This window comes from Anas acuta, chromosome 4 (genome assembly GCF_963932015.1).
Source record: "Anas acuta chromosome 4, bAnaAcu1.1, whole genome shotgun sequence".
NCBI lineage: Eukaryota > Metazoa > Chordata > Aves > Anseriformes > Anatidae > Anas > Anas acuta.
In genome coordinates this window covers 72,612,886-72,757,064 of record NC_088982.1, presented here as the reverse complement: position 1 = coordinate 72,757,064, position 144,179 = coordinate 72,612,886, and the positions used below count along the sequence as shown (strand labels likewise).

At 39.8% G+C, this 144,179-nt stretch overlaps 1 long non-coding RNA gene across 3 annotated transcripts; it reads right to left on the bottom strand.

The window, feature by feature from the left end:
* Positions 1–80,344: 80,344 nt before the first annotated feature.
* Positions 80,345–142,741, bottom strand: LOC137856524 (uncharacterized). Of its 3 annotated transcripts, none has more exons than XR_011096542.1 (4): positions 142,479–142,741; positions 100,147–100,214; positions 90,082–90,149; positions 80,345–81,435 (listed from the first exon to the last, which is right to left on the bottom strand). It is a non-coding gene; the product is annotated as an uncharacterized lncRNA (long non-coding RNA). The 3 variants fall into 3 exon arrangements; XR_011096541.1 differs by lacking the exon at positions 80,345–81,435 and adding an exon at positions 83,996–87,571; XR_011096540.1 differs by lacking the exon at positions 80,345–81,435 and adding an exon at positions 88,098–88,775.
* Between the last annotated feature and the right edge of the window lie 1,438 nt (positions 142,742–144,179).

Genomic DNA, 144,179 nt, shown 5'->3' with positions numbered 1-144,179 from the left:
GCTGCCTTACAGTACAAAGTGATTTGAGTGGGTGCGAGGAATCCCCACACGCTTTCTTCTAGGCAAGGCCAGAAACTTTTATAACCATCGTATCAGAAGATGGCTTTGACAACTAAAAATGAAGGAGGAAGGAATGCCCGCAAAATAAAATTTATTAAGTTTAGTTAAGAGTTAAGTATAACCTGAAGACCAGTATGTGGCATACACATTCATTAGGGATGTCCATGTGCGACTCACTCCTGGCTTGACTTTGCTGTGCCATTCATGAATTATGCAGTCCTCTCTAACTCAGAAATGAGAGTGAATTATGCTGCCCACTATCACATATTATCTCTCTGGATACACACACTTTAACACTCAGGTTTAAGTATGTTTGTATTCTGTTGTGACCACCCTGAACATAAACCCACTCCGGGATTTTTGTTCTTACGCGTATCATACGTACACACACAAGTGAGCTTACATGTATGTAAGTGAATAAATCACATGCACAGATGCTTGTAAATAAAATACGAGACAAAAATAATGGAATAGGGAATTTCCCTGAAGATTTGTAAATCTGGAAAAACAGTCCAGTTCAGCCGCTATCCATAAAAAGCTAACAGAAAATTTCTTAATACACTTCTCGGTCAGCTTTGGCAACCATTAAACCTTTTTTCCCTACCAACAAAATTAAAACCTTGCTGGTACTTTTTCTGGGTCCTTCTGCATTTTTAACAGCACCTAGTCTTTCCCAGTGCAGCCCTAGCACCGGCACTGAGCATTTTATTATGCATGTTGTTATATCTGCTCTTACAGAGCTGATTCTATTATCATTTTACAAGTGACTTTTTAATTACTGTTACATCTAAGATGAGATTTGGAATTTAAAAACATGCACACATGGGGTTAGGTCGGTCTTTGATTATTAAAACCTTAAGGTTCATAGACTACAAGGGTCAGATGGGACCACGGTGATCCTCTGAGGACGGCAAGGCTGCAATCCGCAGTTGTCGCTCAGACCGAGATCCCACGGAGTCAGGATACAACCCTCCCCGGGCTGTCGGGCGAGGCCCCAAATTCAGGGAAGAAACTTGAAAGAGGAAATTTCTCCATCTGCATATTTTCTGATATGCCTCGTCCATTAAAATGCAATTCTAGTATGCATTGTGGATAATTACTTTTTATTTGCCATACAATAGGGATTGCTGGTGTTTAAATTATCCCTAGAATGTACAGAATTGTGCTTTTTGAAGTAATCCTCTGTAATAAAACAGAATGCATTTTGTCAGATAGCTGGATTCTTAGCTGTGCTGTAATAAAGGTGCTTAAAAATGTAGCCTCAGGCAACTGAAGCAGGGTTTCACTTCTTGAGGAAAACCAAAGTAAAATAAAAAATTTTCCCACACTGCACAATCTAGTCATTAATTTTACTGGAGGCAGCCAGACATGCATGCCAATGTTTTCACTGAGTAAATGTGTGTTTTACCCATTATGTTCTCTGCAACTGAAGATAACTCCTACCAAATATTTGAGTTTTTTAATTTCAGGTTTCTTTATCTGAATGAAATATAGTATTGTTTCATACCTCGTCAGCGAATTGCGATGAAGCTAGCATATAGTGGTAAATATTTCCTTCATTTTGACAGACATGCAGACAGATAAATTCACATTATACTTTTTACCATTTAAGAAAGCAGAAAAAGCTTTCATACAGTAGTATGAAATACAGATTTTTATTATTATTATTATTATTATTATTTTTAATAAAAGATATGTTTTACATTCTAGAAAGTAAAACACAAACCATGTTCCAAACCCTGCCTTTTCCCTCTAAGGAGTAATTATCATAATATATGTGTGTGTTTTAAAAGACGAACTGACAAATAATAAAGCACTTACCAACAAAAAAGCACAGTTTATGCAAACACTTGCTTGAATGTATACATAAACACATAGATCTAAAAGTCTTCTAGCCTCTGTTACACTTAAACATTTGTTATTAAACAGGAATTTCTCTGCAGATGTCTTGCTTGGTATATACACAAAGCGCTCTGACAGAAAAAAACAGAAACAAGCAGAAAATCTAACTCCACAGAAACAGCCAAAGTAGGAATTAATTTAGCAACAAAGTGAAAAGATTTGATTACTCTCTGGAATGCTATACATGAAAGTCTCTCTCTCAGCTGAGATCAAGCAAAATATCGGTTTAACAGCTGTAAACATACAGCATAGATGCAATATGTGTATCCCTGATGTATACATATTTTATACATGTAGGAAATATTTTTATAGAAATAGCACAAGCACCAAATAGCTCATATTCGAGAATAATTTCAAACGCAACATCCCATTATTACACAGCACTTTCACTTACATCATAAATGAAGTGTGACCAGCAGAAGGCAGTGTTACAATAAATATATATGCCACTGCTCATTTACAAGCCAGTTTGATATTGAGATTTAGAGTTCTCCTAACTTTTCACTACACAACTACTGTTTTCCCTAGGCACTTCATACCAAAACCATCTTCTCAAAGCAAATAAGTTTACAGAAGTACTTAAAATACTTCAAAAACCCTTTCTTTTGTACTACATCGCTTTTACTTTAAAAGTTAACCTCTTTAACTTCCATTACATTGCATTTTCAGCTTCTTAAGTTCATCAGAGAATTGTGTTCACACTTACCATTTCGACACAGCATTTTGCTGAGCTGTGTCCTCATGAACAGGACGCACACACTGTCGAGAAGATGGGCATTGTCTCCACAGCAGTTTAGCTTACATAATTCAGTCCAAAAAAAAAAAAAAAAAAAAAAAAAAGAGAAACTTCTAACATCATTTCTTATTAACCTTTAGTGGTTTGCTCATCATTTGGTTGAACAGTGTCTGGTATACTCTTAGTGGAACCACTGTAGGTATAACAGAACATACCTTTAATTAAATCTCCATCAAACGTTTAAGTAATAATGTCATTTAGCACATGTTAGTATACAAAATCTGTTAGATACCTCTCCAAGTTTACAAAATCCATGTTAAAGGAACCAGCATTGCAAAAAAAAAAAAAAAATGTTACAGCATATGTTTGGATTTTTGTATTTCAAAGTCCTGACTACTTTATCTGAATTACAGATTTAGAGCTTTGTTATGTGTGATAGTTATGATAATATGATCACTAAAGGCACAGAGACAGGGAGACTCAAATCCCTTTGAAAATCCCTTTCTCCATTTCCTACAGCTGCTGCTGGAGTTTAATATCTGATAGAATGATGAAAAAGAACAGGCCGAACTCCAGTTTTAATAAAAATTTTAACAGGTCTACATATAGTTATGAAAAATGTTATTTGCAATGCCAATCTTTAATAAAATTTTCTTAAACCAAAGAAAATTCCCTGTGGGGAATCTGTTATGAATGTGTTTTTTCATATGTACTATTTAAGGCTGTTTAAAGGTTATGAAAGTGGCTGGTAAAATAAGTTCTATCACAGCACAACAAAATCCTACGTGCGGTCTCACTTTTGCATTTAATCAAATAGGTAAGCAAGTCCTTCGATTTTCCGTGTTTCTTCCAAAACAAATATTTTCAGTCTGCATTAAAACTTTTCTCTAAGTTAATGGCAGTAACTCTTAGCACGTGGATTAGCAGTGATAAGAGGTCAGCTTGACTCAAATTTACTGTACTGCCGAGTACGCATTGATTTTGAATCCTGTTTGCAGCCAGAATTGTCACAACCCACATGCTTCATAAGGTAATGCTCTCCGCCACAGTAAGCTGGCGGTATGCTTTAACAGTATTTAAATATTTAAATAAGTACATTTAAAGAAAGCCAGAGTTAAAATAGCTGCAGATCATCACTTCTAAGCTTTGTGACCTGGGTGATCGCTATGGGTCTTAAGTGGAAGCATTCTAGCTGTGCTAAACCCTTGTTTCTCACCATAATTCTACAGAATAGGAGTTCTAATTTGGCATTTATGCCTCTGCTTCAAAGGACAATTTTTGTAGACAACAGTACCAGATACAAAATTAAAAAGACACATTCACTCTTCCAAATATATTAAACACTAGCAACTAATTATATTGCAATCCCTTTAAATCTGAGTCCTACCGCCATCACTGATGTGCATCTTTAAGACCACTGTATAACTGCCTATATTTACTCTACCAACTTCCTACCCCTAACTCTTTTATCTCCCACCCATACCATGGGTCTCATTTGCATCTCCATGATCATCTTAGAATATAATATTAAAGCATGATGTGTGTACAGCAGTGACTCTTTAAACAGATGGCAATTTGCGCAGAACTATTTCTTTTACAAACACATCACAGATGAAGAAAATGTCCATCCTTCATAAAGTGAAGATCACTTATTTTTAACTCTGGATTAATTGATGGAAGAAGGTGAGGGGAGGTGGGGGTGGAAATCACCAAAACATGCTGAAGTTCAGTCTCCCCGACCTTAAAAATCTCTAACTACAGAAATTCATTCACAGAAGCTGCTCTATGTCCATCTGTCTACAGGAGCACATGTTTTTGTACAGATTGATGTAAAATGACCAGAACCAACTTTGAACTTGTTGGAATATTTTAAAGCTTTATCTGCTTTATGTAATCAACAAAAACTTAGAACGTCCAAGTTACGGGGATAGTCACAAATTCCACTATTATGACTAGCAAATTCAAAGAACAAACATTATTTAATTATAGTAATTAAAGTTACTTAAAATAATCACCATTTTTCTTTTACATACTACCGAACTCTTTATTTTAAAGTTCTGATGAGGTTCATATTTCCTGTGACCTTAAGCAGGGGATTTGGAAAATTTTGGAGGAATCAAGGTAACAAGAATGTATAAAAGAATAATTTATTGCTGTGACCATTTTGTCCTCTGATTTCTGTTTTGGGATTATAGTGGATTATCTCTGTCTAAAACCTATTTTTCATATCCCTCTGGAAATTAATTGACAAGTTCACAAACAGGAAAGCAAAATTACTAGATCTAATCAATAGTTAAATTCAAATCTTTATGCTATTATATCTTTGAACATAATTTTTGTAAAGAATTAGTCACCTCCTCAAACAGAAAGCTTCTGGATGAACTTTAAACTAGCATCAGAAAATATTTCAAAAGAACATCTGAAATAACTGTTTTGAAACAAAAATACTTTATTAAAATCAAGCAATGTGAGAGAGTGATCAGGACCTACACAAATTATATTTGGCAATGCCTTATCTCTGATTTCACTTGTATTAGAAAATTAATAATAATCTGATAATTTTTCTTAAGAAAACTGTTCTTTTCAAAGAGAAAAAAAAAAAAATAAATAAATCTAGAAGTATTTACGCATTTTATGCCCAAACCACTTTACTAGGAAGAAATCAGACAAATGTATATTAAATTAGATAACCTCTAACCCACCAAGTTTATAAGAAAAAAATCTTATTAGAAATACTATTTCAGATTAAAATAAAAAGAATACCTGATCGAGCCTTTCAATCAAATCCTGTTTATTCATATTTCATCTGTAGGAATTCACATTAAAGACTTTTATATATAAGAATCAATTAAAAACTCTTTTAAAAACTGGTGGAAATAAAGCCTTTTGTTCTGGAAAACATACGGGATGTTCCCTTTTTAAAATCACTTAGCAAGAAAAAAAAAAAAAGCTATTATTGGTATTAGTTGTTTATTTCACCTTTTAGTCTTCAAAAAAAATACTAGCCAGATCAAGTGGTTTTGTTCTCAAAATTGTTTTGGTCTATTTTTGAATCTTAGTCGGTATTTCACTGCATTAAAATCCACCAACAAACAAAAGTGGAATCTTGCGATCAAGCTTCTAAATGTGCACATAATCTCCATCATATTAAAATGTGTTTTCTGGATCTTATACTGAGATTATTTCAAATGAATAAAGATGATGTATTGGATATTTTTAAAGAGACGTTTCATGTAAAATTTAGTGTCTAGCTTTTTAGTCAATTATCTCAGTTTTTTGTTTTTGTTTTGTTTTGTTGTTTTTTTTTGAAAAAGCTTGGATTTATTTTGGGTTTGTAGAAGACCCACTTTTTGATCAGCCATTTATTTGCCTGATGATGTATTAAAATACTGTTTTCTGAATTGATTAGTCTACACATGACAAAAAAAAAAAAAAAATAGCCATTTATTCCTATTTCTTTGTAGGAGTTTATCAGCATAATTTTTCCTCACCCTTTTTCTGGGGATTAATAACTTTAGGATCTTATGGAGAACTTTGGTAACAACCTGGTGATCCACAATGTCCCTCTTATTACTAGGAAACTGGAATTGCAAATGCAAAAATTACTTCCAAATTCTTGTTCCCAAACTGCATGTATTAAAAAGTTTCCATAGCAACTAGAAAGCATAATACTAGTCCCCAACTTACTCTCCAGTGATAGCCCCCCAAAACCTCTGTGACATTGAAACATTCATTTTTATTTACTTTAGCACAATTTTCTTAAATAATAGGATTCACTTCTCAGATGCTGATATTTCAAAAGTTCAGGTTTTGCTGTGAAGCAAAAGCCTAACTTGCATCCATGGACACCACGTTGTCCACTTTGTGGACTACAAATAAATGACAAACTAAGAAGAACATATTTTAAAAGGTGATGAAAAAATAAAAATTTGGATGCTCCTACGGAATTGTCCTTTTTGCTTCTAAAAGGGACTAAGAATCCTGGTCATTATCTCTGCCCAGCTATGAAGATGGCTTTTCATGACGTCAGGCTATCTATAACTAAGATCAACTGCACTGCTCAGTTTTAAGAAATTAGTTTTTTTCCATTCCTAACACAAAAAAGATCACTTGCTTTTATTGCCACCTTTGTTATCCATCCTACAAACTAAAGAACATAGAGAGAAATATTGCCTTTTCTTGCTTTTGCTTATCTTTATGAGCTCTGAAACCTAAAATGTTGATTACATCTAATGAAAAGATCAACAGTACCCAGCATATGACCACTTAGAAATAAAACATGGGGGGATTTCACCTAAATGTAACAAAAGAATGTAACAGGGAACAAAAAGAGGTGGGGTATAACAATGCCATTGTGTCACTTTTGATCCAGTGACATGTTTTTAACATTTACAGATTTCAAGTGCATACGTTTATGAAAATCTAAACCAAAATTAAGATATTCATTTTTTCTAGATGGGTCTGATCCACCTTTCACTGCAGTCACTGGAAATATTTTCAGCCACTTTGGCTATTTTTGATCATGTTTGCGTTACTCATTCAGACTGCAAACTCGTTAGCTTATTTTTTGTATGTTGTAACAACTCTGTTACTGCATTTGTGATTCAATACGTGGAACAAAACCACACGTTTAAACAGTCAAATATCTGTAGCAACAGCTCTGCAAACATACAAATGAAACACTAACTTTACCCTCATAAGCAATCCCATAACGTTTTGTTCGTTTGCTTGGGTTTGCTCGCATGAGCAAAGTGACTTGTTCATTTAAACAGTTGCAGGAGTGGGCACTAGAAATGTGTAGTTTACTTCATATAGCTACGTACATACGTGGCAATTTCACAGGTCATTGCAGTATATATAATTTTGCAATGGGCTATAGAATTTACGGTCCCTTTGAAAACTAACCCCGTGATCTTGCGAGCACTTACTCGTGCCCATAACTGCACTCATGTGAGTACTACTGGTCTGTTCTCAAGAATAAAGTTACCGAAACACATAACCGTTTGCAGGTTCAGGACCTGAAGCTGTTAATGCTGCGCAAGCCCCGTACAAGTGCTGTGTTAAGGCACCATCCCGAAAACGCTCCTGAGCGTACAACAGCTGTGCTCATTTCTGGGACTAACCCCTTTGAAATCAAGAGGGGTAAGTGTGAAACTCACTACTGAATATTTAAACGACTGTACTAAAGTGTTTCTCCTCATCTGTTCAGACAGAGAGAGTAGAAGAATGCTAGCATACAAAGAACGTGGTCTCTTGTGTTTCCTCAGATGACAGAAACCAGTCTGAAAGCACAGATCACCCCGAAAAAGTGATCTAGCTTTGTCCAAGATCTATCACAATCAAACAAATAACAAAGTGACAAATTATTGCATAAGCAACCTTGTCCTGATGTTGCTGAAAAAAAAAGTAATCCTGCAACCAACGCCGTCCTGCCAAGGACACTACCTTCCAAGCCCCTCGTAAAACTTCTAAGCACGACCAATTTCTTGGGGATTATTGATCAACAGAAACATTTCTACAGAAAACTTTTACAGAAGTATCACGTGAAAACCCAAGACTCGGATGGGCAAACCATGTTCAAGCTGCATTTAGAGGAGGGTAATGAAAACCCATGACTTTTATGCTCTTCCTCTCCCACTGCTGTAACTCCCCACAGCACCCAGGGCAGCCAGACCCCTCCCTACCACTGGGCTCAGTGCCTCTTCCCAGTTCCCCCAGGGCTCAGCAGCTACGGCTCCTCCGCTCCCACCAGTGGCAAACCCCGTCTGACGACGCTGTCTAGGATTGTCCAGTCATATGCACCGCTGGACCTAGAGGCATACCTCTTCTGTTTTACACCCCTTACCGAGGCAGACATTTTTGTTTATTTGCACTCTTTGGTTCTCGTTGTGGGTTTTATCTTGGCTCAGAGATCAAATGCAAGCCTGCAGAGCTAGTAAGTGCAGGCTAGAATTGAAACAAGATGCCCGCGCAACGCTCACCCGTGACACAATCCACCTTACTAAATATTTCAGTTGAGATATGTATTAATAAACTGAAAATAAAAAATACTTCTATGTTGTTTCATGGTATCTAATTTTGCAGCTTTTAATTTCATTGCATTTCTGAACACATAGAAAGTTTAAACACGTCCATAGTAGCAGCCCATCCACAGATAGGTGCAACACTCAAACTCTGAAGTCAACGTTACTGCCCACTCAAAGTCCTTAAACTCAGACTTGTGCAGTCTTTTGGTTTTGTAAACTGAACTTCAAAATATTTTAAAAACATCTATCCACATACACATACATACTCCTAATGCACCCTAAATATTTTGGAAAAAAACAAAACAAAACAAAAAAAAAACAACGTATTCTGCCTTTAAAGAAAGATATAGCAACAATGACATTGGCATGTCAGAAGTAAGGAAATTACTGCTCCAGTCCTAGGGAGATTTTCCTCTATAAGCAGCAGCAGAGCCTGAAGTTCATCAAAAGTGCATCAGTGTAAATCTAAACAGAACAATCCTGACGACATCTTTGCGCTTCATGTAGATGCATTTCATGTTCTCCATCAAGTTATATTATCCTCTGCGGTAGTTTGGGCTACTAAATAGCACAACATTGGTTCTCTTTTTCAAGTAGCTTACAGATCCCATGCATGTTACCAGCATTTAAGCAAAAATTATCCTATTAAAACAGGACCCACAAAAAGCTCTGAATCTTCAAAGAAGTAAGATACGAAAGAGGATTTGGGTGCTTATGCAGTTTCATGATTATGTCATCATCATCATCATCATTATTATTTTATTATAGATATACTTTATTTGTATAAGCTACATTTAACTGGTATGGGTGGTATGGATGATACTTTGGAAAGATGCATATAACTTGTGCTTTGTCTGTCAAAAGATTTCTTTCCTTCATTTGCCACCGAGTAAAACAGAAACATGTCCAGTAATACAGGATGTTATTAAAGAATAATTCCTTTAAAAGGTGCTGAACTATTCCCAGCAGTACACCACGTACACAAAAATACTGCACTCGGCCATGGTCTTTCTTCCAAGTACTGAACACTAGAAGACCATCTCCTGCAGGTTTAAGTTAAGAGGTTTAATTAATATGGTGTCTTGAAAAATAAAATTTCTAAAAACCTTTCTTTATTAAAAATGTTTTGATGTGTTTAATCCAACACACTGAACACTAAGAAATATGGTATACACTTTAGCTTCTTCACACACAGGCACAAAGTACCTTAGCACCAGGATGTGGAGTAGATTTTTTGTTTGCTTTAAAGTACCAAGTACCACTATCCTTTTTTTGCCCTCTGAAGCTGCTACAATATATTAAGAGTTCAGACCATTAAAATGATAACATCTATATGACAGTTCAGAAAGCTTGGAGGAGAAGCTTGGTCCTCTGATGCTGCCCCAGGTCCCACCACCACACTGGTGACATCCCAGGCTCCGAACTGTGCTGCCTGGGGTTCTCTCTGGCTTCCACACTAAGTTGCTTGAGTGGCAATGCAGCTGAGAATGATACATTGGTGTTATTAACTAACTGCTATGCTGTAAAGTATAAGCTAGTGTAAAGTAGCAAGGACCAAAATCACTAATAAAAAGTGATTTGCAATGGAAAGAAGGATTTGCATGTGGAGCAGCAGATTTTTCTTTAACCATATCAGTCCAAAACCCTCATGCTTCCTCTCTATAAACTTTGTTTGTATTCTAGGACCTTCAAAATAACACCAGCACTGCTGCTGCTGGTGGTGCTACAGTAGAAACCATAATTGAAACTACTTTTTTCCCCTCAAACGCTAAAATCTTAAATCAAAACGTCTACCTGTGCGGCACATGTTGAACTCTAATGTCTATTTGAGACATCTTTTCCATAGTGTTTGTGTATGCAGCTGAAGAAGAAAGTTTCCCATGAACAATACCCTGAGGGAGAACTTCATTAAGATACATAAAAGTGATTTGTTTTCTTATTTAGTTTTGTTTTTTAATAGGGTAGGGTGGGAGGGAGGAAATCAAATCACTAAAACAGGAATCTCAATTCCTTAAAGCGTTTTCTCCCCTCAAATATTTCTTTTCACATCAAACTTTTTTTTTTTTTTTAATCCTGCTTCTTTCTTTTTTTCTGAAATCAGCTGGTTTTTGTTGCCAAGTCAAAACATTTCTGTTCAGAGCTCAGTCGTGGGTCTTCTTCGGGAAGACTGTGTCTGAACAGCAGCTTATTCCCCTTCATTCCATAGAGGGAGGATCCCACACTTCACAGACTGTGAGTCACTGCCATTGCAGCTGTGACACTCAGACCAGATTTCTTTTACTGTATAGACAAAAACACTGCTCCTTGGGACCTTGCGCAAGTCTTTACTTATTGATATGATCTAAGTATTTCCAGTACATCCCGTCTGCCGCTCACTCGGGAACTGGAAGCGAGGGCCCTGTCTCAGACACAGTCCCCCTTCCCTCTCCTCTTGTACTTCCCTTCCCACTATTTACACTGACATAGGGGGAATTTCTGCCAGATAAAATGGTCCTGGCATGGTGGTTGCTTTCAAGATGCATCTTCATTCCTCTGGGATCGGCAGCCCCCATTGAACATTTTGGGTCCATCTTTAAAGTCTTCAGCCTTTACTAGCATCAATCCCTCAACAAAATCACAGCTTAAAAAAAATAAATAAATAAAATTTAAAAAAAAAAAAAGTTTATTTATCATCAAAATTGCAACACAAACAAGAGGGAAAACAGGAGGACATAAGTATCTTCATAGCACTGACCACATCTTCCTGACCAAGACTGCTTGCATGGTGTTTAGAGCCACGACTCATAAAACAACAAAGCTTCATTCAACTTTCTGAAGACGGACCAATTAATTCTCAAAAAGCATGACACAAATTGGCTGATGGATGCATAAACACACAAATTCTTGAAATCAGGGGAACACCTCAGACTCTTCCCAAATAACTGCCCGTTAGACCTTAATATTAGGGCTTTTTTTTGTTGTTGTTGTTTTCTTTGTTTGTTTTCCAGACAAGGATTCAGAAGATCGTGGAGGCTGGGAAGGGCCATTTACTGCTGTAGCCATGGCAGACATAGCTACTATTCCTACCTCCACAGAGAGTGTCTTTGTTTTTTCTTTTTTTTAAAACCTAATTTGCCATTTTCCAAAATACTTTTTCAACTAGCTAGACTCTGGCTTTAGACTAGAGATAGTCTTTGAAAGAGAAACTGACAATTCACATAATAACATAGATGCCTCTAAAAGAAAAAAGAGAAGATAAAAATACTAATATGTAGTAACATGAAATCAGATTAGCTATATTGGTGCTTCATCTCTCAGATGAAAGAAAAACCCTGAAGCCATAAACAACACAATAGATAAAAATCATCCCATCCCTTATTCTTATTTTGTTCCATAAAATCTTTTGGATTTTTTCAGGGAAACATGCGTCAAAAATCAATTCAATACATAAGCAATCAGAAAAGTTACAGTACAATTTATTGCTTATTCTAAAAGACAACTAAATTGCAATGTAAATTAATATAAATCTAATTGTAAAATGAATTAAAATATATTAACTGGAAATAAGACTAAAGGTACAGGCAAGTAGTTTAACAGTTTCTTCTGGTGCAAACCTATTCCCTGAATTTCTAAAATATTATTTAAAGTAATCATAAAAAAAAAAAATGTAATAACAGTCCTACTATTCCATTCATCTATTTCACTTACTATAAACTTCAAGTTATTATTTTTTTTTAGTGCAGAATGAACAAGAAAAATATCCTTAACTACATTCCACTGTGTATCACATCACAGTAACGTTAGGTCTTGAAATTCTCATTTCAGAAGACTAAGACTGAGCTGAGAGAGACTCATGAGCTATAGAAATTGCTCGCTATACGACAGACTCAGATTTCTTGCACTGACTTTGGAATCAGCCTCTGCTCAGAGCCTATGCACTAATGTAAATCACACCAAAATCCTACTCTGGACTTTACAAGATGTACAGCCCTTTTCTAGACCTCGCAAATCACAGGAATAACGCCCAGGTCTGAAGGGTCAGCACAAGATTATCCATGTTCTTTAAATCCTGCATCATGGCAGCTGGAGCTGAAGGGCACAGGCAAAGCTGCCATGCAGGGGACTTGCCGAGAGCACAAAAAGGAGCCTGGCCACAGCCCTGCTGTTGAGGCTGCAAGAAGGAAAGACAAGACAAGGGGACACATACACAGATCCCCTGCCCTGCTATTGCTGAGAAAAGAGCCAGCCAGCAGACAAAAATCTTTCTGCGTTTGGCTGGGAGGGAGAGGAAGATGGAGGAAGGCGCACGGAAGACATTTAACTTTCTCAGTAGTTAATTCCAGTTATTCTATACCTCTGCATGCTGCGACTTATTTAATTTGATGGCTCCCTATGAAACCCAGTTATATCGACAAGAACCTAACTAGCTTCAGTGTCCTTTAGTCATGCAGGTTCTGATCCAGTGTTATTTTTAACTTTGGGAATCCCAAAAACAAATTGCATATTTCTTCTCAATGAAGTGTCCTACAAAATTGAACGTTTTCTATACATTTGCTGTGATAATGCAATCACTTTTTCTGTATAATACTAAATGCTCTTATTTTAATATTTTGAAATAAAAATGCTACAGAGACTACATGTACCAAAGGGGGAGCTGATATAGTGAGAGAGCAGCTTAGATTTTGATCACTCAAAACTGGAAGGAATCAGCATTTTACTACTACCCCAGCCATAACTAGTTGGCCATTTGGCATAACTTAGTGCCATAAACGGTCTGGTAAAGTTATAAAAGCAGCCTGTATATAAATTAAAGAGACTGTCAAAAGGTATGTTTTCAAATGAAAAGGCTTAACATGAGCCTTCTGAATCAGTATTTAACTACATAAAATAAAAGTGTCTAGAGTTCCAGGTATTTGCAGAAGTGCTGAGCATTACTGATCCCTTTCAGTGGGAGTCACAGGAGTTCAGCACCTTTGGAAAAAACAGGATGCTCTTTATTAGGTCTGGGAAGTGAATTTAAGACCCCGAGATTTAAAATAATGCAAAAGCACTTTTCATAATATATGCTTACAAACAGCGCTGGTGGGGAGACCAAGGAAGACCCTAGTAGAATCATAGATCATTTTAGAGAAATGAAATGCAATATAGCTTTCAACATGTTAGCTGGAATCTTTGTTTATCTGCAACCACAACAAAATCTCATTTAGCAATTACGTATTCGTATATTGCATGCTTATTCATGTTATTACATTGCTTTTTTTTTTAAAAAAAAAAAAAAAGTGGACAAAAAAAGCCTAAAACTTTGACCATAATTCTAAAAGCCTGAAAATCACATTTCTGTATTCTAATCTTTTTTCTTTAAGTCACACAATGTATCTTTGCAGAGCTAAGCGAAGCATAAAGCTAGAGATTAATGCCGTTACATTTGGAAATGCATGCTGTTGTAATAAAACAAAGACACGGATTCTTCCCTCCAAGCTAACTTGAGTAGTTTTCGCTCTATTTAGAGGAGCATGTTGCTTTTAATTGCACAGACTGCATAGCATGCCTGACTTGTAGTTTATAGCCAAGCAGCACAATTTCACTTGACCTTCAAAAGATAATATCAGAATTAATTTCTAATAATGTTGGGTATTCGTCTCTAAGCTAGAGTGAGGTGAAAATATTTCTTCTCTGAGTTAGAATTTTATTCATTTTTAGATTATTCATCGTGAAAAGAAAACTGATAAGCTTGACTGTTTTCTTTTTCTTCCTTAATCTCTCCTTCTCCTGTGTCTCCTTTTTTCTTTGTTCTTTGTCTATCTTTTTCATATTCTCCCTTCCAACTGCTAGGGAAAGGCTGTCTCCAGTCAAATATTTTCAGCACTATTACATATCATGTACGTACCACTTTATGTGCAACATTTTTATGAGCTCTTCTTTTCCAAATGGAATGTAAGAAGAAATTTTTCTAGATTGTAAGAAAAAGTATGGAATAATCATCTGCATTGACAGAATCAGTACGCAGGTTCCAAAAAAACAGACTAACCATATTAAAACTACATCCTTTGAACTGTTGCTCCTTTGCCTTTGTTCTCTACTTTGGTACCAGTATTTTTTCTCCGACATACACACTGTAAAAACAGACCATTTTGAAAAGGTCTGACCTGAATAAAAACACGTCCATGCTCTTCTTTGTCATGTTTTTCTTAGTGGAATCTTTCATTTAAGCAATCTGCAAAAATTAATGTTTTTTTTTTAAATGAGGAACTAAATGAGAAGTTATATCTTCTCTCTCTCTTTTTTTTTTTTTTCTTTTTTTTTAAATAAATAGTGCAACCAACTTTGCCTGTGTATGCAAAGATGTTCTTCACCAGGATTTGTTTTTTTCTCCCCCTCTGATTACTTTGTGACATTCTAGGAAAATCTTTTTTTAAGGAATAAATTAATCAATTCGTGCAAAATAAAAATGGCAACTGCATTTCTCTTATAAAATTATTTTTAAACCAAATCCTCAATTAATAAAAACCCAGTTATTTGTGCAAGCATTAAAATTGAACGTATTTACAAGTACACAGCATTTCTTAATCAACGAAAAGAAAACATTAATTGCAATCTCCTCTAACATCAAAATCAGCCTTTCTTTTACCTTCACTTACCTACTTATTATAAATGTCCAAGACATGCCAGCAGCAAAAAGTATAGTCCAACAAATAAAATATATGAATAAAAAGCTGCTTCTAATTTTAAAAGATGCTAAACAACATTGAAGAGTAGCACAGAGGTGCCAAGCAATTAGTAATTGCAGCCATGGGAAAGACTGTTCTCAAAGTCAAAATACAATCTTGGAAGAGCAAAAAGACGACAACAGCTTGCATTCACAATCAAACTCGTTAAGTTTCTTCCTTTGTAATTTCTAGGAGATAGACACAAAAATGTCTTATGCATTGAACAAAGTAAATAACATACGATTTAAATAAGGAACATATCTCAAATCATATCTTTTAATAAACATTTACTATGTGCTCAGAACGAGTGTTTATATATAAACTTTGATGTATATTTTCTCTGTATCTCTGCATCGGCACATGAAAATTAACTGTTGGCTTTGAGAACAACACAAGAATTTTATTGACATGAGTTACATTATTCTGTACAATGCAAAAGCTTAAATTACAACTAGCTTTCATAACAAAAATGGGTCTTTTAAAGCTGCAGCTAAAAAAAAAAAAAAGTATATTTTTCTGAGTAATTATAGCCGAACATTTTGTAAACCAAAACAAGAAACCCTATGTTTATAAGGTCATTAGATGTGTGTGGTGGCACGTTCTCCAATAAATTCACTAGATTTCCTAAACAAGACACAGTATTTCAGTCCTTCCATAAGCGCATTGCACCTAGCTCCTTAGGAGCTAACTTGCTTCACATCTTTTCTTTATCATTGATTTGGACTACTGGAGGCTCAAACGCACCTAATAAACCAATTTGTACATGGCCAATTTTTATGATGTTATAGTCAGAACAATTGTTTTACAATCATTTTACAAGAAACAGAATTGTGAAGCAAAGCGTGCCATTTTCAGAACCAATATAGAAGTCTGAATTATTTTTTAATGCTCCAGTTATGCTTAATAAACATTTTGGAAGTTCTTTCATTTCTATTCAGAATTTGTTCTGAGGATTTTAGAGGGTTGTATTTTGTCTTTATTAATATAAACGTCATCAAAAGTGAGCAGGAAAGGAAATCAAGGTTCCACTGCCAAGCTTTGATGGACTTCACAACTTTGATATCACGTCCAATAGATTAAAATTCTGAGCCTCCAACTGCTAGAAATCTCATCCACTCTTTGGGCTCCACAAATCTTGTTCCATCTTCCTCTCCTTGACCTCCAGCCTCACCAGTAATATATTACTGCTCCTTAGCTTGCAAAACCATTCCTCATTCTATGTTTTTGACTTGACTCATCTGTAGCTGCTACTTCCAAGCATTTCTTCCTGCACATTACTGGACCAAGCAATACTCAGCAATGTGCATCATTCTAGGGAAAGCTGATGCATCTGTTCTGCCATAGGTGCTTTGGTATAACTCTTTAGACATTAATGGAACCAGTGAAATTCCAGAAAATTTGAAATTTGCTTTGCAGCATTTTGACCTTTTTGATTTTCAGAAAAGAAAAGAAAAAAAAAAAAAAAATGCTTTTATTTCTCTGCTTCTCCACTTTGTCTGGTGTATGTCACATGAGCTCTACTTCTCACTTTAAGGACAGAAGTCCTTAAACACTCTGCTTCATTCACTGCAGGTCAAAGTCACCCGTTGAAATCTTAGCATTCAGTAAAAAATAGGCACTAATTTCAAGTGAGCATTTTCCATTCATTTTGATAGAATTCCCAAGGTCTCCAAAGCTTTAGTTGCTTTGTTTCCTTCTTATTACAAGCAAATCTGCTCCTGAGTAATGGTACAGTGTGCTATATGGACTCAACACACCGGGTGGTCAGCTTTTCAGATTCTTCACACCACATCTCCAGCATGTAGCTCTGCATCATGAGAGATATGATTGGTCTTTCTCACATTTGGAGAGATCAGAGAAGACAGTCAAAAAAAAAAAAAATCCTATTTTGAGAGTATCTGTAGCCTTCTTTTTCAGGCAACTAATGGTTTATCCTTTGTATAAATGCATTATTATTATTATTATATACGTTATAACATACAAAATAAAAACACTAATAAAATTAGAAAAAAGAATATTTCAATGAACGTTAACTTAAGTCAGCCACATTGTATTTTGTGCAAAAGAAAGTTCAAGGCAGATTTCCATGAAATTTCATGCAAACAGTTCCATAATTTAATTCAAACCTATTTCATGCCAGAGATATTTTACTTCTCCATGAAAATTGGTGGCATGGCTGTTTACTGTGAGGGAATGTACAATAAACCCTTTTTTTTTTTTTTTTTTTTTTTTTTGCATCTTTATCGTTATGGAAAGAAGTACCAGCATACAAGTAACAAGATATCTAACTTTCAGCTGTCCCCCCCCTTTATTCAGTGAAAATAAATGCTGAAACAATTAATCTGCATGCACACATAAGGCACACTTGACTAGCTAGACTAAGTAGTAGGAAGCCGTGCAAGAATTGGGAAGGAGCTGCAGTGTTGCCGTTTCATGCGCAGCTGAGCTGACACAATGACCGGTTGCCCCTTGTTTTCATCTTTTCTCCCAAGCCCTCCGTTTCACACCCTTCTTTGCAGTGAGTGTGGTGCTGATGCCAGGAACCAGTTCAACTCAGCAGTCAAGCAGAAAACACTGTGACTAGTTTTGGCCAGGCTCTTTTTCTACAAGGTTGGCGATTTCAAGTCACTTGAGCAAGGTGTGAGGTTAAACAAAAAGGAAAACAATCAAAAACGAGCACATGGCCTCAGGGAGAGATGGGAAGAAGCTGACAGGGAATTGAGACCTTCCAAAAATAAGCAAGAAGTTCAGCTCTTTCACCCTGCGATACTGAGCTGAGCCTTGAAGCTACCTGATACCATGATAAAAGAAGGTATTAGAGGAAAGAGTAGCAGACTGTGGCTGGAGACTTCAGACGCCAAACTTCTCCCACAATAGCTACGGCCATTTGTGTTGGTGGACAAGGTCCAGCTGTGATGTTCACAAGGTTTGGAGCAATGAAGGTTCCTCTCCATCAGTCTCCAAAAATAAACTCTTTCCCAAGATGATGCTCAACTCCCTGTAGGCTTGCAGGGTTGTCAACATGCAACCAAACACACAGAGACACCCCTACCTCTGGTCTGACAACCTGAACGTTGGAACTGCTGGAGGACTTAAGAATTGCAGGAAAAAGTAGATGGAAACTGCCAGCTCAACTGAGAAAAGTCCCTGGCTCAGTAGAAATGGTGATGCAGCTGTGTTTTGGGGCACAGAGTACCCAGGGGATGCACAGATGCTCCTGGGAGAATGAAGAAGGGACCAGAGCATCCCCATAGACCACAGTGCCTCCTTTGAGGGATCCCCACTGTCACGGCCTGCTGTCATTACTGAGCGATTATATCCTAAGGCTGGCTGCTTCTCAGAATTGAGCCCTCTGTCGGAAGAGATTTTGTTACATGAGACTCATGACTTTTTGGCTCACTGCCCTGACCAAGTCCCTCCTCAGGCTGTCTTTGGTACTAGTCACTTGCTACAGCTCAGAGAAAGACACTGCATGTTTTAAACGTCTTTCAGAAATATCTCTGTTGAATTTTCCTGAGTTCAAGCTACTAAACGAATAGAGATTACATACCTTTATATTAATAAAATATAAGGTTTTTGCTTGCTATAATTACTTTTTACTAGAAAGGGGAGGAAGAGTTCTACAACAGTTTTTCCTGCATATAAATAGTACAAAAAATAATTATCATATAATAATAAGTACAAGAAATAATGACTGCCTTCCCAAATCTGCCAATTCCTACAAATATGAAAATTTCTGAGATTGGATTCTTTAAAGGCAAGCATAACTAGATCCAAAATTAATTAATACTTCTTTGCTAAAAGATGACAGATATTATTCCAGAGTCCTGAGGGGAAACTCCTAGATTTTCATTCATTTTTACAAGTATATGCAATAACTGTTGCTGTAATAACTGTTATTGTGTCAGTATGCTTGTTTATGTAGTACAAGGGCAAACAGGACTAAATTACAGCAACCCATTTCTGAGCTACTGAGTGCCATCAATATAAATGAGAGATGATTACACACAACTAATCAATGATTAACTCTAGCTATCCTCATCTATTCTCACAGGCAGGATGAAAAATCTCTGTAAGAAATAGCTGTGGCAGTGCATCAGCCTGTGCCACGTTTTCTATGCTACGCTAGGGATGCGAGCACGGACTTTGGCAGGCAGACCCGAATTGCTCAGGGTGTGCACTCTATCTATTTTTGCCCGGTGAGGGCAGGGTGCCCAGCCTGCAGGACGCGGGTCGTGTCATCTCTTGAGTGCTTTCTGGGGCAAGACTTGTCCCAGCGGACGAGCCTGCCGTTCTTATTAAAAATAACTGCCAACACCAGGCTCCCAGTCTTCTTACGGTGACTCAGAGTCTTACTTCCCCAGTGCTTCCCTTCTCAAAACTCCTACAGCAGTGTATCATGCATAACATCTGTATGAGTGAGGCCAGATCCTCCAAGTCTTATCAGTCCTGAACAGGGTGGCCACAAGGGCCACCTTTCTAAAAAGCACAAGAGAGATGCTCTCTTTCTGACCGTACGTCCCTAAAGATTACGCAGCATCAATAAAATCTGCTGAAGCCAAGCTGTGTGACTCTTAAAAGTACTGGTTCAGGACAGGATAGCAGAAGGGTGCATAATTTGTCGCCTAACTTCAGCAACAGGCAGCAGCTGCTGAGGTCCTCTTGGAAGGCTCTGAGCAACTGACATTGCAAGACATGCTCTTTTACAAGACATTACCTGATTTATATTAGACAGCTTCTATAAAGACTGCTTTATATTAGATGACTTCAAAGCAACTGCCTTAACCGTGATAAAGACAGCGCAAAGAGAATGAGCATTCTCCCTCTAACTCCAGTTAAGTGCTCACGCAACTTCTCCCTCCTTTAAGGGAAAGCAAAGAGAATGCAACTCTGGGTGGCATGGGAGCTTCGCCCCAGCCTCTTGTCTCCCTCGATGGGTATGAGATAGTCACAGGACTCATGATGTCTCCAAGGAATTTCTAGAAATTGGGCACAGCTACAAATACATCCAGCACAACTGAGGACAAGGAAATCAGTCTTCAGAAAGGTAATAAGAATTGGCATGCCATAATAGCATGATAATGACTATTATCAAAATTGATATACATAATCATTTGGGATCTAAACAGGATTCTGAAGTGAAGAAAAATATCTCACTAAGTCAAAAAATATCTCACTAAGTCAATGATCTGTGTAAACAGATAAAGTAAAATAATAATAATTAAAAAAAAAAAAAAAGTAAAACTTAACATTGCTTAAAGCATTTTTCAAAAGCAAGCACATCAGTTTGTCCAGTTAAGGAAAAGCATGTGGACTCCTATAAATCCAGGCACCAACAATGAAATGCAACAGCTAGAGCAAGCATCACTACTCTCGTTGTTGGATGTCCTTTTTTAATTCAAATTAAAGCAACAAAATCTAAAAGGTAAAAATATTTTGTTTGTCCAGTTCATCTGCATGTATGATGGACACTTTATTAAAACATTTCTTTGTATGTTGTTACTTCGCTTCAAATTTTAGGCTTTTGTTCAGACCATGTGCTTCACTTGGAAAGAAATGCAAAATGTCAGTAATGCTTCATAATAAGAACCAAGCACAAAAATATCAAGAAGTCAAGCTCATTATTAAAATACAGTACTCACTACTCAATAACAATTATCAAGCATTTTCATCCTTGTGCACAAAATCCCCAGCCACTGGCTGGGCACTGCTGCACTAGGAGGTGGGACTGTGTAGGAATACCAAAGCTGTAAACACACATATTTGCAGTTTTACAAGAGTACAGCAATTTCACATCCTAAGCATAAGCACTAATGACAACTGCATTTGTTTGACAGTCCTCCTTCCAAACTGCTGATGCCATAACTTCCTTAGCTGAAAACACAACTCTAAAGATGAATCACTAATGTGATTGTGTCTTGCTAGCCTTTTTTGAACCTGATAGATAGGTTGGTTGTCATTTACAATTCCATATAATTGTTTGAATCCCATATGAAAGCCAGAAAAGAATTATGCCCATTAGTAAAAAGAAGCAGCAAAGCCTAAATTTAAGTTTAGCTCAAAATCTACCATTACCCTGACTTCTCCTTTATCTTGAGTGCCTCCTTGACACTCCAGTCTCACCCAGAGTATATTGTTGCAGCAGATAACTTTTATTATAAGACTCAAAGCAGTATTACTCAGTTATCAAATCATATCAATTTCAGAATGGATCAATTTTCCCTGGAAAACAGGGAAAGGATAGGCTACCACTTCCACTGACAGCCTGGTATCAAAACACTCATTTAGTTAGTTCAACGGGAACTATTATCTTCAGCAGTAGCACAACGTAAATTTTATGCCAAAGTATTCATTAAAAGTAGGTTGTATTGAATTGGCAGGAAAAACATTCATGGAGAGCATTTTATTCAATATTTCACTGACATTCTTTCCTTCAGTATGACAACATGCAAGAATTTATTTGGAATTAGCTGTAATTAACATATATTTATTCTTCGTTTTTCACTCTCATTTTAGTCTGTCACCTGTTGAGAAACATTTGCTGTTTGCCCTCACATATGGTACTATTTCTGCTTTCTGTCTAGACGAACAGTTCTATACTTGTGAAAGCTGCTTGTAGTCATTAAAAATGCTCAAAACTATAAATATCCAAAATTATCAACTTATCATAGGAAAAGAAAACATATTACAGAAGAGCCATGTGACATCCATTGTTATTCACGAATATCCTTGTGAATATGCCTGGTTTTAGTTTAGTGTCCTTACAGTAAACAATTTTTAAAAGTTTAACAGTGTGACTTTTATAACTAAAAAAAAATAAAAAATAAAATAGGGGAGAGCAGAAAAAATAACTGGGATCGGTGTATTTGTATTATTGGTGCATTTAACCACTTCTGATATGCTGTTGTTGCATGTATTCCTCCCCCAGTATGATTTTTTTATATATATATAACCTTAGGGCTTTTTACCTTAGATATCTGTCACATTCAATGAAGCTACAATTCAACTAAAAGGCATTGAAACAAAACAAAACAAGGTTATTAGCTAATAAAAATTAAATAGCAGAAATCAAACTTTTAAAATGAATAATTCATGCTAAACTAACATCATCTAGGAAAAACGGTTTGTTTAGTAAACTAAGCCAAGGAAGCAACTGAAAAAAAAAAAAGAAAAAAAAAGAAAAAAAAGAAAAAAAAAAAAAAAAAAAAAAAAACACTGAAGGACAAAAGTTTTGGCAAATATCTGCCGAGAGCAGCTTCTTAAAACAGCCAGACAGGTTACGTAAAAGTTGTGAATTTGTTCCAAAAGGGGCAAATTAGGTTTGAGCGTAAAAAGGGGTACAGTGGTTATTCTCCACCCACTCCCCTGCCTTTTTAATCTGCCAGAAGAGAGTTCTTAGCACTCTAAATTGTCTACAATTAAATGTAACATAAAAACGGATTTTGTTACTGTTTTGTGGAAAGAAGCTGAAATTCCCAGAGAGGCTGTAAGTTTTCAGCAGCCTCATTTGAGAGCAGAGAAACAGTCATAACCATTTCTCTGACAGGTTGGCCGAGAGCTGCCAAGCACCCGAAGGAAAAGCATTTTGTTTATGTCAGACCCTATCCAGCACATGGAAATACAGCTGTGGAGCCGGTTCTTCTGGTCCTCAAGTTTCACGTGCTTGCAGACAAAAATAGCCAATTTAAACTCACGGAGCTGCTACCGTGACACACGGCAGCTTAATGAAGCAGTTACAGCAAATCTCATGACATGTGGAGGAGGAGGGAAAAAAAAAAAGAAAAAAAAAAAGATAAAAAATGCACTAAAACAAAACAAGAGAAAGGCAGCAAGCCTCACCATGAGGCGGAGGAGGCAAGACAAGCCGGGTGCTCACAAGCCTCCTGAAAACCTTTTTCCCTTTACTTGATAAAAATGCAAACTTGGATCTGCACTCCAAAATTCAAAATTCAGCTTTTCAGTACAACACTAAGAATATATAATAAATATTTATATTTGGTTAAGTATGGAGAAAGGGCTGCCAGTACCCCTGCCCATCCCCTTCATGCGAGGGCTGCTCCACCTTGGTGATTTAATATTTACCACAGAAACAATGTGATCACACATCCCACATTTGAAGGGTGGTGGATAGTTTATGAGGACCCAGTTTTGACAGTGGTGATGGTGACAAAAGCGGAGGTGGAAAAGGCCAAGGAGAGGGCCTGCATGGCCTGACCTGGCTGGGCAACTGCAATGCCACTACCACCACCCCTGTGGCCCAGAGAATCAAGCACCCCCCAAAAGGGGGGGCAGTAACCCCAGTGTTTCATTGACCCATTTGACACAGAAACATAACAAGACAGGCAGTGAGGAGTGTTTCACTACCCTGAAAGTCTAACTGTGGCCTGCAGGGCAGCCACCTTGTCTGGGCCTGCCATTACTTCAGGCCTAGCACGGCACCGTGGGACATGAGCAACCTGAGAGCTGGGCGCCTCCCTGCCAAGCACTACACAGGCCTGCAAGCCCAAATAGAGCAAAACAGGCATAAAGAGCTCATAAATAGAGCAATAATTGATAAAAATAAGGTAAAACCTTAAGACAGGGGAGTAATAACAACCACTGAAGCAGGATAGCCCTATCACAGCCTGTCAGGGCACTGGCAGTAGCAAATAGGAGAATTCGTAGGCATAATTCATGGATAAGCATAGTTGCATGCAAACAGTTTGGAGAACTATTTTTAAAGAAGATCCAACAAATCCTTCATGCAATGTTCCAGCCCACAGGCCATCGCTTCCAGTATTTATTTTTTTAAACTAAAAATAGCTTTTTTGATCTACCAGGGCCGTTTGTTCCATATCCTTGGTTTTTCACTCCCACCAACACAGCCTGGGACAGCAGCAAGAAAACTACTGTAATGCTGCTGCCTTTTCTAGCAGTGCCTGAAAGCTGTTTTACTCCTGCTTACCACTGCTCCAATAACTCACCAGGACCTGAGTGTCCACACTAACAGGACAATACAGGTCAAGGCTGACCCTCACTCCGTCCCCTCCTCACTCTGTGATCAGATCAAGCGCAAAGCTCCTCCACATACTGCAAAGGGCAGGCAACTTTCAGAGCAATTATTCCTACTGCTGGTGTAATTTCTTATAGTCAGATTTGGACAAGGGATTAAGATAAAAAACACCTTATAAAAATGTTTGTTACCCTCCTACTTTCCAAGGGAGTCAGCTGAATGATGAACTGGGAAGCACAGTGTATATGGTCCTCGGCTTTTGAAGCATGTCGTATTGAGGGACTGACTTCCAGCATGCGTCTCTGCCCAGCAGTTGCCACAGGAATTCACACACATCTGAGACCCATCAGAAAAAAAAAATTCTCTCTGAGTTTATAAACCCTAATAATCTCTGAACCAATTTAATATCTTTAGTAGTAGGCTTTCCTGTATTGCTTTTACCTTTCGGAGGTCAGATTTTAGTTCTTAGGAGGTCAGAACTGTTCCACACATGAAGCTGCCGTCAGTCACAATTTCATCATTTTATTTCAATTCTAGATTTACTCCCCTGGCTTTTACTAGCAGACAGATGAGGCTGTGAGTATGATGTGCCACAGCTTCCATCATACGGGCTCAGTACCTATACATCAGGATGTCATCGCCCTCGGCCCTGCTACATACGTCTCCTATTTGCAGGCCTCGTGGGTGGCAAGAAGATCTTTTTGCTGAAGGTTTCATCCCACATAGAATATTCATCTCTCTGCCGGTGTCCAGAGCGCGATCTAGTAACTGCTTTCTTTATCCAGTAACATTTGGCACTGAGTACAGAGAATTTTTTTCTTTTAACTAAGCTGGATAATATTTAGTCAAGTATAGGTATTTAGTTGTGGCTCTCCCTAGCACTTCATTTTAATTGCTCAGACCTATGCAAATGTAAGATGTCTTCCCCATAGCTAGGAGGACAGACACTGAACTTTGTAGCACTGCCACTCAAGCAATGCCACTGTCTCGTTGTATCCTCCACAGCCGCAGTTATTTTTGAGTTACTTTCCAAGAGAGATGCTTTATAGGCTGAATCATTTTTCTCTATTTCCAAGTGCAGGATATCTGGAAGCATCCCAGGCTTTCAGAAAACATCTCTGTTTTCTTTCAGAAGTTTCAGGAGCAAAGCTATAATGCATTGTGTACTTTGAATATGGTTTCATTTAATTTATGAGGCTACTGTACAAAGCAGTTGCTGCAGATTTAATGATGTTTCTGTGTTATTACCTGAAATCTCCAGCTATGTAAACCTTTCTTTAGCATTCTAGATGCCATTTACTTATCTTCAAGGCACTTTTTTGTTCATGCCATGGTATCATGTCTTCTCTTACATAAAGCTAAGAAAGTCTTACTTGGGGATTCCCTGCCAACAAGATTAGTTTTTGATTATGATTATTTATTTATTGCTGTTATAGCTCAAGCAGTAAAGAACAACTTAGTTTTGTTTTTCCACATTGCCTTAATGCTTAAGGCTGCAAAATCTTTCTCTCCGGGCAACTTGATTTCTTATGCCCTGGTACACCTTCCCCTTTATTTTTAGTATAATTTTCTTTCTAAGCTTTTCAGGAGTCACATGAAAAATTTTCCACTGAGGCTGATCTCGTTCCATTCTTCATTTATACAAGTCAGTTCATTAACTTTGCACATTTTAACAGCACTTAGTAAAGTTAACGTATGCTTTCTTAGCACATAGTAAAGTTAACATACACTTTCTCCTTACAAAGCCTTCTCCTTTGAGATCTTGAATCTTTTATTACTTTTTTTTTCCACCCCTGAAGTACCTCAAATTAATTCCTCACTTAAAGATTATCATGCAGGTCTGCTAAAACTGCACAAGAGCAATCTTCTGAACATTTCTGCCAGTTCTTCATGCGACTTGTCTTTCCACAGCCGGTCTCATTGATCTCTGATTTTACACATCCTCAAAAGTTGACTAACATTCACCTCGTATTTGGGAAAAAGGGATAAAACTGACCCTCAGTTCATCTTCACCCTTGCAAACACTCCTCAAGAAGAGAATGCAATGCATGCTATCCCTCCCGTTTGTAGACCCTCTACCCTTTGCAGCCCCAGGACGTATGAAAAACTTGGATGTAAAAGCCATCAGTCTCCTCTTAGGTCTAGAGACTGAGGGGCATAGAAGAGACTGATCCGCAGTGGAATTAAAAATTCCTGTGACCACTCTGTCCCTTGTAAGGTCATTTACAGGCTTAGTTTCTTAGCGTGAAACTAGCTGTAAGTTTTCTCAAATTTCATCACACTTGTCACAAGTGGCAGCTGATCCCTGACCACCTCTGGCACCCAAAGTTTACCATTAAACAACTTTTTGCTTTCACAATTCACTCAACTTTGAAACCCGCTGAGAGAGTATGGTACCAAGACGGCAATCCAAAACCCTGCATCATAACACCCAGACGTGTGGAGTGCAGCTTGTAATGGGCAAGTTGCTTAGTTTGATGTTCACTGAGGGTGGGTGTCTCTTTTCATTATTTAACTCTGAGTTAGAGCCACTCACAGCTGTCCGCTAGCAACTGATACCATGTATGCACCAGACAGAAGACGCCTATTGTTAGTCACTTTTCAACAGAAAGCAAGAACGGCACACTGCCTTAGAGGGCTGGGGGAGTTTTATGAGCTCTGCATTTCTGCATGTGCTCCCTTGATTTCACTCTCTGATCTTTTGAACAAGCACAATGTGTAGAAAACTTGAATGGCCAAAACAGACACTGTGTATAATTTTTGTGGTCTCTCCAGCTGTCCCTCCATCCTTCACAGCAGTGAAACTAGGGAAAGTGGCAAAACACCACCGCACAGAAAGAAGTCCGTGCAGTTGGTGGTACACATCATACATGTATAACAGAACGGCAACTTACAAAAGAAAAAGAGCTTTGCTGCTTTGTAAAGCTCTAGGAACATATTGACAGCCACATGGGGGAAGTGAACACACACAGTGAGCAGTTACCGAGTTGCCCTCTGTCTGGGAAAGCAAGGATATTTTATACGAAATCCTAAGACGTGAAATAAACAATTATTTTTTGCAGGTGCTATTTCTGGGGTTGAGAAAGAGTGCCACTTGGTTTCTTCCCCTTTTTATCACATTTGAAGCCCAACACCTATTAGCTTGAGGAGGCAAATCCTCAGGGAATAGGAGTAGGTGATTAGATTTACGGAACTCTTCAGTTTACAAAAAAATAAATAAATCCGATGGCAGAAGCATTCTGCCATGAGCATTCCAAATCTCTTATACCACAAGCACATTGCACGTGAAGAAACCACCATTCTTCACTAACTGTGAGCCTCCAAAACAACTGATTTCCTAAGCAAACAAAGGTAAAAATAAGTCTCTACATTCCCAAATGATAAAAAAAAATATTTATTTTTTTTTTTAAATCTTTTATGGGATACCTGGTTTGATGTGATCATTCAATACTGCTGAGAGTTGCTTGCTGTTAGACCTGAACAGCTCTATTTCACCTGACCAAGTTCTTGGAGGCTAAGCTGAGCTTTCTTGGGGCAGAATGAATGTAACAGTGACCCTGGTCCATTTGCACAACGTGCAGCATTTTTGCGTTGGTTGAAAATATTTTTTCAAGATTTCTTTCCAATGAAGTTGTGTTCCACACCTTCCTCCCCCCCAAGAAAGAATAGTTTCTCTAAACTGTAGTAATTTACTAGACTTGGCAATGCAAGTAGGAAAGCATCTTGAACCACAATGAGACTAGGTGTTATAAATATTTTCTGCTCATCTCTGCTTCATACATTAGCTTTTCTCCGAAAAGCTCTTCACTCAACACGAAAGCATGTGCACCATCAGCAAGTTCGATGCCTCAGAGAAAAAAATGCATTAAAGTAGTTTGAAATAATTGATTTTATATTCCACTACTATGCATTTTCAGAATGTGATAGATCTTAAAGTACTTAAGCTATGTTTGCCATTGGCACGGTAGCCCATGAGACTGCTTGTTGGTTCCCCCATGCAAGAAAGAGCTATGTGTCCTGCTACAGAACCCAGAGAGCTCCAGAGATGCTCCTCCAAGCTCTGTTCAAGGTTGTATCAAGCAAATCCACAAGACGGGTGGCTACAGGGCCCTGCATTCCCCTCCCCGATCCCTGCATGCTTCTCCACCCATCACTACATCATCTCCCCACCCTAGGCAGCAGCAATTCCTCCCAGCCTTGTCTCCTCACACACCCGCTTTTGAAGAGGCCAGCTCTAAGTACAGATTTTGTTGTCTCTGGATTCTCAGGCTATCAAAGAGAAATAGCTTGCACTCATCAAAATAATTAAACAGGCCATAAGGACTGAGCATTTTAAACATCTGGTCAAGGCAAGCCTTTCGTGTTTTCTTTCTTTTTTTTTTTTTTCCCCCTCAAGGCAGGGAAAATAGTTCTCCCCTTAGCTTAATATTTTAAAATTTCACTATTTCTTTCTACACTTAGAGCAAAATCAACAGCAAGCTGTACGCAAGTGTCCTATTGCACTCCTTTACTCTGTTTCTAAAGTCTGGCAAACTTTACACAGACACAGCAGCCTGCTAACCACTGCAAGATTGGGCCAAGGCCTGCAAATTTCTGTCACAGCAAGCCTGCAGATGATGCTGTAAATCTAGAATTAAGCCTTCAGGATCACAGCAGAACAGATATTCCAAAAGAAAAAAAAATAATAATAAAAAAATAAAACAACTCTAAAATAATCTGCAATGAACTCAGGCTAGTATGTTGTTGACATTTACAGACTATAGCGCAGTATTTCTTGAGCCTCCTACACAGGATTTTAGCTCAGGAGAGCATTTTGCTCTACCTGCCATGGTCACAAGCATCTCAGCAAATGCATGAAGACCCTGAGAGTATTGGCAAGAGGCGATGCAGGTACGCAGCCCTTGGCTTCCCCTCAGCAGAAGCAAGCACAGGAACAGCCCCACAGCCCACACTTAGGGTTCCTCAATCCAGGTCACGATGCTTGCTGTCGGGCTCGCCTCTAACACCCTCTAGGGCAACTTACGTCAAGTTTTTCCACACTGAGGCTGTGTCCCTGGAAAGCAAGTCAGCACAGAGAAGCACACCTTCATAGTGCTCTGCAGGTGACACAATCCCTTTTGAGAGCTTCGGGGCAAGGTTCAAGTCCTCCTACAGAGCTCTCAAACAGGCAGAACACTTCCCTGGCCTATTTCATGTTATGGTCAGTGGTTTTTTGAAGGAAAGGGAAGGCAGTTAAGGTCTGCATTGGCTGCAAAGACATGCTATGTGTGCATACACAGATATATAAACACCTGTGGTAGCTGGAGGATTTTAAAAGTGATTTTCTTATGCTTTTACATGATATACACTTAAATCTGAGTGCTGAGCTTAGATTCACACTAACACTTATATATATGGCACTTGTATAGCTTTTTTTTTTTCCTCTAAATAAATTATGAGTAAAAGAGTAAAGGCTTACCAGTAAGTAATAAAAACAACACTTTTTTTTTCCACTTATGCAGGTGCAACTTGTTTCTGTGTAGCAGGACACCACAGAGCTGAAGTAAATGCATGAAGTTTCACTTCAACAAAGTCTTCAACAGTTTTTGGTCATGATTTAAAATTACTACTGAAAGGTAACTTGGCATCTCCACTAAGTTAAAAAACAAAAATGGGGGAAAAAAAGCTTTCGAAAAATCTTTATTTCCTCAAGACAAAGGGAAAGTGCATTTGTTTTTCAAACAAGTAACACTTCAATATTTAATTGGATGCCATTTTCAATAATATAATAACTTGCAGAAGCTTCCAGGCCTGGCAGTTATTTGGACAGCTGTCAATCAAAACGTCTCACAGCTACCCTAGCGTGTCAGCCATCAGCTAACCCACACTTTCCCAGGGACGTCTTAGCATGGCATCTTTGTTCTGTTTTCAGATAAACAGATCCAATTTCTCAACAAACAGACTGCTACAGTCCTTTTGATAACAATGTAATAATTCAAAACAAATGATTCTAGGCTTTGATGATAGCACTTTTATGGGTCATGAAGAAATCCTCCCACCAACATCTGTTTGATTTTATCTACTTGAACTTTATCCTCCAGTTGAAGATTTATAAGCTGAAATCATCCCAGCCTATTAAAGTCAGACTAATGTTAAAGCAGTAACACAGAGAATGAAAGTGCATTTCACAGTCATCTACCTTTTGAAATCCTGCCGTGAGGAAAAGATATCAAAAGTTTGGGAGATGTATGTTTAAATATGCTGGAAGTCTGCATTCTGCACAAAGCTCTGGATGACTGAGAGATTAAGGCATCTAACTGTTGCCTTACAGTGGGGGCAAGTTATTTACAGAACCAGTATTTAGAAAGACAACATGAAAAATACAGATGTTGTTTACATTTAAAGACTGTTTTCTTAGCAAAAACCACTATGGGTGATGGAAATTCACTCCAGATTTGTCTCCCCCTCCTCTCTCTTAATTTTTGCATACACTGTAAATAAAAAGCATGACAGCGGAGTTATTAGAGTCACTTGTTACTTATTAACTAGATGGCAAAAATTTAGTCAGGATGCTTTAAAAATAAGGTTTAAAAAAAAATAAAAATAAAAATCATGGAAGGTCTGACCAAACATGCCCAGGGAAAGAATATCACATGCTTGCTACCTGAAAACACTTTTCTGTGAAAGGCAGCACAAAGAGAAAGCGTTCGCCGTCGTCGCAGTTGCAGAACATTTGAAAGAAAAACAAATGACTGACTCTGCAAGTGCTGACACTTCTATGAACTGCTGCAATTTAGCAGTTGTTTGCTGGAATATTCCTCTGGAATAAACTGGCTTAGCGTACTCCAGATGAGACTTTTTTTTTCTCTAAACCTAAAAATACAGAGCCAGTTAAAATATGTATTATGTATTATATCATCATAAACGCACACTAAAACTTTGCACTGTTAACAAGAATATTTCTCTCAGATATTTGCAAAGGGAAAAAGCTACACTACCTCGTGTAACAGCACTTGGAAGAGAAATATGAACAAGTTAGTGTGCAGACGTGTATGCCTCAAGAAGATTAATATTTAAGGTCTTTACATATTTACACACCCCTACACGACTGTCAGACCCTCTTTGTATGAGACAACTCAAGCTACTTTACGCACGCTAAAACTATTTTACTACAGTAGGGAGAGATGACCCTGGAGATTAGGCGATGCCCTTATCACTGCTAATGTATACAGTACAACTGGAAATCGCGCTAGCACAATCTACATAAACTGCTTGGGAAGATCCCTTCTCAACTGGTCAGAAGCAGCAAAGCACACTGACATGGCATTTCTTGCAAAGTCCAGAAAAATCTGGTTATGTGACCTGGAGAAGCTGCGATACCAGGTTTAGAGAGCTGGTGCCATAGTTAGAAGAGGAAAGACGAAGGTGGGGTGGCACTGAAAGGCTTCCTTGGAAGAAGCCTGGCACTGCTGGTGTGCCCCAGGTGACTGGAGGAGACTTTCACCCGGCGCTCACCAAGCTCTCTGCAATGGGATTTGTTTTCTCAAACACCTCCTGGCCCAGCCCCTTTCTCTTCCCCCAGTACCAAGAGGGGCAGGAAGGCTGCAGTGTGCAGCAGGAAAACACACACCACATCTGCAGTAAGCAGTGGAAAGGCAAGGGTCTGACTGCTGCAGGGATTTCTCCAGGCAGTTTGTTCGCAAACCGGGTGAGATTTCCTCTCTGAACAGGCAGCAATCAGAGTTTTGCTTTGGGGATTTTTTTTTTGGGGGGTGGGGAGATGAGGGAGGTGGAGGGGTTGTTCTTTTTCCAGCAGAAGAAACAGCTCAGACAGGCACACCTAAAGCTCAGTGGCAACATAAAGATTGTAACATGAAGGAGAGGGAGGCCGAAAATCCTGCATACCTTCCCTTTGACTCTGTCTGTTGTATGACATTTACCAGATGAGTATATGTAAAGTACTCTGTAATTAAGTTCATCTGATCATAATAACTTTAAGAAAACTTCAAAAACCTATGTCAAAACTCAGAAGCCAGAATAATTTGTATTTATTCTAAGTAGATGAGCATGTTGCTCCAGTGTAGAGTACACTTTTGTTCAGTATGAATCAAACCAAACAATTTGGTGGGGTCATGCAACTGCTCCGCTGTGCTGGCTCTGCCCATGCACCAGGGTGCCCACCTCCAGGCACAGCCCGCCGGCACCCACTCCTGTGGCATCAGCCCAACAAGAGAGAAACTTGTAGAAGTTTAAACCCCTCCAGTACATAATTAGAGGTGAAAATGCCAAATAGAAGACTTGAGCTTGGCTTTTTGTAGCTCGTGTCTCACACAAGAACCAAATTCTGCAAATATGTCAATCCCACAACTATACTGGGTCATATGCATCCACACGGCTGCTAAAGAGACAGCCGTCCCCTCCTCGCATTCAGCGTGGAAGAAAAATAAGTTTATCAGAGGGAATAAATTTAGACACCAGTGTCTCTCAGCAGTGCATCCAAAAATAACAAACTATAAAAGCTGTACACTAATCCCAGCAGAGAGAGAAGTAAAATTTAAAAAAAAAAAAGCATCCATCAACACATGTGCAGGGTAGAAATACCTCCTTTTGAAATCCCTAAATTAAATTGTGCATGTGTGCATTTCCCTCTTCTTTGTTTGTTTGTTTTAAGCCTTTATAATCGGGGATTTAATATTAAATACCAAAGTTTCAAAAAAGCCCTGAGATGAAGCCCAATAGTGGAAGAACAGCTAAGCCCTGCACAGAAACCAAGATTCATTGTGTTTAGTGATGGAGCCCAAACGAAACACTCGAGGAAAAAGCAGTTCTAAACATCTCCATTTTCTCCCTTTGCTCAAAAGATTTTTTCTGGACAAATACATAGTGCTGCCTACAAAGCACCTTAGCTGCCTTACGCCGTATTTTCAGTGAATAGGAGAATGAAGGACAGGCGGGAGCACGGCTTGCAGCCAGGACAGCGGGTACACAACAGCTAAGCCAGCACCGCTCTCCAGAGATGCTGCCTCTCCCCAAGCTGCTCAACACACCAGCACCACGTCATGTCTCAGCATCCCAGATCCCCAAAACAGTGCTGCTTTCCCACCTCAGAGCGCTCCAAGACACGCAGATGAGTTTTTCTTTATGGAAGGGAAGATGCTGTTTGCATGCAGCATGGAAGATGCATAAACGCATTATTTAGGTATTATTGGAAATGCAGCATGACCCAACGAAGCACGGTTTGCCAGTAAGCATAAAAATACCATTAAGATGTTCGAATTGTCGTATCCCAAACCTGAAACTGAATCTATCATCAGCTGTGCTAGCAATATGTTTTCTGCCAAGTTGCTATGGGTAACAGAAATGCATGATGACAGCAATAAATAACTTTAATGACTGCTGATAATATCATGAAAAGAGCTCTGTAATACACTGACATCATTTGGAGGTTTACTAGCCATTATTAAGTGTTGTATCATGCCTCAGCTTGTCAGATAATCATAGCAAATCGCTTGTGCATACATATATTTTATCCACCTCTGTGTATATGTAAAACTAAACATTACAAACTACATGCTACACAGTTTATTCAAGTTATTTTCACTTCAGTATATTTGAAATAGTATTCCCAATTACTTACACATCAGTAGAAGTACATTTGGTACCTGCACAAGCCAAATACCTTTCTGAACAGCAGCGGTCCCTCTGCTGTGCCCAGCGATGGTGGGATCTAGTACCACGCACACAGCCTGTTCCTCTCACGTACCCATCATTTTGGAGATTGTGTTTGTTTCTACTCGGCCTTCCTGGAAGTCTGCAGCATCACCACCCCTACAAATAAACCTTGCTGGGAGCTGTTCTGCTATCAGCACAGGTGCCACAGTTATCCCAGCAATATTAATCTCCCCACTTTTGCCTCTTGCTTGAAGAAGCCCAACCCCTGAAGCATGCCTTCATGCCCTGCTACACGCCAAGAACGGGATGACACATTTTCACAAATACCTGCAGTTAGAGAAGTTTCGTAATGAAGTTTCCTTCAAATTAAATCATTCAGAGGTTGGCTGAACTTGCTATTACCTTTTACGTTAAAAAATACCAAATGCTTTACATTGTACCTTGACATGTCATCATAAAGGTTTTGGGGGATGAGAAGACAAGTACTACCACAGAAGCAAAGACTAAGGTTGCATGGCTAAGGCAACACAACCCTCAAATACAAACATTACGTTGTTTTCATGGATGTTTTCTTTTTCTTAAGGAGTAAAATACCTTTGCTTTTTTTTTTTTTTTTTTGCATCAATTATGTTAGAACATCCATTACATAGGAGAAAGATCACTATTTGTATACATGACATTTTCATGATCCACTTTAAGTCAAATATATTCTTAAGAGGTAAAACTAAGAGTTTGCTATTTAAAACAGAATCTGAAAGTCACCAGCACTACAAAAACGACAAAATACCTTTAAATAAGTGTCATTCAGCAATACATTATCAACACAAAAGGACTTTGGAAGGTGACATTAAGACTTGTGGACACACAACATTGGCATTCACATCTTCCTTGAAAGCTCCTCAAAAACGTTGATGTGCACATCAACATGATCACACCAAGGTGGGTTATGCAGCATCAATTATGGCTGCCTATCAAAGAGTTACAGATTTTTCTTTCTTCTCCTTAAGCAACTGGTCCACGTGGGTTACATATCCTACAGCATTTAGATACAGGAAAGGGGGTTATCTTTTTGGCAACTTCCAGTTCTGAAGTGTCACTGTGATCAAGATTTATGTCACAAGCATGCTTCAAGCTCTGATTATTAATTGCATTTAGCCAGAGACAAGATTTTCACCTGCACAAACTCAGAAAGAAAATATAATGCAGGTAATAACCGTTCATAAGCATAACCAGAATGTTATGCTGCATTCACTTACACTCTTATTTTTTAAAGCCTTTTCATTGTCCCACAGAAACACCATGCAGAAATTTTAACAAAGGCATGGGAATAGAAGTTTTTTTCTACATTGTACTGCATGCAAGTGGCTATTAAAAATAAAATACACCGGAAAGGCCAAAATGTCTTCCTAACAAATCCCAAAGACAGCATAGTATATGGCAGGATCATCATTGGTCCTAAGGAAAATTAAAAACAAAAAGGAAAAAAAAGATAAAATTAAAAAATCATTAAGGCTAATTATGTCATCTCAATAACTATAAAAAGAACCTGAGCCTCCACACTGTTTCTGATAAAGCTTCTAGTACATAACGACAGGATTTACAGCTACCAAGGTTATGAGGTGGCGGTAGTCAGATCCATTTCTGCACCTCCTCTCAAGGGCCATGTAATGTGGAAGAAGTAAAGCCTGTGGGGCCTCGTTTGGCACTTCTCAGTCTGAGGAGCTCCAACTGAACCAAATGAAAACCGAGTTCATTGACAAGCAGCATCCCTGGTAGGAAGTCTGAGTGAGGCTGGCCTCATAAGGCTTATTTTGTAGCAGTGAGATTTTCTGTTCCCTCAGAATAAAGTGTTTGTGGAGTCACAAGATGCCTCCAATTCTCAAACCAGAGCCCATAAGCTCCTAAGTGCCACCTCTGCCCCCCCTGTTTCAAAGGACTCTGCATCTGTGTGAGCAGCAGCATGCAGGAATTGGTTAGCGTTGGCAAACAGCGTGACAACTGCAACACAAACCCAAGAGGGGAAAATAAACAACCCTTCAGTCATCCCAATTATTGGAGCCATGTGGGCATTTCACATGCTGTGGGTTCCTTGGGCCTGGGAGAACATAAATTAGTGCAATAAGTGATACAATTAATGAATTTCAGCAGTCAGATATAAACACAAGTAACATATCCAGGAATAAATCAGGCCGTCATTAACAAAAAAAACCTGTTGCTTCGGACTACCCTGGGTTCCCAGACTCTCCTTAAATCCACTCACGAGACAAAATTACTTTCCAGACAGAAATTGTAAACACAGAGGGATGAAGTTTCTTCTCAGACTTCTTTTTCTCCAATGCACCTGTTTCCCAGGCCTACCTTGCACCTCTCCCCATGGATCTCATGTTCCCAGGACCACAAGGAATCATTTTCTCCCCAAATGGCTTCACTCAAAGTCTTCCAAGTCTAGATTCAGCAAGGAAAGGATTTGGCTATCTGAACATCTGACCCTGGTCATCTGCAATTTAAGACATCTCATCTCCCTTCAAAAGACTGAATATAGTTTTTCCAAAATGTATCGCAATAGTTTAGGATGAGTGCATGCAGCAGTCTGTGCCATACAACCTATGCCAAGCAATTCCATCAGGAGTACAAGAAGTTCCATGTTTAACATAAAGAAAAAAAAAAAAACTAAATAATCCATAAATCATATCATTTTGAAAACCATCATCTACAGCTTCATTATCTAAAACAATGCATTTTAAGATCAGTTATCTCCCATACAAATATCTGTCCTGCTCAGTTTAAGAGTAAACTGTTCAACACAGTTTATGAAAAGTGAAAAAAAAATACCAAAGTAACAAAATCAGGCTATTATTGCTATTTTAAAATCATTGTGAGCATGAACAGACAAATGTAAGACAGAAATCCATTTTGAAAAAGTGAATGAATTCAAGACACTGCCTTGGAAATGGATTACTCCTGCCAATTTTATGTCAAAGTCATAATATTTTGGGTAAGAGCCCAAAATATTAGGAAAGCGACTTATCAAAGCATGGACTTTAACCATCTGGTTTCCTTTGTTTGAAAACTTAGAGCATTGGTAAAAACAGGATTGTGAATGGTCAGCATGGATTTCACACTGTTTTAAGACAACCGGATATAGTTAGAAAAATCAGAGTCCATTTGTGCTCAGCTTTGAAACAATTTCCCTAATATTGCAGCACTTCAGGAAATAAGAGAACTGGGTAAACCCAAGCAAAAGGTGACTGAAAAAAAAAAAAAAAAAAAAGAAAAAAAAAAACTTAGATACTGCAGTGGAGAAAACATGAACGTTTTTCAAATACTCACATCAGCCCATTGCAGAAAATCCTGCTCCCTAGCCTTCCTGGAAAGTCAATCAATAAGGAGACCAGAAAGCGATACACCCATAAAACATCAAAACACTAAAATCTATCACAAAGCAATCCAAATAAAATGGTCTGAAGTTTTGCATCTGCTCAAACCACAATCCCCATGAGGTGCCTCTGTGGATACAAGGGCAGAAAATGAGGGCTCTTTCCCATTTCTTTCCATGCCCTCACTCCTGTGGGACCAATGAGCCAGTGGCCACCACCTTCTGGACCAAACACGGGCTGGGGACACCAAGGGACCATGGGAGCCACTTGGTTTCTCACTCAGAGCTGGAAAGGGTGAAGTGTGGGAGGGTTCCACACGAGCACTTTTCTCCCCCATTTTGGATAGCTTTGTGCAGAAGGAGCCATTTCGGAGCACGAGGAGGTGAACCACCACCATGCGGCTCCCCGCCACACGGGAGGGAAGCTGCTGGGTCCCGAGAAGCACTCAGGAGGCTTTCTCGGGGCAATGGCCAGCAGGGTTACCTGAGGATGGCACGTACACAAGCTTTCTAATGCACTGGTACAGATTCCAACCCTAAATATAGGTGCGGGCTGTTGCCAGCCCAGTTCAGTAACCTAAACCCCGAAGGGCAGCTCTGAAGGCCGGCACCCTCCCCGCTGCCCGCTGGCACGAGCGCAGCAGCTGCTGGTACAAGCCCTGTTGCTGGGGTCTCCCAGCTCAGCACCCTCCTGACAGCTAGTGACGCTCTGACAACACCTCTGGCAGCCCCCAGGCAGGGCAGGTGGAGCAGGAGCGGCCTTCCTTGGTGTCTTGTCCCCTTGGGGACACCTCTGAGCTGGCACATGGCAGCCTTCAGGCTGCTTGAACCCCTCAACCCACTCCTCCACCAGGCTGAGGCACAATCATAAGCCCCTCATCCACGTCACCCTGGACACAACAGTCTTACTCAGGTCTCCATACCTCAAAAGCTGCTCCGAAACTTGCTATAGAAACAGAAAAAAATTGCGAGATCTGGTTTCTTTCGCTATGAGTTAGGGGACAGAAATCTGGTGAAGAACTAAAGCTGTGGAGGACCAACAAAATAATGCACAGCAAAGATTTCTCTGTCAGGTTCAGGGAGATATTTCCCACTTATTCTGTAAATGTTTTGCTAGGTGGGGGTGAAGTGTTGGCCATCACTAGGCCTTCTCTCCCCACCTTCTCTGCAGAGAGCCTGCATTTTTCATAGCAAAAGCTCATATTTGTGAAGTAGATAAAATAATCAAGCTAGGAGTAAAAATTAGGAAATTGTCCTAAGGGTAGGAGGGGTATGGACACAGATGATTAAATGTAATGAGTATACAAGAGGAATGAAAAAAAAGGAGAGAGAAGAAACCAAAGGGTGAGAGCACTGTAGAAGGGAACCAAGCAGCTTCCAGATACTCATATGCAGAGACTTTCAGAGAGTACTGAAGGCAACTCTGATCTTTATTAAGTTGATAGGACTTCAACATGGCCAAGCTGTTGAACCTCCACATAAGACTATGTAAGAGCTTGATGAAAACCAAGCCAAGTCCTTCCAGATTCATCAAATGCAACTCCACATACTTGATTTTCCTGATTCTTGACATTTTGGGTGATGGCTGTTGGGTCCACTCCCAGCAGTTCTAGTTCTGTTGGGGAACCTCGCCCCCCACCCCTTATCCCATGGTTTCCTCTGATACTCCCCGCCATCAGAGGCTTCCCCAGCTATCAAAGGCTTCTCCCACACACCAAAGCAAAACATAAAACCTACCATCCTCCAAAATACAGCCAAGGGACTCCTGGGCGTTACAGATTTTTAGAGCTTCACTGAAGTACTACCCAAAACTGAGGTAAAAACAAACAAACAAACAAAAAAACCCTTTCCTATCTTCAACAGTTCTCTTTCCCAGCCACTCACACGGCTTTGTTATCTCAGACCCAAAGGATAACAGCTATGGCTGTCTTAAATTGTATTGGGTTTGGTAAGAAACAGGGGGAACACCAAAACTGCTGGCCAATAGTAACATTCAAATATTTCAGCACCACAGACTTGGTTATCCATATCAAGGTTACATATTTACAGCTATAAAGATGTGTTTAAATGCTTCACCAAATTAATAAGCCTATATATTATTATTTTTTTTTCATTTTCCATAGCCATAAATAACGCAGCTAAAAGAGATAAGAAAGGTAAGAAAAATAACACAGGGGACTGAATGTACCTATGCATTTCATCATTTAATGAGAGAAGGAAGCCTTTATACCACGGGTCCCAATATTTTTGATGAATCACTTCCAGTAGCATCTTAGAAAGGATACCAGACAAACACATTATTCTGCATAGGTGAATTGCTTCTCTGCACATTTTCCTTAAGATTCTGGAGCTCTTGGATTATGTTTTGTAAATCAGTTAGCTTCCTAGCCAGAGATTAAGGTAAATTCTGCTAAGGACTAAAAGTTGACTTAGAGCATTAAGAAGGATTAATGTTTAGCTGTGGTGAAGCTGAAGTACTAGGTTAGCATGTTTACGCAGTGCTGAAGATCACAATTAATCCAAAATTAGTATAAAAGATCAACAGCAACTGCTCTTGCATGCCAGTTTGGCTTAGTCCTGAAATCAAGACTTACTTTGGGGGCAATCTGTGTGCAAAGTTGCCGTGCATCTGCCCTAATAGGTTTAAAGCTTTCAGGGGAATCCATGCATTTTAAATGTTTAGCTTCTTTGCCCTCTGCTTTGAGAAAATAAATGTAGAAGTCAGTACTCGAGACACTTCTGCTTCTTATCTCTGTCACAGATCCGTTGGAATAGATTGGTGCTAGCAATGAACAAAAGCAAATACAATTTCCTGTCTTACAAAGAAAAGGTGCTTAAAATATGTACTTTCCTTCATCATCAGGGATTAATAAAAATAACAGGGATATTCAGGCAGAAAACATTCATGCTGTATAACAAAAAAGAAAGCAAAAGCATGCATTTATGTCCAGGTATATTCATGTATCTATAGGCACATGCATATACAGTAGTAAAAAATTATATCCTTAGCTCTATAATTCTACAGCTATAGAAAGTGTTTCTGTAGTGATATATTTAAAGACACAGGCAGTTGATTTTACACAGCATAACTGAGTTGTTCTTGACAAAAACATTTAACAACATAGGTCAGGAGGACTTTTTTCTCCTGCTTCTGTACTTCAAAGTCAGTTTAAATGATGATTCCTAGCTCTGTGCCCTTACAAGCCTGCCCCACGTACCACCACCACTTCAGGGCCGTCCAGTGAAGAATGATGCACGCCAAGGGACATCACCAAAGGCAATGTGCCTCAAGAGTTGGACTGGGTTTTGAGGTACCATCCACGGACCTGGTGGTCCTACAGTTGCAGAGCCAGCCTGGCCAGCTGCAGGGCATTCATGGCCCTTAAATGAGAACGCAGGTGCCAAGTTAAGACACTTAACTAATCTGCAAACTGTGAAATTAAATAGATGAAAGTTAAACAAGCCCTTCTCTATGAGCTGTATTATAAATGCTTTGAGTTTTTGTTGGGGAGGGTGGCTGCAAGGGTTTGGCATATTTTTGTAGAGGTTTTTGTCTGTTTATATTTTGGGGGCAGAGCCTTTTCACCTTTATGTCTTCCCTAAAATGTTGTATTACTTGAGTTACATTATTACAGAAAATACTAATTCCAGTGCTGGTTGCTGAACTTGATTACTAATGACCAATCTTTTCAGCTGTACTTCCATACTAATGGAAGAACACAAAAACCTAATTCTGAGCGTGTTTCAAAACTGTAAAATACACCAAAGCCAAAACAAAGACCAGAGTGGTGCAGCGTTTTATTGGGAAAGACACCCCACACACATCCCAGCAATACAGAAGCTGCTGCTGTCAAACCAACTGAGTTGAGAAATTTAAGTCTAGTTGCTGCGCATTTCACAGCTGCAACATACATTCTTGATGGGGTGTGCCCAGCACTGAAGGCTATTTGCAGAACTGTTTGGTAAGCATTTTTTTTTTTTTTAAATAAAGTTACAAGGTTCTAGACTTACAACACAATTCATTGCTCCCAGTGGCAAGAGCATACTGAGAGATGATAACATCTGTGCCTATGCTTAGCTAACCACATTCAAGCTGTGATGGTGATGACATTTGTGAAACTTGATTAAATTTTTTTTTCTTTAATCCCATTCTTTATTTTAGAAACACACACATGAACAATTTCAGCTCCAAGTCTTAAAGGAAACTTTAAGCTGATGCTACTGGGCTCTTGCAAGAAACTTAAAAATGCCCTTCCTGGGGCCTGCCTCCAAGAGACACACAGGGCTTCCTGTTTATGCAACTATTCATGCCCACAAGCTAAGTTTAAGAATAAAATAATAATAAAAATAAATAAATAAAAGAACTATGTGAGCATAACCCAGGCGGCTTGCTCACTAAAAAACAAATCAGAGCAGCTCACTGCGGGGTTGTGTTGGATTCTTCTCTTTGATTCTGAGAGTTTTCATTACTAAAGAGAGATACATTTGGGAAGTCGTTGACCAGCACTCTAACTCAGGCCTTCTCCAGCTTTCATCTTTTGTACCCGTGGAGAGGTTCTTTCTGCTGATTTTCATTCAGTGACCCTGTTCTTATGCCTTGCATGGAGGGGAAAAACTGCCAAAACACCAGACGCACAAGTTAAGCCTCAACGCTGTTCAGTTAGTTCTGCAAGTGTTGCAGAAGAGCTTCAGAATTTGTTTTTTGCATCAGGAAAGCTCAGCTAAGGTACAACATCAGGTCCTCAAAGAGGCCCTGCTTTACCGCAGGGCAACCGAGGCAAGCAGAGGTCAAGATGCTTGCCTAAGGTGGCACAGAGCTCCCAGATCCACCTGGATCATAAGCCTTTATGCTATCTTCAACCCTACACGATGACCTTTGTTTATGGTATCCTCTTTTTCAGTAGCTTTGTATTTCCTGAGCAAAGGTAGGTCACTCTGACAGGCCTGCAAAGCCTTGCAAAGCTCTTATAAACAGACACCACAAGCAAAATAAGTCTGGTGTACAAGTAAAGCAATGCTCTTTGCCAAAGCAGCTTCATTAGACAAAAGGAGGCACATGTGTGCACATTCATCAGCTCTACATGGTCCTGACGCCTCCAAGCAATGATCTCAGACCTTTGGCACCTGCTGGACCAGCACACCTGAGACAAGGTGGCCCCATCTACATGTTAACTAGCTTATGTATTGGAAGAGCATTATTTTCTTTGTTAATAAAAGACAGCCTCATGTGGCAGCATAGGGTCTTTATTTCATTTTTTTTTTTCAGCTGTTTAGCTATAGCAGAGTTATGTATCCTGATTAAAGGAGAACTACTGTTTTGTGGTTGATCAAGCAAGCACACTTTCCTCCCGTTCAAAGCCACAAGGGCAGAACGTGCAGTGGAACACACCAGCTCAATAGGAAAGGGTTACTAACCCCTGCTTTCAAGTATGAATGATTGATATGCAAATATAGTTTATGGTAATGCTCATGAATGCCTGCTCTTCTGGCAGCTCAGTGCTCCTGCATGCATTACGCTCACAGATCAGGGCTCTGTAAGTATGCTTCAGGGGCACATGTGCACATTCAGAGGCACAGTTTGCTATGGAAGCCTTCCAGAAAGCCAATCGCTGCTTTGCACCATTAAACTAAACATATATTTAAAACTCCTTGGAATCAACAGAAGCAAATAGTATATCAAATATCTTCAGTCCTATGCAGCAAGGGTACTGCCAAACCCCAAACATTCAGGGTAAATCATGGGCAGGAACCTCAGATCATGAAAGAGACCTTTAAAGGAAGCACAAGGTAGGAGCAAAACTCTTTTACAGCACCTTTTGTAAGCCTAGTTTTGAGAAGCTTCATTAAGTCACATGTTAAAACTTTTTTTCTTTTTAACAGCTAAGCTCCCGCACATGCCTTTTACACAATGAAAACTGTGAGTCAGCTCTTGTCACTTGCCTCCAAGAGCTGAGCTTTTGCTGAGAAAACACACAGAACGGCTCAAGTTTTTGATAAGATCGTGAACTAGCAGCAGCGAAGTCATACGAGACATCACCAACACAACACCCCTCTGAAGACTGCAATAAACCCTTCTCTCCAACTAGTCAAAACATGTTAAGAAACTCCAGCTCTCTCAACAAGCAAGCATAAAAACCCTATCCTTAATTTCCCCCGTATTTACCTCCTCCGGTAAGTGCCCCGCAACGCAGCAGAGCCAACCTGGCTGTTTCCCATTAGGCAACTGTGTGCTGCAGCTTTCCCACACGTGCATCCATGGGTTTAGCTTTTCACTGGCATTTCTTTGCGCCCAATTGCAGCAACAACAGCAGGAAAAATAAATAAATCAAGCTACGAAAGCTTAAAACCAGTACCTGCAAGCTCGAAAACAACGCTGGCAATAGAGCAGTCCCTGGAGGAAGAGCTCAGCACCCTGATCTCCATGGCACAGCTGTGGACCTGGCCCAGATTTAAAGAGACAGAGGAATGAAACTACAACCCTTTTATTGAGGTATTGAGGTTGAGGTAGAACAAACCACTCTTTTTCTTTCCATTTTTTCCTTTTTTTTTTTTTTTTTCCTTTTTAATGGACTATCTTTAAATAGAACATGGCCATAAAATATCACTTTTGTGTACTTTGGTCTCTCCAGAGCCAATTGCAAGACAACAAGAAGTAGCAAATCACAAGTATATATCACAAGTCTTAATGACTTGAACATGTGTTTGGAGCAAATGTAAATATTCCAGCCTGAATGAGCAAAGCTCTTAAGCGTGGGCTTAATTTTATCTCTCCTCAATAAATCATTTTTAAGCATGTACCTAAATATAAGCCCTCCTTTTACTCCCATTAATACTAATAGGACTTAAACATGTGCTTAAAATTAAACATGTACTTATGTGCTTTGCTGAACCTGGCCAGGAGACACCGTGATTATGTGAGTGGTAAAGTCCCGAAGACAGATTTCTTGCTGGACCCTGCACACGTTGTGCATGACTCAAGGCGAGTCAAGCAAAATCAGAGGACCTGAGCCATCGGGGTGAATGGACCCATGGCAGAAGATGACTATATTTTGTAAGTTTTCCACCGCAACAAAGACATTTACAGATGCCGTGCAGTGAGATTACACAAAACCACATTGGATTTACCAAAGCCAGGCTAGCAGGTGTTTCTGCAACCACCTCTAGCTGAGGCTGATGCACGTGGGGAAGCTTGCTGCTCAGCTGCAGCAGCTGAACAGGCGGCTCCCATCCGGAGGGGAGGTGGGGGAAAGGTCTTGCTTCAGCTTTGTTTCTCACTGCCCAACTCTATTTTAATGGGCAACAAATTAAAACGATTTTCCCCAGGTCGAGTCTGTTTTGCCCAGAGACAAAAGACCCCCCAAAGACAAAACTGTGAAACAAAAGCACATGGAAACAAACAAACAAACAAACAAACAAACAAACAAAGTACAATTACTATTTATATGTTAACCTCAGACCCTCTAACCCACAAGGGTTATTTTTCAGCTAATTTTGGAAGATGCTTATGTCGCAGATGGGCACAGGTATTTCTGACACCAAGTTATGCTATGCTGAAAGGAGTAACTGTGACTACGGGGGGTACATGTGCACATCCAGCACAGTCCTCCTGCAGCACATCTACGTTAACACAGAGATATGGGATTATGAGATTACCCAAATGAGGTGCTTTTTCAGAAGACCAATTGGGCAACCCTAGCTGTAGGACTGGGGATATGAAATCAAAGCATTTAGTGTTTTCTGAATGCAAATTTTGAGTCCTATGGACTCACTTGTGCAAGTTATTCCATGTCTGTTGGTCCCAGCACCCCATTCAGCCTCGCAGACATGGTAAGCAGTGAAAGATATCTTAGAAAATATCCACTAATAGTTATAATACTCTACATCACTTGCTAATTTTTCTCTGACCATCAGGGACCACGAGAACAGGAGTAAGAGCTATCAAGCCATTCTCCTGTGCTCTGCAGCATAAAGCTCATGCACTGCTGCAGCAGCTAGTGGGTTCCCTGAGCACAGCACGGTGGGCACATGTGACCACTCATCCCACACCTGTTATTTAACAATTTCATCTCAAATTTACATGACTATTCCATGGAGAACATTCTGCATGTGCATTTTTGCAGAGCACGTTCCGTATTTCTGTATTCATGTGTTTACATGCACACCGTAATATGATTAGGCAGTCAGTGTTTAAAAAAAAAAAAAAAAAAAAAAAAGTATTGAAAATCCTGCAGCAAAAATAAAAGTAGGACAGTACGATTTTTTGTTACCAATCTCTTGCTGGCAGACAAACTACACTCAATTACATCACTGCTTCTTTATGTGGTTGATTTAATTACAACATTGGGCTCTTCAGAAGGCCCATTCTTTCCTACTGAAGTACAATATAAAATATTTTTACAGAATCACAGAATCATCTAGATTGGAAGAGACCTCCAAGATCACCTAGTCCAGCCTCTGACCTAACACTAACAGTCCCCACTAAACCATATCCCTAAGCTCTACATCTAAACATCTTTTAAAGACCTCCAGGGATGGTGACTTCACCACTTCCCTGGGCAGCCCATCCCAATGCCTAACAACCCTTTCGGTAAAGAAGTTCTTCTTAATATCCAACCTAAACCTCCCGTGGTGCAACCTCAGCCCATTCCCCCTTTGTCTTGTCACCAGGCACATGGGAGAATAGACCAATACCTAGAAACCACCCATGCCTAGAAACAGGTAATACAATTCCTTCCCTGCCTTGCTGTAAACCAGAGACAACTCAGACCAAGGGCAGAAGGAGGTGGGCACTGGATGCTGTTCAGCGTGGGGGATCTCGGATTGAAGAAACTGCATGTCCAGGTGAAGGGCCCACAAAACCCCCAAACTGGCTTCACTTCTATGGTCATCCTTGCCTGCAGGCCACAGGTCCGTCGCACTTTCCCAGCTGCCCCAGAGTGGAAGAGTATCTAATGGAAGTGCTAACAAAAAAATAACCTTCAGCTTCCCTGGGGCTAGCTTACTTCCCATTGCAGTGTTGGTCAATCTTTTTTTGCAAATGCAGATCCTCAAAACCATCAAGAGGCTGAGCAACAGAGGCTGCATATGGCAAAAATAAATAGATAGATAGATAGATAGATAGATAGATAGATAATCCTGCCTATGCTGACCTGAAAGGTATTTGGCACCTGTGAGCAGGGGAAATGTTTTCAACCTTGTCCCTTCCCCAGATCTGTATTTCTAAGTTCCCTTTGCAGGAGAAGCACCTCTGTTGAATCCATGGGTCACAGGCTCCAGCCTGCCTTCAAAGTTCTGCAGAACAAAGATGCCAACAAAAGACCTAGCACTTCTCGAAACAATCTAGAAAAATTGTTTTTCCAACCTAAAAAGTGCTTCTGCATATTTTTTTGAGTACATGGTTTGTCTCAATATATTTCCTGCTGAATAACCTGCGTTTTTGCCAGCAATTTAAAATGTGTAAAATGCTTGGCTTTCCTGTTGACATAACTCACAGGCTGACTAACGCAGGGGAAAGCGGCCTAATTCCACAAGTTATTTGGCATTTGAAACTTGCATTGATTTTTGACACACGCAAAGTTTTTCCTAGTGCGGGCAAAGATTCAATCTGCTATTGTGTGATCAATCTCTTCTTATATGTTTACCTCAGCACGTCGGCATTTTCATTTCAGTTGCCAAAATGCAAATTTGCTAAAAATCTTCCCCACGTTATTGACCATTTAACTATGTTTACCAGTGAGAGTCTTCCAGGATAGGAGAAGCCAACGGGTCTCAAGTTAGGACTGTAAAAATGAGATCATACCGCACATTAATTTACTGCATACGGCTGCTCTGCAAAGTCTGCCATGAAGCATTTGGGGGGATTTCAGTGCCAAATAATCTCTGTAAGGTTGTATTGCTGTTTTTATCGAGTCTGCTTTCACCATATATTTGCTCAAGTTTACAAATAAAGTAACTTTAAGAAGAGGTTCTTTCTAAAGCTACTTCAGCCCTGGATTTTAAGAATTGTCCTTCTTCATCATGGTGAAAACAGGTTGTGCAATGAGGAGAAATATGTCAGAGGGGGCTGCCAGAGAAAAGCCGTCATCAGTAATGGCACATATCTGAAAAAAAAGCTGTGCATAAATCAAAGGTGCCCTAGGGTAGCTTGAAGTCTACTGGAGTGAATCACTTGTATCTTCTCTCATACCACAATTAGCAATACAGAGAGAAAAGCTTCCCCTGAAACTCTGAAGTGTGTAGTATTGTATAAAGTACTGGTTAAAGGAAATAAAGGATTTTCCGAAGAAATCCGTAAACAGTTACATACTCTCCAGAGCAGTATATGACCATAGTAACATAATGAAACAGAAAAATTACATTAACTCAAAGCTTGTATTAAATGCCAAACCAAGTTGAATGTATGGTTGTGAGGAGATGCATAAAAGCACCTGTGCACTGCTTTGGCTGTGAGGTGATTTAGTGCTTAAATCTGAAGGCAACAAGAATGATGAGAAAAAAACCTTGTCCAGAATGATGAGTCCGAATTTTTGGGGTTCTTGCAGATCAGAAACGAAATCTCTACCCCAATAACTCAACATTTCAGGAAAGACCAGTTAACTGAAATCTTCTCTGTGCTGGTCTTTCTGTCTCTTCTAAGAAAATAATGGTTTAATTCAGAAACACAGACATCAGTGAGAATTGTACATAACTCTGCATCATGTTCATTTCTTTCATATATAAGGACAAATTGTGTGAAGAAAGGAAAAGAAAATGAGAGGAGAAGGAGAAAAATTAAAAGAAAAAGAAAAATTAAAAGAAGAAGAAAAATTAAAAGAAAAATTAAAAGAAAAAGAAAAGGAAAAGAAAAGGAAAGAAAAGGAAAAGGAAAAAGAAAAAGAAAGAAAAGGAAAAGGAAAAGGGAAAGAAAAAAAAAGAAAAAGAAAAAAAAGAAAGAAGAGAAGAGAAGAGAAGAGAAGAGAAGAGAAGAGAAGAGAAGAGAAGAGAAGAGAAGAGAAGAGAAGAGAAGAGAAGAGAAGAGAAGAGAAGAGAAGAGAAGAGAAGAGAAGAGAAGAGAAGAGAAGAGAAGAGAAGAGAAGAGGAAAAGGAAAAGGAAAAAAGAAAGTCTTATCCTCTTATATCTCTTCACTTCAGGGAAAATTTTATAAAATCTTTTTGTTAAAAAACACTTCTCAAAAACAAAAGGGGGGAAGAGAAGAACTTTTTTTTCCATTCTTAAAATATTTCTATTTGAAAACAATCAAATATCGTTTTAATACAAGTAGATTGTATTAAAGTAGCTGTTCTAGTAAATAGAAAAATCTTTTCAGCAGGATAACTAAATATTCTGAATTCAGGGTTGGGTTTTAGTAGGTGATTTGATTATTAGTAGTTTTTGAAATTCTTACAGGAAAACAAACCTGCAAGTGGGTACACAAAAATGTACCCTTTCATTACGTATTTAATATAGGAAATTTCAGGAAGATTTTTCTCAATAGCATTTCAATAAACTTATGTTTTCTTACAGCAGATTGTCACATGTGCATCCTGTTCATCTATCAGTGCATTCATTTGAAAACATTTTTTAAGGAAACAGTTTTTAGACAGTAGAATTGAAAAATTGGTTGCAGTCTTTAGCAAATAATGCATTAAAATTCCTTCAATTATGTCCTTATCAGCTTAAAAAGAACGAAAGAGAAGTGGTACTAAAACAAGGAGACATTGTGTTATGAATGAAGGCTGGTAAACTGATTCCCTTTCAGACAAAGCTGAAAAACATCGCTTTAGTTGTGGCGAGCAGCACAACAGAACCTGCTCTAATCACATACAGATGATGGGAATTTGTCTAATGTTTTATGGTGAATCGTTGATGAGGCCTGCAGAAGGAAAATTTGTAGAAATAAAATCACCTTGACAGTAAAGCACCAGGGTCAAAAAGCAAAGTAAAGTCAGTGTTCTTAGCTTTAATAAAAACAGTATGATCTGTCATCAACACAGCATTTTTACACTCTTGGACAATGCACTCTGGGAGCTCCTGCTGGGTTTCATTTGATTTTCACCAAAACCAACAAAGGACAGCTTATGCCTGGTAATTCATTATGACAGCAGAGAAGTTATAAAAATACACATGTTTAGATCCATGTAAATAAACAGCCCACACTGCAATTTTCAACACAAAAACTGTTAGCCAGGCTAGGTAAAACACACTAATAAACTAAAAAGTAGTTCTGGATTTCTTCCTCCCCCCCCCTTTTTTTTTTTCCAACTGTGAACCTGAAAGCACAGATTTTTTTAATTTATTATTGTAGTTTCTTGCAGTTAATCTGCCTTCTGTACTACAAGGGTGTTCAAGGCACATTTTGGGGAAGAAGCTTGGCAAAGTGTAAAGAGGTATTGTTAAATACCTGAAGGGACTGTACATACATTGCATCACTGTCTAAATACTGACTGTGCAAGATTATAAGGCAAAACAAACAGCAGAGTAATTGAAAACATCTATGAACTAGGTAATCACCAAAGTAGGGTGATAGCCAGAAGGATATACAATTCACTCTTCAGTGCCTGATTTTACACTGGGGTTAGTCCAGTAAGAAAGAAAAATAGGTAGGAAAAGAAGAGGGAGGACAAAGTAAAAAGGAGAATAGAAAAATAAAGAGAACATTTGAATTGTGAGCTTCAGGAGCAACAGGAGAGTTTAAGAGAAGTTAAACGTAATGTCCAACAGCCATTCTGGGATATCTTTAAACATGTAATTTAGCTGTTTATATTTTGAAAGCTGCAGTCATTAGCAACGTTATGGAAAGATATGATGTAAAGCTCATTCTAAAAGGATATTGCACAGGAAAAATATGTAAGTACCTGCATGCATTCCTGTACTACTCATGTTGTTTCTAAATCAGTACTGATATATACATCCTACTACACACATAAACCGTGGAGGGGGAGACTGGAATAATGCACTTGAAGAAGTGACCTGTGACCAGCTGATCTCTGCCAGCAGAAATCCTTGTAGACATAACACTGCTGACAGCGTGCGATGCTACCAGCGCATCTGGTTCAGCTGGTGGTTGGGATACAGAGCAATACAGAGCATCACTTTGCCTCGGTGAAATCCAGGTTGTGTGGGTGGCAGAGCACGTGTACACACTTGTACATTGAGACTTGACAATGGTTGGATTCCAGAAGCAGTGAATGATTCCTTCTGTCCTGACTTTCGTGTTGCCATCCATTCGTGCATTCCCCTAAATCAGATAAGTGTGGAAGGTTCCTGTGCTCAGCTATCCATAGGCTGAGGCACCTGGATGTTGGTCAACACTGAAATGCTGTATGACTGCTGTAATAACTCACCAGTGTATAATTTCCATAATTTCTGCTTTATTTCTCTGTATAACTTTACTGAGAGATTGAGAAGAATCACTGCTATGTTTTCTCAAAGGGAGAAAAGGGCTCCAAGCAACAAGCCACTGTGCAAGGAGACCCCATGTGCTGGGAGGGAGGGATGGGGTTGCCCCTGCAGTTCAGGCAGAATGCACTGAGCATCCCTGCTCAGCTGAAGCTTCAGAGATTATACTAATCCCACCCAGGCACAGCCCACACTACTCACCTTGTCCACAAGCAAGCTCCTGTTCAGATGGGTGCAAAGGCTTGAGAAATTTAAGGTCACCCACAGTGTTGCCAGAGGGTTATTTCAGCAGGCAGGGGCTGCAGAGGTGTGACGCTTGACCCAATTTCTCAAACTCCCAGTCCCACTTTAGACATTGCAGTCCTTTTCTTGTAAGTCATTTTGGCGCCTACATCACTTAGGTTCATCACTTAAAAGTCTGTGATGGAGCAAAGAACTGAAACAATTTCCTGCATCCCAGCTGGCGCCTTACCAGCCCTTCCCGTCATGAAGGGCCATGTGCAGCAGCTACATATTGGCACCAATTCTTACTCATATTTTTCAAATTCATTCTCTATTATGAAACTGCAAAAAAAAAAAAAATATGTAATACAGACAGGATAAATAAGATTTAGTTTTACCGTGGAAAAAAACAAATCTCTAAAGAGGGGATAGGGTGAATAGTGAAAAGATGCAAAACCATTATACAAATTGTACTTGTCTCCCAAGAAAGAAATTCTTCCTCGTCAGGTTTTGGGTGCACTACTTCCATGGGAACTTCCACTCTCCTCTCATGCATTTGGAAAAACACAACTAATGGTGTGTTTTGTTTTGTTTTTTCCCCAAAATGCACTGATGACAGATGAGTGTGACTGCTACTAGAAGCACCCAATGTAACAGTACTGATTCAGCCACTTGTCACTTGCTCTGTCTTTTTGTCCTCTGCCTTCTGCCCACCAAGCAAAGCTTTTTTACCTGGCCCATATTTCTGTCTGAGCTTCCCTGGTTTCTGGAAATTCAATTTACTTCTGCATGCATGCTTATTTCCAAACACCTGAGTGGTGTCTAAAGCATCGCAGCTTTCAAAAATGGCAACAAACGGAAGTCAAAACTCTACATTTTCTGGCACACTACCCACTTCTGTAAGTATCCATCCCATCTTGTACTCCCCCACCAACAAGGAAACACACAGCTTTTACCTCACACCAGGGGCACAAGAGGTAGAGGGGCACAAGAGGTAGAGGGGCACAAGAGGTCGAGTGCAAGCTGGAGCAGCCCAATGCCTTACAATTTCTCATTTTCTTCACTGATCTCAGGCATATGCTTAGCACAAATCTGTACCAAACTCAAAGACAACTGCACAAAAGACAGATGCTGTTTTTCCTCCTCTTAGGCCTCATCCTTGAAAGTCTGGCTTTAACGGGCCTTCTGCCTACATAACAGCAGCAGAAATGGGCCCTTGTGGAACAAGAAAACAACAGCTCGGCTCATTTCAGACCTGCGATGTTTTATGGGACTGGCAAAAATTTCATGTGCAAGGGTAGCCCTAGGAACTAAAATAACACTTAGTAATAGCTGGGCCCAATGGAAATCAATGGGAGCTTTGCCATTGACTTAAACAGAGCCAGGATCTCACTCACTACATATATATGTAGGAGCAAAAGATGAGGGAAAAGATCTTAAATAAATCATCTCCCAAATAGGAATGATTGCTTTTCTTTCAGTCCTCCTGGAAGGAAAAATGATTATGCTTTTTAGCTGTCAGAACAAAACGCCAGGGTAATTCATAAGGTATTACATTAACACATATAAAACAAAATGAAAAACAGCTCTGGAGAATGACCTTTCACTCCAGCAAAAGCTGCAGCAAGTGTATTGCAGGCCAAATTAATACCCATTCTACCAGGCAAATAAATTCAAAACAGCAAATTCATTCGGGCAGACTCTCCTCAGTGTGTTGGGACACAACACTTTCAGCTCAAGGAAGACTCAAAGCAGAAACTCAAAATGCCATACATTGACAATTTTAAATCATCTCAAAAAAAAAAAAAAAAAAAAAAGAGAGAGAGATTTGAAAATGTATCACTGCATGATGGCCTGTAATTCTGGAATCAAGTCCAGGATTTTACTGTCAGCGCCCTGGGTCTTGGCCTTGTATTATGTTCAGGCAGCAGCCCTAGAAATCCAACTTGCACGCATGCACTTGTACACACGTAGCTCAAAAGAGAGGTCTTTAACTCAGAGAAGAGGTATGATAAATGGAAATAAAATTATAATAAATATGCTTCATTAAAAGGAAACAAACAAGCAAACAAAAAAACTAATCAAATCCAATGAGAATTAAAACAGAATTCCCCAAAATCTTAAGAGTAAAATAAACCGGGCTTATGTAAAAATTCAATGAGGGAGCTTTTTCCTTCCTAACTGAGCAAATGGTGCAGAAAATATCATGGGTTTAAGTACAGTATACTGCATAATGCCATACAAACAGAGGAAGTATATTTACTATAGAGGAGACAGTCTGCTATAGCTCTTCAAAAGCAGATATTTAAAGTTTACTTTCACATGGGTTTTCACTTTTTGACCTGCTCTTGACCTGGGTAATACTTGCAGACCAGTGAGTTTAAGAAGGCCTGGGATCTATTAAAAGAGTAGTAGCTTGACTTTTACTGACTATCACGCTGATGCTTTAAAGTAAATGTTATGGTTTGTCACAGGAACCAATTTGGTTACCGTTTGTTCTTCCTGCCCCTGCCTGCTGATATTTTTTCAAGTGTTTTTCATTCTTTAAATTCTATAAAGAAATCTGCATGCTGTTATTTTAAACTTCTGTATCTTTCTTTTGAGTAGTTCATATTTAAACAGCGGGCTGCACACCCAAAGTTTGACCCAAGAGCCATTTGGTAGGACTTGAACCCAAAGTACGCTACCATTATCACCTTCTTTTCTGGCCACTTGGTTATTATGGTGAGGCATCACATTTACCTGATTTTTAAATGCTGTACTTTTTCTATCCCAAAATTAATCAAAAGGGAAGCAGTACACCACATGCAAGTACTTTGGAGAAGGTAAATAGCTTCATTACCTGTTTAAATTTGCACTTCAAATATTGGCTTGTTTTTGTTAACAAAATTATTCCCTATCAATACTTTGCAAGATTCATATAACATTTTGTCAGAAACTTTGAAGAGTTTGGCCGTACAGGGGCCAGATCCATCCCCTAATTTTACAGGGGAGAATTTTTATGCCTACCTTTAATTTGTTGTCTTACTGATAGTTCTATTTCATGCTTTATGACAGAATAATAATAATAATTTCCCCTTAAAATCACAAGATCTTAAAATCTCAGGTCCCTAGTTAGCAACATACATGAGAGGTCCTGCATTTTGGGGGTGAGATAGGTACATGGGAAAACAGAGGAATGAATCGTCCCTCCCCAGACATCAGCAGATACTTGACATAAATGCAGGAGGGGCTGAAGCTCTCATGGGGCTGAGCCCTATCCTTTCCTGCAAAGCATTAGTTTCAAAGGCGTAGGAGTTGTGTAAATCCTCTGACTTGTATTTTTTTTTTTCAGTGTCTCATTTTTATTTGCCTCAAAACAAAAGGGTTGTGTACCAGCCATGACTTATGTCCCAAAATGATATCAACTGTGTAAGTTTATGTTCACAAAACTAATCACCTGCGTTCTCCCAGCTCGATGCAGAAGGGGATGGAGCGCAGCTGGGAAGCTGTCTCTCCTGCTAGAGCAGCTTTATTGGCTTGAATCTTCCATGAATTATGTCTGATATTATATAAAGGGGATTTTCTGTGGACTGTTCTCCAATATTGCGGAGTCTGTCAAACAAAAGAAATCTCTAGGTTTTTGAAGTTTTCTATATTGCACCTTTAAACAGCAAGAAATCCCAACTTGAGAGGGTTTGTCTGAGGCAGAGCCACTGAATAACTAGCAGGGTTGAAAAATTCAGTTAAAGAAACATGAGCAACTCTGATGGTAATGAAAATATCCAGTTACAGCCTCAAGATGCTTCAAGAATGAGATGGGGCAAAAACAAACACAAAGGAGTTACTCTGTTAAGCAAAAAGATGCAAACATTTCTTATTTCTCCTAATCATTTTTTTTCTTGCTTATACAGCTTCTGAAACAATCATCCTCATGGCCAAAATTGTTAAGACCTTGCCTGCATTTCTAAGGTATAAGCTGAAAACTATTCCTTTGCATTTTTTTTTTTTAATTGTTCTTCATAGATTAGATCTACAGAAAACAAATAAACAAAAAAAACACACACACAAAAAAAAAGTGCATAAATTTCAAATCTGCAAAAAAGCCTTTTGACATTAAATGTTTTCGGAGGTACTACCTTTTTTAAAGGCATTATTTTGAGTAATGACAGTCACAAGGCTACAAGACCTATATGCAGTTTGTGTGAGTAATTTAAGCAGACTTTTCCCATGTCAGTTCTCTCATCATTATTAACAGTGAGAAGTACCTTCACCATCACAAAGTAACACCATGTAGATCCATACTTACAAAGCATTTGTAAAAGTTACTGCCACTGTACAGTGTCATGAAAAACTTACTGAGCTTGCAGATGGGCTAAGATTCATCCTGCTACATAAATCAGCTCGATTTGGTTTTGTTAAAGTAAAACACATAATTGGATTGTGGCTAACTGAGGCAAGGACTGTGATTCTTCAGAGAAATCCGTCTGGTCCTACTGTGTCTCTTCTGCAATGTAAGATGATGTCACTGCCTTTGGTAACTGATTTAAGTATGATTAAGGAGGCTACACTTCTGCAAAGAACTTCCTATTGCACAGAATGAGACTATTACCTGCGCAAGTGGAAGGGGTCAGGTACTTTAGACAATACAAAACCACACTAGATTTGGTAGTAAAATGTAAAAATAAATTATTATTATTAGTAGTAATAATAATAGTAATAACTCAGTGATTCCCATTAAAGAATAAATAATATCTGGAATATTTACGTCTTCTATTTAACTTAATAGCCTACCATTGCAAATGGTCTATTCAAGTTGTTGGTTTAAAAAAATATAGTTCAAAGAACAAACATTTCCTTAGATTTAAATATATATATGTATATATTGTTTACCCCCTTTTTTTTTTTTAAGAAAAATCATTTACCAGAATTTTCATTTTCCAGACTAAAGAATCACTGCTATTCCACTGTTAAATGTATAGCTAGGAAATAAACCAAATGCTGCTACCATTCATAGCTCTTGCAGGCTGCTGTAATCACCAGAGTGATTACTACCTCGAACCTAATGAAAAACAATTTACATGAACAATGGCCTCCAAGATTTTAGAAAATTAATTGGCAAGTAGAGGTTAAAAAGATCCACATAAGGGATTAAAGGGATAAGAGGGTAAAAAAGTATAGGTATCATTCATAAATAAAATAGGCATAAAACTGTTTTACTGATGGTTACTCCATTCCCATATATTTCCCAGTGTAATGGTGATTGTGCATGTAAAAAGATCAATGAGAAATAAATGGAGTCTCGGTGAATTACCAGCATTTCCATTGGTTTCTGGGATTTACTCAGACACCAAGATTCAAATTCAAAGCTTAAAAACATTAAAAGAGTGATCAGTTTGTTAACAAGAGCTCAGATGGGATTTTGCAGTAGTGAGGACAGAATACCAGAAAGACAGCATTTCATTTTCAATAAATCAACATGCTAAGTGGAAAAGGGGGTGGATTTGTACAGCTGGAGCAGAGAAGAAGAGGGGAAAAAAAAAGCTACAACATTTAATTTGTTTAAATTATTTTGTCAACAAGAGCAAATAGGTCTTCTTCCTAATGAAATAAGAGAGTGTTGGAGAGGGCAGGATGGGCTAATGCCATCTCAGCCAGTATATTTAAAACTGGAAATTAACACAGTCACAGCATTTGGTTTTGAATCCAAATGTATATTCCAGTTTTTGGGATTTCAGAGATGTCAACCTCTGGGGTTTTGAGTTCAGGCTACAGTAATGTTAGAGATCGGTCATAACATACAGACCCAGTAGTGACTTGCTCTTATACTACAACAAAGTCAGCCAAAGCAGAAAAATAATTTACCCAAACTAAAGGCAGGTTGGAAACCTGAAGATCCTGACTATATTTCACTCCTGCTTTCCATCTTGCTGGGACTTAAAGCAGAGTTCTTTTCTTTTTAGATTCTTGTGATCTAACAAGAAAGCTTTTATCCCAGAATGGGCAGCTTGGCTCTGTGGATCAGAATCCTCCTTACGTGGCTCTGTGAAAAGCAATGAGAAGTTTGCCACTTACTTCAGCACAGACAAACTTCAGTCCAAAGCTCTGATCTGGGAAACGCATGTAGGCTCTTTGGTATCAGGTTATAGACTGCATGGCACGACTGAGAAATGCCAAAGTATCAACAACAAAAACCTTTCATTCACAAGAGCTTAGGGAAACTTTTAGAACAGCAAAAATGCCTAGCTCACATTTCCTTGTCTGCTCCTCAAGTCAGAGTAGCCCCCAGTTCTCCTAATTTCTGACTACACACTTTTACCGGATTTCAAACTCCAGAAAAAAAAAAAAGAAAAAAAAAGAAAAAAAAAACAACAAGGTATGAGATTCATTGAAACGTTTCTCAACATACAAAACTGCATTATCTGAGACCTCTGTATGAAGACCTTCAGAGGAGGTAAAGCCTCACAGGGAGCACTACAGCAAAGCTGCCTGGCAGCCAGGTGGGAAACTACAAGTCACCTCACATGGTGTGTGTGGATGCATGGGGAAGAATGATGAGCAGGAAATTAAAGCAAAAGAACCACCCACCACCATTTAAAATTAACCCAGAAAGGGGGAAATTTAAAGGATTTGAAAATACAATGGGCTTCCTGGATCAAAGCGTTGCAAAGGGGATACAGAATCTTTAACCTTTAGGTAGCCAGTTCAAAACCCAGCTGAGGTCAGGAGGGATGAAAGGTTATCATCCTCTAATGACTTTCACAAACTTAATTAAAGTCTCCATCAAACTGCTTACGTCCAAGTGCATAACCCTAACTTCCACTGGAGACAATAGCAAAACTCACACTGACTCAGAACACAGCCAGCCTTACACACCCGTATCCATAAATAGGCATCATGTCAGTGGCCGGAGATAAGGTTATTTAGAAAAAAAAGTGCTGAACACACTCCAGATGTAAAGTGATTTTGGATCTAGACATGCATTTCACAATCTCAGCGGCAACAAAATGACCAGTCTTGCTAAGAGGATGAATAAAAAAACAAGCAAGAAGCCAGTAAGACCCAAACTACTTTAATGCACAGTCAGGCTGTCCACAGGAGAATGAGCATCACTGGGAGGACAAGAGGTAAAACTGGGATTGCTGGGAATAAGGCTGTCCTGAATCTCTGGGGGTGAGCACTTTTTCCCCTTTTAAAAACAACCCAGGTCTTGATCTATGATGTCACAGGCGCAAGCAAAAACACTTGTCATATCAACATAGTTTTCTGTTTTAAATCGTGTTTCAGTCTGCAAATGCAAATCTAAGGAGGAAATGCCATGTCTGTGTGTTGATTCAGCAAGAAACGGAGGCAGAACATTGAGCCTTGGGTTAAGCCATAACTCTGAGAAAGAGATTTGCGTTCACTTACACATTCTTGACGCAAACACACAAAACCTGTAATATATATTACAAGTCCACATCTCATGTGGCTAACAAAGTCTTTACATCTAAACTTACGAGTCAGTACAGGCTGCATTATGCGAAAGGGTTTTGACGAACAGATTTCTGCACCTTCCCATGACTCCACAATTACTGTTCAGGTTTTCTCTGACCGTAATGAAATTCATGAGCTAAACTTGGAGCAGGTGAAAACTAAGAGGAAGAACTAATGCATATGAGATGCACTCAAGAAAAAGCTGAGGAAGCTGGATGCCATCAAGACCTTTTGGACCCTTCTTGAAAAATTGCATCTTTCAGTTTTTCACCCTATTTGCATTTGCTGCTGGAGCTGCTTGAAACCCTCCTCAAAGCAGTGCCACATCAAACAGGAGTGGGTAGAACAAGAACCAGGTTAAGAATCAAAAACCCAACCTCTTTAGAAGTGTGAGTTTTCAGCCTTTCACCTAGCTAAAGGTTCTCCTGAGATTTGTAGGAAATTACATCTCTTTTCACCTCTTGTTGCTCAGTGTTGTTAAATGACAGGTGACTTCAAAACTTCTGTAACTGACACAAATTGAAGCAAAGAGGTTCCCAGAGAGTCACATGAGTTAGAACAATCACACAGATCTGTTACATTTCCTCAATAATTTTAGGTAGTGGGAGCATCTTCCTGCATAAACACTTGTGTTCAAGATAAAACTGAGTCCTCTACTGGCTTATGATCAGGATTTATCCCTTACAAGAAGTCTGAACACTTTGGGATTTACCCCAAACTGGAAAGAAAACCTCTAAAATTGGTTTCCAGCAACTGAAAATTAAAAAAAAAAAAAAAAGGTCAAGAGTGCCTCTTTCAATAAAATCAAATCTGGCTTTTTTTTCCTCCATTTCCATTTTAAAATCTGAGGTTGTAGTACCAAAATAATGAAATTAAAAAGCTGAGCTTTCCATTATAATAACCATGGCTACATATTTGCCTATTTGGTGTTTTTTTCCCGGAAAAATTCTAGAAGGATGAGCACATAATTTTGTTGGAAAATAACTTTTCATTAAACAGCATGCATTGAAGGAAAAACATTCCACCAAACAACTGCACCAATCTACCCTTAACCAGCTGTTCTTTCACAAACAGAAAAAAAAAGGAAAAAAAAAAGTAAATAATAAAAAAGCTGAATAAAAGACAAGTTTTGTTGCTAGAAACCTTGAAAATATGAAAATGTAAACTAAAATAACTGTTTAAATATTTACTGATGTTAGAAACCAAAGTATGTGTTGTCATTTATATGCTGAACTGTTTACAGTACTTGTCTTTCCTGAGCATCTGAAGACCTCTTGAGAAACCAATGGGGAAAAACCAGAAAACAGGACTTCATTCCCAGCATTCCTTTAAGTTTGCTGGAGGAGATAACCCAGACCTATTTGTGCAAAATCTCACTAATTTTCAATAGTTTCCTATGGAAACAACAGCTCACAGTGACATGAGACATCTGATGTGAGATCTGCATCGTACTATAGGCTTTGGAAATGGCCACAATAGCTGGAGCCCTTTTGGGCTGAATTCTCTCAAGATTTACGGCGTCTGCAGAACCTCTATGTAGCTTGGGATGCCCATGCAGCCCAGTGACGAATACTGCAGCAGTCAATGGATGGAACGAGAACCAGAAATTCCTCAGATAAGACCCTACCATTTCTCTATCTGGAGAACTGCTGAAGCTTCCTGCTGCCGTCTCCCCACCCGTTAAACGCAGAGGATTGCTCCAATTGTTCCAAAGGCACCAAACACTTAAATCAATAGCGGGGGGAAAAAAAAAAAAAAAAAAAAAAGTGCTGTAGAGACAAAGAAGTCTACACCTTTTCTGATGCGGAGGAAACCTGAATGGTCACCGCAGATGATTATGATTGGTACCTCTTCCCAGATACGTCTCTCTTCTGCTGTCTTTCTGACCAGTCTCAGTCAGATCATTTATCAAACTAATTGCTTTAAAGACAAGCATTCTTAGGCAATCTGTTCCCTCTCCGTATTTCCCATTACAGTCATTGAAAGTTATGTGTGCAGATGAAAATGATAACAAGCTCGAGCGCCTTCAGAATAGTCCTTTTTAAACAAACACTAAAAACTCCAACAGCAAACGTGGCCGAGCCTGGTCCAATCTGACAATACTCAGAGTAATGACATGTAATAGAAATATTAGCATCAAGCGAATGATCCCAGGCCATTGTTTATGCAGAAAGTTTCAGGGATGATTAAACACTCAGCTTGAGGTCCAGAAACCCAATCAACAATTGCACCCATGGAGCCGGTTGACGACGCATATCGCCACCATCACCAAGTCCTGCAAATAGTCTTCACGTTCTCTCTTTCTGCTCTGAACAGACAAAAATTAATTTGACACCAGCAAGTGTAAATAACTGCTGAACTTACCCAAGATGCAGTTTATGCCAATCTGCCTGCAGATAGAGACATTCTTATGCAGAACTTCAGAAGATGTACATTATTCTTATTCAAGAAAAAAAAAAAAAAAAGCCAGCTTTCAACAAGAAACTACCCTAGTTCACAGTCTGTGAGCATCGTTGTGGAAGGGAGTGGACACAATGTTTGCCAGCATGTCCAGCAGCCAACTGTCTTGTCCTCAGGTGCTGCAGACCATCACTTCACCATTGTGGACACCCCACTCCTCGATAGGACTGCCAGAGCTGCCTGTCCCCTGGGGACTGACATCACCCTGCCTCACGGAGGGACCATGTCTCCATCACACAGCAGATCTAGCAACCCCCTTGTTCCACTGCTCCCTGAGTAAAGGATGGAGGGCCACAACCGAGGGCTTGTAGAGTTCGAGGCAGCTTATAAAAGTACAGGAAGACACACCGTTTCCCTCTGCTTTGCCTGTGATAAAAGATGCTTTTTTGTGCCTTGTTACTCCTCACAAACAAGGAAACAGCCAAGCGCTGGAGTCTTTGAAGAAGATAATAACCAGGCATGTTGACCGACCTTCTCTGCTGTAGGGCTTGCTTACAGACATAGTTAAAACAAGACAGACCTAAAACTACCTTAATGTGCTTCTCCATTACAGCCCTGTTGTGCTCAGAAATACAATATGCAGAGGGACAGTAAGCGTCATGGCAGTCTGACGAGGAAAATACCCAAGTACTATATTAATCACTACAAGCAGATAAAAGATTGCATTCCTTCAGAATCTAAAGCATTTAACAAGATATATAAATTTAAACCAAAAATTTATCTGAAGGGACAAAAAGACATATGCTTTTTTACTTCATTCAAAAAAAATCCAAATATTTTTTTTCAAAATGAAATAATTTAATGCAGTTTTTAAAAGTATGTTTCCATTAATTTATTGATTTTTACTCATGAATTTGGGGAATCGGTACCTCTCATCACAATTCTGCACTAGCCTAGACTATGTTAGGTTCCTGTACACCTTTTAATGCACTGCAATGACAGGATCAAACCTTTCAAGTATTTCAAGCTCCGGTGGTATCAGTGAAAGAACTTCCACTGACTTCAATGACCAGTGTGATAGTATGGGGTATCAACATGTATGAATATATAGGTAAGATAAGCATTTTAAAATCTTGCACATTGCTAGAAAGACTTACTTGTCCTCAGAGGAAATAAATAACGTGCTGTAAAGTAGAGTTATCAGTACCGTTCTATAATGGTGGTAATTAAATAGCTTGATTAAAGTTTAACTGGAAAAAAAAAATCAGTGGTCATTCTTCAAAGAGGAATTGTAGAGATAGTTCATACTTAAGCTAAAATATTAACCTGATTATAAAATAACAATAATAAAAACAATATTCTGTTGCGTTCTAGGTGTTATTCCCTATGTTGCATACGTTTGAGTGCGCTTCTGTTTCTACATGAATGCCATTTTTCTTGGCTATTCCCCTTTTCGGTTATCAATTTCATGCCCCCATTCAGAAAGACATAGAATCACAGAACCATTCAGGTTGGAAAAGACCTCTCAGGTCATCACGTCCAACCGTTAACCACGCGACTGCTGTGGGCACTCTCTTCTATCCCTGTGACTGGTAAATCCCCTTACGTGATACCTTTCAGACGCCAAACGACTCAGTCATCGTGGTATATTTATATCAGCTTTGATGATGTGATCAAGTTGCTGACAGCTTGCTTGTGTTAAATAGACCTCGGTTGCAGTCCCGGCTCAGCTCAGAGTCCACTGATGTTGATTCTCTTCTCCTCCAAACCTCCAAGAAAACTGCAGGTTCCTTTGAAATATCAGCAAACCCCCAGTGAGAAGGACGTGTCGATGTCACCTAATTTATATTCACTTTCTTCATCATGCACATGTTTCAGTGCCCTTTTCCTTCTGTGCCAGTAAATTCTACCTGGAAAGTTCAATCCACTCTGCAAGGCAGCTGCCAGTCCTTTTCCTGTCCAACATTTTATTCCACCTATTTCACCCTCTGTGATGTACAGATCCATTCATAGATCCAGAGCAGGATTTTCCTTCTTTGTTAGTTGCCTATAAAGCAACTAGCACAATTAGATCCTAGTGCTTTTTTGGGTGTTGCAACCTCACAATAGTCATTATAAGCACTCGAGACACAATTCTGAAGTACATTCCCTTAGATTTTTTCACACAGGACTAGATGTGTCACAGGGGCATTCTGAAATATTTATAAGTTATTACAAAGAGATAAAAAAAGAAAAAAGCTGAAACCATCCTGAGTGTTCCCATGCATGTTTGAATCTACTCAAAATTCTTAAGATTCTCCCAGAAAACAGCGTTCTACCAATGCAGGGTCATGGTCTTTGGCCTCTGCATTGCCCCAAGCATATTTACCATTATTATAAGACCTGTCATTCATCTCTTTAGATCTCTGGCAGAGAAAAAAAAAAAAAAAAAAAAAAAGTTTAGCTATTTTATCTATTTAGACAATAACTTGATGCAGAAACAAGCACTCCCAAGCCCCTGTGTGTCAGCCACAGAACATCTGTGCTTTTATGCTGGTGATTTTGTGGCACTTAATACATAAAGAAAAACTTCTTCCAACTTTTGCAGTAAAGATGTTTTAAAGGCATTGTAACAATATAGTAAATGCAACATCTTAAATGTCCCTGGTGCAAGAGGAAATCTGTGCACGGCATGTAATGAGATGATATATCCATCCTACAAATGATTTCTCAGTATTCCCAGTTTTCCACAGAATCAGAAGTTGCACCATAAAGTTATTGTGGGTAGGAATGAGGTAGGAACTGTTTCATTTTTATGTGTATAGTGTTTAGTATGATAAGGCAATGCTAAGGCAATTCTCTTTTTTTTCAATCTTTTAAGCACTCATGTAATACAAATAACTGATAAGTTGGCAAAGTACAAATAAGTTACAAGTTATGTCCAAGGCCAGACTCTCATTCTCTGGATGTACAGGAATTAGTTTGGCCACTCAGCTGGATGCTCCATTTCCTTAGTGAAGACAAAGTATTGCAGGGGAGTCCAGTGCTCCAACTTTAAGGCTATGCTGCATATGTTAAAAGTACTGTATGTGTGAGAGAGACAGAATGAGGGATAGTGATAATGTACAGGAAACGTAGCTATGTTCTCAAAGTTAATTGAATTACTTTAGGCTCAAAGTCTATGCATAAGTCTTAGTATTCACATAGATTGCATTAAGTATAACAAACTGTGTGTGAAAGTCTGTAAGGGAGCCTCTGAATTCAAAGGCATTAGCCTCTTATTTCTCTTAGACTTTTAGTCCTGAGACCATAAGCCTGCCACGAGCTTTAACAACATAAACCTTACTCATGAACCCATGAGTTGTTCCATGGATCAGTGAAAGCCAAAGGAGTAACCCATTTCCTGAAGGATGGGGTGAAGGAGACACAGAAAGTGTGGAGAGCCCCTTTGTGTCCTCCACTTTATCAACACCAAGACAGCTCTGCTCATACTTCAAGATCACAAGGTAGGAAAACAACCAACACCTTCAAGCTTCCCTTTCTGAACCCACTTGTTCCTGGCTCCAGCTTACACAGAGCAGCAAAGAAAGAGGAAGTTATACAATGGCTAGGAGAGATTGCCTTCATTTGTGCTCTTACTCTCTCAGGTAGGAGAAGCTGAACCAGTCTCCGGGATTTAGTCCTGGGTTGACAGGAGATTGCACTTAGTGGCTCAGGGAGCAACTCAATACCCCAAATCCACCTGGAGACCTTCCACCATCTTCTCCCCACAACCACCCTCAGAGCAGCAGAAACCACGCTTGGTGGTTCTACAGCTGTTTGACCAAACAAAACCACATCTGCCAAGCAAGCCCACGTGCTCACACTCTTCAGCTCAGTAAGCTGGTGTTTCTGCAACAGAAATATGACAGGGGAGAGGACATCTGTGTTATTGTTTGAAGGCTTGGGAGGACAAGGAGCCAGCAACTACAGAACTACTGGGCCTTAAGAAATGATGGGAAAGAAAAATATGTTGTTGTAGCTCTATCAGGGAAAACAGGATTCAGGTGCAATTTAAAAACACAGTGCAAGATGGATCACCCAAAGAAAATTTTAGAGTATTAAAGGATTAAAAGAGATGATGCAATCTTTAGCAGAAGTTGAAATGTGAGGTAGAAATCAGACAAGCTTGGGAACAGCAACAAATCTACAACAGAAAATTAACATATGTCACAGGATCAGTGAAAAAATGTGAGAAATAAAAAGAAGCAAAACCTGGAATTTAAAAGCAAAGGAGTTTTAAAAGAAAAGAAGATACAGCTAAAACACTTTTCCAACCTATTACTCTGTCATTTTTTACAGTAATTGTAAATTATGTGAGTTAGACTGCGACATTTCAGGGCACACGCATGACTAATTTTCATCGCACACATCCTTCCTAAGCAAATTACTCATTTCACCTGAAAAGACTTTAAAAGGGCATCGCTTTTGTTGATCTGATCTACCGGTGTAATTTTTAAAGGATGTGTGCAAATCACCGTCCGTGCGCTGATCTGGAAATAATGGGAAGGAGGGACTGGCTCAGTTCACCTCCCGTGAGCGAGCAGAGCCACGTTAAGGCAGCCAGGAGCGGGAGCACATGCGACTGCATCTCAGCTGCACTCTTATGCAATAGCTGGGGTGATGCAAGATCGGGCTCAAAGCGGGAGCTGGGCTTCCTATTCCCCGTCCTGAGAGACGCAGAGCATTGCAGAGGTATCTGGTGAATCTCCAGGGATAAGGTTCAAGCCTTGTCACTACAAATCACCCTCTGCCAAGCAATTTGTGCGGCAGCTTATAACAGCAGTTAAACAAAGGAGTCATGGGGCCATCCTCCGGACTGAGGGCAAGGCAGTTGCTACTGGGGAGAGGAGACTGGGAGATAAAAGCAAAGCAAACATGCCAAAGTTAATAGGGCAGAAAAGCCTCAACCTCCCTCCGATGCCGGCTGCGTGGCAGGAAAGGACGGCGCACGGGCTATGAGCGGGTGCCTACGTGAGGGCATCGGCACGAAGCGGTCACGCTGACATCCTTCAGCTTCTTTCAGCGCTGGCCCCAACAGGTGGGCTTTTCAGCCACCCTCTGCAGGCAGGATGCTTGCTGTCGTGCCCTCGGACTCGGCGCAGCAGCGGCTTTTTACAGACTCACTGGAGCAACTGTAAATTGATTTACACGGGGAAAGCTATATTTATAGCAGAAATGGAAAGTATTTCTCGCAGGTCGGATTGCTGTCTGCTATCGTGATGTAGCAGATGCGGCATTATGCAAGAAGAGATTTTTGTCTTAAGGGCTCTAAAATGAAATTGTAGAAGCTACTAAAAATCATGGAAAGAATTAAAAATGTGATGTTTTGGAGAGCGCTAGCCTGTTGCTCCTGAGATATTCCCTAATTGCTCTGGGCATTTTCCAGAGCACAGAATACCATTTTGGAGCAGTTAAGACAGGTTTTCCAAAACTCACTAACTCAGAACCAAGTGATGATTCCAAAAAAAAAAAAAAATAAGAGAGAGGATGTGCCTGAAAGGCTTTTTCTGCATAAGTAAAAGCACTCAAACTTTATCTGCCACTCCAGCACTCCAGGTGCACTGCCTGGTTGCTCTCTTCATCCTCTAAAAAGATGTGTCTCATTCCTGGCAAACTCTTCCTCAACAAGAGCTCTTCCAGAAAGTTTCATAGTACACTCCATGATTTACCAGAATACTCGAATAGAGCCAAATGTCCACATACTATAATAGCATTTTGTAAAATATATGAAGTTTAGGTCACCTTAATCAGACCCACATTAATAAAGACTATAACCTACAACAAACCAACCCAAACGAATCCTGGAAAGTACCCAGCATCTGGGGGCACTGTACCATGCAGGCTGTGTCAGGTACCTGACAGGACTGAAAACTCTCTCGGTGATGCCTCTGCTGCTTAGACAATGTGTCGATATGCACAACCATATAACGTTCCCTATACCACTCATATAAATCCATACAGACACACAGGAACCCAGCAAGGACTGAATGAGCCTCCAGGCACTGAAGAGCTCCTGGCTTCCCCCCACCCTCATTTTAGTAGGTGGCACAGCAAGTAGACCAAGCAGAGAAGAGAGACATGGATGTGGTGGAATGACCCGTAAAAAACTCCTGAAGACACTTCATAAATATGCATTTTCTGCCTCTGGGTAGGTGTTGCTTCTCTATGCTCCCCCCAAAAGCTGGGATGTATGCTTTCTGTGATCACTGGGTATGGGGTTAGAGGAGAAGCAGCTCAAGGCCTGGGAGGGAGCAGGGATTTCCCACACACACACTTGATCTCATGGGATTTTCTTCTGTGTGGAAAGCAGAGATCACTCACAGCCTGATGGAGCAAAATAAGCTTGGGGCTTAAAGGTTTCACACTGTGGACAGGTTCTGAATGAAATCTGGAGGTCCTCTACCTGAGCAACAGGTATATGCTATTAAGGATATTTTAAACTAAATAGGGGACTGACAGAGTGAGGGGGATAACAATGGAGTAGCTGAGCATCTCTCCTACCCTTCAGCTGAATACAAACAGCCGAAACTGGGGGAGCTGCCAAAAAAAAAAAAAAAAAAGAGGTGAACTAGTCTTCTGTCCTTGCCAGGAGAGCTTAACATGTTCAAGTACAGCAACCTCTGTCATCATGGTGCAGTTAAGATTGCTCATTTTCTCCAGGAAAAGGGAAACTTTGGGTATATTTCCTATAGCTTTTCAAGAAGCTGAGTCAGGAATATAATTTCAAAGTCATTAATAAGAAACATCAGGAATTTTGAAATTCCTGCAGATACCTTGAGCCAATAAATTGAACAATTGCAACAAGAATTCCTCTTTTCCGTTGTTCTTTAAATAATGGCTTAAAATTGAAATGTCAATACAAAAAAAATATATATATATACATTTTTTTTTCCAGATTTCACCTTAAATTTTTCACTCACTTAATATTATAATGTGTGTTTCCTGTTATCATTTTGATTCCTTTCTACTTATATGTAAAAATTGCAAGGTGCATAAATATTGCACATTACCTTGGATGAACTGTGATATAGGTGAGATCCTAAAACACAGGAGAAAATATTTCAAAACCATCCAAAAAAATCTTCCATTGAATTTTTCCACAAGTTCTGATATTTAGATTTCAGCATCTGCTTTCAAACAGACAATACAAGTATTTATTGCAGTACCATAGTGATGCAAAAACTGATTTTTCAAAAGTCGAGCCAAAAAGATCACATAAACATAGCAAGAAAATGTGTTTTTACATGTTTTGCTTTTGCTGTTATATGTTGTGCCACAAACCTTGCATGTTCTGATAAAAATAGTCAATGAAATAGTAAAGCCAGTTGTTTAAATCATGCAGTAAAAATAGAATAGATATTTAAAATGAGCAAAACCTGAATACATCAAGAAGTTCTAAGCTAAAGTAACCCGTTCCCTCAGGAAATACTGTCTACAAATGTGTTATATTACACAGATATTTTTGAGACTCTTTTAAGTTACAAACTGTTCAAGTATTTTTAGTTGTTGTTTTTTTGTTGTTTTTGTTTTTAGTGTGTGTACATGCTTTTTTTGTTTGTTTGTTTTGTTTTGTTACTTTGATTTTGGCTAAATTTGTTTGGTTTTGAGTACAGAAATTTTTTTCATCAATACTTACAATTTTATGCCTGACTTGCAGGAGCAAATCCATCACTCAGCACTCCTCCAGACTCCAGCCTGAATTACGTAATAGTCAAAACCAGAAGCACTACCCTAAAACCATAATTGAACTTTGTTGTTCCAGGGACAGATTCTGTACCACTCTAGGAAACCCAGGGGACCTCCAGAGCTACGACAACTTCCTTCTCAACAAGCAGTGTTCTTGTCAATTATTTATGTTTGTACCACTGTGACACAGAGATAAAATCTATAACATCCATCAACAGGATTCCACTTATGATATTCAGCATTTGGAAAATTTTACATTGATCCTGTAAACACATGGCAAAAGCAATCAAACATGAACACATCTTGCTATTTTCAAATGCATCTCCATGTTTGACTAATTTTCTTGGCGATGAAGTGTTGGTGGGGCCTTTTTGGTAGCAGCACAGAGCTGCAAAAGGCTGCTACGCGTCACATGGAAAAAGAAAATTCAGAAACAAAATAATTGAGCATATGCATAAAATCCCAAGGGCCAATCTGAGTATGTGGATACATGGTTAACAGGGATTGTTCCTGATGTTTTGAGCAAGGCAGGAAGGTACACTGTAACCCCCAAGTACTGGGTCTTCTCTTCAGGTAAACTGCTCTACAAGAGACTTGGAGGCAAACTCCAGCTTCCATCCTCTCCAGCTGAAGACATTAATTTTAACAGAACTAAAAGATCAGCCCCCCATGTATGAAGTGTTGCTTGCAATGTTGCACTTCAGAAGGGCCTTGCAGGATAAAAAGAAGAAAAAAAAAAAAAAAAGAAAAAAAAATCCTTCATAGAACAAACAAACATGCCCAATTCTTTTTCTGCACTGAAACATAAAGTTTTCATCCTAATTTAATTAACGTGTTACCTTGGGGCAACAGAACAGTTCAGAAAAAGGTAGAAGGAAATTAAAAGGGCAACAGAGCAATCTTACCGAATATTTCTCCAAAGGAAAAACATTAAGGGACTCTGACAAAAGTTTATCCTCTAAGGAGAGATAAAAGAATTCACTCAAGCTGGCTAAATATTTTTTTATTTCATATGATAACCAAAAATGAGGCAAAAGCTAAAGACACTCAGACATTTTACCACATGGAGAATGGTTTATGGTAAAGCTAAAACAGAAGTCTATGGCTGCATTTTTTATTTATTTTTTCTCTGTGGAGGCTTGCCATGGAAGAGAGGAGATCTACTTGCATCGGGGTACACATGAACTGTATTTAATGTCAGGCCTAACTTCAGAGCTTTGCTTTGCATTTCATGGCACAGCACTACCTGCACCCTGGTTTCTGGGCAGCCTCACACGTGTAGCCCCGGACTTTGAGTCCCCAGGCGTGGAAGTGCCCTGACCTAGGGGTGAGCCTGGGGCCATCACAAGGAGATGAAATATAGATGCGGGCAGCTTCTCGCAGCCCATCGGTAACATTAATCTGTTTGTCTGCCTATTTATCCTCACTTGGGTTGGCCAACATCAAGACAAAGCAAACACGGGCATGCTGTCGTTATTCAATCCAGCCTCAGTTGCTGCTGCCCCGATCCTGCTGCACCTAAATCTCAGCTATCTGGTATTAACCAGCAGCATGGGCTATATGGAAAAGCAGATGTACACGCTGCCACCTTTTGGCGATAACCAACTGGGTGGTTACACGTTCCCCAGGCTCACAGACATTGCACCTGTCTCTCAAAGTGGTTCTGGCACACGGAGAAACACCCTTGGCAAGTTCTTGGCAAGCCCTGGAGGTAGACGGAGCTTGTCCCATAGGAAAGGCTTTAAAAATATATATTTAAATTAGGCTTCTTCTAAAGCCATCTGGCTGTGGAAGGAGCTGCTGCAGTGCTTTAGACTTTTTCCGAAGAGCAACTATAGCACAAATCCACCCCAACAGCTTGTCTCAAGGTCTTGGCACGTACAGCAAGTAGGCCCTTTACTCACCAGCCCTCTGCTCATTAGTAGTGGCTTTTACAAATAGCCTCCTCGTGTCATCTTCCACAATGTATCGCGAGAGGAAAGAGCAGAGGCGCCCCGTAGGTAGCAGAAAGCTGTTGGGAGGCGCACTCTCCCTGCTGGGAAGTAGAAGGATGCCTGCCATCCTCACCCACCTCCACCACACGTGCCCTCATGGCCTCACAGGTTAATTTGAGCCCATCTGAGTGGGTCCCTTGAGCAGGGATCACACATATTTCCCTCTGTTTCCCTGATTGCTCATGCTTGGTCTGTTTCCAAGCTCGCCTGGCTGAAGGCTTTTAACAGAATTATGTTTGTAAGTTGTGATGGACTTTGTCAACGCTACCTGGGCTATCCAGCGACCACCTCATTGAACATGAAGCTGCATTACTGCCAGCCTTCAAAAAGTTCAGCAACTGGGGAACAGGTAGGGGTTTGCATTTTGATCTCTCCACCCCGTAAGGATGATGTAAGGGTGACAACAGATTTGTGCTTCAAGGAGTAACCATATGGAGGACCAAGGTTCAGATTACTTCTGGAGGCACACAGTCATACTTTTTGTGTGACTGGATAAGAAATACGAATGTTCCCACAGATCAACCCAAATGTGGCCCATGGGCAACCAAAATTAATATGATATAGGGAGAATTAACGCTTATTAGACTCCGCTCTCTCACAATGCAACTTCTCCTGTCTCGAGAGCTTTACATTTCGTCTACAGCTAAAGGTTTCCATTATTTTTAAGCGGAAAAAAACATTTACACAACAGATTTTAACTCCACTTTAAAAAATAGATTTTCACAATTTTAGCTACGATTTCTCAATCATCTGTAATTTTATGTTTTTGAGACATTTTTCTTTATGATACTGGTGAATGAATTATACTGAAAGGGTCTTTAGTGCTAATGCTTTAAATAAAGCTGAGATTATTTGTAAGCAGATGCATCTAGGAGTTAACATTCTTAGTTACGCTGGGTAGGTTTTATTTCACTCAACTTACAAAATAGGTTTAAATGTGTATTTTGTTAAAATATTAGAGGTACACAGTGACTTCCTGAACGTGGAGTCTTAAAACAAATGCCACACACCCAACCTTGTCCAGATTATTTGTTATGTTTTACAGGTATTGCATGTTAAAACCCATGAAGCATTGCCACACAAGTACATACACCTTTCAAAACCAATCCATGCTTCTCTGGCACTCAGTTGGCATCTGCTGAAAGAAACTAGATGGTAGTAGTTTTAAGCAGTAAGAGCCTCCACCTCTCCTCAGCCCCTATACCATGCTTTTTCCATCCTTTACACTCCTAGACCACGTGTGGGATAGTTTAAGGTTATCTAAGAACAAGAACCACCATACCTAAAAACTGGTATCTCTGTTGCATCTGAAAGTATGCTGGGGCAAAAGTGAGCACCAGCTCCCTGAAAATTTGAAAATTGCCTTAGCCCATGCATTACAAGAACTATTTAACTCATAAAAAGGCATTTTCGATGCTAACAAGAAAAATAATGACAAAAAAAAAATGCAGAACTCTCAGGAACACGTGTAGCCAAGGCAGTGAAAGGAGACCAAAGCTGCCTCCACTGCATACTGCAAGGAAGACGTGAGGGACTGGTGGCTGCACCAGGCAGCTTTACCACCCACTGGGCTGGGAACGGAGCAGGCTCACCTCTGGCAGCAGCAGGCACCAGCCCAACCTGCAACACCAGCCCAGTTATTCTTGGACAGAGGTTCCTGACGTTCACCTGGTGCAAAGAGGGATGAACTTTGCTCCCACTCTGATCTTTTTTCCCCCGTTGGTGTATCTTACCTGCCCGTCCACGTTAGCGTGTTAGGTCATACAGACCTTCGAGCCACCTCTCACCCCATATCCGTCTTGTCAAATGTTGGTCCACATCGCACCGGTTATAAAGATTACCTCGTGAGGCTGTGACCTAATATCATGATAACCTAATTCCTGAAAGGCAGAGCCTCTGGAAGAGAGAAGCCAGGACTCCTTCCCAGGCAGCGAGCTGGGCAGCAGGTTTACCCTGCCAGGTGGATCGTTTTCATACGCATTTAACAGGTATGACCCCTGGCGCAATAAGCTGATACAGATATTGTCCAATATCCTCTCAAAAACAGGGCGGCTACTGTAACATCCCATTAACTTAGCTGTTTTCGTAACTTCTTCCCTTGGAAAATACTGACCTGAATGTAAACATACTGTGCTTTAGCATGAAAGAGTTGCATCTCATAAAAGAATAGCTGACTTTATAAACCTACTCAAAGCCTTTTACTGAAGAGGGAATTCTTGGTTTCTGTGAAATTGATAGGTTTAATGAATATATTCCTGTTATAATATGACATCTCATTCTTTTCCATCATAAATACTTGTCAGGTTTATGATTTTTCACTCATTGGCCGGGAATTGTGTTGCACAAGCTCAGATTGTGGGTGCTCATACCAAGTTTAATTTCACTCACAAGTAGAGTTGACAAAAGATCACAGCCACTAAGCCCTGGAATTACCCTAGATATTGCCCTCTGTGCTCTGCAAATGAAATCCTACAGAAGACCCTTTGGAAGAGAAGAACATGATGGTTAACACTCAGAAATCCATTTTGCACAGGGCAGCGTCGGTACACAGAGCTGCGCTGAATGACAGGCGGCTCTGCCGGCTCCTGGCTGAGGACAGGCAGATGCTCAGCGCCGAGCTCTCGCTGCCCTCCCGTCTCAGGCTGCTCCTCTCCCGCTTTCTCTCGCTCCTCTCTCATGCCCTTGATTGACTACCAGGTCAGATAAGAAATTAAGACCGGTGAAATCAGAACCGGACCGCACCTGTCCCCGGCGCAGCCAGAAGAGAACTGAAATTAAGCGCTTACGAAACTGCTGGGATCGTAACCTTCAAAACACCCAGCTGTCTGCTTCCTCACACCAGGGCACTACAATGGGGAGCCAGGCAGGAGGGCCCAGCAAGCTATTTCTAACGAAACGCTGTCACTTTGGGAAAGGCTAAAGCAGTCCACGGCGTGATGATCTGTTTTTAGCAACAAAGCTTCTGAAAATAGACGTGACTCTACTATTCAGTTCATCAGATTACGACGCGGTAATAGAGGGATCGCTTTACTTCTATTTAATTGGATGCTGTAAAGGGAAAGGATACTGCTATTATGAACAGGGGACTACTTAGCTGTGCCAACAATTGTCATGGCAAGCGTTTATTCCAGCTGAACATGTTTTTCTCTTAGCTGAATCCTTAGCTTGAAGTATTCTTTATGAATTACATGAGTTGCGCTGCAGGTCCTGATCCTAAAGGCACACGCATACGTAGACTGAAATATAATCACTATATAAGCACGCATTTTCCATACCCTCCACACTGCACTCCTCCTTTTATTAGCAGTGCATTTCGGGAGCAGCCTGATTTAACTGATGCGGACACAGCAGTAACAAGACAACTGCCCTGGCTGAGGAGCAGGTAACCCCCAACCCTACCAATTACTGGCCAAAGAGACCCCAGCATCAGAAAAAGCAGCAGGGCTGCTCCAAGGAAAACACAACCCGGTAAACCAACAACGGTTTAGCCCAGAGACATGCAGGAGATCACCATCTCGCTGCACCCTGCGGCAGGGAGCCGGGCTCCTAGCCCCATGGCAAAGGTGGGAGAGGTGGGGCACAGCGGGCTGGGCAAGCGAGGAGGCAAACCTACTGCTCACAGCCCTGCTCATGTACACCAGCCCAGGACCAGCCTCCATCCACTGGCCCGGCAGAGCAGATCACGTAAATCACTCTGCAAAGCCTTGTTAAACAACAGGAATCTGCATTTGTCAATGAAAGAAAACAAATCGTGGATTAAGGGGTTAAAAACAGGAGCACCTTGCAGAAGCTTAGTGTCCCTCAGAATCCAAACACCTGGAAATACAAATGCAATTCAAGAAAGTGGAAGAGGTACTTGCAGAAGTTAACTTTATGTAAGCAGATGCAGCTGAAAACAACATTTTTGTGTTTCAAAGAAGTATGAAAGCACCAAGTGTTTGCAGGGCAGAGAGAAGTGTTCAGTGTCATGGAAAGGACAAATTATCCCAGGATAATGATACCACATAATGACATGCAGCAAATAGATGTTGCAGGGATCTTTCTTACAGTGGACTAAATAAATGGGTTGTTTAAAATACAAGGAAAATAAAAAGATAGGCATTGCTGATGCAGAAGTGCATCTTTGAAATTGTTTACAAATAGCCTTCCCTGCTGAAAAATAAATCTCCCTGCAGATGTCTCTCCTGTGAGCATCATAAATTAATATTCTCTTTGTGAGTGTGGCTACTCTTTATAATTTCTAACTGTTGCCTTCTTATAGTTGCCACAGGCTTCCTTCAAAGTTCACCTCATATTGAAAATCTGACACCAAGACAATTTGATCCTTCACTGGCCACAATTTGCGTCTCCTTGATAAAGTTTAAGAACCTGACTTGAATCCTACTGATCTACCATTTGTAGGGGCGGGCTCTGTGTAAGCGTGCAAATTCAGAGAGTGCTTGAGCAAATCTTCCTTCAATTATTAATTAGTTCACAAAGGAAGAACCAACATATTCACAGGGCACAGAGCTGCACCATACAAGTATTTTGCATTACAGTAGCATGCTCAGGAAAGACAGCTGAGACGTCTTCAGGTAGGGACCCCTCACTTTTAGCTGCAGGTTCACAGCTCTTGCAGTGAGCTCAAGGCTGCTAAATTAGATCTCAGTGCTAGCAGTATCTCAGAAGCAAATATACGTGTGTGTGTGTGTATACACACACATACACATTATATATATATAATTAGAGTCCTACCTGTCTGGCATCAGGTAGCCATGGATGGAGTGGCAAACACAACAGGGAATACCCTGGGCTGAGGTGTCTTATTGAGACAGCTCAGGATGTAAAAAATATATTTTTATTTTTTTTCAGTATAAATATACTTGTTCTTTTGAAAAACAGGCAGGGATCACTCCTTTCTTTGAAAGGACCTTGTACAAGCCAAGGTAGTAGCAATCCCTTTTGTAAAACCTTCATAATACAAGCACTAGCACAGAAAAAAAAGTACTTAAAAAAAAAAAAAAGGAAAATAAAATTTGTTTTCCACATTGTACTCTGAATTGCTCAAATTCAAATTTCCTTCATAAATCCAAATATTTACAGCTTCAAAATGAAATGAAGTTATGAAGCACTCTTGCCAGTTGGAGAGAAATACTGTCAGATGCGCAACAAACGCTATGCTTCAAAGCAAGAACATGATGCGCGCTAGTTTGGTCTGAGAGAAAGCAAGATGAATAGACGTGGAATTTCATTAGGTAGCGGTCTGTTTACGGTTTGTCTGGTTTACAGCCACAGCATAACCCCCTTGCTTATTAAGTTGTCAAAGGAACACAGATTAGCACACAGATTAACAAGGAAAACATACACTACCTTTCTAAAAGAATTACCCATTTCAATTAATCACTGAAGTGTGAATGAAGTCACAGGGCATCTGCAAGGAGTTTTCACATACTCTTTTTTGGCTGCACACACAGTTACACACATTAAAATATACATTTCAAGATCACCACTGATCTGAGTAAAACAAAACAAAACGAACAAAAAAAAACTCAACATTATGTCAGCATGCAAATAAAATACAAAGTACTTCCTGAGGTTCAACAGAGAACAAGAGGGAGTCAGCAACAGAGCACCAGGTGAAAACCTCCATGGATCTGGCTCACATTTAGTGCTGTTACCGAAGCTTTTTAGTGGAAATCAAGAGAGGTGTATATATAGGTAGTTTCACATCAGATTTGTTCATGTTTTTTACAAAGGTTATAACGCTCTCTATCGATCCTTCATTAGCCTAGCCTCTCTGTTTTAGCACAGTGTCAACATAGATCACACTTCTGTTACAAAGCTATAGTCAAGGAGAAAGAGCAAGACACTGATGCCTCAACCCCAGCCCCAACATAAAAGCTTCCTCTTAGTTCAGGATTGAGGAAGTTCTTGCATCTCAGAGCCAAATCAGGACAACACCTCAGTAAAACACTGAGGTTAGCTAGTCTCAAGGCACTCTGTAAATACAAGCTAATTTTAAACAAATTTGTGGCTACTTAGGACTTCACAAATACATTCTGGGAGCCTCCTGTCACAGCATACATCCTTGGCACCTAAACTAGAGGCAATACCCAGCTGTTAACTGCATGCACCCCTGCCACAAGACCAAGTGCTTCATATCCCAACCAGCAGAGAACATGGTGCATGCGAGCACTGATGCAGCAGCCTGTTCACCATCCCTGGGAAAAGACCTGAAAAAAGAACCTAGAGAACAAAGGATCTTAGTCCTTAGATCTTTTTTCAGAGAAAGCAGCAGCAGCAGAGAAAGGTTAATGAACACATGCAAGACTGTATAGAAGTTTTGTCTGTGGACAACAGAAATCAAATGCACATAAAATATAATTACATGAACTACGAGATCAGTTGTTATTTCAATGTTCACCAGCGATGTAACAGTAACGCTTAGCCACAAAGGAAAATACAACCATACAGACAATCTAATACTCTGAGACTTGTCCACAGTTTTGGAATACATTGCAGATTCTCTGCTATTTTAAAACACATGGATTTTCAAACAGAAGATTACATAAATGTTTATGGGTAATACATGACTACATCCAGAAAAGTAGTTTCCACTTTATGAGGCAATGGCATACAACAATATCTGCAAAGGAGCTCGGTTTGAATAAGGTAATTTAATGTAGTCATTCGTAATAACCCAAGTAAAATACAGATCAAAATTAAAATACTGACCAAAAAGTTTTAGCAGGTGACCAGCTGTGTGTGCCTTGTTCTTTATCCCCCTGGCTACGTCTAGTGGACAAGACAAAAAGATGCTCTTAGGGCTTTGTAGGACCTGCAGCTGAAACCAGCTCTGTACTAGTTTATTCTCTAGTTTTAGCAGGCATAAGCCATAATCCTAAAATTCATGTGGAAAAATATTTCTTATTGCTCTGGTTGTGTACAGAGCTGCATGTTTCTTTGAATCTGTCAAGCAATTTTTAAACATCTCCATAACCTGAGTGTCATACTTTTAACCATGAGATCTGGTTTGAATTTGAAATAAGGAAAGGTGGGGGGAGGGAACAGGACAGGAGGGATAGATAAATCCTGTGTTTTTCTTTATATTTTACAAATTTTATTACTTCAGTCAAAAAATGTGACTGAAGCAATAAAATGTTACTGTTGCTCAGTGTAATGGTATGTGTTTGAAATACAACCCATTTGCTCTTCATTCACTTCATCAGAGTTTTTGGCAACCGCTAACGGCTTCGAGTATGTGTGTAGAATATTCTTTATGCTATCATATTCATATTATTTCTCCACTTGCCATTTCTTAATGAGCTATTTTTAACGGTTGCCCACTTATCAATTTTCTATTTATGGCTATGTGCCTTCCTCTGTCTAAAAACATTTAATGAGATTTGTTTATGAAACCTGTTTGCAATGCTTTGAATGCTGGCAGCAACTACAAGAGGGAGATCAGAGACCATAGGTGCAGCTCTTCTTCCAAATCCCCATCCTGACTACAGGCTAGGAGTCACTGCCAACTCACATGAAATATGGTCAACGATGCAATCCCAGCAATTATGCAGATGACAGGACACAGCTTGAGTTTATATGATGACATTGCTCCATTGACCCTCTCTCCAACCTTAGGGACACCACCTCCAGGAATCATGGAAAGCAATGGCAACCCCAAAGAGTAAATACACTCCAAGTTCAGTTGGATATTTGGGGAGCTCCAAAAGGCAATGTGGCAAGCTGATACTCAGCTACCTTGTTTATCCCTTGTTCTGGCTCCCAGTGTTTATCTAGCTGTTTATGGACACCTAAAAGCTCCAAAAGCTGTTTTCTTTGGCTGTGAACTCCGGTCTATAAAATACTGCTCAGTAAGGGGATCATATTTGTGTCCTTTAATACCTAGCCAGGTGCTCTTCACAGTTGGCAGCGGTGCCTTCACTGATATCTTTGACTGCATTTTATGTCTTTTCCTTTAACATTACAATGTGGACTGCTGTTCAGCTATTGCTCTCTCTAAATCATGCATGATTTTGGATTGTGGTAAAAGTAATTCAGAGACGATTTCCCCCGAGCAGTATGCCATACTGCTACAAGAAAAGAAAGAAAAAAGGGGGGAGTACAGCAATTCCCATGTAATTAAAATGAGCTGGGGATTTTTTTTTCCCCTAATTTCCTAGTTACCTAAAGGCTGAGAATTATGTTTTGTCATAGCTTGAAAAACTCAATTTCTGAAACCAGCAGAACAAGATCAGTACAGAAAATACTGCAGAATGGTCCTACAAAAATACATTTGGTCAGAACACAGCGTATTGCATTGCAATCTTTCTGGCACATTTTGATTCCAAGTGCAGTATTACAGTAGACCAGCTGCTGATTTTACTATATCTTCAGTAGAAGAATGGCAATAAGACCAAGACACAACAATTTCCCAAAGCAAGCCCCCTCGGGACAGAGAGGGATACATCTCAGCCATAAAGTTTAGTGAAGGATGGGGATTTTCATTCTGACCAGTTTTAGTCATTTTTAGCATTAATTTTCCTGCCCAGTTCTGTGCTGATTAGTTTGTTTGTTGGCAAGTTTTCCCTCCGTCTTATGAAACGGCACATTTTATTAGATCACATTAAGGTGAATGAGTTATGGAAATTTTCTTGTGTGCTTCTTGCTGCTTCATAGGAACAGCTCGGTGGATATCTGTGATATGTGACAGCTGTCAAGACCAGCCACGTTCCTGGAATGCAGCACAGAATGCCATCCACAGCACAAGGATCATCTCTTCACATAGCCAGGAAGGGTACACAGACCTTGGCTCTGTTCAGACACGAGAGCTGACCAAGGATCTGACACAACAGGTTATCTATTCGCCAGAGTCACCTAGGAAAACTTGCATACTGTGACAAGGTCTCAGGAGGTCACTCATCCTGTTTTAGAGAAGCAGAACAGGACATTGGTGCCTAGGAATCACTGCAAAGGAATTTTAATTTCTAACAGCATTGGAAGTTAGCATTGAATAGGCTTTTCCAAGAATTACCCGTTTTCCTGCAAAGTTTGACATAAAACAAATGTAGCGGTGGTAAAGAATTATTGACCAAAAAATATTAATAACCAAATTAATTATTATTTAACTAATGACCATTAATGACCAAAAAAAGTAAAATCACCAGAGTGGTGTCTCAGGCCAAACACTGAGATGGTATAAACTCCCTATTGTCTACATGAGGTGCATTGGAAAAGTATAAGTTTCTATTTACCTTCCAGTACATCAGCAACATGCAGTTTTTATTCCCCTGAACCAAAATATCTCATCTTTCTTAAGTAGCACGGCATTCACAAGGCACATCTTGTAGCACTGCTAACATCTCTGGTGTGGCCCATTTATGTAAATGACAACTTACAACATTCAAGCCACAATTCACCCCTTGCAGAAAACGTGGGATTAACAGACTTCCCCAAGTTCTTCACAATAGTACCTTTTCATGTAGAAGTACCTTTTCCACAGGCAGTTCAGAACTGATGAAAATACTATTTTATAAGGAATATTATAATTTTCTGATCATCTCATTCAAAATTAAATGTTTTTCCGTATTCCATGAGCACCGAGCTGAACGTGGATCACTAAAAGCAGTGCTCTGAGGGATGTTCACGTTATGTAAGAGAAGACCAGAAAATTCTGCGTGCTTGCAGCTACATGGGGGAAGATAAAAGTGGCAAAATAGGTAATTTCCATGACACATATACATGTATATGGGCACTATCCCTGATTGACCTTGGCAACATTTCAAAGGGAAGCTTTCAAGGATTAACTGTTCAATCAATCAGATTTCAAGACATACACCAACTGGCTCCACAAATGAACTTGCAATCCCATTGCAGAAATAACAATTAAAAGTTTTAATCTGTTGTTAGCTCTTGCACCAAAATGCGCATGGAGAAGTTGCAGGCTTTGGCAGAGACAACCCCCGGGTTTTAGAAACTCCTTACCAGCTGCTGTCTGCAGCAAGAGTAGACTGTGAACAACTCACATAGGTGTTTGGAGATACATTCGTACATGAGGGCACCCTTCTGTGTCCTTCTCTGAGAGTGCTGAACCACAGCAAAAGCCAGTTCACCCCTTTTGTGGCCAGAGAACAAGATCCTTCCCCAGGTCTCCTTGGCATGCACATTTCTTCCCAGCACTCCCGTCGAGACCAAAAAGCTGCATATATGCAAAACATAGAGGTAAGAGGGAAGAGGCAGCCTGAATAGACATCTTGAGCATGGAACGGGGTCTGCTACATTCCTAGAAGAGCAAAATTGTACCACACCAAGGCTGGAGATTGCAGTTGTAGGCACAGTCATACTGAAAAGACAGTCCTGCCCCCAAAGGGCTTGAAACCAAAAGACAGAAGCAAACAGGTACAGAGAAGCCAAGAAACAATGCCCCCAAACCAGTTCCCAAATGACAACAGCTATCAAACAGATGGAAATACAAGATAAAGAACATGATCTTCTACCAACACTTCTTTTAGCAAGTAACAATTTTAACAAGAGGAGGGGGAAAATCAGCTATCAATTCAGCTCTGCATTACTGCCTCAGTAAGAACAGAGCCTGTCATGACTCAACAAGGTGTGCTTTATTTTACACATTAAAGTGATGCAACAGATTTCAGGCGATGTTAGCTGACATCAGGGTAATCAAATGCGTAAGTGCTTTGTTGAGTGAAGGCCAAAACCCACATATTTCATTGCAAAACATTTGAGTGAGATCAGGACAAGCAATGACAGTCTTCTCATGCTCAGAGAACCCACACAGCGTCTCACTGAACCCAGTCACCCACCAGTAACATCCATTTGGTATCTCACATCTTCAGCTATTTCTAAGGCGCTTCCTAAAAAAATAAATAACGAGTATAGCTTATTGCAGGGATGGAGAGAGAGGTTTGGAGATAAAAATAGGTAAGAGTAAGACTGGGATGCTCTGGCCCCAGACTGTTCTTACTGTAAAATCTGACCTTCCAGGTCATGGCCAAACTCAAAGTATGAGCCTGGAAAAACCTTCCTACATTTCTGCTTTAGTACATATATAAGATATACATATAAGATATATATCACACATACATCAAATACACATGTTAAATATATATATATATATAAAATGCATCGAATACCTTGTAATAAGTAATATGTAATTTATCTGATTTATTTTTCTTTAAAATATTAATAATCTTCATTTTAACACTTTGTATCAAATATCCTGATGAAAATAGATTAGCCAAAACTTGATATCTCTATTTGGTTTGCTTCCCATTCTACTAGGGCTGCAGCCATAGCCAGCAAGTTCTGGGTAGAAAACTATTTGACCTGAGCAGCAAGCAATCATTCACAGTCCTTAACTTGGCCTGGATGACAGGTGTGAAGTCACCTTGGCCTACAAAATGACAGGTTTAGTTTAACAGCTTTGCCCCCATACTTGTCAGAAAAGTCCTGAGGACCCTCCTACAACCTCTACAGCTACAGCTTCCCCCAGTTTTCTGTGGAGAGAAAATCTGAACAGCAAAACATCCTCTCCTCTGTAGCACTGGCAAGGAGATTAGAAGCTAAGTCAAAGCTCAGGAATGAAAAGAAACCTTTTCACTACATTACCCGTATATTTTTATGCCTATAGTTGATACATTAATATCATTTAAAGTCACTGCAAACCCAAAAGGAAGAGACACTGAGCTACACCATTTTACTAAATAAGGAGTTCTTAAGCTAAAGGCTTGAAGCATGAGTTTGTGTTTTTAACAGACAGAACTGAAGAGTCATGGAAGAGATCAAGCTGGAAGGTGTCTCTGGAGGTCATTTGGTCAAGCCCCTGCTCCAACCATGCCCATCCAAGAGAGGAACCGTGAAAAGGAAATTCAAATATGCATTGATTCTTCAACCCTTTGATATCCACAATTAAATGAGAAGTTTACCTCTTTCTCACAGAGTATATCCACTAACATTTTCTTATTTGAGCAATTGTTTCACTCATGCTTTACCATCTCTTTTAAGGTGTTAAATAGTCAAACAGCAACGATGCAGCCTTTGCCCCACACTGCTTACAGTCTGGTCTTAGCTAAAACTTAGGTGAAGAGTTGAAAAGCTCTGCAGCAGACTTCACGTCTTTTTAGAAGGAGAGCAAATAAGACAGCCAGAATCAGGGTTCAAATATACATATACACACAAGGAATAAAGCATTTTTCCTCACCTCAATATATTTTCCAGCTAAATGTCTTCCAGTAAAAATAGTGACCTATTGTTGAGTGATTTGCTCAAAAACTGTTCTGCTTAACTGTATTTAAAAAATTAATGGGATAAGTTCATTCCTCTTGTAATTTTCCTTAGTTTCCAGTCTCTACAGCCCAGACACTCAGGGAGGGGGAGAAAAGGAAAAAAGATGGGGAAGAAATCAAGAATATTTGAAGTATACTCTTTGGCAAAAGCTCTAGATCAAACTGATAAGCCTGCAGACTGCTGTGCATTCTCCATCACAGTCTTTAAAAAGTGAAACAACCATATCGTACTTCCAAAAATAATATTCAGAAAATAAGACTCAAGATAACAACCCGATTTTATAAGAGTCCCAATAGTTTAGTCAGAAAAGAAAACCACTGCCTTGTCTTCGTGCTGTGCTTTTCTTGTCACCTTACCAGGCCTAAAGCCTCTGTTACTGGAGAGTAAAGATTTTGAAATTCTCATTATTACACAAGACAAAATAACATTTCTTGACATGGCAGAGTAGCTATCCTTAGCTTTCCACTAGTGCAAAGAGCACCGCAGTGGTACAAGCTGTAGTTTAGCTGAGAAATCCCCCAACCAGGATAAGTAATCCTTTTCTCTAGGAACACAGATGCCTTTTCCTGCAGCCCTCCTTTGCCTTCCCTTGTACACCCTCTAATGTATACAGCTAACCTTCTGATTCACCTCATCAACACTCAAATGCTGCAAAAGCAATCATTTTGCTCAATTATTACTAGTTTGTTTTTTTTTCTTTATATTCATGAAGAAAATGAGACACAAAAAAGTGAAGATTAGTCAAATAAATATGCTATGGGTAAGGAAGGAATACACTTATCTTCTGACCACCATCTCACCTGAAACTTCCTTCTAAGAGGTTTTCACTCTGAACCTCTTTTGGAGAGAGGATAACCAGAGAATGTTAAAGCATAGCAGTTCCAAATAGAAAGGAAAGGAGGAAAAGGACATGTGCCTAAGACACCAGCCCAGCCAGAGCTTGAGGTAAAGCCTAAAAGGTCTGAGCCCCAGCAGTCCTGTGGTTTTGAGGAAGAGCTACCTGCTCAAGGCGTACCTGCTCTGGTTCTGCCAAGGCCCATGCACACTGCTCCATTGCTCCACTTACTCTGGTGGAAGAGTAGGGCATCTGGAGATTTCAGCAGAGCAGGTAGAAAACACAGGCGTCAAAATTATATCCTTTGATGCAGCTTTCCTTAGTTCACTTTATTAACAAAAATCTCACATTTTAAACAAACAAACAAAAAAAATGTCATTAAGTTTGCAAAGTCAAGCATTCAAAAATGCATGAAAAGACCATAGTTTAGGCTTTCAGTGCAAATTAAATTAGTCTCATCTCTTTTCAGGCTCATCTCTTTTCTAAGCTGCAGTCTTTCGTTACTTTTTTTTTTTTTAATCTACTTCACCTCTCTTCTCTCCCCCAAGTAAGATCAAATGCTGCTCACCAATTCTCAAGTGGAAAAGCATAAAGACTCTAAAGGTTTTCTTTCCAGCAAAGTAAGATATGAGACATTTTCCTTTCATAACATGGACAAAACAATGTCATTTTCTGTCAGCTCATTCAGAGAAGTGACTGATTTAAGTTTGGCTGAAATTCTCCCCTGCCACCAGCTCTCCCAGACAAAGATACCTGTCTGGAAAATCTCAGCCTAAACTATTTAAGCTTTGGCAGAGTTAACAGACAGTTAAAAACATGACCTTCTGGCTGAAAGCGTCAAGCAACCTTAAGCATAGGTAGCATTAGCAGCCCTGTCCATCATGCAAACAGAAGAATGAGATCCTAATAATCTGGACTTTCCACAAAGCAGGAAGGAGATTCATTGACAGAGTGAGGAATACATTTAATGCCTCTTCCAGCCAATGCAATGGCATCCTTCAGTAACAGGATTAACAGTAGATATTTGCACATTTCCCTGCAACAGTTCTGCCAAAGGAACTCGGCCCTGGCCTTCCAAAACTTGTCATACCTTCAATTACACTAGCCCAGCTCTGGGAAGACATAAAATATTCCCTTCCTTGATGAATGCTAAAGGAATTCCCTCTATCCTCCGAAACTACAAATCTCAATCTTAGCAACAAAGAATTATCCAAAAGCTTGTCCTTACTTTAGCGTTATTCAATTAAGACAGCTATAACATTATCAACGTTAACAGTTTAGTTTTTAAGAGAGAGCACTGCTACTTTGAAAAGATTACAGCAACACAAGCAGTAGGAAGTATGAATCTAGTGTTCAAGCAGCATACAAACATAATGTTTATGTCAAGCAATGCCACAGAGATAAACCATGCCCCTCGTCTCCCACTCTCTGGTTGCATAAGAGGTCCAAACCGTCTGCAATAGGCTGCCAGGTATTTGCTCCCCTGGCCAGGGCACCCTGAGAGCTGCTCCACACTGCTACAGCAGGGGGGAATGACCACAAGTGGCTGGTGGGCTGGCAACAGGAACAGCTCACTTAGTGCTGTTCTCCCACGTCCTCAGACTGGAAAGTGGCTAAGTTAATTCGGCAGTGAGCAGAGGGGAGTATTTTTAAACATAAAGCTCATCAGTCTGCCCTGCTGGTATTTCCCAGGCTGAGGTGCACCTCCCCATCCTGCTCAGAAATTTGCATCATTTATGGTCATCCCCCACTTCAACGTTGTGACAATAAAAATAAAGAAGCAGGTTGAACTGGCTTGGGAACAGATTTACAGCCAAAACTTCCTTTCAAACCACTTCTCGCTTTCTTGTGCTCCCTCCCCTCCCACCAGGATGGTTCAAGTTCACAGCCTGGGCGATCTCCTTGCCTGTCTCGTTGCCTGCCTTGGGATGCCAGCCGTGAAATCGCCCCCTGCCAGCATCAACACAGCCCAGCAGCCTCCGAGCTGCTTCGTGTAACCACTCCCAGGCGGCCACAAGGTCATTTGGTTGAAGAGGGAAATGTTTGGTTTGCGTTAGCTAAAATTAGTCGGCGGGTGTAAGGTATTCTTATACTTTACTGTTAGAAGCTTGAGACTAGCTGGATGTTCTACATGGAAAATTATTAATGACAAGGAAATATCTTCCTTTGAAAAACACCGCGTCCTCCACGTGGTCCTGTGCTCACAGTTGTCCTACACAGAGTAGGGTTATAAACACAGCAGGAAGAAAGGTTCTGCTTTTTTATTATATATATGTGTGGGCATATGTGTGTGTATATATATATATTATTTTTTTTAATGCAAGTTTTGTAACAATGGCCCAAATAAATGCTAAGTGGGAACAGAGCTCTGTTTACAATCATTGATGATCAACATTTAATATGTTGTGCATTTAACTTTTTCTGTAACAGAAAAAGAACCTTCAACTTTTTTTCTTTCCTAAAGCTTACTCAATTATTTCTGCTTCCTTTAAGAATGCAGTTAATATAAGAAACGGTATGTGGAAGTGAGGGAAGTACATGCACTGGCCATAATAAGAGAAAGAAGTAGCCAGCACTTAATTTTCTTTGTGGTGTAGTGTCACATTTTACCACCTGCAGCCAGATCACGACGAGGGTTTGCATAGCATAACGTGCTGCCTCCCAGCCCACGCAGAGCATTTGGGCTCTGCACGGGGGCAGTTCATGGGAGAGCTGCTCTCTGGGCGTGCACACTCACAAATCCCAGAGCTAGTTCAGGCAGCAGCAGATTTTCTCCCATTGGCCTCTGGCTGGAAAGCCTTTGCCTGCAACATGTGCCAGTGGGGCTCACAAAAAAAAAGGGCTGGTGTCCTTACATTGACATAATTGCATGTTGATGTAAACACACTTTTCACAGAGCTACAACCTTCTTTGTTCCCTAGATGTATGTTTTGTTTTTAAAGGGGCACACAGCAGTCCCTTACAATTAGCGCCTGACATTTATAAAGTAATTACTTGTTGTTTTGCACATGACAAAAGCTGAAGATAGATGGGCAGCCAGGTTTCTGTTCCTGTAGCCCACCTTCTCTCTGAATTGTATCTTCTCCCTCTTCTACAGCCAGTTTCCCTCATCCTCAGTGAGCCCTGATCCATTCACTTTCCTGCTCAGCTGACTGGGGAATTCAGCAAATTCACACCTATCTCTGTCTTCTATCTGGAGATTCCTTATTCTTCCTTCAGGTATAGCTCATTTCTGTAGCTCAGTTCCAAGGCTGTTCCATCCAAATAGGAGACACGAAGGCTGAGAAATAATTTACAGGGTATATTTAATAGGATTGCTAAATATTGAGGGATTCCACCGATGATACTGCAGCATCCTAACTTTCAGCAGGGATTGATAACCACTGTGTGGGACACCTCCCCTACATTGTCATAGACTTGGGACAGATTTTGCACATGGGATGCTTTTGTTTTCAAAAGTAAGCATGAAGTACCACATTTAGGCCATCCCTAACAGACAAGCTAGCTCATTTCTCCATGAATTTCAGTCTTGTCTTAAAAATATATTATTACAACAATGAAGTAATTCTGCACAGGACAATCTGGTGTTTGGGATTAGCAGTGCTAAACCTTTGAGAGCTGAAGAGCCACTTCATTATGAGTACAAGTGATGAAAAAAGCAGCTTGACAGACTGGTACTGGCACTCTGGTACAGTAGTGCATTATTTTTTGACACAAATTAAAGTCTTATCTAATAATGCGAAAGCATAAATTAATGGTTTGTTATTTCTGTCCATTCCCCCCTTTGCTTCAGAGATTGATTCATTAAATGCAACTTCAAGAACAAGCAGATATATGCCTGACTTTTCTCCAATTCACCAAACACAGAGCTGTAAAAAAGAAAAAAAAAAAAAAGTCAAATCAAAGTTTCCTATTTTCCAATCCATTTCAAGACTCTGCATGGTCTAAAGCATGTCATAAATATCTCAATTAGCAAAAACTCTGGGGATAAAGCTGCATCCCTCAGTCTTTTGGCACGAACATAGTATACTGTAACTCTAAGTAGCGGTTACTGCACCGTTAGCATGAAGTTAGAATTACATCAATAGCACCACTGCAAGAAAAATCAAGCCCTGACACACCAGTTTGCCCTTATCAGCCAAGCTGCCTCCCTGGGCTCTCTGTTAGCTGCACTCTCAGCCCCCCAAAAAGCAGATGCTTGCAGTCCAGTCTTCCTTACAGAGTCTACCCAGAATTTGGCAAGATTTGGAGAGTCTTAAATGGTTAACTCCACATCTGCTTCCATATGTTGGCATTTATTTAATTCTAATTGAAAAAATGAAAAGCTGTAAACTGGATGACAAACATGGACATCAACTATTAATGTTCCTCTTCATTTGCCACGCAAAAGAAGAATTCCAGATTACTACTTTATTTTTAGATATTGCTTGCTCATAAGCAGCCTTGTATCCTCCTTTGTGGGTTTTGGACTTGAACAAGTTACACCACAGACTACATTTACATTTTGCAGCTGCTCTAGGTATAATATTTTAATGTCATTTTAAAGGTACCGATCTTTATATTCTGCCAGCAGATGTGCAAAAATAGTATTTATTATTATTTTCAGAAAGAAGAAATATGTTAAGATCATTCTCTTTGTCAGAAATAAGTTACTCCTTAGGAAAAAATAAATAAATAAATAAAACAGATGATAACTACAAAAGGGGAATGAAGCAATGATAGAGAAGAAGTGCTGATGTGCAGCTGCTGCTCTCATCGTCTTTGAGGCTGCTGGAGGGAGCTATAATGGACAGGCAACTTGACATATGCTCTTAAATGCCACTCGGCAGAAACATGAACCAGTGGGTTCTTGTTTTACACATGTGGGGAGGTGAACTTGCCTTTGGAAGTTTGGCAAGACTGACGTTAAAAATATTGCGTGTGCTGGGGAAAATGAACAGCAACAGCACAGATTTCTCAAGAATAAACAGGATGAGTGGTCGCTAGGCTTCCTTTTCCACTCTGAAGGTGTCCACTAAGGGTCCAAAATTAACCAGATCACTGGGAAGTACAGCTGAAATCCACATCTGGGTGCTGAAGTCAAACCAAAGAGAGCAAAGTCACAATTTTTTTTCAGTAGAACTTGTAATCAAGCAGCGGCACAGTTATCTCCTGGCATCTCTCCACACAGACTAGATACCTTTTCAGGTTGCCTGCTCTGGTTTAAAACTAAAATCAAAAGTTATGGAGTTCAACATATACACAGTGAAAGGGTAAAATATAATGGCCTATAGCAGCCTATAATTCAAGGAACCTTATGTAAATCATCTCTTAGCCTCGGTCTGTGAATGCTCTCATCAAGTTCAAAGAGTAGAGTAAGAAAAAAAAATTAAGGACAGCTGCTCCTCTACAAAACTATAACAGTGCAATTTATTTCTCTTTTTACTTAAGCGACTTCACCTACAGAACATAAATAGTCTGGTCCATAGCACCTAGCCATAAACCTAACTCCTTGGGGCATAGCAGCAAGAAACTCTACTAAAACTGAGAAGTAGCATCCACCCCAGAGGGAACCCAGGCTATCAGTCTTCTCTTTTAGAAATTTATTATTTATGGCCTAGTCTTATTATAGCAACATTCTGCAGATTTTTTTCTGTGTCAGAGCATTTAATAAATGTTGTATATTCTCAAACTATAGGTGCATGGTATCAATAAACTATGCAGTGAATGTAACCTTTGTCTTCTAACCCATGTTTGCAAATGACTTTCTAACATTTCACCGAACAGGTGAGAAACACAAACTGACACGCAAGCAATGCAGCAATTGGACACTCCAGTCTAGATTTTAAGACTTCAACAGGGGCTCAAACATATGAAAGAAGCTATTGTAGCCAGTTAAAGTAATCCATTGAAGATAAGTAGCATTTTAAAACACATCATCTGAGAATATTTCTCATTTCAGCTGTGGGCAGGTTTTGGTCCAGAAGCAGGATTTTACACTTTCAAAGCAAATACAACGAGCTAACAGAACAAATAATAAAATGCATCTAATTGAATCCCTCACTGCTGAAACCAAATAAAGTCTTCTTAATCATGCCAATACCTGTGATCATATCCACTTTGGTGACTATTGAGTCTAGCCTCTTTTTGTTAAAAAAACAGAAGCTAGCCACACACAGCTCATCACAATATAAAGTATATATATAGAGAGAATATAATCTCAAAGCAAACTCTCTGCTACAGTATCTCTGCAAAGCGAAATAATACTGAGGTGCCACAGCCTCCTCTCAAAATATGCATGAAATTGCCACTGACATCTGCTGGGACTCAGCACACAGCAAAAGAGCAGGATGTGGCCTCATGAAGCAAACTGCTTCGGAGTGCTTGATAAACAACGTACCAGCCCAGGGCAGAGCCCTGAACCTCTTGCTCATACAGAACGCCCACAGGTCAGCGGGAGAGCTTCATCTGGAAAAGGAGTCAGAGTTTTATGCTATTAAAAGTCAGATTAAAACAAACAGATGTAGACTTGCATTTATTTCAATTCATTTTAATCATTTAGGTTTTAACTTATTAATATGAAAAGTGCTTTCCTTAAACAAAATATGTTAAATGTTACAGCAACGGACTACGGCCCCTTTTCCTTGTATTTTGCACTTATTACAGGCTGAGTAATATGAACCTAACCATATCCTTTCCTTTAAAGCTAAAAAAAAAAAAAAAAAAAAAAAAATCTGGATATTCTCTCCATCAGCAAATAAAGATAAGAGCAGCATGCTGAAAATGCCAATTTTACTGCATATTTCAGGATGCGATAATACACTTTTCATAGCAAATTCTCTTTTCTGTATCCAGAAATCAATAACTTAACTTTGTTTTGCTCTTTTCTTGCAAAATGCTGGAATTTATAGAAAACATTAATTACAAAGCTGTCTCTGACTATTACTGCAAATTTAGCATGTCTCATGGAGCACAGAAGTTGTAATTATGGCTTAGTGGAAAATGAGTAAATAGCTAACTATTTGTGGTGGGAGAGCTTTCAGGAAAAATAAACTTATGCAAGTCCACATGAAAACACTGAAAACAAATTGAAGAATGTGAAACAAGAGCATTTCTACCTAAGCAAAGGTTCATAATCAGCCAAGAATTCCACTTGAAGGGCTGGAGCCTACAGTGATTGAATACATGACATTTACAAATAAAAGCAGCTGGCTGTGAGGAGTCTCTTAAAACTAATCAATTTTCCAATACGTTTTATTATGGTTGTCAAAAATCCAATGCTGCAGGTTAGTACCATGCAGCTATCGAAAACCCACCATGGTGGCTGCATAATCTTTGCTTATTTGCAGGTCTGACAGTTTGCCTTGATTAAAATAAGAATACTTCATTAAGAGTATTAAGCATTGCCTTCTGAGTTATGTAAAGTTTATGATTTTTCATTTATGCTTTAGAATCTTAACCACATTGTCTCACTTATGCATAATCCATCAACCCAGGTGACAAATAGTCTTCTATATTTGCACACTAGGAATATACAAGGAGCATACTGTATTAGCAGCTGAAACTACAAACGTCACTGTCAATCAAACCAGCTGGCATAGGACCATATTTCTTGTCACCAAGAGGCTTAAAGCAAAGAATCTGTGCCTAATTCTCTTAAACCTTACAGGTCAAAAGGTTTTAAAATTATTTTTGACACCATTTCTTTGCTTTGTCAACAGGCCTGAGTACTTTTTAACATGTAAAGGATATCAAAAAGCTGCTCATCAGAACAGTCTGGCATTAACAATTTATGGGTTTAAAGTCCAGAGTGTGCAGCAATCCCACTGGCATAACAGCACGCCTTTCTGTAACGAAAGGATGGAGATGCGGCTGGAGGGCCGTAACTTTTATTAACGCAAAACCTCCGAGCCTCCAGGCAGCCAGCCCTCGCTGAGCCAAAGCCTCCTCGCAGCGCAGAGCGGCAGTGCAGCGCCGAGCACCCTGCAGGCCCTGCCACACAGCCGCCTCCCTCCCTGCTTTTCTCCTCCTTCAGTGCCCCACTTCACTTCCCCAGAAACCCCAAGCACACACGGCACATCCCTGAGCTTGCAGCAGTCTCATCCCTTTCATTTCCTGAAATGCTCTGCTCACAGGAGGTGACAGCCACCATTGAAAAATGGGGGCTTTTCCAGGCTTTTGGGAGCCCAGCTGTTTTAACCTCTCTCAGTTAAGGTGCTGCTTTGCAGCAGGACCCCAGCTAAAACTTTGGCCCTGTCCTGATGGGCCAGCAGGAGGAACAGCAGTTCCTTCCCAGCAGAGATCACAGTCCAGAAATTGTGAAAATACTGAATGACTGAAAAGCAATCCCCCTATGCAAACTGCTGGCTGCGGCTCTCAGGGACTGCCGCCAGCCTCTCCCGCTCTCTGCCTTCAGGATACAGCCCCTGTGCCCTGGCAAGGAGTGGAGGAGCCACGCCACGTGATGGGCAGTACAGCGCTTCTCACAGAGCCAGCTTGGGCTGGCATGACTGGGATCCGCCACCTAGAAATCCCTACACGGCTCCCATCCCCATTTGCCCGGTAGAGTGAGCCTGGTGAAGACACCCAGGAGAGCAGAAAGCTTTCTGGCTAGAGAAAAGCAAGAGAACAGACTGGGGTGACAGGCTCCACAAGCAATGAGAAGCTTACATGGTGAAGAGGAGTAAGGTGAGATTTGAAGGACAACGGGGATGAGCTTGAACGTGGTGAGGGAAATACAGTTTTGAAGAAGAAGGAAAAGAGATGGTGGAATAATGATGTGGGTAGAAAGGACAAGATACAAAACAGTGGAAGGGAAGGACTGAGGGCACAGAATAAGACAAAAAGAAGCAGACCGTGTTTACACTGAAGAGATCATCAGGAGGAGAGCCCAGTACCTGGACACTGCCTTCAGATGCCAGAATAAGGAGGAGCACTGCAGGAAGCCTGCAGAGTTCGCTGCAGGGATGTCCATTTGCCTTGCACCAAGGTACATCCCAGGACTTGTTATAAAGGTTTCCCCTTTCTGTTTCAGGGTACAGGGATTTGACATCCTGTGGTGAATGGTGTTCCAAAACTAAGCACTAAATGCAAGTTTGCTTCTTGCACAGGGACAGAGCTGATGGCCTGGTGCCACTGAAATCTGTGGCACAAATGCTCTAGGAGAGGTGGTGGTGGGATTGGTGCTCTTGTCCCCACACTTTTGTACTGCTGCAGAGCAACCCCTACCAAGGAGGACTTTCTTCCCCCACCTCTAAACGAACAGACACCATTTGCACAGATTTGACCCCAGGCTTTCCCTGATGTTAAACTTCAAACTAATAAATTATAAAAGTAGTAATAATAATCAGCCTGGAAGACCCCAGACCTGCTGGAGCAGGTACCTCCACGTCCTTCTCCACCCTTAAAAGAGTTAATTCTCCTGTCTGCCAAACCACTTAGCTCAGACACTGGAGCAGAGGGAAGAGGAGGAGGGAGGAGGAGAAAAAAACAGGGAGGGTAGCCAAGATGACAACTCCGTGCAACCCCCGGAAGTGCTCTGGGGCTGAATTTTGGCCCGCGGCCCAATGCTAGCAAGTACCACTGGCTTCGACTCTATTAGATGAAATATTATCATAAGGTTATATCCATTTTCCTCCCTGCGCTGTATGTGTGCACTGAGTCTGGTTTTTATTTTGGTTAAGGGCAAGGACACTGCATTCAACAACCCAAACCCAACCTTCTGATTAAAACAGTGTATTTCATTACAACATATGCACAGGGACATAAATATCTAAATAAACATGGGTTTGATAAAAATTGTCATGAAGCAAATCAAAAGGGAGACAATGAGCTGCAGAGCACTGCACACAGAGATCATGGCTCAGCCTTCCTTAACTTTACCCTTCCCTGGCTTTAACAAGAAGCTCGAGCCTTGGGTCCACAGAAAAATTACTCGCCACTTTTAGACCTCCCTTCCTTTGCCCTGCCGTTTTGCTGTGTCAGCTTGCTGCACTGAAATTCAGAAAGCAGCACAGCCACAAGTGTCTCACATCTCCCTGTAAACTAAGAGATGGGCACGAATCTCACCCCTGGTTCTGACTTTTGTAAAGGTTGCAACCTGTCTGTCAGGATGGGATAAGTGATAGATAACAGCCCATCTGAAGGAATGGGGAGAGGGAATACAGCACATCTTCCATAGTGGGACGCAGGAGAGATGAAAGGCAGAGATACAGGATTCCCATCAAAAAGAGAGGTGAAAAAGATATAAGTGTCTTTGGAACAGAGACTGCAAAATTCATGAAAAGCAGCAGAAACAGAGACTCCTAGTGAGAACAGAAACAGTCCAGGAGAAGAAAGACAGCAGTCCTATGACGAACCCGTTCCAACTTCAACAAAAGGAAGTACAGGAATTTCTACTATTACTGGAGAAAAAAAAAAAAAATAAAATAAAATAAAATAAAAAAAAATCTGATGTTTACAAGGTAACAAAAACACCGCTCTTGGTGGTGAGTTATGAAGTGCAACTCAATTTCTGAACACTGTCAAGGTTTTCCTCTCCTCCCCTCTAACACATTTCTTTACCATCTTTCTCTTCCTATCCCTTGTTTAATTAAATCACTTTTTTTTTCCTACAACGTTAAAACTCCAGTTGGTAAAAACACCTCTCCTTTTCACTGAAATTGCAAAGGTCTTTTCAATCCTTACTTCTCTCTTTTCCACTTCTAACAACTCCACTGAGTTCTAGTGTGCTCCTTTCATCCTTATTAGGTGACTTTTCAGATTGTTCTGCTTTAGTGTAATGCAAGCGCACACTTTTCTGCTGATTTATGGCTGAATATATATATATTGCTTACAATAGTACGGTTTTATATGCAACATAGAGCTGCTTTTGGTCCCTCTGATCTCTCTTCAAGAACTGAATGAAGGTACTTTTATCACATTGGAGGAAAGGATAACAATACATCAGTAAAAGGACAATTAAGAAACAACCGAGAATTACTTTCCTGTATGCATGTACAAAAGAGCTGTCGGGGTTTAGAGTTAACAGAAAATCCAAGGAATTCCCTAGAAACTGGGAAATAGATTATTGGTCATGTGGTGCCTACTTTAGCTTTAGAGATTTATGAGGGTCTCCCCCCAACCCCTTTTGTGGATGCAACCAAGCACATGTCCCTCCTAGATGCTGACTGCACCTGGTGCCTTCCAGGTTTTCCCTACAAAGGTTTCTCTTAGTAGGGAGCTCTGACTGCTTTCAACCCTCTTTCAGCTAGAACAGCTGTAGCGTAAGGCACAGAATTCTTTGGAAACATTTCCCTTTCTTACAAAAGGTACCAAGAAGTCTCACGTGCAAGAAAAACAAGTTACAAATAGGCAACATCAGGTTTCAGTAATAATCCCTTTTCCATTGTCTGACTAAATCTGTCTAAATCTCAGGCCTTTTGCTTGTCTGTGTTTTAGATGCTTCAAATACAGAGCACACAGAGGAAACTCCCAAACACAGGAGATCTGAAGGTGGTAGGCAATGCAGCAAGGCTGTCAGACTTGTTAAAACAGATTCGACATTGATTCAGTGTATACTTTGAGGGGGGCCCAGGAACAGGCTTTTATCCAAACCTACTGAATTCTGGTTCGATCTGACGTTTAGGCTGAGGTTTGGACATGTTCTTATTTTTTTGGGAGTGATTCATCCAAAACTTTAAGTTATCCAGGAAAAAATGTGGGATTAAATTAATCCTGGATGTTAGCATTTAAAAAGGAAAAACCATGTTTAATATGATCTGAACAGCAGTAGAAACCTGAAGCCACAGAAAAATGATACATATATGGGAACAATAGCACAAGTTATTAGGATCAGCGCGTCTTAAATACCAAAACGCATCCAGAAACAGCATTCAGAAGAGGCATCCTGCATTGGACAGAGCTGGCTAAGAAAGTAAATCTGATAAACCTTGCCAGCACTAGGACAGAGTTGGAGTGATAGGTGCTTCGCCAGGCATGTACCAAATTAGCCCCACTAACCCAGCTGGATGCTCCAGAACAGCTGCTTCTGGTTGCACACGCAGTACAGGCAGGCGAGGAGACCCTGGTCCCATTTACTCCTCTACTCACATCCCCCAGCAACCCACACAGCAAAAATAAAAAGCTGCTGCGCTTTCTTGCCAAGATCCCAAACTGCGGGATTTCAATCTGGGAGGAAGGGAAGGATGAGAGGCAAAGCGAAGCCTGCAGCTGGTTTGGGTCTCAAGTGGGAAAAAATGGAGAACCTATAAACTATTCTATTCTTCAAGAGAAGATGGGCTCAGGAGTTTGGAAAGAGATTTCTGATTGTGCTGGAAAGATTAAAATGATGATAACAAAATAAGTTTCAGAAATGGAAAATGGTCTGGAAAAGGAGTCTCCATATCTGCATATCTAATCTGCTTTTCTTCAGCTGTCTAACCAAATGGCAATTCTGCACTGTAGGTTCCTATTAGCAAAATCACAAGGAAGGATTGGGTGCCAAAACATTTATTTCCACAGCAAAAGGCACATTAAGTGTTGAAAAAATCATCAGTTTTGTTGATGTTTACATTGTGAATAGTTAAGCTGTGGTAAAGTCTTAAGCGATCATTTTTGTTATGAAAAGCAATGACAGGACATTTGTATTTTGAAAGCATCTGAGTTTATCAGATTATGATTTTTAGCATACTTGTGGTCTTTCCCTAGAGCATATTGTTTGTGTGTGCATGTGCAGCTCAAGTGTTCCTATCCAGTTAGCCAGAGCATGCGTGGAAGGAGTTACTTTTATTTTCTAACAGGGGCTATCCCTCTGCACACCCTCCTCTCCCCAGCTGAGCCCCACAAGCCACAGTCCCCACAGGACCTCTGCTCCTGCCCCAGACCAACAACAGGTAGGGCAGCCTTGAAACCCAACTCAAAAGCTCAAAACCATTCAGAACTACTCAGGTTTATGTTCCCTTCCCACCGAGCCCTCCCTGGCAGTTTGTCTGAATGCACCCACATCAATTCGCTCCAGCTTCTGCTGCTTCAGTGATGTGTAGGCTCAGGGAAAAATAAGAGAAACTTTATCTGACTATGGTGGCGCTTGCAGAAAGTTTTTAAGGATCCAACAAGTCAACACAGCATAACGAGCCATGCGCTGAAGATCCTGAGGCAACCCCGAGCACAAAGGGACCATCACCTTTTCCTCCATACATCACCACCTTATCTGGCCCTTCAACAAGCTGCCTGAAATGAGGGACTGAAACGTCCAGGCTGAAAGTCCTGGTCCTGCATGAGATGAAGGAGGTCACCATCCTATTGCCTCTAGGTGTGTGCTGAGGGGGAACAGAGGTTGCAGTCTGCCACCCGACAGGATGCACCAGCATCTCAGGACAGGCTGAGAAGTGCACATGCCCCGATGCAACTTTCCCCTGTTCCTCTTTCCTCTCAAATAAATATACCCCTGCACTACAGGACTTTTACCCAGAAAGACTCCAAAGCTCTGCAGGCTGACAACGTACAGGGACAAAGCCCAGCTGCTGCACAGACCTCTTGCAGAGGAATGCACTTCCATGAACATTTCTGCACACGCCTAGCGTGTCTTAAACACGGAGGGGTATAACCAAAACAGACCCCTTCCTCCAACCTGTCAAGCTGCACACATTCAATGTGCAATTCTCAGATCTGATTCCTTCTCCAGGCTTCCCTCCTCCTGGCCCCAAATCCTACATGTGTCCAGCTGAGTGCCTTAACTGCTTTTTTCCTCACTGTACAAACCCGTGTGTCAGCAGGAACTGCCTGGCACACAGAGCACCCGGTATTTTGGGTGACCAAGTGGGAGAGAGGCGGCACCATCTTCTAGCTGGAACCCACAGTCATGAGGGCCTGGTAGAAGGCAAGTCACCCAGTTATGGTTAAGCTCCAGTGTCCCTCCCTGTGCACTGCCCCTTGCCAACCACACATCTGCATCACCATGCATCCATCCAAGCAGGAGCTCACAAGGAGTGAGGAGGCATCCACATCTCCAGAGGAATGCAGATCCATAGTCGTGGCACTGCAGGAAGGAAAGGACTGTGCTCCCAACCCTGCTCCAACACCCATTTATCCACTCCCGTGAAATGAAAGTGACACACCACTTAGGTTTTGTACTAGTTTAGACAGTGATTTTACAGACTTAAACCCAAATGAAACAGCTAAGAAGACAATTTATGCATTTCCCTTCTTGTATAGGAATAAATAATTGTTGTAACAGGTCCATTTCTATAGCTCAGCTAGACAAAAGCTGCATCACTTTATGGATACAGTTAAAAAAAAAAAAATCTTCTTTACTTGGACAAGCATGGCTCTAGATGAAATTCTTCTGAAGTGAATTTACTGTCAGCATAAAATGCAGGTCACCCAGTGGAGGAGCCAGACCCAAAGATCTGAATAGTTACCCTACACGATCAAGAAAAGGAATTCCTGCTCCCATCTTTGCCATCCACTTTCAAAAACACCATTAGCCAAACGCTGCCCAGAAGCCGTTTCTCTGCCATACACTTTCGATGGCCATGGTGGGAGCACGCAGGTCTCCCCACCTGTCCCCTTGTCCCAGGAGTAAGGCAGAGCTGGCACGTTCCTGCTTTCAGGCCTGTGTGCTCTAAAGGAGCTCTGCAAAATTGTCCCTGACTATTTAATTGGGAAGTTTAGCTCTATTCTCTTTAGACACTTCTGTTAGGACTGCTACCAAGAGCTCTCTGGGTGAGTAGTTTTAAGTACTACAAAATGACAAACAGCAGCTACTTCGAAACTCTGATTCTGCCACCCTTAGACATTTAGGCAGCTGATAACCTGTATCACCTCTTGTGCAGCATACCATCATCCCAACACTCAGAGCCAGATGAACAGAACCAAGACAAGTCAGAGAGGGATGTGCCCCAAAGCCTCTGCGTTGGGCGCATCTTCTGAGATAATCTTAGTGGATAATAATTTTAAAGTACACATACAAATAACAGTCTTAAGGGCTAGAGCATGAAAAATGAATTTGCAGGTGTTTACACATGGAAAGCTGTGCATACAGAAAGGAGACTGTGACGAGACCCCTTTGCAAATCAGATCTTTATGGAATTTCAGTAGAGAAGTAGGAAGGGGCAGGTTTACTTCCCCTGACCTCGTGCAAAGAGACGGGGTGAGGGAGTGTTGTTATTTTTTTCTCTCTCTCTTTTGTGTGTGCATACAGATACGTAGTGCTGGCATCCAGAGAGTGAATTGAAGTAAAATTTCTATAACTTCCAAAATCCTTCAATATGTCAGTAGCAGCGTGGACCACATGAAGTGCCAAAACACAGCTGTCCCACTACGGATTACTTTCCTCTCTTTGGTTGAGAAATCAAAAGGTTGCTTTTCCCCTTTGTAACTTAGCCAGTGTTGGGTTGTGTTCACCCCCAAAAATCAAACAACTGCTTTCTTCCAGCTTAACTGATTTTGACTTTTTTCCCCCTTGATTTAAAAAATTGGAATGAAAATATAATTTCCAAATGTACTCTGGTTTGACCTAAGTTTCATTTGGCCTGTTTATCCCTCACATGCAGACATCTGATATTCTGAATTTGCAGTGAATTTACACATTACCTGCTCATAGAGAATCACTCAAATTTTACAGAATTTTTATAAATCCCTCTGTTATTTCTTAAAATCCCTCTATTTGTAAAATCAACGGGTACAAGGACAAAGCTGCTGAGTAAGGGAATACGGTAGGGAAGCACCTTCCACAGGGTTGGAATTTGAAGCATCTGAGTATGTTTCATAGCAGAAGCAGCTAGAAACACCACAGGAAAAAAAAAAAAAAAAAGGTTACAGAGTGGTCTACACAGCAGATTGTTATAACAGCTATTTTTCCTTATATAAATTCAAAACCAATAGGTTTATACAAATTTGTTGGCACCTGACAAATTCAAAATTATCCAATAAACATTACCACGCACTATGCCATTACATCAAGAAATTATACTCTGCAGGAAATAAGAGAGAAACCTGGGCAATATTAAACTGGAATAGAATAGCAAGATATATATAGGTGGATATGTGGATATACAGCTAAAACCAGCAACTAATTTCAGAAAGTTACTAAATCACATCCTACAAGTTTCAAGACAAATTCTGGCTTAAAAAAAGAGAGAGAGAACTTGATGAAACAATATTCCACAAACTGTTCCTTGGTTCTTACCAAAAGAGGCAGTCAACTATCCTAAACTTGAACAAAAATCAAATTATTAACAAGTGAAAAAAGAAAAAAAAAAAAGTGACAGAAGAAAATTTTGACTTTTTGCAAAATACAAGTCATAATCCTCTCAAGTCTTTGTTTACCTTGCATCTCCCTACTAGTGACATTCTTTCATTTTGTCTCATTACCTGGAAAAGATTCCATTATGGAATGACTCCATAAAGAAAACTTAAGGGCTATGAAGCAGCTGAAGAGGAAAAAACAAGCCCAAATCCTCACAAAGAAACCCTTACCACTCACCTGCAATGGTGTGAACAACACGGCTGGTGAAGTTTAAGATTTTGGTAACGGGTCTTCATATCATAATCCTGTTGAAAAAGAATATATGAATGGAGAATCCCATTTCTTATGGATCATCTCAGTTGAACACTAGCTAAACACTGAGCTTGGAAGGCACATAAGCAAGAAAAGTGCAGTAGCAATCTGTGGAGAAAAAAAAGGGCGGAGGAAGAATTAGGCAAAGCACAGCCCTAAATCACTGAGGTTTACATAATCAGATCTTCAAAATGGCTAACTTTGAAAATGAGGAGACTCTAAGATAACCTAACGGGAAGGAAAGAAACAGAAATTGCAACTGAAAATTAGCAGTTCCAAAGAAATAATTAGTTAAGCGGATTTAATCGATTAAGAGATAAAATGGACAACTATTTTGCCAGTTCAGAAAAGGCTAACAGATTTAGAGAGGAAGAACGGGGAAAAAGGTAGGTTTCTTCTGGCTTAAACCAAATGTTTAAAGACTGAGTACTGGAAAAAGATCTGGGATCCAGACTATTTTTAAAATATGTTGCAAATTTGAAATGATGCAGGGAAGAGCCACAAAAACCTTCCAAAGGCTGGAGGAAACGTTCAGTAGACTTTAAAAGCTCAATCTGTTTGGTTTACTAAAGCAGAGTATACTAGCATCCTCACTGAAATAAAATATACAAGATCCTGGAGGACTTGTTTTTGAACTAATGGTAAAAGTTATAAGTAGTATCTTGCAAGTAAAGACAGGCAAATGCAGTTTTTTTTTTTCCACAGAGAAGATTGATTAACCATTGTAGCTACTACAAGAAATGGAAAATTTTTCATTTCAAATCAGTGTTTTGTGTTCAAAACCATCTCAACTGTTTTGGGAAGCTATGTTTTCACTTAAAAAAAAAAAAAAAAAAAAAAAGAATGGGGATTGATACCTGTGTATTGAGAGTGAAACTGCACAAAGTTTTCTGTCTTAGCACAACACAGGCCGTTCAACCCAGTCATATCATAATCTCTCCTGACCATTAATCCTGTGCATTTTGTGCCTGCAGCTCTTGTTGCATGTCCTGTAAGACCCCAAAACAGAGCTTCAGAGTAGTGTTACTTATGCCTAAGACTAAGCCACATTTGCTAACCTTTCTTTCCCATTTCTCACTACTGGCAGATTAAATATTACCCCTTTGCACTGTACACTTAAATATTACTTCGCTTTTTGTATACAGCTCCTTATTACATGATTAGTGCTACCACGTTTCACACCATATCTCTCCGGTAATAATGATGATGTTAGCAGAGTTGTACTGTCCTCCATCTACCCTCTGCTTCTATGTAGTTCAAATCAAAATTTGGAACATTTCTAGGAACCTAACATTGCTCCAGCTTTTGAAGTTACAGTCCACAGAAGCATAAGACCTAGACTTCATTAGGTCTTCTTAAACACAACACTGAAGCATGATCAAATATACCTAAACTGCCCTGTTTAAACCACTTTTAAGACTTATTAATAGATGGATCCCACAGCCTGCAGGGCAGCCTGGTAAAGACCAGAATTAATCTGTGTCTTGGGGGCTACATCACCAGCTGGTGAGAACAAGCACTATTCAGTGGGCTGAAGGAGTCACCAAGCTACAGGACAAGGTCTGGCATGCAGATGATTAAGATGCCTGCCATCCAAGTAGCTCCAGTCCCAGAAGGCGATAGCTGTAACTCTTGGTAGCAATTGTGTCACACACGCATTCCCCCACCAAGGAAACAATCTGAACCATGCAGAATAAACATCTCAGGTGCAACTCTACCTGCACCTTTCAAGACTGATCTTTGCATAGGTTAGCAACGAATACCAGGCACTGTACAGCAAAACATGCTGTGTGCTGAATGACCTCAGCATTTCCAGTTTCACACTGTCATTTTTCTCTCTAAAACAGAGAAGTTCTACTATTGTATTTCATGGGATGCATCATTCCTGTTCCCCTGACAGATGCTCCATAGCACCCAGGAGAAGGCCAGCTATCGTCACCTAAGTTCATTCATTAGACTTCAGTGGAAAGGTCACACCATTCAATGGAAAGCTATCCCTCAAGTGTTAGTTTTGCAGTTCACAGAAAGGGTTATCCCAAGACCCATACCACTGTGTTGCATACTGCTTGTGTTTTCCTTGTGCCTCCTTGCCCTGTCATCGTTTTCAGCTGGTTTAATTTGTGCCCCCACGATGAATTAGAATCTGAATACTCTTGCTCCTAATTACACTGTCAGCACCAGCAGCCAAAGAAATATGGATTTAGGTGCTCTGATTTATGCCACAGCTGGAAGAAGCAAAACCAAGCAAATTGAACGAAACACCTTTGGAAAACGAGTAGCAAGCTACAGAAAGTACAACCAGAGCCCCTAATCTACAGAACTGCAGCAGAACAGCAAAGTCTATGACATATGTCAATAAGGATATACAAGCGTCCTTCACAGGATTTACAATGTATATATTAAGAAGCTAGAAGGATTTAGCAAAATTGCTGTACTGACAACCTTAAAGCTAACTGCATATGTTTTGACATCATATATGGTGTGGCAGGATACCACCACAAAGAGGTTCATTCCAGACGACTCATGCCAGTGTTTTGAATAAGATATGATTTATATTTACTTTTGTTGTGTATTTTTACTAGGGGATAAATAACAAAATAAAACATGTCACATTTTGTTTATTCTTTTTTGGCCTTCCCAGCCAAGCATGCTCTCAGTCTGCAAACATTTAACATTTTCAGCATCAGTGCTTTACCACAGAAGACATCTGAAGGTTATCCTCTTCCCTTTACTCTAATAAATTATATAACTCAAAGGTTGATCAAAGCACTCTCTCAACTTGAGCAAAGTAATGAAAGAAAACTTTAATTTAAAATCACTTAAATTTCCTCAGCATTGAAAATGCGGGTATGCATGGGGTTTGTGTTTTTTTCTTGCTGATTTTTATTTATTTTTATTTTATTTTTAAATAGGCATAATCAAATTTTCTTTAAAGTTACAATTAACTGCTGGCTGGGAAAGGGCGCAAGCCATATGGAATTAAATTTCTCTTTGGAAATCATATGTTTGCATTCCTCCTATATGATGATTTTTACCACACCAGAAACTTCCTAATTAATTGCAACCTACTTCACTATACTGAAACAGATGCAAATAAGTATTTCTCTAGTCGTTATAATCATTCCTCACTAGGCGTGTGGGTACGAATTAAAGGAGGGCACTAGAAGCCTTGAGCACCTACAGACTAAACTGCTTTCACCAGCTCCTGCAGAATAACTGCAGCTTTTCCCAGTTAAATGAAGGACAGAAGCAAGATTTAAAAAAAAAAAAATCTGCTCAGAGGGAAGTCGATGCTTAGACAGGCCTCTTTGAACATCCCACCTGAAGCAATCGACCTATTACAGAAAACGGTTCAAAGGGATGAGATGCAAAATATGACCATGGAAGAAAGACCTGAAAAAAAGTCACCCTTGCTGTGTTGTGCTTCAGAAACAAAGGGATTTTATCAGAACCTGAACATTTGGGAAAATCTGCCAAGTGATCGAGCTTGGTTTTAAGTAGAAAAAGGCTGGCAGGATCACAGGAGAGCTTATATTATTGGAGAACTTAAAAGTGAGAAAAAGTTAAAGCAGAAAAACCCAATGAAAACAAAATACTGGAGAATTAAATGTGCCCAGGAGAGGCACATGTGGCCTAGTGCCAATCATCATCATCTTGAAAGATGGTACTTATTAAGGAGAGAATTTCATACTCAAGAGACTGTTTTGGAGTAAGCTGTGGAATCAGGTAAAGGGGAGCTCAGATGATTGGTATCACCACTGGAAAACACAATAGGCTTGCTAACCTGCAAATATAAAAAAAATAATAATATTTAAATATATATATATTAGAAAGTAAAGAACTAGGAATTAACAATACTCTCCCTGTCTAACTCTGCCTTAGCATCTATTTTCCTATCTAGAAGTCATCATCTGTAAACTACTAGTCTGCAGCCCGAGTAGGACTTTCTCAGGCACTGGAGGTTGAAGGCCTGCAGAATAAATATCTGGAATTCTGAAGCCAAACGACCACGGCTTTTACTACATAAAGGTAGCACCCTTAGTTTATGCAATACCATTAAAAGTGAACCATGACTTGCAAGATCAGAGCTTTTAATGCAGTGCAACCCCAAAAGGAAAGCAACCTCCTGTTACACAGCCTACGGCACTTTTGAAAGGAGCATTATTAGGTTAGGAAAATTCAGTCAATGTGATTGGTATGAATATCTGATTTTTAGATCTCTTAAGGCACTGGATCAGGATTTGGGAAAGCTGCATTCAATTTCTGTCTCTGCCAGAGACTTCCTGTGTGACCTTGGGAACATCACTCCATTTTTTTGGGCTCATAAGCAAAACACAGATGATATTTCCCTGCTCTGCCATATATATGCCAGCTGTAAATTCATACCACAGCTGCTGCAGCACCTTGCACCAGGTTGTCTCAGGCTCTGTGGAAGATGGACACAAATATTAACTCTTGCCAAGTCTTTTGCTTCAGTGCGTGTGTACAATAATGGTCGCTTCCATGGGCATGCTTAAAGAAAAAGTGCCTATCCTGCTTTAACAGGCAATCATTTCAGAACAACTCTAGCTGCTTTAAACCTCTTCACTGCTTCAGGAAGGCAATGTCTCTCCTACAGTGATTTAATAACTTCCAGGGAAACGTATCTCCAATGATTTTGTGTATTTTAAAGGGGCAAAGCTGCAGGCAACCAAGAGAGATGCCTCCTTTTCTGACACCACACAACTTTTTTCTAATTCCCTCTCCAAAACTATTTCTCTTTCAACATACGCGGTGGTTGGCTGGGAGCAGAAGTCATCCTTGCTTTAAATGGACACAATATCTGCTCTCTAGAACTAAAACTTAAATTGATGGTAAATCCGTATAAAGGTGAACAGCCATTTTTTCAGTTGAGTATCTTGCCCCAGCTAGTCTTCTGTTCAGCTCCCTCTTCACAGAGCATGTTCAGGACTATTAAGGGCTACTCCAGTGTTTTGGGATTCGCAATTGACACAACTCCTCCTCACACTGCAACAGACTCTCACTTTCAACCACTGACACATCCCATTCCCCACCATCTGTGGCAGGGGCTGCATGAGCTTAACAGCAGTGTCTTAAAAAAAAAAAATCAAAAAAAAAAAACAACCACACCATGTTTAAGAACATCCAACTGTTCCACATCTGCACTATGCTCAGCCAGACCGAAAATGTGTTCTGAGTAAGTGATGGAAACAGGTCAGCGTAAATACTTGGCAACAACAACAGACATGGCAGTGTCCCGCTTCTTATTTCAAAAGCTAGTACATAGCCTCTGTAATGGAAACAAAATCTCCGAGGACAAGGTGATTTGCTCCAGATCGCCATTCAGGCTGCCTGTTTTGATGTTCAACCCTAGAAATCTATTATGTAAACACACCTCCCCAGAGGTAGGATTTATATTTCTTCATCTGATGATCAGAAAGGTCAAATATATTTAATTTCTTCAAGTGACATTAGATCTAATGGCCTATCATTAGCATTTTGAGCTGCTGTCACTGAAGCCAGGCATTTTAACAGCACAGTCACTTCTCTCCTCCCCATCCTTTTCCTTCCTTTAGGATGCTCCCAAAAACTTACAGCAAGCAAAATTATCAGTGTAATCATCTTTGACTTGTACTTGGAGGGAACCTAGCTTATTTTTCACACATAAAAGCTACTCAGCTTGTTTGAACACTAAGGACAAAGAGAGCAAAACCAGATAGAGGTATTTTGCTCTTGGAAGCAGCCCTTAAAAATGTATAACTTCATGGTAGTAGGGGGATATGGTTTCAATTCTAACCTGGATCAGACTCTAAATATTCTGACATAGATCAAGCAGAATTGCCAAAACATATTCTTCCCTTTCAAAACATTCCATCGGCTCTGGCCTCATTAGACAGTTTAAACGCTATTTCATTTTAAAAAATTAAAAATACAATGTTAAAAGTAGGTTACACTGAAACAGCAAAAAGATATGGAACGGTATTACAGCTCCACCTTAATTATTCTTTTATCGTATCTTAAAGAGCACAAGAGCGTTAGCTGTCAATTTAGATTAAATTTAGGTGTTAACGCAAATGATTCACTGTTACATTTACCAGGTTCATTTCTAACAGTCATTCTGGAATTACTAGAATTGTTTTCTCCTCAAACCTTCAGCCCCTTTTGTGGCAGGCTAAGACAGCTTGCTGTACACACCACTAGGAGAAACCCTTCAGAGGGCCACAGCTGGTCCTCCTGTACAGTGGGATTGGACCAGTTGACTGTCAGAGATCCCTTTCACCTTAAATTATTCTAGGACATGCTTAAACACGTTTTTCCACTTTTTTTTTCAAATTAATTTCCCAAGCATTTTCTGTCTTGCATCAACAAATACATTAGATTATAAGATTATATCAACCAGATCTTCTATTGTCCACACAAGTTGCTCAGCCACATTTTCATTGACACTATGGTACCAATCAGAATCACCAAATTTCTTTCACTGTGAAAACGTCTGCATCTGGTCACTAAAGCAAGCAATCCAAATGTTCTAAGTTTAAATACATATATATACACACACCACACGTTCATATTTTCTTTTCTGTCCACTTCTTTACACATTTTTCAGACTTACTGATTTCTCGTTTGCTTTTTCGCAGCGCAAAGAAAAGCACTTCAGTGAGATCAACAACACTACAAACCCATAATGTTTCTTATCACCTGCTTTCTCCTCTTGTATGACAGGACATTCAGCACGGTCGTGACCTGAGTATCTTTGTATTCCTTAGTTCTCAGGAAAAAATCCAGATATCACTGGTGTTTGCCATTAGCCCCAATGAGAATTGCAGTGATTTAGACCAAAAGATGTAATGAAAGAGGCACAGACAAACGGAATCCTCAAGAACCTACTTCCTGGTGGCAGATTTGCCTACTCACACATCTGCGGGTAAATTGTTCCTGCAACTCTACTGACTGATAACCATGTTTGGTGACATCCATTACACAACACTCTGAAGAGACCACGCTACTATAGAATTAGAGAGAAGGTCCTTTTACAGACTATGATTATTTTTCAGAAGATCAGGGTGGAACAATTAATCAGCAAGCAATCACCTTTTCACCGTGGAGTCCTACAAGATATTACGCATGTTATGTTGGTAAACAGTCTAAAAACAATAAATAGCAAAATTCCTACACATACCTACTTCAAGACAAGGTTTATGTTTGTTATTATAATTTAGAAAGAACCCGGAGCACTTGTAGAACATCCCCCCCAAATACCATTTGAACAGCAAAAGCATGAGCTAAATTGAGAAATTATTAGGAATTTACTAGTAAACAAATATAAAACCATGGTATAAACTCAAAAAACACTTGTGGAGAAAGCAGGAAGGGTACACCACAGGAAAAATTATTTCATATTTACACTGCTTTTTAAAATTCTACTTATTTACAGCTCAACATACTAAGAAACATTGCAAGGTCCCAAGTGTATCTTTTGTCTGGACCATAAAGCCCATTCTTAGGCTTACCTTAATGACTGAAGAATTTAACTGCCAGGGAAATGAAATGTTTCTCTGACTTATTTTAGCCAGATCTCTTCATGCCCCATTTTGCAAATTGCAGTGACAACCTTGACAAGCAGCAGAATTTATTGCATTTCCTTGAAGTGCTTCTAGTCCAAGACATCAGCTGGTCCATAGGTACTTCATACTAGGCCAGTCACATATTGAGAGTACTCAGAAATGTACACGTAGAAAACAAACAGAATAAAAGTAGTGACAGGAGAGAGGAGAAAGAAAAAAAAAAAAAAAAAAAGAGGCCTATTATACCAACTTAAAAGTCACTAGAGTAGCCTAGGCCAGCAGTACCAATTCATCTAGTTAAACGACACCAAGATATGCCGTTCATACCCTTAATGAGGATTAGTGTGCTGAAGGCATTCTAAAGATAGCTTTGTTAAATAAGCCAAATATACCCCAGGAATCAAGCTCAATATATAATGCCAATCTATGCCCATCAATTAGGATGACACATAAGCAGCTAAAAATATACAGATCCATAATAACCACTGGTCCTCTGAATCCAGTCCAGCTCTCTAAACCTACAAGCTGCAGACACGAGCTGACAGCAGTGGGCTGTGAAGTCCAACAGTATTTGTGGTCAGCCGTTCTCAGTCAGTGCAGTCTGCCTGGAGGAAAATACTCTTACATTATCTACACCTTGGTAGGTGAGATACTTATCTGCTGAATAGCTGTAGATGGCAGGTGTATTATTTGTTTTTTTAAGAGGATGCTTTCACGTAGTTTAAAAATCATAGTTCCTCAAGCAAATAGAGATATCGGCTTTTTTAACCAGCCTTTTACAAGAGAAGAAAGCTCTGGGAAAGTATATTAGTAAGCCAGTCCTGTGGGGCTTGATCTCCAGGTTCTGGAAACGAGTATGTGATTAAATGCCCTTTCCCCCTTTAAAAGAGAGGTTTCTTCTTGTTAGCAAAGAAAAAGAAGAGACTGAATGTGTTTTCATTCCACACAAGTTAACTTATATTCTACTCTACTGTTTTTGAATATAATTGATAAGGCTGCTTATTAACGGGGGTTTGCTCAATAGCAATCACTGGAAAGAACTTCTGTGGAGAAGAGCTTAGTGTGCCTACACCAGGTTGCACAAGGGACGTGGACCGACATGGACCTCTTTGGAGCTGAGATTCTTTTATTTGGAAAGCTAAAATTTCGGTTGCCTCAAGCCAGCTGGAAAATGCAGCTGGAGAATAGTTTCAGCAGTAGAATTTTATTTTTAAGAGAAGTTATTTTGAAGGCTAACAATAAGTTACAGAGCTGGTTTTAAATGCCTGCAAATTAACTGGACTGCAAGGGAGAGAAATCTCAGGTTGGAAGAATTAAGGAATTTTCCTCAGTGTGGTGACCTGAGACATCATGCATGGCAAAATAACTGTTTTTAAGAACTTCTAGAGTTGCTGTGAGAAACCCAGAAAACAACAAAAACCTTAACTTCATTAGGAGCTGACCTAATGCCCAGTAAGTGAGCTGAGATGACCCTTTAACAGGGGTTGCAAAGGTAGGATGCCATTTCACACTTGTTATAAGACAGAGTGTGCTTGAGGAGGGTGGTTGGACCAGATGACCTCCAGAGGTCCCTTCCAAGCTTAACCATTCAGTACGATTCTGCAGGTAGTTATGCAGTTTGTAGGACTGACTGTGCAACATTATTGAGCCTGAAAAATTTGAGATTTGAGTTCATACCATAAGGCCCATGAAACTGCACATTAAATAAAATATGGTCAAAAACCAGAAATTAAATGCTTTCTCAATGTTTGCTGCAAATGTGTATCGGATTTAAAGCCAGAAATCCACTCCTGGTTCTTAGTGGTATATAACATTGCTGTGGACTACGGAGTAGCTGTCATGCTATGCAGCCTGGCTGCTTTCCAGTCCTGGGTGAAGCAATCCCCACAGCATTTGCATGGAAGAAATGATGGGTTCCTTTGATGTGAAGGACTGTGAACAAGTAAAAGGTGGGTTTGGGTTTTTCTGGCATTAATATGAATTCTTGGGTGATGCCTCTCCCTCACAACTGGGGAAGAAAAAAAAAAAAAAAAAAAAAAAAAGATATGCCAGGTGTCCCAGAGACTCCATCAAAATGTTTAAATATTCTCTCTGAAGTCCCATGCGGAAAATCTCCAGTCTTCACATCATACGTTATCCTGTCCTAGATTTCCCCCCCCCCAATACTCAGGCATTGTCAGCTGCAAGTATGCTGTGAAAAAGACAGCTCCTTTGATACAACGCAAGTGTTTTTTATCGAAATGCATTTGTTGGTTTAACTTTACAGCTTTAGACAGTTTCTGCAAATCATTTTTGATAATTGCTTAAATGTTATTTCATATGAAAGTCATTACTACTAAAATCTGCAGTATCCCACCAGCAAGAAAAAAAAAAAGGAACAGGCAAGTTGCAAGCACAGCTCATCTATTGTTTCTGACTCAAGCCAGGCTGAGAATGCCAGAGACTGTTGGCATTTTGAAACGTCTGGAGACTCCTGCAGTTTTCTAGAATTACATGGTATGGCTCTTGGTGTTCCACAGGCATTGCAGCTGATTTACTGAAAAAATTAAAGATGCATTTCTAAAAATTTGTGTAGTATGCTCCATGCCTGATTGAAAACAGGAAATCCATACACTGATGGTTGCTCAGGCAGGCAGGCAGCGAGCCACGTGGTCACAGTAGATGTAGAACAGGTATAAATTTTGCACCATAAACAACATAGCAGAGAGGTGATGCCTGAGGTGCTCAAGCGTTTTTGGCTTCACAAGATCCACCACTACTCTGAATTTTGCTCGTTTGTAAGAAAGACTGCTAGTGCTAGAGATTTACTGGAGGAGAGGAATGGCATAGTCTGCTTTATGAGCAAGTCTACCTCGAACAGGATTCTGAAAAATAATCCAGTAAATCCTTACCCTGACTGGGAGGCATTCCTGTCCTGCCGGTACCTCCAGTTACCATATGTACCTGGCTGTGAACTACACTGGAAAACCCCTTGAGACAGTTCTGAAAGAGGCATATCTACAGTATCACATGTAGAGTTAAGTTGGTGGGAAAACATCCATGTTTATAGCATCTGCACAAGTCCCTCTACGTTTATTGAAGGGGTGCCAGGCAAGCCAGCAGCAGGGACCTCCACACTCTTCTTCTGTGCTGATGCCAGTCAGTCATGCCTGGACCCTGGCACCAGTAGAACTGTATGACAGCTTGAAAACTCAGGCAAGAGCAAGTTAAGCATGCTTTCAGCCTCCTTACTCTGTAACTTCAACTTCACAGCTTGAGGTTTTCTGTCCTCGCAGGTTTTTGGTTTTTTATTTTTGCCCTATTTCCATTTGTTTCCAAGCTGTGTCACAAAGTAGTTGCACTTCACCTCTACAAACAGGAGGGAGAACAGCATGAGTTTGTTGGGAACTTGCTCTATTAAAGTGTTGTGGTTCTCCATTTTCCCTTAGAAACCCAACAGTCCCAGATTAACGTAGTCTTTAAAGAAAGATACAGGATTTAATCATCTTTAAGGGACTTTTCTAATCCGTATAGATAGATCCTCAATCAGATTGAAAAAACAACCAGACTGTCACTAGAAAGTGAACTAGAATGAACACAAAATAGTAGAAAAACCTTCCAAGGAGAGATGTTTCTCCTGGTTTTGAGGTGGTTACTTTATAAACAGAAAAAATAGTTCTTAAGACTTCCCCAGAAGTTCAATCTGAATCCAGAGAAAAAAAAATATTGTCTGAGAATGAACAGTAAAAACAAGTCTTCAGGTAAAGCAGAAGTTTGAGGTATAAAAATAAACTATTTAGAAACAGATCTGGTTTTGTCTTTCAGTGGCAAAACTAAGCAAGAATGAAGCTTCACTCCTGGTAGAGTTTTTTTCCATTGTTTGCATGCTGTTGTTTTTCTTCTGTAGTTGTAAATGTTACAAATAAAGTCTTATATCAACACAGGGGTTTCAAAGATAATAGGCGAGAACCAAAACTTGGGAAAAATAGGCTGACAAAACAAACAAACAAACAAAAAAACCACAATCCATCTCATAGGATCTTCATAGGATCTGCACAGAAGCACTGGTTATTCAGGTCCATAATGACTTGTGTTGTCACCAAAGTTAGTGCTGAGACACTGTTCTGGCTTTAAAAAAGGTAGTTTCAGCACAGGTTAAGTCAATTAATTTTTGATACTGAAAAATTATGAGTGGGATGTCCAAACATGGCTTATCTCAGCTAATCTGCTTCTAAACCGACTTTAAACTTAAGCAGGGCAGGTTTCATGTTTAGACAGAACATACACATCTCTGGGATAGCTTAAACATTCTCCAGTAAGTAGTATTTATGTTTTCATATTCTATAATATTGAAAGTCTCCTGAAAAACATCAGGGTTGTTAAGTTCCTGTCAAGTGTTAGAATTATCTTTGCACTTCATTGTTCATATAAGAAAAATAGACAAAAAAGCATTGGGATTCTTTTTCCTCCCTATTTACTATACACTTACACTAGCCTTATAACAATTTTCCAAAAGTTTTCCAGCACGTTTGTTAATATTCAGCCACAAAGGAAATTCCAGTGCAGAAGAGAGTGACTATACATGTATATAAGTGCATTTCTGAAGCAAGCAAACAAACAGAAAAGTCACAATAAAACTAGTTGCTCAGAATTCCTTCACAGTTTCGACACCAGATCTGAGTATAAGGAATTTAACCTAGTTTTTCTTTGTTTTGATTTGTTTCCATCACACAGCTTGAAGACAAATAATAAAAAGAAACAGAGCTGAAAACATGTATTTTTCCTTGATGTTGCTAGCACTAAGTGTTTTATTAAAAAACATTTACTCTTAACCATCCACAAAGTTGCGTGATCTTCTCCTTCAAATCCATTTGTAAAGCTCTCTTCTGTCACAATAGTCATGAAAGAAAAATAATCTTTGAGGCCAATGGATGTGTAACATCTACATCTGCATCTACTGTTGTCATTTGTCAGATTTTAATTGCAACCATTAAGACCTGTAGCACCTTTCCCACACCCCACATCAATGAAGAACCTTGTGGAACAGTGACTTAGGCTTCATACACATCATCATTCAGATGAAGAGTACATTTAACCAATGACACCAAAACCAACTGGAAAGGATGTTAAAGTGGGGGAAATACAATGGGGTAGGGGCAGAAATTGGTCGCCTGCTTTCATAAGAGGCTGCAAAGGTTCCATGGATTTGTGCATGAGTGCTGTAAGTGCCATTTCAGTGCTGTCTTTGGAGAGGTTTGTCCTAGTAAGCCTGCCTTTTTATGGTACCAAGACATACCCTGGTCTTGAAATTAATAAATTCAGGACAGTTTAATACTTAATGCAATGTATTCCATTTAATTGGTGGATAAAGAATGTGCTTTTTAATTATGTACAGAGACAGACTGGATTTAACAAAAAAATAAAGTGTAATCCAGAAACTGGAAGTAGTAGGTGACTAATAACATTTACACTTTCAATAATCATGGTCAAGTTCTCTTTGTGTAGAGCTCTAGGATAAACTCGAGAGATGATTACTCTAATTAAGGAATTTACAGATCTCTTTCTTCAGAGACAAGCTATTTGGCAGAGATTTGTAGTCTCTTGAATAAACTCCCTCCCATCTCTGAACTTGCTCTCATGCTCATTAGATTCCCAACCAGCATACCCATGCCATTGAAGCTGATACCAGTCAAGGACCTATCTGAGCCAAATGGTTCTTGCAAACAGAGATTTTCCAGCTATCTGACTTACCTCATCACAAAGGGACACTTCCAGTCTCAGGGGAGGAGGCAAGCTCCAACCCACCAAATACTTGTTTAACTATTCCACTGCCAGCCACTTCATGAGACAGTTATAGGCCCAACTATACCTACATCCACCCAAATTGCATTGAGAACACCAGAGAAATCCCCCCATTTAGACATGTGTAACTGAACTCAGACTATTGTGTCCTCAGGGGAGGTTCCACGCTCCCCTCTGTACCCACCAAGTCATTAGGGGGTTTATACGACACCAATGGGTATCTTAAATACAAAAACAGATTATCCTCTACTAGGAAAGATGGGTTAAAGGCAGTACACAAGCCTGAAGTTTGGAAGATCTTCCTTCTGATAAATTACATCTCAGATTTCAGCTGGGAATAAGAGCATCTCTTATAAGATGGAAAAAGTTGGATATATCTCCAGATATAGTGCATTTATCAGTGCCTTAGCCAAAGCGGTAGCAAAATATGTTTTAGTTTTAACATAGTATTCAAGTCCAAAATAACCCAGGCTCACAATTAAACCAAAAATGTCTACAGAAGTCAACCAAATCAGTGGTGAGTTTTTCCTGAGTCAATTATTTGGACTGCCCAACATGTACCTCAAGAAGTATGATTTTTTACAAGATAGGCATGGGAGAGGCACTGATTGTGTGGTACACACAAAATTATCAGTGGCCAAAGTTATTAGACAATCCCCAGTCACAAAAGGCGGAGACATGCCATTGGTCCCTGCATTTAATATTTTTTTATTTTTTAAACTGTGAAGCTATCTCATTTGTAATACACTTGAGGACTTGAACAAGAGGAAAGGGGACATTCAATTAAATTAGAAAAAGAATTTACACCGAGTTTATCACACTTCATGCAGTAGGCTCTGAAATTCATTGCTATAAGTAAAGAAAATCACTAGTATCCAAAGGCAGATCAAATCTAGACACAGATAAGAATATTTAGAGTTATAGTCACTAACCTAAGAAGACTGCTGGAAAGGATAAAACCTCCTGCTTCAGTTTTAGCTCAATTTCTCATTAGAAGGGATTAGAATGAAATTTTCATAGAAGCCTCTAATTCCTATGGGGTCTACCATCCTCATCTCAAGCATCTGGTATGGTCATCAGAGAAACGGAAGTACATTAGACAGACCACAAGCACAATCCAATATGGCAATTACTACATGGGTTTTTCTGCTTGATAAAAAGTTAAACAGTCCATCTGATGCTGCTGTCAAAACACAATCCTGGAACAAAGCACCAAATAAACATTTGTGTATGGACAAAAGAAAGACTGGATATGCTCGCTAACAGCAGAAATTAATATTCGATTCAGAAAGAGATGCAAGATTACCTACCCAGACCACAGTCTATCCCACCAATCCCTTCGGGAGGGTTTTTCTTCTTTTTTTTTTTTTTGTGGATTTCCTATTTGAAATATTTCTTTAGATTGTGGTGAACGCAAGCATCATCACTGGACTATACAGTCAAGTTAGGAAAAGGCAGAGTTAACAGTTTAATTTTTTTGGATTAATGTGAGAATTTCATTATGATTTTGCTACTTGGTGAAAAAAGGTAAAGGAACAAGAAAATTATTTTCTTCCAAATACAATTTGTTTTCTTCACAAAGCAGGCAATACAGCAAGTATTTCAGAACCAAATGAAAGGGATAACAAGGAATATTTTAACACTAAAATTTTTAGTGTTTAGGAATATTTTAAGTTACAGAAGATATACTTGAAGTTCTCCTTTAGCAAAGGGTGGAGAGGAGAGGGGAAATACTGTTGTTGTTAACTCTTTTCTCCAGAAGGAATCTCTTTTTTGCAATACATTAAACAAGTGACAAATAATAGTCCAATGACCTCCAACTTCCTCCTCTACCTAGCAGCACAACTGTGTAGGGATTACTTAAACATGACAATAGATTATAATTTAGCAATAATATTATATAGTCCAAATACATCATTCCTGGAATTGAGGTTTAAACTTATTCTCAGGTGAAGAAAACAAGTTTTCTTATGGTTGGTCCAGGATATTTAGCTTTCTTAAAAACTGAGCACTAAATAGTCCAATCATGGTAGACCTACAAGGTAAGGGAGCTGTTCTCAAGCGCTTTGATATGTGAAATTCACACCATATATTAACCAGTGCTTAGCACAGCACTGGTGATAAACCAGTTTTACTACCAAATCTAAAAGAATGGCTTCTAATGGTATATCCATGGTATTTTATTCTTGCCACTGTATTTAGTGGAGATTGAAAGGAAATTACACCAGAAAGAGTGGTGTAAAATCTTATGAGTTGCCTCATGTGGAAAGGTGTAAGAAAAACTTTCTAGCTCCTTTTTGCCTAGAATGTGCTAAATCATGAAAAGATAGGGATAGAAGGAACGATGACTGTTCTTCGAGCAGAAGAAACGTGCACTTGCTTAAACTGTACAACTTGACATTGACAACATGAAGCCTCACTTGCTTTTGGTGCACGTGGAACAGGGGAAGTCATGCAAGAAAATACGTTTGTAAAGACGCTTAGTAATTCAACCAAGAAGGAAACAGAGAAAAAAAAGTGAGTCTTTCACAACATCTTCTGTCTTATAATCAGAGCCTAGAGTATGGGCACACTTCCCCTTGTATGGAGACTCAGGAATTCGCGTGTGATGTTAACTTCTTTCATTTCAGTAGGTGTTAACTCTGATGTTAACAAAGACACTAACACAAATTACATTTATAGTTTCACTGCTAAGCAAAATAAACACAATGTTGAGGACAATCCAGGGCTACGGAAAACTACTTTACTTTTATTTCAGCCACAGGAACCTCTCAGTTAAACTATGCTTAAACTTCTTTATAAACTTCTGGCTAAGTGTTGTGTTGTTGGGGAAAGCCTGTAGCATATTTAGCTCTATATAAAACTAAAAACATGCATAGAGACATTGGATATTTGCTTATTCTTCCCCACAACACATTCGTTTATGCATCTGTCTGAAGCACCCTTGGAAAAAAAAAAAAAAAAGTCTGGACAAGTTAGAAAGAAATTCCTACACTTCAGAAAGCATTCAGCACTGTGAAGCAAAGAAGAGGAGCCAGGAGAAACTAAAGATGGATAGGCTTTAGGAAGATACAGTGGAGCTGGAAGGGATATGATTAGTTCCATTTCTTGAAGAAAGGATTCAGCTTTCTAACACATGGGGAGAAGTAGCTTATGTGGCGGGGAGGGGTAGGAGTCGAAATCGAAGCTTTTGTCAGTCAGTAGGCTGATTCTTGCTCTAAGGCTACCTTTTACCTGCATATTCTATGGTAATCACCTAAAACTTTAATGTAACATCATCTTTACAAACCTAAAATGTAATTTATTTTTTTTATCTAGGATGATCCATAAGAAAAAAATTGACGGCTAACACCATTATTTTTGATACCCATGAAATACTTCAACTGAGCAAAGTGAAAAGGGAGATTTTGTAGCCACTAAGCTGACAGAGCTCTCACTGAGAAATGTGAAATTATGCAAATGTAGACTTTAAGAGCAACAGAGGAACTTTCTTCTATTATGCGCACACAAGTAGGAACAGAAGGTCACACAGTGGTTAGCTAAGCTTCACTGCAAATACAGCTTATTTAGGAACCACACAATGGTGTATAAAGACTTGACATAAGTTAGCGGCAGCTACAGCAATGATGTAAATTTGACTCTTCTGAGATGACTGCTAATTCTTAGATGATTTAAACAGAAATAAGTTGCTCTTCTTCCTGGATGCAGATGAGATCGGAAATACCAGTGCACTTTGGACAAATAGTGTTCTCTTCTAAAAGGAGATTGACTATTTATTTCCTCAGGTCAAAAAGAAAGGATAAATACAGAACACCTCAATTAAGGTAGCTTTCTCCATACTGAGTTATACCAATGGCTTTTTATTAAAAAAAAAAAAAAAAAGTCACGTCTTTCTGTGACGAGCAGCACATGCTTAAGAAAAACACTTCAGCGTGCATGAGCCTGAAGCTGCATTTACTCACAAGGCAAGTTAGAAGACAGTTAAACTCCACTAATTCTAGTTACTAATCTGAAAAATTAATCTGAGGAATTGGAACAAAAAAACAGCTTACATTGCTTTGAAATTAGGACCTGTAGCTCAACGCTCATGAGAAACAGGATTGCCATTTCTGTACTTTCAGATTTCAGAAGCATAGGTTTACATGTTAATATTATTAATAAGATAGGCCACAAGAGGATTTGCATCAGAAGAGACGTTAGGCAACTAAAAATATATCAATAGGTGTAAATTTCTAGAGGAATTATCTAATAAATTCAAAGTCAACATTAACATGGTATGCCAGTTTGACATCCACCCTAGATGTATTTTAGATACGTGGGCTAGTTCCCACATTTTGCGAAACATCTTTTACATTGTTTTATCACTGTTAGTTACAAGGCTTTACTCCGCACAGGGTAGACGTCTGGAATCACACAGCATTTTTAAAGGATTCACAGAACTCTGTATTCTTATAATTGTGGATTTCATCACATCTAAAGATGCAAACAGAGCATCTCATTAAATGCTCAGAGATCACCGCTTTTCATTACTTTCAAACACAGTCAAGTGGTAGTAGCACACTGACCTTTACAAGTGCCTTGAAATCACATAGTAGTATTTTAAATACTAAGTAAAACTAAGACATTTCATTTGCAAAAAATCCTGGTCTTCATACTGAAGAGTAAAAATAACATGATACATGTATCTAATGGAAAGAGGCTGCCCCTAAAGCAGCACTATTCCTCACACTACAGCATCTTGCAGGACTTGTTCATTCAAGTGATCAGGTATAAACATAAATGTTGGAGCCAAGTGCACAAAATAAGAAGCTGATCAACTCAGAGCTTTTGAAAATCTAGCCAGAGTTTTAGCTCCATTTAAAAGAAAAGCTAAAACCATCTCTGCTAAGCAGATAACTCTGCTTATCAATCTGAAGGCAGAAAACAGTTGCTTATGTTCTCATTTTAACCATAGGCTTTAAAACTTCTTTCAGAAAAAAAGTCTCCAAATCAGATGATATAGCAACTTTTCATATTTCCACAAAAGATACTGGCTTCTAAGGTATGGATCTCTCTTCTTTAAACCACATCAATAACATATAGCTTTTAGTATACAGTATTAGCACATGCTAGATTCCCGTTGGAGAACCAAGGAGAAAGTCATTTGCATCACTGGGTCATCATGCCCCGCATCTTACTCACCATTTTGCAACAGAACATATGCATTAGCTATCTTTGGGTAAAATGTTATTAAATCTGCAATTGAGCTTTGAGAGAATTTAATTTCTGTCCTAGTTCAAAGCGGATTAAACACTTCAAATATCTTACATTCTTCCACGAGAAACATATAATGTTACATTATAACAACAATTTTAAGCAACCAGAGTATTTCTTAGCCTTGTAACTTCGCTTACTTTGGTAATTCCATTGCCCATCACAAATATTTCCAAAAGCTTCCCATTTAGACTGAGTGTAAGCACTACAATTACAATAAACATCTTATTCTAAAAGTACCAGTAGGTAAATAGGATGCAGAAATAGTAATGAGATCAGAAGCTTTTAAGTCTTACTGCTACAGTAACCCTGTAACCTGTCAATAGGTATGGGGATTTTCTTGCCCCTGAGTAGTCTCCTCACCTACACCAGCATTTTGCAACATCACATGTCCTATGGGCTTTGCCTGTTAACCTGAAGTAATCTATGGTTAGCTAACACATAGCAGTCTTCCCTTACCCCCTTAGAAGGGCTGGATTTTATTAAAGCTCTATTTTCTAATAAAAGGTAAAATTACTTGAGCTAGTTTCCCACTGGGCAGTACATTATCTATAAAGAAAGTGATTTAGCACAGGAAATACACACACAGGCAGCTCCCCCCCACCATCCACACATACAATGAACAGCTTGCTGCCAAAATGACACTTCTGTGCATTCACCAAACAGGTTACGTTTGTTTTGATTTTGCCCAACTGCAATTACACCTCCTGTCTTCAGTGACACTTTACCTACTCTATCCAAATCTGGATTTCCCTTGCGATTACACCAGCACCTGAGTTTTAATGAAAGCTTTTACTAAAGCTAAGACTAACTTTTACGTTGACCAACGCACTCAAAAGTTACAAGAGCAAATCCCTGCAAATCCACCCAAGCAGCCTATCTTATATTTCATCGTCTGAAGAACTGACTTTTCAACAGTCATACACAAAGGGGACTCCAGAAAAGGTTGTAAAATGGGTGCCCTTGCCACTTGTATACCAACACCCCAGTTCCAGCTTTACTGACAACATTGCATGTCTACAGCATTTTATTATAGAGGATGGACTGCAGCTTCTGACTTCCAGCACAGAAACAAGCATGCTTTAATCATTCTTCACAGATGCTTACTTAGCCTCTTCTCTATGTTCTCCAAGGAAAGAGACTGTATGGGCTCCCAACAGGATATTCCAGTTTCATATCTTTTCCATCAAAATAAGTCATCCAAAATACCCCGTATCCATCCTCCTAGCATTCAAGCCCATTGCTACTAGCCCTACTCACCAGGAAGGCCATTAATTTGCTTTTAAAATAAGTTTGAATATTATTTTTTCACCCTTATTACTCTCTTCCTCAAGTTCAAGAACCCAGTCCACTCAGTCATTCCTCATGGATCATCTTCCTAAGCATCTAATGACTCCCAGTGCTTTCCTTTGGTCTCCCTGCAACTGGTCCAATTCTTTCTTGAGATGCAATGCTTGAAACTATGGCATTCCAGATGAAGACTTACAGTGACAAGAGGAAAACCTAAAGTCCACCCTGTACCAGCCACGTTCAAATTTTGGCAATAGCACAATGCAGTTGTATCGTGTTTCTCTTGTGACTCACTTTAAGCTTTGGATCTTCCTCTGCAGAACCTCTGCTTACTCTGCTGCTTCTCATCCATACTTGTATAGACAATTACCACCAAATAAGCACTCCACTCCCTTGAATTCATCTTATACTTTTTAGATTATTCCTCATTTACAAAAACACTTGGAATTCTAATCCCACCCTCAAACAAAATTGCAGCTCTTCCCGTCTTCAGTTCATTGTAGCCTTGAAAAATAAAAAGTCAAGTCATCAAGGAAGTCTTCAAACAGAAGCAGGCTCCAAACAGACCCCTGAGAAAGCCTGTTTGATACAGCCTCCCGCTGAGGCCACAAATCACTGGTAACTATTCTGTGGTACCATTGCCCAACTGATTTTGTACCTACCTTACAATAGCTTCACCTAGCTCACATGTCTTGAATTCATTATGAAAGTGTTGTGTAAGACTTTTAAAAGCCTTTCTGAAACCAGGATACAGGAGGATTTATTGCTTTGCCTCTATCCACAGATACATTGCCCCGCCATGGAAGGGGGTTGCATTAAATGTGATTTGTTCTTGAGATATTTTTGGCTGCTCTTCATCCATTATTTCCTAGATACTTCCAAACTGCACATTAATTTGTTCCAAAATTTTGCAAGAGACTACAGTCAGTATGACTAGTCCACAAGGTCCCCTGCTTCTCTCCTTTTGCCAATCCTTTCTATTTCAAGTATTAAGTGAGTATTGCCCCTTTTCAGTGTCTCAAACCACCCTCAACAAATTTGAGAGATACTTACTTAAATTGAATAAATCATTTCATGGTCAAAGACAAGGCCAGATTACATGAAAAAATCCAAATCTTACTTTCCTATTCACACATAAGCATTGCCCCTTTTCACAGTGATTTTAAATGCATCTGCATTCAACTGAGTGATTTAACTGTATTATAAAATATTAACTGCACTGGGTAGCAGCATGCAGTTGACCCATTCAGTGATGATGGATACAAAACAGTTAAAAACTTTTGCCTTCTCCGCATCCATCCTCAGAGGCACAGCCCAACATGGTCTATTACATCGCAGAATTTTACCCTCCTGAACCACAGGCAGAACAGTACGTCTCAACCAGTAAAATGGAGGAAGAAATCCTTCAAGCTTTCAGGCCAGATTGATCACTCATGAGACACAGCTAACTCGGATAAATGTCCAAACTCAAGGTTGCTTTCTGAATTGATGCTCCTGAGGTTTGTTCATACCAATCATTAGTCACTACCATTTATTAGCTTGCAGATAAACTGAAATAGATCCTGGGAAAGAGAGAAAAACATTCTCCCAGGACCTTGGTTATTAATTTTATTTATTAACAAAACTCAAGCTAAGGCAAAATTAATAACTTTCCACATCTGTAGCAGAAACTCGGAGGAAAGAAAGGAGACTATAATGCTGTGTGGAAGCAGGTCTCTCCCATTTGCACACCTCTAAAGAGGTCACCTATCACAGGCCTCACAAATTCGGGACCATAAAGATCAGTGAGCATTAAACACCAGTACGCAGGAACGAGGCACGCACCGGGTTATTTGGGAGGCATACCAAAGGACTGCACCAGCACAGCCCTTAGAAGTGACCCCTGCCACACTGATTCTCGGACCCTAAGCAAACAGGCATGCACGAACAGACACTGAATTTCTCATGTCTGACAGATGGGAAATTTGGAGCTGACTAAACACATGCCCAACCCTATATTCTTAACACAGATAGCACTTTATTGACCCCTGGCTGATGGAAATGCCAGAAGAGTATCATCTGAATGTGACCCCTTAATGTAGTCCATGTGTGAAAACCTTAAGAAACAGTTCCCTTTCCAGTGGAGGCCAGGAAATGAATGAAAAACATCCACTGAAGTCAAGGGATTTACATTGGCATAAATCTGACACACAGAAAGATTAGGGATCCAAACTCTGTCCTCCAAACTGAGGCCAAAGGCACCCCAGGCAAAGAGCTTCTCCATTAGTTTCCATACAGAGCCACATCGATCCATGTGGAAATGGAATATGGCACCGGCTTTTTTTTTTTTTGCAACATTAAGGAATGTAAAATATTGCTCTGATATAGGAAAAAAAAATTCTTTAAAATACATTTTTTTGCATGCCTAAACACCTTTTCAAGTTAATTAAGTTTTCCAGAAGAGCCTAGTGGCATAAGGTACGGAAACTGTATTGAAATTCAATGAGAGACTGGCCACTAAGTCTTATTCCAAAAATCCTAGTGTAAACTAATTATCTGTAAAGAATAGATCTTCAGAAACATTTAATTCACTAAATAGATATCCCCAATACGTATGATCTTTGCCAAAAGGAGTTTGTATTTGCTTCAGCACAAATACATCTATACACCAATATTTATAGATTACAGCGCTGTGATTCATTATCAAATAAAGTCCATGTTCTGCACGCCCAGTTGAGTTAAAGAATATTAAAATGAATTCTAGCTTCCTCGTTGGTTATGGAAGAGCATCTTCTTATTGACATCTTTATTTAACAAAAATGCTTTGAGAAATGTGTTTGGCAAATAAAATTGCTCTTACAGATCTCGCTGTTTCAGAAACATGACTTCTCTGAGGAAACACTAGATCTTGTAACAGAAATATCTTTAAATCTTTTAGATAGCCAGTCCACAGGGAAAGGTTTAAGAAAGGATCAAAGCTTGTCCTTTCAGCTTGAATTATTCCATTACAGCTGAATGTGACATAATTACAAAAGATGTTGGATGTGGAATCTCATCAGGATTATCTGACACTCATCTTTGTTGAAAAAGTCTCCCCAGCTGTTGCTCTGATAGCACAAATGTGACAGGAGTGCAGAGCACAAAAGTAGCCGCGAGTGACCGCTACTTTGGGGCTGGTTTAGCTTCCCTGGGCCACGTTGCAACATTTCAACCACCACAAACATTGGGGCTGTTCAGGACTGACTTGCAGGTAAGAAGGAAGACCAAGCACTTTACTGAATTTGACTAAGAAATTATTTCAGAACAAACAGTAAACTAGTAACTACGCTATTTAGCTGATGCACACAAACAATGCATCCTTTCTTATATGAAAGTCAATGTAATTCAGTGCCTACATTTTTTCTTTACCCACAAACAACACAAGAAGCCTGCTATGTTGGCTAAGTTTGTTTTCATTGAGGCAAGAACACAGCATAGCCTATAACATTTAAGATAAAGCTCTTTCTCGTTACAATCTACATTTTTGTAGATCTACTTGATGCCTTCTAAACCAGTATATGCAAGCTCAAATGTCAAAGAGTTTTTTGTATAGTGCCACTATATTTGTGTGTGTGTATTTTTCTTTTTCTAATTCTGTGAAGGGAGCTCAATTGTAAACTATAACATCAAACATAAAATCTTGAATAATTACCCATTCCAGAGGATTTGGTAGCTGTAAAAATACTTTTCTTTCCTTCCTTGTCATGGATTACATTTCCTTCATACATTATTAATGAAGTTAAACTACTAGTAACATGCCAAATGTGCTGCATAGGAGATTTGTGCCTAATCCAGCACAAAACAGGCCCAGTCACATAATGATAGAAAAAAAGAACAAATGTCAACAGTTTCACACTGGGACTAGATTAAGCAGACCATACTTACTGATTTCTTACACAGGGATTATCTCACTTTTAGTGCTACGAGAAGACAGGCCACACTTCTGTGTTATTAACACAGAACTGCACCTTAAAAAAAAAAAAAAGTCCCAGGATCTGCTCCCAGACAGACACACACACAGGCCGCTGTTTATTAAACACGGCAGTCAAATTCTCCTTTAGATGACAGACAAAAAAGGACACCAACAGCAACATGTATCAAAAAAAATCCCTCTTATTGCTTTAGATCTCAATCCAACTTTGAAAGGAATTTGTGGATAGCCCTTAAGAGGATATTACTTACAGTTCGACTCCAGCTGAATCCCAATTAAATTAAAATAACTGGTGTCTATAAGGCTTACCCCGCTACCATGGAAAACTTTTTCTTTGGCTTAGCACCCAAATCACAGCAATAGCTAACAAGTGTAAGCCTGATAACTTAAGTGCTCACTGAAGCCAACAAGACTATACTCACTCCTCAGCACTCACAGGACCAGGCTTGTGGCACAAGACTACCTGTCAACCAAGGAGTAGAAATCTCCAGACAGACTAAAATTTGCCTTTTTACGTTTGTTTTAATCTCCTGTGAGTCATATTCTCTAAACACCCCCTCGGCACATACAGATGTTTGAGAGAGGGTGCTTAAAGGCATGGTTTTGTGAGCTGGATAATACAGCTTTAAGATGCTTACTACTGCATCAGGAACTCTGAAGCCATGACACAGCCAGTAAAAACTCACTTTGTCATCTCAGATTTGTTAAAAATGTTCAAGGAGTAGCTGTCCCAGCAGACGAGGCGAGATCAGGTGTCATCTGTCTACACCAGCCCGCGCTTCATGCCGGATCAGGTATCATCCCGCTCCCGCAGCTGGCACCGTGCTGGTGGCGGCAGCACACCATGTGCTGCGCCTGGCTCCCAGCAGCACAGCCCAGCGCTCACGCTGATCCAAACCTAATTAGTATTAGCAGAGATCTGGTGGCGCACAGATCTGGCAGGACGGACTGTTGGATCGCGGAGTAAATTCGCAGCCCCAAGTTGCTTTTTCACAGGTAAACAGGCTGCGAGCGGTTCTGCCTCTCAGCTGCAACCCTCTGCAGTCACAGCTATCCAACCTCTACAAGTTTCCACCACCTTCCTGGTGTCAATTCACCTGCTTGCGAGGCTAGACTCCACACCAGACCTTTGAAGGGACTCCAGTTTTAAAGGACAAAATGGTAAAAGCATGCATGTACATATATTTGGCAACTTGGATCTCTTCAGAGATCCATCCAGGAACCTACAAATGGCACAATGACCACGCAAGGGGAAATCATTTGTAATAAACGGATGTCCTAAGCCAGATCTTCTTCCACCAGCAGAGATCCACCCCACAATCAACCTGCCATCCACTGAATGGATGTCCCACAAGACGCTTTAGAATAGGTGGAGCAAATAATTAAAACCAAATGAAAACTTAGTTCAGCATACTGTACTTCCATTCCTTGCACTCTTTCCCTCTAGCGGAGGAAAAAGTGAACAAGAAGGAACTGTAAGGTTAACTTATGGCAAGGCTCTGAAGCATTAATAAATCCTAATAACAATATAGTCACTTGCACATAAGAATTAATTTGCTTACTAAGAGCCTGTGTTTATACTCCCTTACCAAAAGCACTGCGGTAAGGGGAACCAGGCCTTCTAGCTTCTTAGGGTCTTGTACAAAACCCATGTATAAAACACTCTGCATCCACCAGGCAACCTTCCTGCCATTTCTTTTGCACACTCAGCCCATGGGAGGAACTGAATGGGGAATAGCTGAAGGGAGAAGAGGAAGAAAATAACCTGAGCACACACTTGGGAGAGATGAGTGGGATGCACCAAGTTCTCCACGAGGAAATAATCCACAGGCTGCTAGAAGGTGCAGCAGACACCATCTCCAGGGAGCCCCTCCACTCCACACCAGGCATAATGTTTCTTGTTCATGTTGTGCTCCAGACCGCCTCACTCTGTGGAGCAGCTCTGCTGGAGCTTTCTGCAAATACCCCGTGAAATGCAGTTTCTCACTGCAGAAGGGGGCCCATGAGGAAAGCACTAGTCAGCATCAAATTCTTTCCACAGCCTATGGACATTTATTAATCCAGCCCTTTTCCTCACTGTGTCTAGGGCCTCAAATTTCTCTAAGCAACATTTGGACCCCACAGGCAGCAAGAAATGGTGTTTTCAAAGAGGCTGAACATGAAGGTTAGGAAACATCATGGTGTAAATATTCCATTTTGCAAATCTCACTGAGCTACATAACTCCATTGCATTGTCTGAAGATGGCACTGAAAAAAATAAAATTTAAGTTCAAGTTCATGCAACTTTTCTGTTATGCTTGCAGTTACTTAAATATTGATTTTTGATTTCATGAAATGTATTAAGCATGAAGTGTCTGGCTTCAAAGCAACATAAAGCCATGAAGTGCATGCTCAGCTTGGGTAAATTCTAGTTTATAATTGCAGCCTATGCTTTACCCAGTTTCAAAGTAGTTACCACGTCAGACAAGTCATTGCATTTCACTCAGTAAGAAGAGCACATCCCAAATGAGGTGTCTTTAAAGAAAAGAAACAGGACAACTTGCACTGACATTTACCCTTTGTACTATGCAAAGCTCTCCTGATTCATCACCTGTTCATCTTCTGCAGCCATGTCACTGGCCAACATCTGTTTGCATCTTAAATCATAGCCTTACTGTGAACTCGCTCCAGTTTTATGTTCCCCTGGTAAAAGTCCCATTCCTGTGTTGTCTACTGGGAGGAGCACTAGGAACTATTGGAGAAATAGTATAAAAAAAGTTACTGCATTTTAACATTTCTACTTAACTTTTACCGAATAAAGAGATATACTATTTTTGTTGTTGTTGCTTTAAAGTACTTCAGGTCAGAAAGGTCTGAGAGCAGTAAAGGATTTTAACTCAGAAAGAGACAGTTTCCAGTATTAGTTGGTTCTGGAGGGAACTAGCTGAAGTTCAGGACAGTGGCCCTTTTCATACCTTATTTTTTTGATCCCTCGCTTTCCTCCCTTCACATACCTGGTCCTGCTCCAGGCATTGCACAGCCACCTGGTAAGCAAACATCCATCAGTCATCAATAGCGTGCCAATTATCAGCCATAGCAAAGTTAGAAAACCGTAAGTGAAACAAGTTTTAGGCAGCTAACGTGGAAAACAAACCAGATGGCCAGTGACTGGAAAACATTGGCCAGGCGAGCTAATAGATGTAGTGAACAAGGATATTTTCTGAGCTTTGTAGGCTTGTAGAGTTTCACCATCATTCAGGATCTGAGCCTTTAATCAGTAATTTTGGCATGTGCAAATTACACATGAGGTTTTTTGATAACTTTTTAAATATACAGAGCGATGCAAAAATATTTCCCTGAGAAATATACTAGAGAATGCACACTGCTGAACCAGAGTACTTTTCAACCCATACAGAGTCTCTGAGAATACAGCTTGGATATTCATATCCCAAAGTTACAATGCCTTGACACAAGTTTTCCTGAAGAATTCCCTTACTGCACCACATGCTCATACTATTCTCCATGTAGCTAGTTCCAGGAGAAAGAGAAGGCACTGTCTTGTTTTTCCTGGTTCCTTCTTTTCTCCCCAAGAAGAGAACAGAGCCAATCCCCACACTCTCCCATATGCAACAAGCAAGACAGCCTATACTCATTTCTGCAGGAAGACCCCCCCAAAAAAATGAAAGTTATTTCCCTGAAGGAAGGCTAACACCCCTAAGTGAGGGGCAAAGTCCCACGAGTCTTTCAGGAGAACACAGCTTCCACTTGTGCTCCAGGTAACGCTTCCATACAGCAAAAGCCATCACATTGAAGGCTTACAACAAAAGGATGCCTATTTGTTGAGCGTTGTTTTATGTTATACATGGTTCAATAAATTAAGCCTGTGAACATTTTACAAGTGAGATGTTAGTATTCTGTAAGAGATATTTCTCCATTAGAAAATCCTGATACTTAAAATGGATTCAGAGGGACTAATAAATTGGTCCAGTAGGTGTTAATCAATAATATAAATGAATAACCAATGAAAGACTGTCACTAGTATGCCAAAGGGGAAATCATCCAAGAATGAAATCAGTGCAATAATACAAGTGCATTGTATCCTTCAACAAATACACGTAAAGCATACTGGATAGACATCAATTCCCAGTACAAAAGCATGTGCACTTTACACCGCTCATAATAACTAATTTCATAAGGTATTTTTCAAGGGGGTAGTTTTATTTTCCTAATTGTAAGCACTGAAACTGAATTCAAAGATGCGCATACACTTACTTGTATGTACACACCAGAATTTTGCTTAAATGTTGTAGGGTGTTTTTTTTTCCTTCTTAATTATTCTCACAGACAGCTTTTTGCCAGAGCTCAGAACCCTAGAGGAAAATCCCTGGAGATTTACATGAAAAAAGCTGGCGTTGCCTCTTATTTGCCTATTGAACAGACGCACAATGACAGATTGTCAGGATGGGCAAAGCCTATCCTGTTTTAACATCTGAAACATCTGTCCAAGATCCTCAGACAGCCTCCACGCATTTACAAAGCCCTGACTTCAGTCAGGTTAATAATATTCATTTTAAGTCTCCACATCTTGCTGATTTTTGCCACTCAAAATTCCTGCTCAGGTATAAGCTACTGGTCTCCCAAGTTCACAGCCCTCTGGCTGCCCACTTTAGGGCTCACAGGGAATAAAATAATAATAATAATAAAAAAAAAAAAAAAAAAAACACAGCACACCCAGGACAAATTTATTTTATCTTTGAAATTAAACCAGGCCCCAAGCTATATGAAATGCATGAAGCTTTTGGAATTACTCTTTGATTAGGGAGGGGACAAATAAGCAATCCTCTAATGTGTTGGTTTGTTTCTTTTGTATTAATGCTTCTTTCCGCCTTCACCAAAAACCCTTTGGCTCATTTCACCAGCCATGTCTCTGCATTCTCCCATCTGATGGTGCTGAAGGAGTTGCTGCTACAGCACTGGAGGGAGGGAATTTCTCTCAGGGTTTGAAGATAATGTGGCAGCATTGCCAAAGACAGGTCAACAGTGCTTAAAATGACCAGAAGAATCACTGTTCAAATCAGTGTAAATTCAGATCTCAGATGAGGCTCTCAGGGAAGCTTTGCCTCTCTGGTTCTTCACTCAGTAACTGTTACCAAGTCTCTGCGTTAGGGATCCGATGGCTGCTCTGCCTTATAATGACACATTCCTTTTTACAGCTTATATTCAGATAGATAGGATAGACTATCTACAATCAGGAACCAAAACATAACATACAAAATGAAAGAAAACAGCCAATTCTGTATGTGCCTGAACTAGGTGTATGAGATAGTGGATATGAGTTCTTCCCACCTTCATTTACCCTTATTCCCACTCATCCCCATCATATCTCAAATTATACAGCAAGACCCCTGCTGTAGAGAAGTTGGCCCCTAAGTCTAAGCTGTATGTGCTTTTTGTGCTTCCTCACAGGAGGAAGGCTCAAGCAGCAGCAAGAGTTCTTCATTGTATTCACATTTGCTTTCCTTTATCATTGGGCTGATCCCAGGCACAATAGCTCACACCTTGCTTCATATGGACTTGGAGCTGCTCTGGCAGCCAGGAGTTCCCAGCGCGTTGAAACATCGCAGCCTGCTCACTTTTGCTCAGGAAGGCAGAAGCCTTGTCAGGCAGTAGGAGTGCCATTCCGGTGACCTTCTGTCAACAGAGGAGTCTCCCAGTCATGGGTTAAGCCAATATTACAGCTACTTCGCACTGCAAGGTAACTAAGCTGGAGACCTGGCGGCCCATCTTTCCTGCAGTCTTGCAAAAGGCTCCATCCACAAAAAAAAAAAAGATAGGAGGCCTTTGATGAGCAGCACAAACAGAGTATGTTTTGTCAGTAACGCCATGTAAATCTAGCAACAGATATGTTATGTTGACACAGATGTAATAATGTGCAGCAGGAGCACAAGTGTGCCTAGCCCTCCCACAGGTATCCAGCAAGCTTTTCGTAGCCAGATCTGCAGCCACTGGACACATATGGCAGGTGCAGGAGGTTTAAAGATTGCTCCTGCATCCCTGCTGCTGCACAGAGATTTGCTGGCTTTATTTCAGGCATTTGCCAGGCTCTGCAAGCCTTTCTAGGCTTGGAATTGATAGCAGTTGGATTGCAAGCAGGAAGATGCTCAGTAGAGTTGATGTTAAGGGAACTATCCGCACTTCATTTTTGAAATTCTGTTCTTTCCTACCTCAGGATTTAGGAAAAAAAAATAGGGCTTGCATTTTTGCCAAGTGTCTACCATGCCCTCTAAACAAAGCATACTATAGCAATAACCACGTCCTTGTGGGACACAAAGTAGCAGATAATTTTTCAAGCCAATAAAAGACATTCAAATAATATAAAATACATCTTTCAGCATGCATATTCTCATCCAGAACAACTGAAGTTAAGTTTATTTTTAGCAATCCGCAGAGAACTTTCCCTACCTCTGTTTAAATGTGGTAGTTATAGTTCCATACAACAGCTATGTTAATTTTCCAAAATTTGTGACAATAATGAATGCTCAGTGCATTAAAGAGAAAAGAGATGTGTTAAAGACAAAAATGATATATTTCCCTTTGATTAATACCTAAATAAACAGGTAAATATCTGTCTGTGCACCTTGTATTTACTGGAGGTTTCTTAGATTGTAAGAAAAAAAAAAAAAGAAAAACTTCTACATTGAATACCTCAAAAATACAGTTCAACCTATTCTTGAACAAAGATATAAAACACATACGAGGTTTATTTTCTTTAGACATTAGATTAAGATTTTAGGTCATGTTAACATTAGAGGTACAAATTCGTATTTGAATTAGACTGCCATTCTTAGCTACTCATCCATCATCATCATCCATCATGTAAAACAACCCATTAGTAACTTTTTTAACATCAATTATACAAGTTCATCTCCAAATTCCTATTTCTACTGGAAAAAGCATGCACAGCCTTACTTCAAGTTCGTTTTTGCAAATCTTTCCATCTAGCTCCCCTTCAATCCAAATTATTTTCCTCAACCACATACAGTATCTTGAAAAATCTGCAGTAGTAAATTTGATTAGTGTCAATTCTGGCATTCCTCAAAACCTCTAGGACTTCAGAGACTTGTGCTTACCCAGAAATGTTTTCAGCTGTTGATAGAAAATGTATCATAACATTATGGTTTGCAGAACGATTTCCTGCACTTATTTAGACATGCCTAAAAAAGTGACAAGAAATCATCAGTTTGTATCATTCAGGAAATGAAACAATTCGCAGTTAGAATAAAGCAGTCTCCTGAGCACCTCCAAGACAGCTGGTCTCTAGCACCCCTATTACTCATTATTTGAGACTACAGGAGATAAATAACAGACCTTGAACTGAAGTGTCTGCACAATTCAACCCAAATCTTTTGGATTCCCTTATAAATAGGATTTACAACTTTTTTTTTTTTAAGGAAAGTAAATTAGGTATAGCATTACCACCACCTCCTGCTTACCTTTCCACTAATTAACATGCTTCCATAAAGTTGATAAATGAATCACATACCTACACTACCCAAGGTTTGTTCCATACTACTACTGCTTAAGTTTATATATCTCCCCAAACAGACTATTTGTCCGAAGTGACCATCTGTACACAGGTTCTTCAAAATACACATCTAATTGCATCTTGATGTCACCACTATCATGTTTACAAGCCCGTCATTTTTTGTACACTTTTTCAGATTTCAGTTTCACCTGATCTAGAGTTCCCTGCAGATAATTCTAATCTCAGGAGGAAGAAAAAAAAAGCAGGTGTGAAAAGAAAACCAGCTGTGAAACAATTCACCAGCAAAATAGTCACACAAGGTATCCGCATCCAAAGCCTATTAGGCTGGGAAAGTCATCACGCATAAGAAACTCTACAGATTTGAACACCAAGATATCCATCTCAACCTTGTTTACTTAAACCATTTTCCATGGGAATGAGTTGAAACTGTCCTTTGCCAGGAGAACTTGGACATCTTCTGAACCACCAAGATTTTACCCAAGGGCTTCATAAAAGGCAGTTTTCTGATCAGGATGAGAATATGGAGACAGTGGCATTTGACAAAAATGGGATAGGAGAAGGGAAGAGCTTAAAGAGAAGACATTTTCTTACCTTGCCCAAGCAAGTGATTTTAGACTGAGATGGTAATTATTTATGGAAGAGATAAATACTTTTAAAATGTGTATGTAAAAATGCAAATAACGTGTGTAACACCTAGCCTTCAAGTAAGGAGGTTTAGTCTTCTGCATGAACAACCTGATCCAGTAAGTCTTCCAAGACCAGTAACATTTCTATTGATAAGGCAGACTAGTGAGGGAGCCCTTAGATGCTGTTTTGTTTATACCCAGTGTAAAAAACCAGCTACACAACCTCTTAAGGCTCACTGATTTCCTCCCTTCCTCCTACTCCTCAGCTCTACAGACAGGTAGATAACGCCTTCAGCCACTGCACACTTGTTTTGCTGGTAGAAGCGGTGATGCACATTTGCTCTCTAATTTAGTAAATGATTAATCACCAACAAGAATGATGGCAATGCCTGACTCTTCAGTGGATTATGTTATCACTACGATACTTTACACTGGTGAATTCATGTGTGGTTCAGCTCACACTTCACTTAAGTATTTGGCTAATGAGAGCTTTCCTTTGGATATTTCCTTGCTGTAACAGCAGCCTGTCCAAATAACAGGAGATCTGTGACCAATATTCAACAGCACAATGATCTGAATAACTTAATCTTAGCAACTAATGATTGTTTGTGTTTTTTTTTTTTTTTGTTTTTTTGTTTTGTTTTGTTTTTTTTTTTAATGACCTAGAACATCCCAACTACTAGCAGTTACTTCCAGAGCAGCAACTAGGTGAAAATAAGGCAGATTAAGGTAAAAGGTTAACTTGCACTGAGACCCTTACAGGATCACCCATACTACCTCTCCTCCACCACATGAACACATACTCTTGAACTTTTCAAATAAAAGTAAGGTGCACATAATGGCATTTGGTAATTAAGTCCATAGTAAAGACGTCCATCCGAAAATAAATTCCAAACATCCCAGCACAGCCAGCAATCTTTGGGCCTGTATTTGGCATATCGTTTTCGCCAATTACACTCCCTGAGGATGCCGTCCAGTGAGATGTTACTCAACTGAGTCAATCACAATATTCAACTCGTGCTCTGGGTCCTGTGTCAGATGATGTGATCTTCATTCACCATCATTTACAGACTGAAAAAGAGCATTTCGTTGTCTTTTCTGCCGAATACTTTGTTCACATTACTGAGGAACCAGATTTTTACTCAGGAATTGCAGACATAGCATTGCTTGAAGACTAGTTGGGAATAAAACTTCTTTTAAAAAACTGCCCTATACAGGAGAACCTTGGTCACTGCAAGACATCCAAACAATATAAAACCAATGCCTAAAAGCCAGCCTGACATTCTGACAGTGATGTATTGCTGTTCCTTATGTCAAGGGAGTGCACATCTCAACAGCTGGCTGATGTAGGAATTGGACACACATCCTTCCACTGGAACACAACCTCCTTGCGGACCCTGCCTTCATTCCGGCTTGTCAGGAGAATTTCTTCCACTGCACCCAAACACACTGCAAGTGTTTTCCTGCTTTGTGGGAGCAGGACTTTCCATTTACTTCCTCCCAATGTACAAGACGTAGCCCCAGTGAATCTTCCTCACACACATACAGCATTTGTAGATAAAAATGTTAGTTAAGGTAATTGATTAAATAATAAGCAAGGCAAGTTATGAGAGCCTCAGTTACTAGAAGCAGTGTTTGTTTGTTGTTGTTGTTTTAAGTTACATTTGGGATACTTTCCACCTAAATACATAGAATCAAGATTCCACATAGATTTTTTCCATAAATTTAACTTCAGTCATAGTTTATGATAACTCTATTATGAGAGTGAAAAAGCACTTAGCAATAGCATCGCTGAATATTGGAATGTAAATCTCTGAGCTCCTTATCTTATGAAATAAGTCTTTTTGTGTGCATAAAATACAGTTCAATGTTAAGTATTTTCTAGAAAATGGGGGACAAATCCCAGCATAATCTTTAGACAAAGTTATTTCAGATGCCTAATGCCTGTAAAATTATAGCTGTGCCTGGTCCTAAACTTGAGGGTCTTTCAACACGCCTATTTTAAAACCAGTTTTTCCAGGGGCTTACAACTCAACCATAAAAATTAGATTCAGGGTGAATCTTGGTGTATGAACGCTCAGCCTGGAACATACTTCTGAGATGTGCCCACAGACACGAAGGAGTTTATTTTTGTCTGGGGATAGGACCAGCATCTCTTTAAAAGATGCAATTTGCATTCAAAAGAATTCACACATATATGGGATGGATTGATTTTATATGGGATGGGATGGATTTTGAGAGAACAGCAACAAGCTGCATTTCCAGCTACCTGCCCTAGAAGTCTGCATGGGGCAACTGAAGAACAAAAGCCCTCGCTTCGTACAGTAATGGTCATATGAACTCAAATAATACTACAATATATTTAAAAAAAATAAGAACTTTCAGAAGAAAAACTAAAGCCTCTTCCCAAAAGAGATTTTCCTAATCAACAGTATTATTTGAAGGTTCAAATAAGAACCATTTAGACGCTGTAATAAGTTCCTTGAATTACTATTTTTAAACCCAATATGGAAACAAATAAGAAGGCAGGCCACCCCGACAAGGCCTTCCTGCAGGTCTTGGGCAAAGGAATAAGGTAAACTGAGAAGCCGGATCTGATCCTAAAAACTCCCTTCATCAACATGAGACTCTGGCAAGAGCAAAGGGACAGGCTGGCTGGTTATTTTAGCCAAGTGCACGTGTGCTACTGCCTGCAGCTCACAGCTGCTGAATTAGGCAGTGGGAGCAAACAGACACACGGGCAGGCATCTTTGAGTAGAAAAGGATACAAGCAGCAACGTTTGGATTCAGATTTCAAATGCACCACCATCCAGTGGCACTCCGATCCAGCATCAAGGCGGTAGGCACGGCTCTGCTTTCCGGGTGTTCAGCCTCAGCTACAAATTCAGACAAATGAGGGAGGAAGGGTGTACCCGCTCCACAGTATGGTACCCTAAGGGACTGCCAGCAAGACTGGGGCTAGGGCTGCTCACTCCGTGAGTCTGGGGGAGAAGAGGGGCAGTTGAAGAGCACCCGAGTGCCCAAACCCAGCCACCCTCATCTCTGCACTCTCATTGAGTCTTTGAAGTACAATGACAAGCTACCTTCCAGACATTAGCTCCATAGCATAACCAAGAAACATCTAACCCTGTTTTCCCCACTCCTGTGCAGAGTTTGCAACATAACTAGAGAAGAAGTGCAAGCAAATGTGAGGAGGGGTGGAAAAAAAAAATATCAGGGATAATTATAAATACCCACATGTAATCTGACTATAGGAACTAGTCAAGTAACTCAATCCTATTAAAATCAGCGGGAGATGAAGGGAGGGCTCAGCTCAACTAGTTTGTGCTGTTTAGGTTCTGCCAGTTTTGAGTGCCCTTTGCAAACACCCATTTTTCCTTTCCTGGCAGCAGCCCACTTCTATTACATTTGTGGGTTCTGCTGAAGAGAAGAGGAGAAAGGGTCTGCCAAGGAGACCCTGATCTCTGCTGTGTGTTAAACGAATCCAGCCAAGTTATCTCCTTCCACTGGTTTTGGAGCTGTCCTCTAGGCAACAGCTTCCCCCAGCAATGCCCACATGCTCCTGCACCAGGCAGTCTGTTATGATGCCAGCCTTCCTCCCCTCTGTCTCTGCTGGGAGGTGTCAGTGCCCTGGGATGTACTGGGGACACTGCCAGGTGGCTCCTGTCCTACTCTTCAGCTGTGGCAAGCAAAGGTAGGTTCATAAAAAGATATAGACTCCTTACTATTCACACATGGCACTAGACCTCTACCTTGTTGAGCTATGTATCAGCAGGCAGGCATCCACCCACTAAGGAGCTCCCAGGAACTGGAACGCTTTCACAGCAGGAAAAATAAGAACCACTATTTTAAATGGCAACTCCAAATGCTGCTGTTTGGGGCAGGATGCAAATCCAAGTCAAAACAGCTGCTGAGCTGCCTAAAACCAAACCATAGAAACTGGATTTTATTTTAATTTTTAAGGATAAAATCAAAATGTTTCTCTTATACCTAAGAACCACTTAAAACCCAATGAGTAGCCAAGACTCCACTTCTTTCAGTAGGTAGCTGTGTAAGTTCTCCTTTCCCTCCACATCTCCCCAGTACATTTCCAACTCTTATGCTCTTTCAGTCAACATAAATAATGCCACAGTGGCTAGGTCTCTAGTAACACATCTCACTAATGAGAAAATTAAGATAATTTGACATACATCTTACTAATGACAAGTTTAAGATACCATCTGATATTTTATACACTTGAAATCATTAATTTACATGAAAAAGCCTATACTACTGCAGAATAAAAGCATCCCATAGCAAACCTGTGTGCCTAAAGGATCTGTTGTGCATTGGTCAAGCATGAAGGAAGGCTTACATGCCTAAAAGCTTGTCTATTTTCTACCCCTCCCCAAGTCAGCTGCCTGACCAGTGGGAAAGTTATATTTCCTTGGGAGAGACAACTTGTTCCTGCTTCTGTATTTTAGAAGCTACAGTGAGTTTGCGTGCATTACATGTCAAACTGACAACACAAGGATTTCACAAGTGTCTTTCAGTCTAATAAATTAAAAAAATTCAGCACTACAGAATAGGCAGTATAATAGGTAACAATATCCAATCCAATCCAGCCCTTGTCTGGAGCAGGGACCTACATGGGGCTCCACACTCATCCTGCACCACAGTGCCTAACAGCACCCTCCCCAGAGGGCTGGAGAAGAATTGTGACCCTAGTCTTCCGTGAGAATGGGACAGAGTTATGTTTTAGAGCACTGTTTTAGAAGTGTGGACAGGAAAGCCAAGAAACAGAAGATGAGTGGGGATTGTCTCTCAGGTAGGGCCGCACACAACGCTTCCCCTTGCACAATCTGTGATGAGGGGTCCCACTGGCACACATGAAAAATAAAAGAGGCTTGGTGAAAGCCTTCCTGAATCAGACCTGTCAACTTCTAAACAAAAAGTCAAGAACATGAGCAAACATTAACAATTAACCCCAGGACACAACCACCTGGAAAGCTGTCTTCATATAGCTTTTCTCCACATGACTCCTACAGGAATTTCACCCACAGGACCAGGGTTTATGCCCTGGATGTGTTGCTGTGCTGAACTGCTGGCTAGGGCAAGGGTCTAACAGGCAGCTCCTTGCTGCTTTATATTTCCCTTCAACAGTTGGTTTTTTGAAAGTGTAAGACATTTTTCTATTCAAGGAAGAACCTTTCTGTTGCAAAAGCAAACCACCTGTAGATCTCTACATTTCTTAGAACACCCTCTATGCCTTTTCTACTGACATCAACTAACCAATACTCAATTTACAAGTTTTTTAGGCAAACATGGATACTGCGCTTCCCAGGCTTTGCACAGGAGCAGTCAAATGAAGCTCAGGAACACACTGAATCTATAGAGTCTTCACCCCTTCTCATCCTCACTGATGGAAGTAACGTTGTGATGGGCCACGCTCAACGAGCATAGAACCTGTCCAGAGATGTACCTTTGGCGTGATCAAATATAGATGTACTTATAAGAGCAGCGTCCTGAAAATACAAAGGAATGAGATCAAAGAAAACTGAGGAAGAACTGAAAGAACAGGGTTGGCAGAATGCAGATGGAAGAGCACAGGATCAAAAAAGAATTACATCAGCAACAAACTGAGGACATCTGGTACCCTTGGATCCCTCAGAGCAATCGACACATCACCTTTGTGTTGAAGAACAGACTTAAGGGTCCTATATACCAAGGCCAGTCTATGAGGGGCCTACTAAAGAGACTGACAGAGAGCAGGTGATAGGGAATACAAAAAGTCAGGTATCGAGGGCTTACCCCACTTTGAGCAGCAAAATGACTGGTGTTGCTTTGAAACCATTCACGCTTATTAAAAAAAGTAAAGAGGACATCTATCTGTGGTATGAGGATCCAAACCACTTGCCTTAATTGCCAAATTATGCAAGTCCAAAGGAGGAAGCAGCCTTAGAAATCGTTCTTGCACAATGATACTTCAACACAGAGCACATCTGCTGGCCTTACTGATTGATGAGAGTCATGGTGTTCTCCGTGACAAGAAGCACGGAGAAGGACACATCTCAAGATTCTCTAGTCTTCAAACCTGTATTTTGCAAATTACAGAGCAGAAATCATGTGCTGTCCTTATTGTACATACTTATTTATTGTCTCTGTGAAAACTAGGTTTACCAGTACAATTTGAGTGGGTTTTCTGCATTCTCCCCTCCAAGGACGCAAGTTTATTTTCTGGTCAAAACTGCTCTATCCAAAGCATTGAAAACCCTAACGAGTTGTTTGCCTTTGTAAATACACCCTGTGAACACATGCGTATTTCTGTCTTGTACCCGCTGCCAGACCTGATAATCATACAGCTTACATCCCAGAACGTGCTCAAACCAAAAGTGGATAGTGGGATTTTATATAATATTCAGGTAGTATACAATAAAGCCAAGTTCTCAGTTTCACATGCAGGTCCACAGGAGATTTTCAGATCAAATGTGTTTTAAAGTATCTGTTTATACTCTAAAGAAATCTTAAATTATGTTTACTTAACACTTACCATAGGGAAAGTTAGATAAAGATGCATGCTTACTGGGATGCTGTAAGAGCAACTATTCAGTAGAGAGATTTTTAATACAGTTAAGTATTGTACACATTACTGTGAAATGTTAAGGTGCATGCATACAGCTCAATAAAACAATACCAGAAATACTCAGAAGGAAATGCACAGGTAACAAGAGGTTAAATTGCACAGTTTGGACAAGGCCCATTTTAAATTGCAGTAAATTCTGATGAGAGCAAATCAAAATTCAAAATCAAAACCATTTTTCAAATAAAGCCCCAGTAATTTGCTTTTATTTTTCCTCCCCTCTTAATTCCCCTAGTATTCTTGGCTGCAAAAACACTTTCATGGCCAAAAGTCAGACTGCAAACCAGAAAAGCAAATTATAAATATGCCTGCATGGATACCAGATTAAAGGAACTGCACTCTTTTGGTGTGCATTACCTAGAGTAGCATGCATCCTCGTTTTATGTTCAGCCTGAATGCCTCCAATAGCCTACATTGGAACTCCTTTTTTTTTCCCCCCCTTCAGGGATCTTAACACGTTTTAAGCAGATGTATCATCAAATGTATTACATGCCAATCTGTTTATCATTAAAATGAAAAATCAATATGTCTGATTCGAGCGTAAACAGGAGTTGAATGTTCAAGCTGTCATTGAAGATGACATATAATTATAGAATATGATTTGTACTTGGCAAATCATTATTTCCTGAAAAGGGCAACAGACAGTAGCAACAAACTTTTCACAGCAACTCAGTACAGTGCCACTTATAGCCAGGGAATTAGTTTTATGTATGCAAAAAGATACCTATGCAGCCAAAAGGAGCAATAAGCAAACAATCACTGTTAAATTTAATCATTATGTATGTTTAGCTGATGAGAGAACATGTAGCTTTATGTTACTGGGCTGAGTCCAGATTTTTATTTAAAACAGAAGTACTGAAAATAAGAACTTCAAAAAAAATACTAGAGGGTTTCTGTTCTGGACCATTAATTTTTCAGTCAAATCAAACTATCATTTAATTGAATCCTGATGCTAGAACTTGGATTCTACATGAAAAACTTGAAACTAAAGCACATAGAATAATTTGTTATGTTGAGCTATTCATCCCAATATGTCAAGAAAAAAAAAAAAAAAAAAAGACAAACTCACAATAAAGTTAGCCTACTTTTTGTGATGACACAGAACTAATAACAAAAGGAAACAAGCTTTTGTCCAGGCCAAGAAACTAAGCCATTAACTATTTTCTTCTAGCTGATAATTATTTTTAAAAACAGATGCTTGCAAAATGAACGAGAATACTCTGTGAAAACACAACATCTCCCGATAATCATAAAATTTGCCTGAAAAACCAAGGACTTTCAAAGGCAACTAGGAATTTTAGGCATTTTCTTTGAGCCAGTACAAAATGCTTGGCTTTCATGAGTAGCAAAGAACAATCTCTGAATGAGGAAAACTATTTTTAAAACTGCGTCACATCAATTATTCAGGTACTATGGGGAGGGGGGTCATTTCACTTCTCTTATAAGTATCAAATTGTGAGTATGGCAGGAAACTCTGCTTCAGAAAAGAAAACACGAATCCTCCTCTGATTTTGAATCATGATTTACACAAGCCTCCAAACCCAGCATTTGGGGGTCTTCAATTAATATTTTTCTCCACTTTGTGCCTCATCATCCTGTTCTCCCACTCTGCTAGCTCACTAGAGCAAATAGCATCTGCAGAACAAAGGAGGGAAATCCTTCCATTTTTACTAGAAGCAATCATTCAACTAACCAGCTGTGAACTTCAAGCAGACAAGAACATGCTGGAAGTATATGGCAGCCTTCAGCTGTGGGATCTGAAAGTGTCCTGGTTCTGCACAACAATTGACAGCTTCTATCAGCACAAGAACCAAGGAAGCTCTGTCTTGGTGCACCAGAAATGATCCAAGACTTCAAACAACAATGATAAGAGTACGCTCACTTAATAAATATTACCAGAAACCTATAAGTCCCCATTGAATCTTCCTAATATTGGTCACATACACTAGGGCAAAAGGAAAGTGGGTGTGGAAGTAGGGTGGGAGGAGATCAGCATTCTAACCATGATCTTGCATTTTTGCCTCCAAGTCACGTTCTTCTCTGATTACAGAGTTCAGTTTCTATTAAAAAAAAAATATTTTGCAGATAGAAGAAAGTATTAGCTTCCAGGATTGCAAAGTAAAAGTAGCACTGCTATCACAGTCATCTGAGTAGGAAGAGTAAATTCTATAGTTGTGCCCTCCCACCACATCTTTATTTTATTGACACTAGTAGGAGCACCAACCACTTAGCACAGCTGCAGATAGTACTCAAATTTTGGCTCTTCTACATGTATTCTTATTGCTACGTGTCATTCCTTCCCATCAGGTCAGGCTGTGTGCAGAACTGAAGGGTACATTTTAATATTACAGGTGCTTTTAACAAACACCCATCAAAGATGCAGCAGCCTCCAGATACCCAATTGATATTTTAGCTTGCACATCAAACAAAATGATTTTCAAACTGTGGGTTGAATTAGAAGTTTATCAGTTCCTTTTATTCAAGAAGAACATGCAGATGTGTTTTAATCTCAAGAAAACATTTGCAAAATACTTGGAATTGAATCTATTGTATAATACTCCTAATAAACATAACAGCTCAATGATTTAAAATGCTAAGCTTTGCTAAATATCTTTTTAAAATCCTAGCCTGCTTCCATAAGCTTAAAATTCCCTAATACACTAAAATTCAGATTTATTTTGCTTAAAAAAAAAAAAAAATCACATTACTTCTAAAACTAGGCCTGTCTAACCTTTAGGAAGAGAACAGAGATGAGCTCAACATATTTAAAACAAGGATATAACAAGAAGAGATACCGCAGATGAACTGTTTCCAGTTATTTGCTGTTATAAGAATACTGTACAAGTCTCTTACGAACTCATTTACATCTAGTCAAAGTATTAACACTGTTAGATAAGAAATGCTACAATCTGAATGAACTCAGTTTAGTATCAGAGGCCTTAATAATACAGGCAGAACGGAGACATGAAAAAGGGAAGTATATTTGCCTTCCTTTCTTGCAACAACAACAACAAAAAAAAAAGTCAGGTAAAACAGAGGGCCATTGTACTAAAGAGCAGAAATAAAAACGTCCTAAAAATCCCTGGTGCCACTTTCCCTTAAAAACTTTATGCCACCTAGAGAGCTAGTGAAATAACATAAAAGCACAAACTTGGTGTTTCAGTTATAGACAGAAGTTGCCAAACCTAGTGCCAAGGAAGGTCTTGAGACTACAGAGAAGCAGAAGTTTTAAGCACAGTAGAAATATACTTAGCTAAGAACAGCCTACAGATTTTTACCTACTACATCTTCCATAGGTAAAATCCTGTTGACAGTAGGCTAACCCAGCCTACTCCATGTACACGTAGTGCATCCTAATTCCCTTTTTGTCACATTTGCTATCCAGAAGACAAAGTTCGCATCCCACCAGCAAAAATGCTTTAGTCTCCCGTAGTTTACACAATGCAGCTATTAAGAGACATGAACTACCTTGGCCATCCACACAAAGTTGTCAACTTTGAGAGAGACGCAGGGCGAGACATCAGCACTATTAATTTATAATATCCACAGCATAACTTCAACTGAGTTACTTAGTTTTAAAGTTCTTTTCTGGTTATAAACTCAAAACCTTGTTCTCTTTGTTACTAGGATGTGCAAGAAACTAAATTACCTCAAGGGGAAAAGAAGAAACTTCCAGCAAACATCAAATCCTTCAGGAGTATCAGGTCTTCCAGGTAAATATATATACACACTTACCTATACATGCTCTCACTAGGCTTTAGGATATAAAAGAGAAGGAAAAAAGAGAGAATTCTAATCACTACAAACAAAGAAAAAAAAATAAATATATTAGTATAATATAATAATAATATTTTAAGGGTAGAACAGAGCCTGTTTAAACCCTCAGCTTCTCAAAATGAAGAAATCCTCATCCTCTAACAAAAATAGTCCTCTCAGAGCTGGTATTTCAAGATCCAACACCTGACTGGGTCAGCAGGTGTTAAGAGTTACAGAAATGGTGCTGTTGATTACTGATAGGTGTGTTTTTCTCTATTATTTACAGTTGCCTTAAACTGCCTGTTGCAAGACCATTCTTTTTGGTTGCCTGTGAAAATACTAAATTTTAAGCAAGAAGACAATGTGTCTGTGTGCTAAAAGAGCATTCTAAGAGGAAAAAAAAGTCAACCTTTGATAAGCCTGACATTTATCAGAAGAAGACAAATATTTTGCAAAGTATTTTTCCTACATTGAAAAATTATACATAAATAAAAATGTGTCAAATCTTGAGAAGTTTCAGCATATCAACAATTTTTAAGTAAGACCTAGCGTTTTGGGGGAGGTCTGGTTCTGCACTGGGGTGAGTTTTCCATAGGAAAATACATCAGGCTAAATTCTAATCCTCATAGAAACTATGTGTAAACATTCCCCAAATGGGTGGCTGGAGTAGATGTGTGAGACCCAGAGTCTGGAGAGCTGGTGTGGGAGAGAGAGACCAGAGAGACAAGGAAAGAAGCTCAAAAACCGCGTCCTCTGGCAGGACACTGGGACAGGAAGATCATAATCAACTCCGTAGTTCATCCTTCTAAGTCAAGCACAAAAAACTTAAGGAATGCTTAAGTGACCTAAATACGCCTTCCCTTTATATCTTCATATCATCTGCAAATACAGGATTACTTACTGTTTGTACCATAGCTCAGCAGGCGTGACAAGCAGTCCCGAAGTGGAACGCTTTGTGTTTCATTGTGCTTCAGGAGATTAGGAAAAACGCACAGACAGGCTTCCTAAAGAAACAGCCTGACATTTGATACAGACTGGGCAGGTACTGCCTCCGCTGCACGTAAGCTGACATTGCTGGGCCTTTTCGGGTACCGGGAAGAGCCAGAGTTTGGCAGACAGCAATGCTGCTGCGTATCACACCCATTTCTCTGCTCACTGCCACTCTTTCAGCCTGCCCAGTCACTACTAAGCTGCCTACCTGCTTGTTCCCAGGAAAACTTCTGCCATGGTAGCAGCTGCAGTTCCTGCTTTAGTATCTGGAAATCTTTTTTCCTCTCACCCCCTTGTCTATGAAGTGCCAAGAAGGAGCCCAGCTGTTCAACATTTCATTGCTGATTTCTTTGGGAAGGCCTGGAGAAGCCACAAGTGGGCTGCCTTCCTTTTTCATGGGAGAAGAGGAGCCTTTTTAACTGAAAAATAAAAATAAAAATGAAATGCAACTTGAGACTTATTTTTTTTTTTTGCTCTCTCACCCTGTGTGAACTGAAGAATCTCAGAATCTTCACACTCACCGTATCTTGAGCCTCTCTCTGCCCTCTTGTAGGTCTCAGAGCAGCAGAGGGAGTGCCTCAGTGCCTCTGCCTATTACTCATCG